The following is a 144,179-nucleotide window of genomic DNA, read 5'->3' as shown; positions in this document are numbered from 1 at the left end:
AGGGCGAAGTCACCAGAGGAAAGCCACCAAACAACCAGCAGAGTCATAACCCTACTGGAGAGTCTAGGATGGGTGGTCAACACAAACAAGAGTTCTCTACAGCCCTCACAACATCAAGCCACGCTCACTTAAAAGTTCCAGTGATCCTGGAATTCCTACAGAACAGACTTCAGAAAGGATTGTCCCTCAACTCCATCAAGGTACAGGTGGCCGCATTGTCATGCTACAGCTCCAAGAGTGAGGGTGACAGCATAGCCTCTCACAGCGGGAAGAGACTAAGGGAAGCGGCCTCGCGGCCAACCATAGCCTGCTGGATCAAGGAAGTTATCAAGGTGGTCTACGTAGAAGCAGGAAAGCCCCCGCCTCTACAGGTCAAGGCCCATTCGACCAGAGCCTGGGCAGAAACAAGAATGTCACCCGCCGAGATTTGCAGGGCAGCAACATAGTCCTCCATCCATACCTTCTCCAGATTCTACCGTCTGGACGTTCAGGCTCGGGAGGACACGTCATTTGCAAGCATAGTATTGAGTGGGTTACGGGCAGCCTCCCACCCGGTTCGGGAGTAGCTTTTATACATCCAATTGGTCCTGAGTCCATCTGCTACATGCTAGGAAATGGAGAAATTACTTACCTGATAATTTCGTTTTCCTTAGTGTAAACAGATGGACTCAGCATCCCACCCTTGGCTGCCGTGCACATGGATTTCAAATGATTCAAGGGTAAGCCACGTTCCGATTACCCAGGATTTCCACCCTGCCGGGTGTCGACGCTTTCCGGTTGAGTTCACTGGCAGTCTCCAGCTATAGTCAATCAACCAATCAATTAATCAAGTTAATCGAGTTATAAAGTTAACCAAGTTATGAGTTATACAAGTTACTCAAGTTAATCAGTCAGTCACACATATATCTACAATGCTTTTCAAGGAGAATACTGAAGAGCTGCACTTCATGCAGGGGTATATGTACTAGGGGCTGATGTCAGATTGAAATCTGATCCGTCTCCAACTGCTAACAGGAGTACACTATACCCATTGGTCCTGAGTCCATCTGTCTACACTAAGGAAAACGAAATTATCAGGTAAGTAATTTCTCCATTGGTGGTGAAGTAACCTATCGATTGTCTCAGGCGTTTCATTCATGCCCCCTTTACTTGGAAGAGCGATGACAGTGATGTCCAACAATGCCTCGGCGGTAGCATAAACTATTAAGGGGGAGCCTGAAGCCAGTAGATCTCCTTGGAGATGGACATGCTTCTTCCTTGATATGAAAAGCATCTTCAGGCCTTGTTGGCATCTCATAACAGGAGAAGACAACGTGCAAGCCAGTTTTCTCAGTAATCACATTCTAGATCTGGGAGCGTGATTTATCTCAAGGGCTTTAAACCTCATTGTCGACAAATGGGTTCAGCCATTCATGGATTTGATTGCAACAAATGAGAATGCAAAGGTTCACTGGTCCAAAGCCCTCTGAGATCGATGTCCTAATACAGGATTGGCCGAGAGCAGAAACCTTGTATTTGTTTCCACCTTGGTCCATGACAGGCAGGTTGGTTCAAAAGATTGCCAGTCATCCAAGCCTAGTCCTCCTGGTGGATCCAGATTGGCCCTAGGGGCCATGGAATGCGGATCTATCATAGCTGTTGTGCGATGGTCCTCTTTGCCTCCCACACTTGAGAACTTTCTCTGCCAGGTCCGATGTCTCACGAGAATCCAGCTTGATTGTGTCTTATGGTTTGGCCCTTGAAAGAGCATGTATGGTGAAGAACGGTTATTCACTGGCCATAGTTTCTATGCTCTTGAAGGCCAGGAAGTTTCTACTTCCTTGGCCTGTGTGTGTGTGGTGAGTGTTTAAGGATTGGTGTGCCTGTCCGTGCCTTGATTTCCCACATTTTGAATTTCATGCAGGAGGGCCTTAGAAAAAGGGTTTAGCTCTCAATATTTTCAAGGCACAGGTGGCGGCACTTGCTTGCTATATAGGACAGGTTCAGGATCGACTCCTGTCCTCTCACCCAGATGTGTCTCATTTTTTTACGAGGTGTTAAACACACCGGATCCCATTTCCTTTTTAGAATTTGAATTTAGTTCTGTCTTTTTTGGCAAGCCCTCATTTTGTTCCTCTCAAGCATTTCTTTGTTCTTGCTCACATTGAAGACTGTGTTTCTGATCACAGTTTGTTCGGCATGCAGGGTATCGGAGTTGCAGGCTCTTTCTTGTGGAAAGCCTTTTCTAGCCATTACTCAGGATAGGGTTCAGCTTTATACAGTATCCTCCTTCTTTCTGAAGTTAGTTTCTGGTTTTCATATGAATTAGACCTTATCCGGCAGCTCCCCGGACCTGAGCAATTCTGGGACGGAAGAGGGCAGTTCAGTGGCCCTTACCCCGTTTCACCCTGGGACACATATAGATCCAGCAGCCTTCTCTTGGTTGGAATTTTTTCAGGGCCTCCAAGCCTCTGTTCAGGCACAGTCAGCCCCAGTCCCTGCCTGGGTTGAACCCCAACTTGGGAGGGGGTCCTCGCTCTCCAGGCCCTGCCTGCGGGCCGCGAGACATGCCACGCCTCACCAAGAGTATCCCTAACAGGGACCCAGATGCCATGGATGATGACTGGGATCCTCCGGAGGATGGGGGAAATCCCTCTAGGCCTGGAACCATACCAGACCATGCTTTGTTTCTTCCACAGAGATGAATTACCAGCACTAGTCTCCCAGATCCTGAAGACTCTGGGAGTTCCAGGCATGGACCCTATGGCAGAGCCAAAGAAGAGCCCCATCTGGTGTCTCTTCATAAAGCCTCTTGCTATTTCCCAATGCTGGAAGCCATCCAGGAGTTGACTGACCTGGAATGGGATGCCCTGGATGCAAGCTTTAAAAGAGGTCAGGCCTTGGAAGTCTTGTATCCTCTGAACTAGTGGTCAGGGAACGCCTGTGTTTTCCCAAAGTGGACGCCATGGTCTGTGCCGTCTCAAAGTGAACAACCATCCCTTTTGAGGGAGGGGTGGCTTTGAAGGATGCTCATGATAAGCGGTTAGAATCCATCCTTAAGCAAGCCTTCGATGCGATAGCAATGACACTGCAGATCGCTTCCTGCTGTTCCCTGGTGGCTCACTCCTACTTGCTTCTCTCAAGAGAGGCAGATAGCTCTGGGATTCATGCCAGAGAGGTGATTGAACCCACTGCAGCCTTCCTGACAGATGCAAGCTCGGACCTAGTGCGTACCTTGGCCAGAGGAGTAGCCTCAGTGGTGATGGACCGAAAACAGCTATGGTTGCGGAACTGGTCAGCAGATGCAACCTCCTAAGGTGAACCTTTCAAAGATGCCCTTTAAGGGATCGCTCCTATTTGGAAGCGAGTTGGAGAAGCTAGCCAGTAAGTGGGGCGAATCTCCAGTGCCTTGGCTGCTGGAAGACAGGAAAAAGAGGTCTCAGCACTCCTCTCTCATGAGGATCAGGCCAGGGGCTCCCAGCGCTTCCGGCCCTACAGAAACCCGTCATTCAGTCACCTCGACCCTCGGGGAGTTCTCAGTCCTTTCGGAACTGGAAACCCAAAAGAGGAACAGGTTCGGGCTCAGACTCGACCCAAGCTTCCCAATGAAGTTGGGCCGACCCATCCATGGGAAAAGGAGCTAGGGGGTTGACTTTCCCTCTTCTACCAGTGGTGGGTCAAGATCACATCGGACAGATGGGTACTGGACATCATACAAGAAGGCTACGCTCTGAAATTTTGCAGCATCCCTCAGGACAGGTTCCTGGTATCACCTTGCCACTCCCAGCTCAAGAAACTAACAGTGGAATCCACACTGATAAGGCTCCTCAGTCTGAGGGCTAAAACTCTGGTACCTACCACCTAAGTAAATACTGGGTGCTATTCCATCTATTTTATTGTGCCCAAGAAAGAGGACTCATTACAGCCCATCCTGGATCTCAAGAGCGTCAACCGTCATCTGCAGATATTGCACTTCTGCATGGAAACGCTCCGCTCCGTCATAATGGCAGTGCAACCGGGAGAGTTCTTAACCTCTCTGGACCTCTCCGAAGCCTACCTTCATATTCCAGTCCATCAAGACTACCAGCGTTTTCTATGCTTTGCGGTAGTGGGCTGCCATTACCAGTTCTGGGCATTACCCTTTGGTCTGGCAACTGTCCCCAGAACATTCACCAAAACTATGGTGGTCATGGCGGCAGCACTGAGGAAAGAAGGGATCCTGGTGCACCCCTACTTGGACGACTGGATGATCCGGGCAAAGTCATTGGAAGAGAGCCTCCAGGTGACCAGCAAGGTCAGGTCCCTCCTATAGGAACTCGGTTGGGTCATGAACATGGACATGAGGAACATCAAGCCCTCCCAGTCCTTAGAATACCTGAGGGCCCGATTCGACATCAAGCAGAACAAGGTCTTCCTCCCTCCCCCAAGGAGGAGGAAACTGATGGACCAAGAACATCGGTTGATGACCACAGTGCACCCCAAGTTGTGGGACTTTCTTCAGGTCCTCGGCCTCATGGCATCAACACTGGAAGCAGTACCGTGGGCGAGGGCTGACATGCAGCCTCTCCAACGCTCCTTACTGTCACGCTGGAACCCACTGTCTCAAGTCTACTCGATTCACCTTCACCTACCAACAGAGATATGTTCTTGGCTCCAGTGGTGGCTACAGGAAATCCACCTAAGCAAGAGCGTAAGCCTATCCTCACTGAGCTGGATCGCCCTCACAACAGACACGAACCTCCGAGGTGGGAAGCTCACTGTCCAGCCCAGGGACAATGGACCAAGGAAAAGGCGAACTGGAACATAAACCGCCTGGAAGCTCGAGCAGTCAGACTAGCATGCCTGCAGTTCAGCCACAGGCTCCAGGGGCAAGCGATCCGGTTGATGTCGTACAATGCTACAATGGTTGCCTATATCAACTGCCAGGGAGGAACCAAGAGCCATCAGGTGTCTCTGGAAATAAACCCCCTTATGGAATGGGTGGAGTTAAACCTACAAGGGGTCTCTGCTTCCCTCATCGCAGGAAAAGACAAAGTCACAGTGGACTTACTCAGCAGGAAAAGCTTGGACCCGGGGGAATGGACGCTGTGATCAAAGGCTTCCAGCTTCTAGTAAATCACTCGGGCCTCCCCGGCCATGCCCTACTGGCCACAATGGGAAAGTCCCCCGGTTCTTCAGTCACAGACGAGATCAGCACTCCCAAGGAATCGACTCCATTGTCCAGACCTGGCCAGAGGAGGACTTACTGTACGCCTTCCCCCCATGGCCTCTACTGAGCAACATCATACACAAGATAGAACACCAGAGAGGTTTAGTCCTCCTAGTGGCCCCGGAGTGGCCTAGTTGCCCGTGGTATACAGACATGCAAAGGCTCCTCATGGGGAGTCCTCTGTGCCTCCCCCCACATAGGGACCTTCTCCAGCAAGGCCCGATTCTTCACGAAGATCTGTCTCGATTTTCTCTTTGTCTGGCCCTTGAGAGGACTCGCCTGAAGAAGCGCAGTTACTCGATGGCTGTGATTGCCACCTTGCTCGATGCGCGGAAGTTCTCAACGTCCCTGGCATACATACAGATCTGGAGAATATTTGAGGCCTGGGGCGAGGTCCACGGGGTGCCCCCGCAAACGGCCAAGATCCCCATGATTCTGGAATTTTTACAGGACAGCCTGAAGAAAGGGTTGTCCCTCAAGGTCCAGGTAGCAGCCCTCTCCTCCTTCAGGGCCGAGGTGAACGGAAACAGCCTGTCAGCACAGCCGGACTTGGCCAGTTTCCTAAAAGGGGTTAAACAACTCCATCCACCCTTAAAATGGCTGGTCCCCCTATGGAACCTCAATCTATTATTGGACTTCCTAGCACGACCTTCCTTCAGACCGATGCACAGTCTATCGCTACGCCTGTTAACACTAAAGATGGTATTTCCTAGCATGTACCCAGATGGACTCAGAACAAGTGGGTATAGTGTGCTCGTGCTAGCAGTTGGAGATGGATCTGACGTCAGCACGGGTACATATACCCCCACAGGAAGTGAAGCAACTCAGTAATTTCTGTCTCCAAAGCAGTTTGGAGCTCCTGCACGCTCACTGAGTGTGTTTTCCAAATCTACTTTCTATTTTTGACTTTTAAATTCTTGAGAAGATACCGACGAGCCCCGCACTCCTGCAGTGATACCCTCGGGTCCCTCCCCCAGTTGAGTTTCCAGAGGTGATTTCTGCGATCCCTCGGAGGTCTAGGCCTCGGTCCGGTGGCCGAATCGCAGCAGGGATCTAGCTCCCGAGCGAGAAGGGCTCGGGCCTGGCTGAGAGGCGCCTTGGTCCCGGCGTGGACTTAGCTCCGAGCGAGACGAGTTCGGCGGCTTAGAAGCAGCGGGTGCACCTCCTCGAGCACGGCGGTGAAGGTATTTCCCCTCTCCCCCCGCAGCCGGAGACCGCCCGGGTTACAGCCGGGAAGCGCCGAGGATCAGGTAAGGCGTACATCTCTTACTTTTGGTCTCCGAGGTGCGAGGATCGGCGGCGTTGCCGGTAGGCGACATGCCATGGAGGTCGCCATTTTATCTGCCTTGTTAAGGTATTGAGCGCCCACGGATAGGTGCCTGTGGATAGGCGCTCAACGCAGCATATACATTACTAAGCGTATGTTATTGAGCGCATATTGTATATTCTTGAGCGCATATTGTATATTATAGAGCGCATAGTGCTGAACGCATATTCTTGAGTGCGTATTATATATTTGAGCGCATATTGTACTTTATTGAGCGCATATTGCTGAACGCATATTATTAAGCGCATATTATTGGCATATCGTATAAGCCGGCACCCTGCATTCGCAAGACGCGATGGAACACTTGAACGCCCCGGCGTTTCCAGAGGCGGCACCTCCTGACTCCGGCATGAAAGCTCTTGGCCTGTGCTCAGCGTGCCAGCTTAGAGTCACGCAGAGCGAGGAGCCAGACTCCCTTTGTGCCCAATGTGAGGAGGCCGGGGGAGCCTCGGGCCAGGACCAGTCTCAACCGAGGTTTACCAACAGTTCCCCAGGGCCCACCCCGGATTTAGCGGCGTGTCCTGAACAGCCAGGAATTCCGGGGGACTTGGTACCCCGACGGCTAGAGACCGCTTCCATTTCCTGGGTGGACTTATTTAAGGGGATTCACGCCTTTGTACAGATGCAGTCGGCTTCCCGTCCAGGCCCTGTTGCCCCGGCTGACCCTGTCCCCGGACCCTCTCACCCTTATCGCGGGCACCCGCCTCCGGGCAGTCCGGCTCCTGCGGACCCTGATGTCTTGGAGGACGAGTCCGAACCCCCCGAGGAGGGGGAACTTCCCTCTGGGATAGAGCCATATCGAACTATGAGGCGGTTCTTTCCCAAGGAGGATCTCTCCGACCTGGTCTCTCAGTGCCTGACGGAGTTGGCTATTTCAGGCCCCAGCACCATGGAGGCATCTACGCAGAACCCCCTGCTTGGAGGGTCTTCGTCCCACAGCCCGCCATTTCCCCTTACTGCAAGCGGCACAACAGCTGATCGATTTGGAGTGGAATGCGCCGGAGGCCTCATTCAAAGGGGGTCGGGCCCTGTCCGGCATGTACCCCCTGGACCCGGCAATCAAGGATATGCTGGCGTGCCCTAAGGTGGACGCCTTGGTTAGCGCTGTGGTCAAGCGCACTACCATTCCAGTGGAGGGGGGGCGGCCCTCAAGGAGGCTCATGACCGACACCTGGACGCCATCCTGAAACAAACCTTTGAGGTGGCAGCTCTGTCTCTGCGAATCGCAACCTGCTGCACAGTGGTAACGCGTTCCTGTTTGTCACAGGTCAGGAACAATGCTCCGGCAGCAGACATGGAGTCAGCTCTCTCGTTCCTTATGGATGCCGCCTCCGACCTAGTCCGCCCGACAGCTAAGGGGGTCTCATCCTCCGTAGCTGCCAGGAGGCAGCTCTGGATACGGAATTGGTCGGCCGACGCCCCTTCTAAGACACGTCTCACTAGAATGCCGTTCAAGGGTTCTCTCCTGTTCGGCAGCAACCTAGATAAACTGGCCAGCACATGGGGCGCCTCTCCAGTACCTCAACTGCCGGAAGACAGGTCCAAGAGGAACCAGCGCACCTTTCCGAGGCCCTCCAGAGGTAGAAGCTCCCAACGCTTCACTCCCTATAGGAGTCGCTACCAGGCACCTCGTCCTCAGGCCAGGAACCAGTCCTTTCGGACCAAGCAGCGCAAGAGGGGAGCCGGCTCGGGTTCAGGTCCTGGCCGCGCCTCACAATGAGAATCAGCCAATCCATCCGGGGGACAGAGCCATAGGGGGCAGGTTTAACCCTCTTCTACCCCAGATGGGTCGAGATTATGTTGGACCAGTGGGTCCTCGCCATCATCCGAGAGGGCTATTATCTGGTAGAGATGTGAATCGGAACCAGAATCGGTTCGGATTTCAGTTCCGATTCACATCTCTATTATCTGGACTTCCATCACACCCCTCCGGACAGGTTTGTGGAGTCTCCGTGTCCAATCCACAAGAAGGCGGCATTAGAGGTTACCCTGGCGAGGCTCCTGTCCTTGAAAGCCATAATCCCAGTACCTGCATGGGAAATGGATTCTGGGCACTATTCCATTTATTTCATGGTACCCAAGAAAGAGGGCACTTTCCGGCCCGTATTGGACCTCAAGTCAGTCAACCGATACTTAAGGGTCCCGAGGTTTCGCATGGAAACTCTGCGCTCAGTCAAGACCGCAGTACAGCCAGGGGAGTTCCTCACGGCCTTAGACTTGTTGGAAGCCTACCTGCATATCCCGATCCATCAGGATCATCAGCGCTACCTACGCTTCAAGGTTCTGGGACGACACTTCCAATTCCGGGCTTTGCCCTTCGGGTTAGCCACGGCGCCGCAGACCTTCACCAAGGTGATCGTAGTGGTAGCAGCGGCGCTCAGACACGAAGGAATCCTTGTCCATCCCTACCTAGACGATTGGCTGATCAGGGCGAAATCCCGAGAGGAGAGCCATCGGGCAACCAACAGAGTGATCTCCCTGCTGGAAAGCCTGGGATGGGTAGTCAACCTAAACAAGAGCTGCCTACAGCCTTCCCAATCACTGGAATACCTGGGAGTCCAGTTCGACACCCAGGCAGACATAGTCAGCCTCACCACCAAGAGAAGGTTAAAACTCCAGACGCGTCTATGGTCCTTGATGGGAGCCAGCCGGCCCATAGCTTGGGATTATCTGCAGGTTCTCGGTCTCATGGCATCCACCCTGGAAGTGGTACCCTGGGCGCGGGCACATATGAGACCACTACAACGCTCCCTCCTCTCTCGGTGGAGCCCACGCTTCCGGAATTACTCCGTGCATCTACCTCTACCAGCCAAAGTGCGGACCCAGCTTCGGTGGTGGTTGCAGTCCGACCACACGAGCAGGGGGTCGAAGATGTCCTCCCCCACGTGGACTCTTCTCACCACAGATGCCAGCCTGAGGGGATGGGGAGCACACTGCGAAGAGCTCACCGCCCAAGGGCGGTGGAACAGAGAAGAGTCGGGGTGGAACATCAACCGACTAGAGGCACGGGCAGTCCGGTTAGCCTGCCTGCGATTTGCTCACAGACTGCGGAACAGAGCAGTCAGAGTGATGTCCGACAACGCCACCACAGTGGCATACATCAACCGACAGGGCGGAACCAGAAGCCAACAGGTGTCCCTAGAGATAGCCCCGCTGATGGCTTGGGCAGAGGCGAATCTCCAGGACATCTCCGCCGTCCACATTGCCGGAAGGGACAACACCGCGGCAGACTTCCTCAGCAGGGAAAGCCTAAATCCGGGAGAGTGGCAGCTGTCGCCCACAGCCTTCCAGATGATTGTGGATAAGTGGGGGACTCCGGACATGGATGCTCAAGTACCCAGATACTTCAGCCGCAAGCGAGATCCGTTCTCCCACGGGATCGACGCCCTGGTTCAGCCATGGCCTCCAGGGACCCTGCTATACGCCTTTCCTCCATGGCCCCTGCTGGGTGCCCTTATACACAAGATTCAGAAGTACCGGGGCCTAGTTCTTCTAGTGGCACCAGACTGGCCAAGAAGACCCTGATACGCGGACATGAGAAGACTACTGACAGGGGAGCCTCTTCCCCTGCCTCCGCTCAGGGACCTGCTACGTCAAGGTCCCATCCTGCACGAGGATCCAGCTCAATTCTCTCTTACGGTCTGGCCATTGAGAGGGCTAGACTGAAGAAAAGAGGTTACTCGGAGCCGGTGATAGATACACTCCTCCAAGCTTGCAAGTTTTCCACATCCCTCACTTACATAAGGATCTGGAGAGTATTTGAAGCCTGGTGCGACACTCATGGCACCAATCCACATGCGGCCACAATCCCTATTGTTCTGGATTTCCTGCAGGATGGGCTTCAGAAGGGTCTCTCCCTCAGCTCCATCAAGGTTCAGGTGGCTGCGCTGTCTTGCTATGGTCCCAGGAGGGATGGCAAGACCATTGCCATGCACCCAGATGCTTCCCGCTTCCTGAAAGGAGTCAAGCACATTCGTCCGCCACTGAAGTGGCCAGTGCCCCTGTGGAACCTCAACATAGTTCTGGATTTCCTCGCGGGATCCACCTTCAGACCCCTTCGGGGCCTGTCTCTCCGTTCTCTAACTTTGAAGATGGTGTTCTTGCTGGCTGCGTGTTCAGCACGCCCGCATCTCAGAGCTACAAGCGCTGGCCTGCCATGATCCCTTTCTCAGAATCACTCCTGAGGCTATCCATCTTCGCACGGTTCCCTCCTTTTTACCTAAAGTAGTCTCACAATTTCACCTCAACCAAACCATATCCTTGCCAACCACGGCGGGTTTGAAGAAATCAGAAGAAGGGCGTTTACTACGCCATCTCAACATCGGCAGATTGCTGCCCAGATACCTGGAAATGACAGAAGCAGTACGAAAGACGGACCATCTGTTCGTCCTTCACAGCGGGAAGAAACAAGGAGAAGCGGCCTCATGGCCCACCATCGCCCGCTGGATCAAAGAAGTTATCAGAGCGGCCTACGTAGAGGCCGGGAAGTCACCGCCTCTGCAGGTCAAGGCTCATTCTACCAGAGCGCAGGCGGCCTCTTGGGCAGAATCTAGGATGCTGTCGCCCGCAGAGATATGTAAGGCGGCGACATGGTCCTCCCTCCATACCTTTTCCAGATTTTACCGTCTGGATGTCCAGGCCAGGGAGGGCACAGCATTTGCGAGGGCAGTCCTACGCGGTCCTCAGGCAGCCCCCCGCCCAGTTCGGGAGTAGCTTTTGTACATCCCACTTGTTCTGAGTCCATCTGGCTACACGCTAGGAAATGTTGAGATTACTTACCTGATAATCTCCTTTTCCTTAATGTAGACAGATGGACTCAGCATCCCGCCCAGCTGCCGGTATACATGGGTTTCACCGAATCAAGGTAAGCCATGCCATTTTCTTACATAAGAGCATCCACCCTACCGGGTGTCGACGCCTTCCGGTTGGGAACACTGGCGGTCTCCAGCTACTATCAATCGGTCAGGGGAATCCTGTTTCACTAATTAATTGATCGGTCAGTACACATATATCCATAACAGCTTTTGCAAGGAAGATTACTGAGTTGCTTCACTTCCTGTGGGGGTATATGTACCCGTGCTGACGTCAGATCCGTCTCCAACTGCTAGCACGAGCACACTATACCCACTTGTTCTGAGTCCATCTGTCTACACTAAGGAAAAGGAGATTATCAAGTAAGTAATCTCAACATTCTTTGTGTCATATGCTTGGTCCGTCACATCTCGGAACTACAGGCATTATCCTGTCTGGAACCATTCCTTCGATTTACTGCAGGAACAGTACAGCGTCGGACTCTCACCTCCTTCTTACTATAGGTGGTCTCAGAGTTTCACTTGAATCAATTCTTTTCCTTACCGTCACCGGAGAGACACAAGGACATGGTAGACTCCAGCCTTCATCGCCATTGAAAGGTTGGCAGACTCCTAGGGGTAGATTTTAAAAAAGTGCACCTTCGCGTACTTTTGTTGGCGCATCAGGCGCAAACAAAAGTACGCTGGATTTTAGTAGATACGCGCGTATCCGCTAAAATCCTGGATTGGCGCGCGCAAGGCTGCCGATTTCGTGTAGCCGGCTCGCGCCGAGCCGCGCAGCCTACCTCCATTCCCTCCAAGGCCGCTCCGAAATCGGAGCGGCCTTGGAGGGAATTCTCTTTCGCCCTCCCCTCACCTTCCCCTCCCTTCCTCTACCTAACCCACCCCCCTGGCCCTGTCTAAACCCCCCCCCCCTACCTTTGTCGGGGGATTTATGCCTCCCGGCGGGAGAAGTAAATCCCCACGCGCCAGTGGGCCGCTAGCACGCCGAGACGCGACCTGGGGGCGGTTCTGGAGGGCATGGCCACGTCCCTGGACCGCCCCGGGCTGAAACCACGCCCCCGGGCCCGCCCCCGAAACGCCACGTCCTGCCCCCAAAATGCCGCGCCGATCGGCCCCGCCCCCGACACGCCCCCCTCGAAAAACCCCGGGACTTACGCGAGTCCCGGGGCTCTGCGCGCGCCGGCAGGCCTATGGAACATAGGCGCACCGGCGTGCAAGGCCCTGCTCGCGTAAATCCGGGCGGATTTACGTGAGCAGGGCTTTTAAAATCCGCCCCCTAGTGTGGTACCTGGAGCACTCTGAACCTGGGCGCAAGACATCGCTTGTTTATTCTTCACTGCGGGAAGAAACAGGGCGAAGCGGCTTCGCAAGCTACTATAGGTCGCTGGATCTACCAATTATTTGCAGTTATTGTACCACTTATTCATGTTATTAGACAAATTTTTTTTGTCGTCTATTTTATATTTTATATATCTTATTTACATTTAATATTTAATATTTATTTATATACATTTTTTGTTTAATAATCTGTTGATTGTTTAATGTAACGCTACACGTTCTCGGTTCAATACTCTGTTTATTGTTTAATGTAACGCCATACCGGTGACAGTTGTGTTATATGGAAACCGACTTGATTTGATATGTATATCGAGAATGTCGGTATATAAAAACCCTAAATAAATAAATAAATAAATAAGTAATCAAGGCAGCTTACGTAGAGGCAGGGAAGCCTTTACCCCTTCAGGTCAAAGCTCATTCTACTAGGGCCCAGCCAGTATCCTGGCTGGGCCCCCGTCTGAGAGGCTGCAGGTGTACCCTCGAGCGCGGCGGTGAAGGTATTTACCCTCTCCCCCCACAGCCGGAGACCGCCCGGAACGAAACCGGGAAGCACCGAAGACAAGGTAAGGTAGAAATCTTCTTTAAAGATCCGGTCTCCGAAGTTCGAGGAGTCGCACAGGTCGCCGACCGGGACCTGTACTACCAGGTTGATCCGCCTCAGCAGGGGTAGGCCCCAGTTAGATTCAAGGGTCCTCCCACGTGGAGACCTCCGAGGTACAACTTTGCACGCACAAGTACCGTGCGCATAAGTTACGTGCGTAGTTCGTGCTTTCTGTGCCGGACGCATATCTACGACTTGTGGGCACACCAGCGCGCACATGTTAAGCGCACACCCTTTCCACGCGGGCATAGTCGACGCACCAGAGTGCATATCAGAATTTACACGCCTACATCCATGGCAGCACCAGAAAAAGAGCTCAAGGCTCAGGGCCTCTGCCCAGCATGCCACATCAGGGCCGCACAGCACGAAGAGGCCATGGCCCTGTGTCTCCAGTGCGAGGAGGCCCTAGGGGATCCAGCCCAGGGCCAGGCCCATCCGGGACCGAGTGCTAGTTCCTCAATAAGCACCCCGGACCTAGTAAATTCCAGCGGGGATCCCCCCCCCCCTCAAAATGGGGACCCCCAGGGACACAGCACCTCCTAGCTTGGACCCAGCATCTATCTCCTGGGTGGAATTCTTCAAAGGCCTGCACACCTTCGTCCACATGCAGACGGAGCCTCTAATAACACGGCCACAGCCCTCCTCAGAGGACCTTTACGCCCCGGGCACCTCTAGGCCCAGAGAAGTGAATCCACCGCCCAGAAGCCCCACCTAAGGGGACACAGACAACTCGGAGGAGGAATCAGAGCCCCTAGAGGAAGGGGAACTCCCTCCGGGGACAGAGCCTCACCGGGCCATGAGACGCTTCTTCACCAAAGACGAACTTCCAGACCTGGTCACCCACAGCCTGAAGGAACTTGCTATCCCGGGCACAAGCGCCATGGGGGAGCCTAAGCCAAACCCCTGTTTTTATGTATAATCCCCAGAGGATTATACATAAAAACATTCTGAAAATTGTATTCACTTGTCAGTGTCTGCATGTTCAGTCCATAGCTTCATTCTTCTCTGAGATCTAGCAATGTGCTCTAGTTCAGTGGTTCTCAACCTTTTTTCTGTCGGGACACACCTGACAGATGACTCTCACATGCGTGACACACTGACCCATGATTGTCACTGGGCTAGATGTAAAAGTACAGTTTGCATCCATGGGAACCCCCCTGACCCACAATAATGGATGTAAAGCAGAATTATGACATTCCCCATACAACTCATCCTACAAAAAAGATATTCTGGTTCTGGTGACATCTCAGTAACAGCAACTCAAACTCCTTCTACTTCCAGGCTCAATAGCCCTACTTATGAAAAGACAGCAGTTTACCACCAATGCATGTCCTCTGAGAAAACACAACAAATAAGACCGATACAAATGCTTACATGCTAGAAAAATATCTCATCTCGGTAACAGACACAGAACCGACCTAACATACTCCCAGGATCTGTAGTAATGCACATAAACTAATCCACACACAGTTACACCTGTATTATGGAATACACTCAAACAGCAGCAACCCTATCTATGAAAAGGCAACACTACAAATATTAAATCAGGCCCTAAAAACCAATACACCTCTTATTAGGAAAACAGAACTAGCAAGCAGCTATAGATCTCCACACAGAAATAATTGTAAAACTATACTAATAAGCAGAATAAATGTTTCAAAACAGCTATGAACAGAATAACATCCAACAATTAAAAACTCATAAAAACTATTAAACATTCTCCAAACACAAATAAAATATTTCAAAAAAGCAGACATCACACAATTAAAATGGCTGTCAATCAAGAAAAATAAACTTAAAAAGCCACCTTTACTTACCCCCTCCAGCAGCTCTCCTACTCCTCTTCCATGCAGGCCGTAGCACACAGCAGAAGCAGCAGTAAAGGCTAAGCTCTATACTCATGGTCCTCTTCCTTAGGGCCCATGTCTCTCACACACACACCATACCAGTCATGCCCCCATGACCAGTTTCTGTCTCTCAAACACCAATCATCTCCCAAACAGTCTTTGACAAACACACCAGTCACCTTCCTGAACAGTTTCTCTCATGCCATACACACACACACAGGCTTCCCACTCCCGTGTTCCACTTACATATATGGGCTTCTCACTCTCATAATCACTTTCTCTTTCTCACACACACTCACCAGCCTCTCACTCCCATGCTTGTTCTCTCCACATGCACAGGCTTCTTATTCCCATAATCACTTTCTTTCTCACACACACACACACACACACACACACACCCACCCCAGTCACCTGATCTCTCTCATACATACACACACAGGCTTCCCACTCCCATGCTGTATCTCACACACTCCCAGCTTTCTCACTCCCATGCTCACTCTTCACATGCACAGGCTTCTCATTCCCATAATCACTTTCTTTCTCTCTCTCACATACACACAAGTCATCTGATCTTTCTCATGCATACACACACAGGTTTCCCACTTCCATGTTCTGTCTTACATATACAGGCTTCTCCCTCCCATGATGTGTCTCACATACACCCAGGTTTCTCACTCCCATGCTCACTCTCTTCACATGCACAGGCTTCTCATTTCCATAATCACTTTCTCTCTGTTACACACATACACACACACACACGCCAGTCTCTCTCTCATTTCCATGCTTGCTCTTCATGTACACAGGCTTCTCATTCCCTGTATCACATTCTCTCTCTCACATTCACATACACACCAGTCACACCGTCACCTTACCAACCAGTCTCTCTCTCATACATGCACATACACACAGGCTTCCCACTGCCATGCTCTCTCTCACATAATTAGGCTTCTCACTCCCATGCTTTCTTTCACATACACCCCCACAACACCAGGCTTCTTACTCCCATGCTTTCTCACATACCCAGATTTCTCACTTCCATGCTTTTTCTCTCTTTCTCACACACACACACATCAGTCACATCCCTGACTGTCTCACACACACATCAGTCATCTCCTTGAGCAGTCACTTTCATTGTCTCTCACATATACACAGACATCAGCTCTCTGACCAGTTTCAATCCCACACATGCTCTCGATCAAATACATTCTCTCACTTACACACAGGCTCTCAATCACACACATATTCTCTCACTTACACACTGGCTGGCTGGCTGCTTCTCTCTCTTTCTCTCACTCACTTCCTCTCTCTCTCTCTCCCCCCCCACCCCAGCACAAATGGTAGCTGCAGTAGCCTCCTCCCTCCTCCAGCCCCCGCAGGCCAAGAATGAAGAATCCCATCGACCGCGGGAGGCTCCTGCTGCTGTCTCCTTTCTCGATTACCGGCTGCTTCAATCGGGGGCCGATGCTGCAGTGGCCGCTGCTACTTTATCACACGGCATGGCTCTTTCTTCTTCCCGCGCACCGCGTATCACTTCCTGTTCCGGGTCGGGGGGGGGGGCAGGCGCAGGAAGAAGAAAAGGCCAGCCGCGGGTGCCACAACTTCTTTTAGCACTGCTGCCGTTCCCACTGGGCTTAAACGTGCTGATCGCCCGGCGGCAAGGGCAGCAGGGAAGGAAGAGCAGCGGGAGAGACCGGGAGCACGCAACACACCAGCCAGTGCTTGGCGACACACTGGTTGAGAACCGCTGCTCTAGTTTATATCAGAATGCTGGCGTAAGGAGGTGATGCAGCTGCCTTAAGCCTGTATTCTCTCTGAGGTGTGTTAATGCTGGGAACACCCTGATCATTGTCACTGTGAGTCTCCCTCACATCAAGTAATGTCTATCCTTTTATTTTCATATCCAGAGATTAACAGCAAGAGAAGACACAAGGAGACGCATCCTGAGGAACGCAATCAACATATGGAAATGAATAGAACTGTATCGGAGAAAGATGAAGCAGATACCTGCCCATGTTGTGTCTGGGGAAAAAACTACTGGAATCGGTGCAAGCCCCAAGAAAGGCTGAGAAACCCAGCAGCAGACTCCACTGAAAATGTGACTCTCTGTGAGCAAAATACACATCTGAGAGAACGGACTGGGATGAGACCATTTGCAGGCAATGAATGTGCAAGTAAAGCAATATTAAAAGTTAACCAGGAGATTTATACAAGAGAGAGAGCATTTCCAGGTAGTGAATGTAATAAAAGTGCTCTTTGTTCATCACAACTGAAAGTTCACCAAAAGATCCATTCCAAAGAAAAGCAATTTATATGTACCGACTCTACTAACAGGTTGAAGTGGAAATCAAAAATGAAAAGGTACGAAGAGATGCATAGAGCAGACAAAACATTCATGGACACTGAGTGTGATAAAAACTTCAGCGGCAAGTCAAAACTGAAACTTCACGAAAGGATACACACAGGAGGAAAACGATTTACATGTACTGAGTGTGATAAAAGCTTCAGCTGGAAATCTGACCTGAAAAGGCATGAAGTGGTCCACACAGGAGAGAAACCTTTTATATGCACTAAGTGTGATAAAAGCTTCAGCAGGAAATATGAACTGAAAAGGCATGAAATGATTTACACAGGAGAGAAACCGTTTACATGCACTGAGTGTGGGAAAAGCTTCTGTAAAAAAGGTGACCTGAAATCGCATGAAAGGATCCATACAGGAGAGAAACAATTTAAATGTGCTGAGTGTGATAAAAGCTTTTTCTGGAAATCTGAACTGAAACGGCATGGAATGATTCACACAGGAGAGAGGAAAAGCTTCCATAAAAAATGTGAACTGAAATGGCATGAAAGGATCCATACAGGAGAGAATCCATTTCAATGTACTGAGTGTGATAAAAACTTCAGCCGGCAATCTGAATTGAAAAGGCATGAAATGGTGCACACAGGAGAGAAACCTTTTATATGCACTAAGTGTGATAAAAGCTTCAGCAGGAAATATGAACTGAAAAGGCATGGAATGATTCACACAGGAGAGAAACCATTTGCATGCACAGAATGTGGGAAAAGCTTCTATAAAAAATGTCAACTGGAATGGCATGAAAGGATCCGTACAGGAGAGAAACCATTTAAATGTACTGAGTGTGATAAAAGCTTCAGCCAGAAATCTGATCTGAAATTGCATGAAATGATTCACACAGGAGAGAAACCATTTACATGCACTGAGTGTGGGAAAAGCTTCTATAAAAAATGTGAACTGAGAAAGCATGAAAGGACCCATACAGGAGAGAAACCATTTAAATGTACTGAGTGTGATAAATGCTTCAGCCGTCGCTCTGAACTGAAAGGGCATGAATGGATCCATACAGGAGAGAAACCATTTAAATGTACTGAGTGTGATAAATGCTTCAGCCATCAATCTGAACTGAAACTGCATGAAATGATTCACACAGGAGAGAAACCATTTGCATGCACAGAATGTGGGAAAAGCTTCTATAAAATATGTGAACTGAAATTGCATGAAAGGATCCATACAGGAGAGAAACCATTTAAATGTACTGAGTGTGATAAATGACCCAGCCATCAATCTGAACTGAAGCGGCATGAAATGATTCACACAGGAGAGAAACCATTTGTATGCACTGAGTGTGGTAGACGTTTCCGAACAAAATGGAAACTGAAACGTCATGAAAGGATCCATACAGAAGAGAAACCATTTAAATGTACTGCATGTTATGAAAGCTTCAGAAGCAAATGCCTTCTAAAAAAAAAGCATGACGATTCACAAAGGAGAGAAACCATTTACATGTACTGAGTGTCATATAAATTTCCGTCAGATATCACAACTGAAAAAGCATGAAAGGATCCACACAGGAGAAAATAATTTGGAGTAAATGTCTCTCACTGAATCTTGTTGAGTTCCTCCATGCGCTAACCCTGTTGCATAATACCTAAACTAAATCTCAGCTAGTTGACAACTTCTACTATTGAAGTATAAAGAGGAAGCAGAAAGAAAAATTCCTACTGGAGGCATGTTCCCAGTATAAAAAAGTACCCACTCCTAGTCTAAGCACTAGAACTAATAATGCTGGTAGTGATAGAGCTGAATCTTCAGAGAAAATTTCTGGTTCATGGACCCACTACAGCAGGTGATAAACTTCAGAAGCTAATGAAAAAAATTAAGAGAATTATGTACTAGCACGTGGACCCCTGAGTCTGTACTGTTCAGTAATAGATGACGTGTATCAGTATATTAACCCTTATAATATATAATATGCATATCAACAAGTGTCAACAGGAAACCCTGCATGGCCACAGTTTTATGTTTCAAAACACATTCAATTTAGCGATTCATTACTCAGAAACCTTTATACGGGGGGGCGCTGTTTGCTGACTGATGAGGGCAGACGTCTGATCGGAGAGCTCCGTCCCCCTCGACCCTAAAATCCAGCTATTTTTAATTATAGAGAACCATAAATCCACTAGAATTTACCCAGCAATACTATAGATTGGGATACTAACTGCTTATGGCGGCCAAACGGAAAACCACTGATTTAAAGCAGTTTTCTTACGGACGGTCCGTGGACGCTGGGCCTACTACCGAGGAAACCACCACGGACGTGCTTGAACACATGGAGCTGACTAAGGCCGCAGACAGGGGGGCGGAAAACCCAGCGGTAGTCGCTAGCACGGAGTCGGAGCTCCGGGATGAAATTCGCTCTTGGTTCATCGAATTTCGGGCGGACCTCCGCCAGCACAAGTCTGACCTCTTGGCGGCCATGGGTGACTTAAAAGAAGATTTCAATGCTCTCGGCAATCGGGTAGACGAATTGGATATACGTGTGGACCAACAGGGAGAGCTCATAAATGAGGTGACTGCTCAGCAATCCGCCCACAGCATTGAATTGACTGCCCTCGCCGACAAGGTCGAAGACCTTGAAAATCGAAGCCGGAGAAGTAATCTCCGTATTCGTGGAGTACCCGACACAGCGGAGTTTGAAGACGCTGAAGGGGTAGTGCGGCAGATCTGCTCGTTCCTCCTCAACACTACTGATTCGGGACAGGAACACGAGGAATCGCTTATTACTCCTATCCACTTCGACAGAGCTCACCGATCGCTGGGACAAAGTAGGGACTCCAGACCACACGACATAATTGTCTGCTTCCATGACTTTGGGCAGAAAACACGGATACTCAATGCCGCCAGGAAACTTAAAAACATAAATTGGAACAATCACACGCTTGAAATCTATCAAGACCTGGCGCCTGTTACCCTAAAGCGGAGGTATGAACTCCGGGAAGTTACTGCAAACTTGAGGGACTGCGCTGTACAATATAAATGGACTTACCCCTTTGGATTGCAATTTCAGGTGCGGGGAATCACTTATCGTGTCAAAAGCATAGAAGAGGCGGTTGAAGCCTTTAAACAGGCACAGCTGCCGACGCATTTTCAGGCTCCCAAAATGGCGGCGGCTCCTGCTAAAATTAGTGCTCCCCCGCGCTGGCAGAGAGTAGGCAAGGGAGGGAAACGCCTCCGTCGGCAATCATGAATGACTACAGTTGCAGCCGAAGAGAAGGGCTGAAGTTCTGCAGCCTCCTGCTCCTATACATTGGGAGGAGAACACTACTCACTGCAAGTTTTGAGGGCCCGGAGGGTTGCCACACTCTGCGGCTGGACTAATATGTCTGTGGAGTTCGGACTATAGTTTTGGATAATTACAGGTTTTGTATCTTACTTACTAAATGGTTCTGTTATTGAAGTTTATTCATTCTCACTGCTTTCAATTGTTCATATATTGCTCCTCCTTCTGAAGGGGGTTTTGTGGGGTCGGGGGGGGTGGAGGGTCTGCTCTCGCCAGGTTAAGCCGGTACCCCTAGGTGATACTAACCCGGGAGACTTTGACAGGGTTGGTTCTCACAATATGGGGTTATTCACTGGGGTTCCTTCCCTTCTCAACGTGGTTGTTGCTACAGCAGGGGTAATTGTTTATGTAGTGAAGGTGGTGGCGTATGGGGTACTTTGGGTTCAGGAGTACTCATTGCCTTGTAGCAGGCCGGGGATGTTTCTCCATCGAGCTGTCCTTTTTTCTTTTTCTTTGTTGCGATGGCCAGTCGTATTATCTCCCTAAATGTAAAGGGGTTAAATACACCCAGAAAGCGGTCTTTGCTACACCGGGAGCTATGCTCATTGAATGCTGCCCTTGTATATATACAGGAAACCTATATTAGAAAGCATCATGAGCGTCTCCTCACTTTCCAGCAATATCCAGGGGCGTATTGGGCAGCTAGTTCTAAAGAGGCTAAATATACGGGGGTAGGGATTTTGATAGCACAATCTTTTGTTCATGAAGTTGTACATAAACAGGTAGACCCATCCGGTAGATATCTTCTATTAAAAATTAAAGTGGGGAACAAAGTGTATACTCTATTAAATGTTTATTTCCCACATGGGAATCAGATCTCATTCTTTGAGATTCTGGATAAATTACTCCAGCAACATGCCGAGGGTGAGATTATACTAGGTGGGGATTTTAATGCCACCAGAGTCCCCAACTTAGATGCAGTTAATAAAGGGTCCACGACCAAGGGGGTACGGAAGGCATGGTGCGACTTTCTGGAGACTTGGAGTTTAGAAGATATTTGGCGCCAGAGAAACCCTAGATCCCGTTCCTATACTTTTTATTCTACGCCACACAATACATACTCACGCATAGACTATTTTTTCATTTCCCGTACGTTTCAGAATGCGATTGGCCGGGTGGGTATTGATAATGCCACTTGGTCGGACCACGCTCCCATTTGGGTAGAGGCCAATATGCGAGATAACGATACTGGTCTTCACACGTGGAGGCTAAATGACACTCTCCTGCGCGATGCAGCCTTTGTTCAAACCATGACTACTCAAATGCAAGAATATTTTGATTTAAATAAATCAGCTGACATTACCCCTACTACTTTATGGGATTGCTCTAAGGCAGTGGCACGAGGCGTCCTTATTGGTCGCGCGGCATACTGTAACAAAGAGCGGGAAAGGAGTAGACAGGCTATGCTGCGGGAATTGGACCATTTAACTAAACAACACACCCTCACGCTTTCCAAAAAGATTTATCAGCAGATAACCCGTGTTAGGGATTCTCTGGGTGCGCTGGACGATGCTGTTATTAGTCATAATCTTTCCATGTTAAAACAAAAATTCTTTGAAGGTGGTAATAAAGCGGGTAGGCTACTAGCCCAGAAGTTAAAAGCTGCACGAGCAATGACGCTAGTGGCTAAGGTCCGGGACAAGCAGGGGGCGATAGTTACTTCTTCAAAGATATCCAGCAAGCGTTCACTGATTTTTATGCCACATTATATACTGCAGCGGATAATATATCTGATGCAACTATACAGAGCTATTTGGAATCAGTCACTCTACCAACTCTATCCCCTATGCATTTGGAGATGCTGGACAAGCCCATTTCCCAATTAGAAGTGCTGGAGGCGATTAAAACTCTGAAAGCGGGGACAGCCCCAGGGATAGATGGATTTACAGCCACTTATTATAAAAAATTTTCTAATATCCTTGTAGCTCCACTCACTGACCTGTTTAATTCACTACGCAGTAATGGAGGTTTTGCTACAGATGCCAATACATCTTAGCTAAGTAAATAAGACTAAATAAGTTTGTATTATATTATATTACTTTACTTATTCTTACTTTAAAATTTTTTAATGTAATTGGCCATTCTCTGTTTAGTCATCATTATTTTTATTGATTACCTAAAATGTTGTATTTTTATTCATACCTATTTTACTGTTTTAAGTTTTATTTAGTATTAATTTTTAACCTTTTAACTGTTAAGGTTATTTACTGCTGTAAACCGTTTTGGTCAGTAAGCCTTACTGGAAAACGGTATATAAATTTGTTTAAATAAATAATAAATAAATAAATACAGCAGGGATTTCTGTTATCGCCAAACCAGGCCGGGATCTGGGCGTTTGTGGCTCGTACAGGCCGATATCATTAATAAATATAGAAACCTTTATACGGGCAGATTGTAAACATCCGGTCCAACAGTCACACTCACAACACTTATTCCCTCATGTAGTGCTTACCACTCTGAATCCAGGCCTCACATCCATACAATCACTCATTCCGTCCAATGCGAGAACTTCGCAGCACTAATGTTGATTTCAATTGGGACGATATCCCCTGCCAGAAAGAGATACTGAGTGTGAAAAGTGAGCTGAGTGGTGTTTGTTACACCATAGAACACTGAACACACAATCATGTAAAAGCAAAACTTAGTTTATATAATTTCTACAGTATTTAGTAAAGATGAGCAAAGAAATATCACAGCAGTATAGCAATATTGCATAGATCAATACAGATAAATAGAATTTCCTAGTGTGTAGCCCGATGGCCTCAGGACCAGTGGGTTATGTGCTCCCCTGCTAGCAGATGGAGACGTAGATATACCCCTGCTGTGTCCTCAGCCATTCAGTATCTCTCCATCTCCTAGCAGATGTGGACGTGCTATCCCCAAAACAGCATTGGTGTTTAGCGGGATTGCAGTACAAGTTTGAAGAAGAAAATTTACTTTTTAGATTGGAGAAAGATTGAGCCCTGCTCTCCTGTGGTGATACCTAAAGGTCCCTTCCCCAATTGAGAATTCCTGAAGCAATTTCCAAGATCCCTCAGAGGTGTGACTTGGTCCGGTAGCCAGTTCCCAGCATGGACCTTGCTGCTGAAGCAGCTGAAAGGCAGCAGGTGCAGGAAGCCGAGCACAGTGATGACCTAAGCCCGCTCCCTCTGCAAACGGAGGCCATCTCTGTACTCAGCCGGTAAGGGCCAAGCCCAGATAAGTAAAGAAGAATGCCTCCGATTCAGAGACATTGAAGGGCTTCGGTCAATCTTTCCTCAGGTCTCCTTGCTCAGCATGCTGTACCTATGACGTTCCCAATCCCGTTGGGGCAAGGGAAGGAGGTTTCCGAGCAGGTTGAGTGGTCCCCTGCAGGGCTAAGCCCCGCGTTGGGCTTGGTGGGCACTCCATGTGGCAGGCCGCAGCGGCGCAGTCTTGCGCGCAGTTTGGTGTGGCGCCATTTTCCCCCATCGACCGTCAGTATGCGAGGTGCGGGCCAACCTGTTGTGCATATAAGTGTGCACACAAGTACATGCATACATTTGCGCACAACTGGACGCTTTTACTTACACGCGTTGGGGCAGATTTGTGCGCGCTCGAGCTCAGGCGCTAATCGGTTGAATGCACAAGCTACAGATAACTATGGCTCCGGCGACACTTCCTTTGGGCTGCCTGCCATATTAGGACTGCACAATCTGACCTAGAATCCTTCCTGTGTCAGCATTGTGAGGAAGCCCAGGGAGGGCTGTACTCTCAGAACTTCTCCAAGCCTATCCCCTCCCAGTCGGAGGACGAGTCAGCCATGAACTTATCTGGTAGCACCCCGGATCTGAGCAATCCCGGGGCTGCATCCTCCCCAGGAGAGGGCAGTTCAGCAGCCCCTACCCCAGTTCCTCCTGGACTAGGTATGGACCTGGCGACCTTTCCTTGGGTGGAATTCTTTTAGGGCCTTCAAGCCTTTGTTCAGGCACAATCACCTGCTGCCCCTGCCCGTTCTGAGCCCCAGCTAGGACGGCCTCGACCTCCCAGCCCTATCAGCGCTGCCTCAGGACATGGCTCGCCTCACCAAAGGTATCCCTGACAGGGATCCCAGACACCTCGGACGACGATGGGGATGCAGACTCATTGGAGGACGGGAAAATACCCCGTCCTCCAATGGAGCCATAATGGACCATGCTTCAGTTTTTCCACAGAGATGAATTGCCGGTCCTGGTCTCCCAGATCCTGAAGACTGGGAGTTCCTGGCATGGACCCTCTTTCACAACCAAAGAGGAATCCCATCCTGGCGTCTCTACAGGAATCCTCTTGCTATTTCCCGATGCTGGAAGCCATCCAGGAGTTGACTGACCTGGATTGGGACGCCTCGGAAGCCAGTTTTAAAGGAGGTCAAGCCTTGGATGCCTTGTACCCTCTGGACCCGGCAGATGAATGTCAAGCCTATACCATGCGAATCCCACGGGACAATTCCAAGTGTTGTATCAAGCAGATCCACATAGCCAAGGCTGGGTCCATCTGTCTACTTAGCTAAGGCCAAGTGATTCTGCTTGTATGTATTGTATGATTCCTTCATAATCTGAATGATATTGTATTTGGAATCTTATTTGATCTACCTTTGTTTACCTGTGCCCATGAACGATACCAAGGAATCGCCCATGTGATGAGTCTCGATTTCAAGCGGTTATGGATAAGCAGTCGCCCTATCCCTAGATCAGGGCATCTATAATATTGCTGGGATTCAGCGCTTATGTTTCGTTGAGTACAGTTACAGTCACCAGTTTTAAATCAAGTTATTAAGTTGTATCCACATTTTATTCAAGTTTTTCAATAGTATGTCCACAATGGCTTTGGAAGAGAATACTGAATGGCTGAGGTCACTGCAGGGGTTTATCTAGGGTGACATCAGCTTTTGAAACCTGACACCATCTTCATCTGCTAGCAGGGGAGCATTAAACCCACTGGTCCCGAGTCCATCTGACTACACTAAGGAAAACGGCAGTGAATGAATGCGCGCCTGTGCGGACCCGGCCTAGATTTAACACGCGACCACCCGCCGCCCGCCGGCCGTCTCGAACTAACGCGTGTCCCCCCGCCGCCGCTGCCTGGAACAGGCACCCACCCGCCCGCGGCCTAGATTTAACACGCGACCACCCGGCTCCCGCCGTCGCCGGCCGCCTGGAACCACGCGGCCCTCCGACAGGTATTTAAAAATTTTTATTTTTTTTTCTGACAGGTTTTATGTGTCCCACATCATTACATTTTCTCGATCATCTCTGTATCGCTTTTTTTTTAAATTGTGTTTTATTGTTTTTGAGTATCTTAAGCGGTGTCGATGGATTTGTTACTAGACTCACAGTCCTAACTCCTACTAGGGGGAGGCGGTAAACTAACACGTTACGGCCGCGGCAAAACAGTGCGTTACTAATGAGAGAACCTGAGTGCCCGTTACGGTATCGGAGGGGAATAGCTAATTCCTTCATTATACAGCTAATTCGTTCATTTACATGCCGGGTGCGGGAAGGGTTACGCGTCTGTTTTAAGAAGCGCTACGGACGCGCAAAACTGGAGACTGTATCGCTGGTTTGCCTTACGCGTCCGAATTGTGCGCAGCGAGCTCGTTACAGACGAGAAATCTTCAACTGAACTTTACTGTATCGAGCTGAAAATGACTAAAAAAAACCCAATGATTATATTCTACAGTTTCAGGCCTTCCTTATGCTAAGCTCTGTGCAATGTGTATATATTGATCCATATTTATCAATTATTGGTGATTTTGATCCATAACGAACCCCACCTTTGAATACAATGTCTTCTTGGAATCTAATTACTAACTGCCTAAAATAATTGTAAAACACTGAGTCATGCTAATGCACTGAATACCCCAAATGAATCAGATGCTGCACCATATTTTGTGGTGATAAAGTGAAAAATTACTTCCACGCTGTCTTATAATGTTCTGTGTCTTTACGCCTATGAACTACAACATCCAATCTCTCCTTTTGCATAAGTTGCTACTTTCTAGTTTGCCAAAGAGTTATGTCTGGGGTGACATTTTCATTCCACTTCATCAAATTGCATTTTCCTAGCGTGTAGCAGATGGACTCAGGACCAATGGGTATAGTGTACTCCTGATAGCAGTTGGAGAAGGATCAGATTTCAATCTGACATCAGCCCCCTAGTACATATACCCCTGCAGGAAGTGCAGCTCTTCAGTATTTTCCATCTCCATAGCAGTTAGGGACTCTATGCAGGCTAGCACAGCGTTAGAGTAAGTTTTACCGAAGAAACCCAAATCAAGAAGAGATCTTACCTCTACAGACGAGCCCCGCTCTCCTGCGGTGACACCCATTGGGTCCCTACCCCAGTCAAGATTCCCAAGGTGATTTCTGCGATCCCTCGGAAGTGAGCCTCGGTCCAGCGGCCGACATTCGGTGGGAACCTAGACCCCGACATTGGGTGAGGCTGAGAGGCAGCGGGTGCAACCTCGAGTGCGGCGGTTAAGGTATTTTCCCTCTCCCCCCGCAGCCGGAGTCCGCCCGGAACGAAACCAGGAAGCGCCGGGACAAGGTAAGGTAGAAATCTATTTAAAAGTCTCCGGTCTACAAAGCTCGAGGAGACGCACAGGACGCCAGCCGGGACCAGTGCTACCGGGTTGATCGGCCCTAGCAGGGCTAGACCCCCGGTCAGATCCGTGGGTCCTCCTATGTGTAGACCCTCCGAGGTGGTCGCCATATTGTCCGCGTGGTCGCCATTGCCATTTTTGCCCTGTTTGCCGCCCTGTCTGCTGTCTCAATCCGTACACACAGAGGCGAGCCGTGCGCACAAATTCCTTGTGCGCACAACCAAAGCGCATAGCCACGTGCTCACTACTCGGCATGTGCGCACAACTCGGCATGTGCGCACTAAACCTACACATGCATCTTCGACGCACAACTGTATTATAAGCGCACATATCATGGCTCCACCTGAAGATAAGCTCAAAGCTCAGAGCCTTTGCCCAGCATGCCACATTAGGGCGGCACAGCATGAGGAGGCCAAGGCCCTGTGTATACATTGCGAAGAGGCCCTAGGGGACCCAACTCATGGCCCTCCCCAGCTGGTTCCGGACCCCAGCCCTTCAAGCGGTACGCCAGACCTAGCACCACACAGTGGGACCTCGCCTCAAACGGGGCTCCCCAGGGACACAGCGCCCCCTAGTCTAGACCCAGCTTCTATCTCCTGGGTGGAATTCTTCAAAGGTCTGCATACCTTCGTCCACATACAACCTGGGCCTCCTACAATGCGGCCACAAGCACCACCAGAGGACCTCAACATGCCATGACTCTCTATGCCCAGGGAGGTGATCCCACCGCCCAGAAGCCCCACCTTTGGGGACACAGACATCTCAGATGAGGAGTCAGAACCCCTGGAGGAGGGGGAACTCCCTCCAGGGACAGAACCCCATCAAGCCATGTGACGCTTCTTCACCAAGGATGAACTTCTAGACCTAGTGCCGCACAGATTGAAAGAGCGTGCCATCCCAGGCACAAGCGCCTCGGGGGAACCTAAGCTGAACCCACTTTTGGAAGGACTTCATCAGACCTCCTGTCATTTCCCATCATTACAAACCGTCCAGCAACCAATTGACCTGGAATGGGAGGCACCAAAAACCACGTTCAAAGGGGGCTGGGCTCTGGCAGCCATGTACCCTCTGGACCCAGCCGCCAAAGATCTCCTGGCATGTCCGAGAGTGGAGGCCATGGTCTGCGCGGTCTCGAAGCGCACTACTATCCCAGTGGAGGGAGGAGCAGCACTCAAGGATGCTCAAGACAGACGTCTGGAATCCATCCTCCAACAGTCCTTTGATATCTCCACTATGTCTTTACAGATCGCGGCCTGCTGTGCCGTGGTGACACACGCCTGCTTAGCACAGACCAAGAACAACACCCCTGGGGAAGCCCTGGAACCAGCCGTATAATTTCTCGCAGACGCAGCTTCGGATCTGGTACGCACGGCAGCTAGAGGAGTCTCATCCGCAATGGCAGCCAGAAGACAAATCTGGCTCCGAAACTGGTCAGGCGACGCATCCTCCAAAACAAGACTCACAAGGATGCCCTTCAAGGGAACACTCCTGTTCGGAAGCGAACTAGGGAAACTAGCCAACAAGTGGGATGAGTCCCACTGCCACGGCTACCGGAGGACAGGAATAAGAGAAAACAGCGATCCTTCCTTTGGATCTCCGGGACAGAGGGTCACAACGCTTCAAACCGTATAGAAGCTCATTTCAAGCGGCCCGCCCTGCGGGCCGGAGCCAGTCCCTTTCGGAACAAGCACAATAAAAGGGGAGCCAGCTCGGGCCCAGGCCCTAGCTGCACCCCACAATAAAAATCAGATGACCCATCCAAAGGAAGAAGCCCAAGAGAGGGGCAGTGGAAGCTACACTGACCAGGTTACTAGCCTTAGAGGCTATAATACCGGTGCCTCCACAACAAATAAATACTGGCCATTATTCCATCTATTTTATCATTCCCAAGAAGGAAGGAACATCCAGACCTATCCTGGACCTCAAGGCGGCCAACCGTTACCTGAAGATTACCCGCTTCCGCATGGAAACCCTATGCTCGGTAATAAGGGCGATACAATCGGGACAGTTCCTTACCTCCCTGGATCTGTCGGAAGCCTACCTACACATTCCGATCCATCAAGAGCATCAGCGTTTCCTACGCTTCTCGATCCTGGACCGTCACTACCAGTTCCGGGCACTACCTTTCGGGTTAGCCACTGCACCCCGGACGTTCACCAAGATCGTAGTAGTAGTGGCAACAACACTGAGGAAGGAAGTGATCCGTGTGCACCCTTATCTAGACAATGGGCTGATCAGAGCGAAATCCCCAGAGGAAAGCCACCAGGCAACCAACAGAGTCAAAACTCTACTGGAGAGCCAAGGCGAGGTGAGACAGCGTTTAATGCTGGGACTGAGTTTTTCTTTTCCCCGTGAACTATTACCTAAAGGCGATTACCTTGCTTGAAATTCTTTGGAAACTCGTGTTCTCTGATTGCCGCGGGGGTGAAGGACGTAAGTCTGCCCTGAACGTTTGGACAACCAATTATCAGCTGCCACGTGAATAGGAGGGGCCGGAAGGTAATTTTAAATTACATCCTCTACGGCGCACAGCTGCCGAGGCACGCCGCCGAAGCCGCACGCCAAAGGGGCGCGCGGCTCTGACCGGCTCCGACCGGAAACGCCCGGAAAAGCCAGGTACGCCTTGTTGAACTTTATATTTCAAGAAAAGAAAAAGATTTTCTACTATTCCCTACACCTCACGGTATGTTAAAATATTTCTTCTTGGATTTATTGGATTTTTAAATAATGCATACACCTCGCTCTCCATAGAGAAGTATATTTTAATATTGTAAGGGCTACTTTGTGCTTCCTGGCTAAAGTTTTGAGCTGATTTCTTATTAGAGTTTATGCCTCATACTAAGAGGAAGGCCAGGATAAGGCCAACCCCAAGTACACCGACAGCTCAACTAGGCCAAAGGACTGTCACAGAGTGGATGAATCCTCCACATAGTACCCCTGTTGAGGGGGCCGCTAAAGAGATGGAATTAGGGCAAACTCCATCTCTTTTGGCCGAGGACATCTCTTTAAGTCCAGGGGCGCCAGACATTCCAACTCCACCCGGCAATGAAGGGGGTTCTACCCATCAATTTGCCGAATATCTCTCAGGAGACCCAGAGAGTGTTGATGAATCTGGTAACATGGCCGGGGAAAAGGAAGAGATATTCAAAAGCAAGATTTCTTCCTTAAATAAAACGGACCAAAATACAGGACGAGATAATTCTCCCTCCAAAACTCAGAAACATCATTTGGGTGATGGAAATCAAGTAATACCAGCTCAGGAAGTCATAATTAAACCTGCAAATTTAACTTTGGACACTCTTTGGACTTATTTGACAAAATTGGACTCATCTATAAAAAATTTAACAAAAGTGGTAAATGAAACTAATCTGGTAGTTAGAAGTAACGCTGATGTATTGACTGCTCAACAGAAGCAAGTAAATGATATGGAACAACGCTTGTTAAAAGTAGAGAATGTACAGGTTCATCAAATTAAATCTGAGGGTGAATTACAAAGAAAGATTGAAAATATAGAGAATTATTCTCGTATGCTTAATTTGAGGATCATAAATTTTCCTATCACAAGTAAAATGGGTCCGATAGATCTATTTAGAGCTTATGAAACCAAATCTTAAAGATCCCAGAACAATGTACTCCTACAATAGTCAAAGCATTTTATATCAATACCTCTACCTCTGTTAAGGTGAAAGAGCAGACAAAATTTGGAAGGCAGAATAAAGATTCAGAAGATCCAAATAAAGAAATCTCAGTAGATCTATCGGATTTTTTGGAAAAATCTCAGGAAGAGATAGTCATAGAAAAAAGAGGAAATTTGCTTATTACCCTAGCATTTATTTTGGATAAAGATAACATTCTGAAATATTTTTTTAGAAATAGATCTAAAACTTATTACGGTTACAAGATCTGGATTTATCCAGATCTTGTAAAACCTACTCAGCTTAGGAGGAAGAAATTTCTTGATTTAAGACATCATGTAATAGAACAAGGAGGTCAATTTTTATTGCGCTACCCCTGTAAGTGTGTAATTAAGATCAAAGGTCAGACATATCATTACACAGACCCAGAACATCTAAAAGCACTCCTGGGAGTAAAATAAATGGCAGAGAAAAGTAATTGGGAGGACTACCTTACATTTTCATAGTTAGAATTTTTTTTTTCATTTGTATTGCTCAAGAGGGATATACTTCTCTAATTTTCTTATAAAGATACAGAAAAGATATTTGAGTTATTTCCTTGCAAATGATTTTCTTTGTATATTGGATTTTTATGTTTGTTTTCTTTTCTGTAAATTCAATACTGCAAGTAATTCTTGTATTGTATTTTAAAATGGATAAATAAAGAATTTAAAAAAAAACAAAAAACTCTACTGGAGAGCCTCGGATGGGGGGTCAACACAAACAGGAGCTGCCTGCAGCCTTCCCAATCTCTAGAATACCTGGGAGTCTGGTTTGACACCAAACATGACAAGATCATCCTGACACCGGCAAGGAGATCAAAACTGATGACCCAGTTTCAAACCTTGTTGAGCGTTCCTCGCCCTACAGCATAGGATTACCTACAAGTTCTCGGCCTCATGGCATCCACATTGGAGGTAGTCCCATGGCCACGGCTCACATGAGACCCCTACAACGCTCACTTCTATCACGATGGAATCCTCTGTCCCAGAACTACACCATACGGCTTCAACTTCCGGACAGAGTTCGGGCCCAACTACGATGGTGGCTACAAGAAGCCCAACTGAGCCAGGGACCGAGACTATCCTCCCCAACCTGGATCCTACTCACCACGGATGCCACCCTACGAGGATGGGGAGCACACTGCCAGGAGCTAACTGCCCAAGGGCAATGGAACGAACAAGAGTTGGGAAGGAATATCAATCGCCTAGAATCCCGGGCAGTCAGACTAGCCTGCCTAAAGTTTGGTCACAGACTCTGAGGCAAAGCAGCCAGAGTAATGTCAGACAACGCCACAACAGTGGCCTACATCAACAGTCAGGGAGGAACCAGAAGCCAACAGGTGTCACTGGAAATAGACCCCCTAATGTCATGGGCGGAAGTGAATCTTCAAGAGATCTCGGCCGTCCACATTTCCGGGAAAGACAATGTCGCAGCGGACTACCTCAGCAGAGAGAGTCTAGATCCAGGAGAATGGAGGCTGTCAACCACAGCATTCCAATGGATAGTAAACCATTGGGGAACACCAACCATTGACCTCCTGCCAAACCGGTCCAACACCCAAGTACCCAGTGTTTTCAGCCGCAGGCGGGAACCCCAGTCCCAGGGAATCGGTGCCCTGGTATAGACCTGGCCACAGGAGGCTCTGTTATACGCCTTCCCGCCATGGCCCCTATTGGGCGCGATCATCCACAAGATAGAACACCACAGGGGGCCAATACTTCTAGTGGCCCCGGACTGGCCAAGTAGACCGTGATAGGCATACATGCGAAGACTGTTGGCAGGGAACCCCCTGCCGCTACAGAGACCTGCTCCAACAGGGACTGATCCTCCACAAGAATCCAGCTCTATTCTCTCTTACGGTCTGGCCATTGAGAGGGCTCACCTAAAGAGGAGAGGATACTCAGGAGCAGTAATTGACACCCTACTCTGAGCACGCAAGTTCTCCACATTCCTGACATACATAAGGATTTGGAGAGTATTCGAATCCTGGCGTGAGGACCACGACATCATACCACACTCAGTCAAAATTCCTGCAATTTTGGAATTCTTACAGAATGAACTACAGAAGGGATTGTCCCTCAACTCCAAGGTACAGGTGGCAGCCTTGTCATGCTACGGAACCAAGAGCGAGAGTGGCAGCATAGCCTCTCACCCGGATGCCTCCTGCTTCCTGAAAGGAGTCAAGCACATCCGACCACTCCTAAAGTGGCCGGTGCCTCTTTGGAACCTCAACCTGGTCCTAGATTTCCTAACAGGAACCTCCTTCAGGCCTGTCTCTCCGGCTATTAATATTGGAAACAGCCTTCCTGCCAGCTATTAATATTGAAAACAGCCTTCCTGCTGGCAGTCTGTTCAGCTCGTCGTATATCCGAGCTACAAGCACTGTGCTGCCGGGAACCGTTCCTCAGACTCACCCCAGGAACAAGAAAATTATTCCTTACCTGCTAATTTTCGTTCCTGTAGTACCAAGGATCAATCCAGACGGTGGGTTATATCCCCCGTCCAGCAGATGGAGTCAGACAAGACTTCGAAGGGTGTTAGCATATAAGCCAGTGCACCCTCTGCAGGAGCTCAGTATAGAGTATATCAAAGCCCAACGAAAAAACTGAAGAAGAAGAATGGATCAAGTGCTCTCAACCATAACAGGCCATAATCAACAATTCAAAATGCCAGCCAACGCATGGCAAAAACTGCAGCTTGCAAAAGAGCTGTGAACACAGAATCAGAGAATGAAAAGACACAACATCCTTCAGAAAGAAGAGAGCAGTCCGAGCAGGAAAGAGCCTAGAACCCAGAGAACCCAATGAGGTGGGCGTCTGGACTGATCCTTGGTACTACAGGAACGAAAATTAGCAGGTAAGGAATAATTTTCTTTTCCCTGTACGTACCAGGATCAGTCCAGTCGGTAGGATGTACCAAAGCTTCCCTACTCCGGGTGGGCCCCTGAAAGCCCTGCTCGGAGAACCTGGTCGCCAAAGTGTCCAGAGGCTGACGACGCCAGGTGTAGACGATAATGTGTCGTGAAGGTGTGCAGCGATTTCCAAGTCGCTGCTCAACAAATCTCCTGAGAGGAAACAGACTGAAACTCTGCCCAAGAGGCTGCTTGCGAGCGAAGAGAATGAGCTATGACGCCCCGAGGGGGAATCCGCCCCGCTCCTATGTAGGCTGACGTAATGGCATCCTTTAGCCATCTCGCAATCGTCATCTTCGAGGCCTGGGACCCTTTTCTCGGACCCGACCAGAGGACAAACAAATGGTCAGAAACCCGGAAGTCATTAGTGACCTCCAGGTAGTGGAGCAATGTGCGCTTGACATTTAGGAGATGGAGAGACCTTGGTACGTCGGATGTGAAGGACGGAAGCTCGACCGTCTGGTTCAAGTGGAAGGCAGAGACTACCTTGGGCAAGAAGGAAGGGACAGTGCGGAGGGAGACACCTGAGTCCGTGAAGCGGAGATAGGGTTCCCTACAGGATAACACTTGAAGTTCCGAGATGCGACGAGCGGAGCAGATGGCCACAAGGAAGACTGCCTTGAGGGTGAAGTCCTTGATGGTGGAATGGCGCTGAGGCTTGAAAGGAGGCCCTGCCAGCGTCCGAAGATTCAAGTTAAGGCTCCAGGAGGGGCACGGGTCCCTTACCGGGGGCCGCAAGTGCTTCACCCCCTTAAGGAACCGGGCGATGTCCAGCTGTAGCAGGAGAGAAGGATGATCTGCATACTGTACGAGCGAACCAAGGGCGGCTACTTGAACTCGCAGAGAATTATAGGCAAGACCTTTGTCCAGTCCGTCTTGAAGGAACTGCAGGATCTGAGGGACTGAGGCCTTCGTGGGACGAGTACCATGTGCAGAGCACCACACCTCGAAGACCTTCCAGACCCGCACATAAGCGACTGAAGTAGAAGTCTTCCGGGCCTTTAGTAGAGTCGAAACTACCGTCTCAGGGTATCCTCTGCACCTGAGGCAGTGCCGCTCAAAAGCCAGGTCGCAAGACAAAAGTGTTCTGCCTGCTCGAAAAATACCGGTCCCTGATGGAGCAGTCGAGGAAGATGTCCCAACTGAAGCGGACAGTCGACTGCTAGCTGTAGCAGATCCACAAACCAGGGTCGACGTGGCCATTCGGGAGCCACCAGAAGTACGGACCCCTAATGACACTCTATTCTCTGAAGGATCTTGCAGACTAGAGGCCAGGGAGAAAAAACGTAGAGTAGGAGGTGACGCGGCCACAGCAGGACTAGAGCACCTACCCCTTCCACGCCGCACTTTCTTCTGCGGTTGAAGAAGCGGGACACCTTGGCGTTGAGAGATGTCACCATCAGATCCAAGTGAGGCGACCCCCACTGATGAACGAGAAGCTGCATCGCTTCATCGGAGAGAGACCACTCTCCTGGGTCTAACTGCTGCCGACTCAGATAGTCCGCCTGAATGTTGTCTACCCCCGCAATGTGTGAAGCAGCTAGGCGTGCTAGATGATTCTCTGCCCACACCATCAGACGCTCCATCTCGAGTGATACATGCCGGCTCCTTGTGCCTCCCTGGCAATTGATATACGCTACAGTGGTGGCGTTGTCCGAGAGTATCCTTACCTCCCGATTCCGCACCAGGGGAAGAAAGTGTATGAGCGCCAAGCACACTGCTCTGGTTTCCAGGCGATTGATCGGCCACAACGCTTGTGTCTTCGTCCACGTCCCCTGCACCGCGCTCCACTCGCATACTGCCTCCCATCCGGCGAGACTGGCATCGGAGGTGACTACCATCCAGTTTGGAACCTCTAGGGAGAAGCCGCGGGCTAGATGTCTCGGGTCAAACCACCACCGCAGACTGTCCCTGGTGACCTGTGGGAGAGGGAGCACGATCTGATAGTCCCGTAGAGACTGGGCCTTGTCCGGACGTAAGAAGACCTTGCCCTGACGCGTATCGAACCGCGCTCCCAAGAAGCCCAAGTGTTGTGAGGGAATGAGGGAACTCTTGGCGAAATTCACGACCCAGCCCAGTGAGCGGAGAAGTCGAACTACCCTGGAGACAGCCGACTGTCCTTGGGGAAAGGACTTCGCACGTATCAGCCAGTCATCTAAGTAGGGATGGACGAGAATCCCCTCGCGCCTCAGGGCTGCCGCCACTACCACCATAACCTTCGTGAACGTTCGAGGGGCAGTCGCCAGCCCGAAGGGGAGAGCCTGGAACTGGAAGTGCTGACCCAGAATCTTGAAACGAAGGAACCGCCAGTGAGCCGGGAGGATGGGAATGTGGAGATAGGCCTCGGTCAAATCCAGAGAGGCGAGGAACGCCCCCTGATGCACTGAGGCAATAACTGAACGCAGCATCTCCATTCAGAACTGGAGGACCCAGAGAGAACATAAGAACATACCATACTGGGTCAGACCAAGGGTCCATCAAGCCCAGCATCCTGTCTCCAACAGTGGCCAATCCAAGCCATAAGAACCTGGCAAGTACCCAAAAACTAAGTCTATTACATGTTACCGTTGCTAATGGCAGTGGCTATTCTCTAAGTGAACTTAATAGCAGGTAATGAACTTCTCCTCCAAGAATTTATCCAATCCTTTTTTAAACACAGCAATAGTAAATGCACTAACCACATCCTCTGGCAACAAATTCCAGAGTTTAATTGTGCGTTGAATAAAAAAGAACTTCCTCCGATTGGTTTTAAATGTGCCACATGCTAACTTCATGGAGTGCCCCTAGTCTTTCTATTATCCGAAAGAGTAAATAACCGATTCACATCTACCCGTTCTAGACCTCTCATGATTTTAAACACCTCTATCATATCCCCCCTCAGCCGTCTCTTGTCCAAGCTGAAAAGTCATAAGAACCTGTTGACCTTGAGATCCAGAATTGGCTGATAGGATCCGTCCTTTTTGGGTACGACAAACTAGATGGAATAATGGCCCGAGCCCACATCTCCGAAGGGGATGGGAGATATGACCCCTATATTCTGCAACTGATCCAGAGTCTGTTGCACCGCACGTCTCTTGAAGTCCGACCCGCAGGGGGAAAAGAGAAACCTGTCCCTCGGGGGGCGGACAAACTCCAAAGCATAGCCGTTCCTTAGGATATTGAGAACCCACTGGTCCGAGGTGATGTGAACACACTCCCCGTAAAAGTGCGAAAGTCATCCCCCGATCCTGGGGGTGGAGGAGTGGGTGAGCATGGCATCATTGAGTGGATTTGGAGGGGTTCCCCTTACTTGACCCCTCCCGAGCGGGCCTGCAGCCACAAAAGGACCAGGGCCGGGACTGAGATCTTGAAGAGGGCGTCCGAGGGCCCGTCTGCCGGTAACTCCGGTATCAACACTGGGCCCTGGCCCAAGTAAAGGACCTGAAGTTATGCTGGCGGTCCTCGGGCAAGCGGTGGACCACGTTCTCCCCCAAAGACTTGATGATCTGGTCTAGATCCTCACCAAAACGGAACCTGCCCTTGGAGGGGAGAGAGCCCAGGCTGGACTTGGAAGAAGAATCCGCCGCCCAGTTGCGGAGCCACAGGAGACGTCTCGCCGAGACTACCGAGACCATGGATCTTGCCAGGACCCGGAACAGATCGTACAGGGCATCTGCCCCGTACACTATGGCGGACTCCAAACGATCAGCCTGGGCGGCTTCCTCGGGTGCCAAGTCTTGTGATGTAAGAAGCTGCTGAACCCAGCGAAGACTTGCCCTCTGCGCGAGAGAACTACACATAGCCGCGCGCATACCCAGAGACGAAACCTCAAAGACTCTCTTGAGGTAAATTTCCAACTTCCTGTCCTGGGTGTCCCGCAGAGCAGTGCCACCCGTAACCAGGATAGTTGTCCTCTTGGTGACCGCCGACACCGCCGAGTCCACCTTCGGAACCTTGATTAACTCCAGGAAATCCTCCGGGAGAGGATAAAGCTTTTCCATCGCCCTGCCGACCTTCAAGGAGGATTCGGGAGTATCCCATTCCCTAACCAGGAGCTGTAGAAAGGTGGAATGCGTAGGGAAAGCCCGGGACAGAGGAAGCAAGCTGGCCAGGACTGGATCCCTCTTCTTAGAAGACGAAGCGACGACTGGAGCAACGGGCGCCGTTGGCTCTGGTGGAGGATCCAGGTCCAGCTCCTCAAGGATTTGGGGATCAGGTCGTCGAGTTCCTCCCTCCGGAAGATGCGGAGTACTCGCGGGTCATCCCCTTCCAGCTGGGCCTCTGAAAGAGTAGCATCCGGAAGGCCAGGGGGATCCCCCCCGATCCGGGAGAGCGCCCGCCCCTCCGGGAGCAAAATGAACCCTGGGGGCCCCATGTGGGGCCCCCAGTACTCCACCCGCTAAGTCAGGAGTCCCCTGCGGCGCATCCATGATGCGGGGTGCCTTTGCGGGAGGTGGACCCAGAGAAGTCGCCCTGGGGGCTTCCAGCCGCTGTAAGTATGCGTTGTGCATGAGCACAATAAACTCAGGTGAGAAGGTCAGCATGCCCGAGGGGGGGGGGGGGGGGGCGAAAATGGGAGCACCTGAGGGAACCTGGCCAGGTACGGTCTTCACCGGCGACAAAATCGGGGGAGAACCACCCCGAGAATCCCGTTCCTCCTCCTCTGAATGCTGAGAATCGCTATGCTGCGGATCCAAAATGGCCGCCGTTCCCGTCAAAGGCGGCAAAGGGGCTGGCCCACACTGCCCGGGCCGCGCTGAGGCATGCAAAGAAAATGTGCTCAGCGGCTCCGAGGTGCCTTCCCCACCGGGGAGGCACCTAGCACAAATGCCCTCACTCGCAATCCTCGACCCCGGCTCGCCACAGGCTGAACAACGGGACGGCCGTGACATGATGTCTGCCGGGGGAGGAGATAGGCAAGCCTTGGGGGGGGGGGGGGGGGGCGACGGGACGAAGAGGTGCCGCGGGGGGGGGCCGAAACTAGCCTGCACTATCCGCAAGTGCCCCGGACGGCAGCAGGGGAATCTCCTCTCCCTGCTGCAGCGGCCCCGGGGAAAAAGACGTCTCGGGGCCACGGGGCAGATGTCGGCACAATGGGGAGAGGCTGGCGCCACCAGCTTCCACCTGCCCCAGCAAGAACAGCAACTGGCTGAAAGAGAAAGAAAACCTGAACAAAATGAAATGCAAGAACTTACCCCCAGAAAGATAGCTAGGGAGAGAAGGGAGGAAGGCAGCTCAGCCTGCAAGCCACAACTCCAGACACTGAAACTAACTTTTTCCAACTAACTTGATCCAATCTTCAACAATTGAAAATAAATGAGAAGCAATAAAAGAACTTAGTCTTCATACACACAGGGGAAGCAACGGGTTCCCCTACTCTCATCTGCTGGAGTCAGAAAGATACTGAGCTCCTGCAGAGTGTGCACTGGCTTATATGCTAACACCCTTCGAAGTCTTGTCTGACTCCATCTGCTGGACGGGGGCCATAACCCACGGTCTGGACTGATCCTGGTACGTACAGGGAACATCCAGTTATGCACAGTTCCGTCGTTCCTCCCCAAAGTGGTGTCTCACTTCCATCTCAACCAAACCATCTCGCTACCATCACCAGATGAGCACAAGAATTCGGGAGAGGCTTGAAGTCTACGCCATCTCAACGTCAGCAGGCTCCTAGCCAGGTACCTGGAAAGGTCAAAAGATGGACCATCTATTCGTCCTCCACAGCGGAAAGAAGCAGGGGGAAGCGGCCTCGCGAGCAACCATAGCCTGCTGGATCAAAGAGGTCATCAAGGTGGCCTACGTGGAGGCCGGCAAGCCACCGCCTTTACAAGTCAAGGCCCATTCTACTAGAGCCCAGGCAGTGTCCTGGGCGGCAACCAAGATGCTGTCACCCGCTGAGATCTGTAGGGTGGCGTCATGGTCCTCCATCCATACCTTCTCCATGTTTTACCGCCTGGATGTTCAGGCTCGGGAGGACACAGCATTTGCAAGGGCAGTACTAAGTGGGTCACGGGCAGCCTCCCACTCGGTTCGGGAGTAGCTTTTATACATCCCATTGGTCCTTAGTCCATCTGCTACATGCTAGGAAATGGAGAAATTACTTACCTGATAATTTCGTTTTCCTTAGTGGAGACAGATGGACTCAGCATCCCACCCACGGCTGCCGTTACTCATGGAATTCTCGGGGACACCCCCGGGAGCGAGTGATTCACGGGTAAGCCATGCTTTCCTTCATCTAGGACACCCATCCTACTGGGTGTCGACATTTCCCCGGTTGAGGGCACTGGCGGCCTCCAGCTATAGCCAATTCAACCAGTTCAAATTAATCAAGTTATTCAAGTTATGAAGTTATTCAAGTTAGTCAGTCACCCATATATCTACAATGCTTTTCGAGGAGAATACTGAAGAACTGCACTTCCTGCAGGGGTATATGTACTAGGGCTGACATCAGATTGAAATCTGATTCATCTCCAACTGCTATCAGGAGTACACTATACCCATTGGTCCGGAGTCCATCTGTCTACACTAAGGAAAACGAAATTATCAGGTAAGTAATTTTTCCATTACAGCCATTTGTAGAGTCAGATACAAAAAAAGGGCTATATCTTTTAGAATCCCCAAAACATCGGTGAGGTTGTGCAACTTGTCAGCGTGATAAGACCTTGCCCCAAAATGCCTGCACTACAGAGCATTGAAAAAATCTGTGTAGAAAAGTACCATGTTCTGCATGGCATTTGGGACATCACGGAGAGCTTGCCAGCTTCATATGATCATCACAGAAAGAATGATGCAGTAACTTAAACTTCATTTCTCTTAGATTCATGTTAGTGTTTATTTTGTGTAAAGCAATGAAATAGCTACGCATATCTGTAGTGAAATCTGTGTGTGCAGTGCTCTGCTCCAGTATCTACTCGGGGATTCTAGGATGGATGGTGGAGCCTGCTGTTTACACATCCTGTGCCACTGGCATCATAAGACAGAAATACCTAAGTGACAACATCTTGAAACAAAAGGAGGAAATGTAGAGAGGAGCCCAAAGGAGAAAAGATCACCGCAGGAAAAGTGCCAAAGAGCAGTGCAAAACAGCTTGGGAAAAAGAGAAAAAAGGAAAAATAAAACGAGGCAGCCAAACAAATAAGGACCACAGGAGCAGCAGGACGAGGGGAGGAAGGCAAGTGGTGGGGTGTCCCTGAGGGCTGGGGATAAGCTCTCAGGATGAGTAAAGAAAAGCACAGTAAAGATATCAAAGACCAGTGTAAAACAAGCCGAGAAGAATGCGCCAGCCAAAAATAAGGAGCATAGGAGTAAAGGTGCCTGATTAGCTTGAGGGGAGGGTGAGGCAGGGGCAGCGGGAACACCTTTTTGACTGGGGGGGGGAGGGCAGCCAATGCTCTGCCCTTAACCTCCCCCCCCTGCCATTTTCTTACTTTATGTTTACAGTTAATGTCATTCTTTGCATAAATCATAGATTAGAATTATTCATTTCCAGACCAACCAATGAAATACCTGATGCCAGAAAACAGCTGGCGGAGGAACTAGGCAACTGCCTAGAGCTCAAGGTCCCAGGGGTATCAGCAAGACACAGCCAGCATGGGGTGACGGTGCAATTAATCAGGCTGACCAAGTCCAACATGCGGATAACCGAGAAGAGCTCGATATCATATACTTGGATTTCAGCAAAGCTTTTGATACGGTTCCGCACAGGAGACTGGTGAATAAAACAAGAAGCTTGGGAGTGAGTGCCGAGGTGGTGACCTGGATTGCAAATTGGTTGTCGGACAGAAGACATTGTGTGATGGTAAACGGAACTTTCTCTGAAGAGAGAGCGGTTTTAAGTGGTGTACCACAAGGATCGGTGTTGGGACCGGTCCTGTTCAATATCTTTGTGAGTGACACCGCGGACGGGATAGAAGGTAAGGTTTGTCTTTTTGCGGATGACACTAAGATCTGCAACAGAGTGGACACGTCGGAAGGCGCAGAGAGAATCAGATGGGATCTAAGGAAACTGGAAGAGTGGTCGAAGATATGGCAGCTGAGATTCAATGCCAAGAAGTGCAAAGTCATGCATATGGGGAGTGGAAATCCGAATGAACTGTATTCGATGGGGGGGGAAAGGCTGATGTGCACGGAGCAGGAGAGGGACCTTGGGGTGATAGTGTCTAATGATGTGAAGACAGCGAAACAATGTGACAAGGCGATAGCAAAAGCTAGAAGAATGCAGGGCTGCATAGAGAGAGGAATATCGAGTAAGAAAAGGGAAGTGATTATTCCCTTGTACAGGTCCTTGGTGAGGCCTCACCTGGAGTACTGTGTTCAGTTCTGGAGACTGTATCTACAAAAAGACAAAGACAAGATGGAAGCGGTACAGAGAAGGGCGACCAGGAAGGTGGAGGATCTTCATCGGATGACGTACGAGGAGAGATTGAAGAATCTAAATATGTACACCCTGGAGGAAAGGAGGAGCAGAGGTGATATGATACAGACTTTCAGATACTTGAAAGGTTTTAATGATCCAAAAACAACGACAAACCTTTTCCGTAGGAAAAAAATCAGCAGAACCAGGGGTCACGATTTGAGGCTCCAGGGAGGAAGATTCAGAACCAATGTCAGGAAGTATTTCTTCACGGAGAGGGTGGTGGATGCCTGGAATGCCCTTCCGGAGGAAGTGGTGAAGACCAGAACTGTGAAAGACTTCAAAGGGGCGTGGGATAAACACTGTGGATCCATAAAGTCAAGAGGCCGCCAATGAAGAGTGGGTGACTCGCCAGAATGATGGCTACTGCCTGGACACAATACCCTTATTCAATAAACATACACATGCTTACTGTGACTCAAACATCGCTCTAAGCTTCAACAGCAAGAGGAAATGGAAAAAAGGATTTGCACTCACAAAGAGGGGAGCAGCTGGCTTGTTACGGCGGTTACTACCCCAAACCAAATATGCCTGATACTTCACTTTCAATGCATGTACAGCATAGCTCTCTGCTTCAATGGCAGGGGAGAAGAATAACTGATACTTCACACATCCAGCAGAGCTCTCTGCTTCAACGGCAAGGGAGAAGAAAAAAGGGTTCGCACTCACAAAGCGGGAGCTGGCTTGTTACGGCGGTTACTACCCCAAACCAAATGTGCCTGATACTTCACTTTCCATGCATAACCAGCATGGCTCTCTGCTTCAACGGCATGGAAGTAAGACTGATACATCACGCATTTCCAGCATAAGCTCTCTGCTTCAACAGCAGGGGAAAAAAAAACAAACAAACTGATGCTTCACGCATATCCTGCATAGCTTCAACGACAGGGGTGAAGCAAAAAAGGATTCACAATCACAAAGCGGGGAGTAGCTGGCTTGTTACGGCGGTTACTACCCCAAACCAAATGTGCCTGATACTTCACTTTCAATGCATATCCAGCATGGCTCTCTGCTTCAACGGCAGGGGAGAAAAAAACCTGATACTTCAAGCATATCCAGCATAGCTCTCTGCTTCAACGGCAGGGGAGAAAAAAAACTGATACTTCAAGCATATCCAGCATAGCTCTCTGCTTCAACGGCAGGGGAGAAGAAAAAAACAACCAACAAGGGCTGTACAACATAGTCTAGGTAAAACAAATAAGCATGGGTGTAGCTTGCTTATTGCGGCGGTTACTACCCCTACTACCTCTAACTAATCAAGCTAGATATTTCACTTGGATGCAGCTCCATCACTGCTCTCTACATTAATGGTGGGGGTGGAAGGGGAATAGAACAAAGAGCTAAGAGGTACAGATAAGTATGAGAGAAAAAATGTGTGAAGCTTGCTGGGCAGACTGGATGGGCCATTCGGTCTTCTTCTGCCGTCATTTCTATGTTTCTATAAGAGGCAGCTGTGGCGGCAGCAGCTGGCGGACAGGGATTTGCAAGCGACCTATTGTCACTCGACTTCTCTCAGCACTCCCCCTGGGCAAATGCTTCTCTTCTCTCAGTGCCCTCTCTTCACGTGCGTAGCAATGATCATGTGACATCATCAGTGGGATCCTGAACAGGGACTCTGATAGCCGGGCCTGGGGAGATGGCATGGAAAGAGAAAGAAATGGTTGGAGAGGAGAGTGGGGAAAGATTGAGGGATTAAGTGAGTGGAAATTTGGGAACTGAGGAGGAGAGCAGAGACTCTGATTTGAGGGAGAGAGAATTGCCCCAGGTGGGGAGGGAATGGGAAGTGGTGGGAGAGAAGCCTGTGATGGGAAAGCAGGGGTTTGGATTGGGGGTGTGAATACAACACAAACAGGGATTGGGGGATTGAGTGGGAGACCAGGAATGTGCGGAATGGAGGGAAGGGAGTAAGGATTGGGTGATGGGATGAGGTGAGGTGAGAAGGATGCCTGTGGGGGAGAAAGCAGAGGTTCTGGGACTGAGTTGGGGAAAGGGGTAAGAAAGTGGACCTGGGTGGAGAGAGGAATCAGATTGGATGGAACAACAAAAAAAACCCAAAACAACCTGCTGTCCTGGCCAGCCCTGATGCATTGCTTGACCCCTACTGTATAGGCAGGGCTAGCCCCCCTTGGCCTGTTATAGCTTCAATTGGGTCAGTGGAACTGAGAGGTCCCAGGTGAAAGAAAAAAAAACCTCTGTATTTTTTTTTTCTTCTGCGAGTGTGGGCTTCTGCCTGTGCTCCCTACTTAGGCAAGAGATCCCAGTACTGCCACCATATGTGATTCCAAATGGTCAGGACTAGCCAGAGAACAGACTCCAGGCTGGATTCTGGCAAAATCTTTATAAAGGTTCTTTGTTGGTGAACACTAATAAAAAAAAATTGAAAACAATTTAGCTGGTTTGTGCAGTTCAGCAAAATAATGGTAACTTAGAATGATCAAGAAAACAAATTGTGTCACTCTGGAGTCTCTCCCAACCCTCTGGCCCTAGCCTCTTATTCCCACTTGCAGTGGTCCACCCTAGCCCAGAATCTCTTGCTGGGTTGGGAGTTAAGGAGGACCGGTACAGATAACTGTAGCCATGTCAGAAAATGTTTTTCTTTGCAGCCATGCATGAAAAGTGTAGCCAGTTATATCAAGTTTTTTATACTCTTTATACTTTTACTTGGATAAGAGCCTAATATGGGATGCCTTCCAACTTCTGACACCTGTGTCCTTGAGGACAAAAGTATAAGAAACTGACTTTTCTTGTGGTTAGAAGCACAGTCTAGCCCCCACCTTTGGCTATTCTGTCTATTTAAACCCCTGATAAGGACAATACAGGGAGAGGAGCGAGATCAACCCTGACTGACACAAGAAAGACATTAAAGGGCTAATTGCTTCATGATATTGGTAAGCATTTGATTATAGTTATTTCTGCATAAGAGAACCCTAGCTAGTATAATTAACCCTAGCTAGTATTAGCCAATCATGTACTAGAATTTATTTTACAAGAAAAATGTCTTTAGTAGATATTTATCTGATTGCTATAGTTCAGTAACTATTGTTATTATACTTATAGCTATGTACTGTTAGATTAAGATAAGATTTGACAAATATGATGCTTCATATGCCTTAAAAGATTATAACTGTTATCTGAATAAAGAGACTGTTATTTTCATACATCCAGACTGATTCATTTCTCTAAACAACTCTATTGGGGAACCCTCATCTCTAAAATAATAAACTCCTTCCCTAAGGGCTGGAGGGTCTTATGAAAGGTAGGATAGGAGCAGAGCTCTTCTTGGCTTTCACTGACATTGCACCCCAGATGGGACCCCTTTAGTGATAAGTAATATCTAGGGAAAAATAAAATAGGAATTTTAATTTCCAAAAAAGTGATATTACCTATAATTCTATATTAATGTAGAATGGCAGACCCCTACAGTATAAGGGCTAGCCAAGAGATTGTATTTCGCAAGTGGGTAGAAGCAAACCACATTCAGGAAGGTCAGTCTTTTGTACTACATTTGCAGATAGACAGTGATTCCTCCCTGTGCTTTCACAAAGATATTTGACAATTAAAAGCCCTGACTCAACAAGGGAGACATCAGGGATTAGATCATAGGGGACATGAGAACTTTATACCCTTTACTCTCCCCGATTGCCAAATGTCATACACACTTAGCAAGTGCCTGTTCGCAGACACTCCGACCGTTCCGGTATCGGAGAAGCGAGGTGGTTTGGCTTTCACAGAAACCTGACCGCCTCTCGATGCAATATTATCATATGATCCTCCCGCTGTGGACCAATTCCCGGCTGGAAAACGGGGTGTGTACTATACTGCTGTCCTGAGATGCTTTTTAACATTAAGAGATCATTATGGAAGCACCTCAACCCCGACAGGGACACTTGCGGGGTAAGGGGACCGTAGTGAGATCGACCACAAAGCAGACAGGGTAAGATGATCTTTAGGTACTCTCACTATAGACATTAACCAGGTACCAGAATATCTGGGAACCCAATTAGTAGCATTAGAGGCAGTCACTGGTCAGGTCAATGGACACACCAGACGCTATATAATTTCAACCTTAATGCCACAAAATTTAGTTCCACCTCCATCCACTTGTGACTCCTGGGGAAGTTATTATGCCTGGTGTTATCGAGCAATAAATGGTAAACCCTCAACCACTAATCCTAATCTAGGGGACTTTTTACAGAAAATATTACATAATTATGGGATATGTGCTGCCTATTCACTAGGAATGTTAGTGACTTTAGAAAATGTTGACCAGGTATGGGAAATCCTGAAAGATATTATGCCTGAAACCTCTATCCGAATCGATCTTAGTAAATGAATAAGTATATTGGCTCCTGCTGAAAGGAACCAATAATTTCCATTCCTGATCCAACAGGTATATGAGGCAGCAAGAAAAGCCTTAATCCCGGAAAAGCCATTCAAACTGCCGCACCAGGGACTGGATAAACAAAGACACAGGAAGGACAGCCAGAGGTCCCAACCTGATAAGCACACCCAAAGGGCAAGCTTTAATTTCAGAAACCCATCCTCCCAGGAAAGGAATCATAGGGAAGAATAGGGAGTTCAGGGAACCCAGACAGGAATACCCACCTCCTCCTCAGAGAACTCCTCCAGGCACCGGGTGAACTCCCCAGTACCCTGTGAGGGGAAAATAGAGGGACTCCACCTATAAGATATCTAGCACCAGAAAACCCCCCAGGGGCATCTGGAGCTACAACCAAAGCTGACCGCCCTTCCAAACCTACCCCGAGAAAATCGGCCAAGCGAGCCACACACCATGGCAGCCCTGGCCCCAAAACTCAACCCCCTGTGGATCCAGAATAAGGAACGGGGTAAACATTATGTGGGGATGGTAGATACGGGAACTACCATTAGTATACTGACATGAGAATGGGATACTATACAGTATTTACAACAAAACATAACAATTACTATGTTTGTGGGACAGCAAACCCAAGCTCCCTTAGCAACCATAGATGTTTATTCCCCCTACTACAAAGGACCTCGCACCATAAATGTAGCTTGTTTATTTGATGAAGAAGACCCGCATGCGGTCTACTTCTCACCAGCTGATGTACTGGTACTCCCCTCTATGATGAGAGAAGACCCGGCATATGGGTTAGAGGCAAAGCTTCAATATCACCCCAGCTCAAAACCTTTGTAGGGGAAGCAGTACTAGATAAGAGAGTTCAGGAATGGCTTACATTAGGGATTGTTCAGCTCTATCCCACACATATGGGTCAAGTTCGCATCCCCAAGCCAATAGAAATTGCATTAACTAAGCCATTCAGTCCCCAGAAACAGTACCCTGTACACCGAAAATCCTGGGATGACTTTGATGAGATTGTTACTCAGAAAATAGCTCAAGGGGTTTTAAGAGAGGAATATTCTCAATATATCTCTCCTCTGCTCCCAGTGCCCAAACCAAATGGGAAGACCCATATGGTCTTTGACTATCAGGGCCTTAACGCCTCCTTTGAAACTATGGCAGTGCAGACTCTCAATCCGGCATCCATGATTGATAACTTGCCTCGCCCTAGGTGGAAAGCTACCTTAGATTTAGCTAATGGGTTCTGGAGTATATCCTTGAGCTCCTCCCGGTTAGCCATGTTTTCGTTCCGGGGAAAGCAATATCAATATTCGAGACTCCCCCAGGGATTTAAAAATTCCCCTGTATTATTTTCAGCAGCTGTTGAAAAGATCCCTCAAAAACATTATATTGATAATGCCGTACCATATGTTGACGACATATATTTGGTATCCGATACACTATATGGACTTTGGCAGACAGTAGTTAAATTAATACGGGTCCCGGGGGAAGAAGGATTAGTGCTTAATTTCGCCAAAGCAAGAATAGGCTTTGAGGAAGTAAAATTTTGAGGATTTCTAATTGGGGTGGCAAGAGCTACACTGGCCCCCACACTCCAAGAAAAAATCATTTCCTTTCCTGAACTGCGTACTTCACGTCAGTTACAGGTTATAATGGGAAGTCTCAATTTTGCCCGTAAAACGGTACTAAATTTTGCAGCACTAGCAAAACCCTTATATAATCTGTTAAAAGGCGATGCGGTGGTAGCCAGGGACTGGACCACTTTACATTCAGAATGCCTCCGGGCACTCCAGGAGGCTATAAAAAATTCAGCTCCATTAGCACACCGAAACCCTGCAAAGGATTTGGATCTTATCCTTCAGGTTTCTGACTCACATTTCTTAGCTACAATAAGTAATCATGATAAGTCCCAACCTATTTGTTATATTACACACACTTTCTCTCTCCCCAAGAAAAAGTTTAATATAGTTGAACGCACTTTAATAGCTGTCAGATATTGCCTTTCCATAAGAACATAAGAAAATGCCATACTGGGTCAGACCAAGGGTCCATCAAGCCCAGCATCCTGTTTCCAACAGTGGCCAATCCAGGCCATAAGAACCTGGCAAGTACCCAAAAACTAAGTCTATTCCATGTTACTGTTGCTAGTAATAGCAGTGGCTATTTTCTAAGTCAATTTAATTAATAGCAGGTAATGGACTTCTCCTCCAAGAACTTATCCAATCCTTTTTTAAACATAGCTACACTAAATGCACTAACCACATCCTCTGGCAACAAATTCCAGAATTTAATTGTGCGTTGAGTGAAAAAGAACTTTCTCTGATTAGTTTTAAATGTGCCACATGCTAACTTCATGGAGTGCCCCCTAGTCTTTCTATTATCTGAAAGAGTAAATAATCCATCCACATCTACCTGTTCTAGACCTCTCATGATTTTAAACACCTCAACCATATCGCCCCTCAGCCATCTCTTTTCCAAGCTGAAAAGTCCTAACCTCTTTAGTCTTTCCTCATGGGGGAGCAGTTCCATTCCCCTTATCATTTTTGTCGCCCTTCTCTGTACCTTCTCCATCTCAACTATATCTTTTTTGAGATGCGGTGACCAGAATTGTACACAGTATTCAAGGTGCGGTCTCACCATGGAGCGATACAGAGGCATTATGACATTTTCCGTTTTATTCACCATTCCCTTTCTAATAATTCCCAACATTCTGTTTGCTTTTTTGACTGCCGCAGCACACTGAGCCAACGATTTCAATGTGTTATCCACTATGACACCTAGATCTCTTTCTTGGGTAGTAGAACCTAATATGGAACCTAACATTGTGTAAATATAGCATGGGTTCTCACAGGCAAGCAGGATGGTAGTCCTCACATATGGGTGACAACACAGAATGGAGCCCAATAACGGAACACTTTTGTCAAAGTTTCTAGAAATTTGACTGGCACCTACTGGGCATGCCCAGCATGGCACTAACCCTGCAACCAGCAGGGGTCCCCCTTCAGTCTTCTTTTTTCTGTGCAGCAGTAGCCATGCGGGTTAAGGAGCTCCACACTGATTCCTGATAGGAATTTTCCTCACGGATTTTCTATACAAATTCATACCCCACAGGGGTTCCCCGATCAAAATTTTTTTTTCAATGTAATGTTTATTCAGTTTTTTCAAACATACAAACAATGTACCAGAATATTCAAGATCTCACAACAATTGCACATGAATATATGCATCAACGGAATAATAATGTACTGCTATACGAAGTGTGTTATATATTAAATGTAACATGTCAAATGTAATCCAACATCCACAAGCTGACTATATAAGATCGTAAATGAATAAAGTATGATAAGCTATAAATACAGTGGTCATCCGTGTCAGTCTGTTCATTGAGTTACTTCACACTGAAGGTTCATTAGAGGCAGAGGTCCCTAGGGTTGCAGGAGTCACACCGTTTTTCTATAAAAGATATGGTGACCATGTCCTCTTAAATTTGGGAAGGTGACTGTATTTTTGGGCAGTTATCTTATACATCACAAACATTATGTCCAGTTTCCGTAATAAGGTGTCTTTTGAAGGCACCGTAGACTGTTTCCAGGTGGCCGCCAAAAGGCACCGTGCCCCCAAGCAGAGCTGGTTGATTAGTATACTTTCAAACCTGGAACCATCAACGGGAACGTTCAGTAGTCCCTGGACCTGGGTCAGTTCTACCTGCCTTTGTAGAGCATTGTATGATGTCCTGTACATCAGTCCACAGTCTCTTTACTTTAGGGCATTCCCACCACAAATGTAGATAGGATCCAATTTGTCCACAATCTTTCCAACACAAAGCATCGCTACACAGTTTAGCTTTATACAGCCTGCTTGGTGTGAGGTGCCATCGGAATAGTATTTTATAACCGTTTTCAGTAAGGGAAGAGGAGACAGAGCACTTCTTAGTGTGAACAAATATTTGATCCCACTCCTCATCAGAGAGAGAAATCCCCAGGTCTCTCTCTCCCATTTGCATGTGTATTGTGGCCTTCCTGCCAATGAGCCTTGTAACATATAAATTTTTGATAAACCACTCCTCGGGCAGTCTGCATGCTCAAACCATCCCTCAAATTGGGACTTTCCTTTATTGAATTCTCCCTGTATATATTCCCGTCTATCAAACTGTCGAAGTTGCAGGTAGGAGAAAACGGCAGATGGTAATATCTGATATAATTCTTGGAGATGGGCAAATAATAATACCATCTTTGTCCCTAATCTGGCCCAGTGTGGGTTACTCCCTTGCTCTTCCATTCGCAAAATAATGAGGAATCCCACCCTGGGAGAAGTTAATGTTATGGAATAAATGTGTGTTCGAAAAATATTTTCTCGTGCCCACTAGCAGAGATTTCCACTGATCCCAGGATTGCAATGTGGTTTGTAGGGGGAGAAGAATATCTCCGTCAATCCTCAATGTTCTATTTTGTTGCCAAGTGAGGGCTTGGAGAGGGAGTGATCCCAGGATAGCTTGTTCTATGGCCACCCATCTCGGCATTTCTCCATGCTTATGCCATGAAAGGATGGCAGCAAGTTGAGCTGCTGCGTAGTACCACTGGCGTTTAGGGACCCCCAGGCTTCCGCGAAGCTTATGTCTAAAAAGTGTAGCTTGCGCTACCCTAGGGGGTCTCTGCCTCCATATAAACGCAAACAGACATTTTTGCCATGTTTTTAATATAGCGGTGGGGATATGAATTGGCAGCGATTGGAACAGATAATTAAATTTGGGAAGGACTGTCATCTTTAATACCACTATCCTCCCAGTCCAAGAAATAGGCAAGGACGTCCAGTGGTCCAAATCCTGGAAGACTTTGGCCGTGAGAGGGATGTAATTAAGTTTAAATAGATCATCTAACTTAGTGCCTGTTTTAATCCCCAGATATTTTATTTTTGACCCTGCCCATTTCAGGGGGAATTGTTGTTGAAGTTGTGTGGCTTGTGCGTTGGGTAGGGAAATGTTTAATACCTCGGACTTGTCAAGATTTAAACGAAAACCGGACACCAAGCTGAATTCCATCAATTTATCTGCAACTCCTGGTAAATACTGTTGAGGGTTGGTTAGGGTGAATAGCACATCGTCTGCAAAGAGCGCCAGCTTGTAATCTTCTGTCCCCACCTGGATACCCGTGATGGACTGTTCCCCATTAATCTTCATGGTAAGTGGCTCCAGAAATAGCGCAAATAACAGGGGAGACAAGGGACATCCCTGCTTGGTTCCTCTAGTTATTGAAAATGGGTTCAAGTAGGCCCCATTTACCTTCACCCTAGCCCTCGGATTGTCATAAAATTTAAACAGCCAATTTAAAAAGTTGGGACCAAAGTTAATCTTTTCCAGGGTTTTAAACAAAAATTGCCAATGAACCATATCAAACACTTTTCAGCGTCAACAGCTAGCAATATGGCCGGGATATGGCCTTTATTAGTCTTCCATAAAAGATCTATTATTTTCCTGACATTATCTGCCGCTTTCCGCCCTGGAATAAAACCGGCTTGATCTGGGTGTGTTAGTTTAGCCATCACTCTATTTAGGCGTGTTGATAAAATCTTGGCTAGGAGCTTTAAATCGATATAAATTAAGGATATGGGTCGGTAAGACCCACACTCCCAAGGGGTCTCGTCCCGGTTTCGCCAGTATAGTGATTCCTGCAACGTTAGCTTCAGCAGGAAGGGAACCCCCTTCTCGAAGTACATTAAAGGCCTCCAGCAAGTAAGGTGATAGACGGTCTGTAAATGTTTTGTAAAACAGGCCCATGTACCCATCTAGGCCCGGTGCTTTATTAACTTTGAAAGCTTTGATAGCTTGGTGAAGCTCAGTGGGTGTTATAAGGCCCTCAAAATATTGTTTCTCTATTTCTATTAGAGTGGGTAAAGTGATATTATCAAGGTAAGCTTCGATGTTTGCCAGAGAGATGCTGGAGTCTGCAGCATACAGCTCACCATAAAAGTGTTGAAATCTTTGCTGTATCGTCTCTGCAGAGTCCAGTATGGAACCATCTGCCGCTTTGATCCTAGTTATTTGATTTTGTGTGATCTGTTTTTTCAGTTTGCATGCTAACAGCCTACCTGATTTATTAGCCCATTCAAAATGTTCTTGCCGCACTAATTGTAGCTTATAAGCAATGTCATTCGCTTGTATGGCCTTCAGGGCACTACGAGCGCTCTGGAGCTGAGTGTAGACTCTAGTAGACAGAGATGCCTTATGCTGCTTCTCCAAATCAGAAATAATGGAGAGTAAAGCTGTTACTTTTGCCTGGGTTGTCTTTTTTTGATAAGAAGCCTGGGATATAAACTTACCCAGAAGTACTACTTTTAAACATTCCCAAAGTAGGGGTTTCGAGTGGGAATCTGTTCCATTAATTTGTTGATATTCATGTATTTCAGAATGCAATTTCTGGCAAAACGTGTCATCCTCCAATAAGGAGTCATTTAATTTCCAATACCGTAACCCCGTCTGTAATTTGCGTGTCTATATAGACAACCAGGTCGGGCCGTGGTCTGACCACGTAATGGGGCCTATCCCCAAATCTCTGATGTGGAGGCTGAGCAGCTTATCTACTAGAAAATAATTGATACATGAATATGAGTGGTAAGGGTGAGAATAGAAGGTGTAATCCCGGGTGGTGGTATTCCTATGTCGCCATATATCCACCACATCTCTGTCTAATAAATTTTTAAGACGTTTGCATCCTTCGGAGGCCCCCATTCCTCCCCCGGTCGAATTACCCAAGCGTGGTTGGATGGTGAGATTAAAATCACCCGCAATAACCAGATGGCTCTCCTCCATTGTGTTCTAAGAAATCTTGTTGGGAAGTATTTGGAGCATATACATTTAATATAGTATAGATTGCCAGTTGAACCAGCAGGAAACACCCCATGGGATCCGCTACGTGTTTGAGTACTGTACGCTGGAAATCCTTGTGTAAGAGTGTGCTAACACCAGTATATTTCCCCTCTTTAGAGGCCGCTGCATGAAATTGTGGGGAGCAGAGTGGCCACTGAAGTAATTTTTCATATCTTTTCTGCAAATGCGTTTCCTGAATAAGTATAATATCTGCCTGGACTATTGAGGCCCTTCACATTTAAGGACCATACGTTAATGGGCATCATATTACTGATCTAGTCATATCCCATGCTGCACGCCGAAGGGTGGATTCATTCCAACCCATTTTGTTGCCCACATCCCAGTATACTTCGCCCACTGTACAAGGAGCGCCCGTTTCAGCATTCATTCCCCTCCCTAAACTACATAAGGAATGTACACTTGTGGTTATTCTTTGTGCACTTCTGGTATGATAAATTTTCCATTGAATCTCTCCCTTTCCCTCCCCCCTCCCTCGTGTTTCTTAGATGCCGCACAGAGTTGAGCCTGTAGCATTCTGTCGGCTATGGGGGTTAAAATCGATCACGGAGCCCGCCCTGCCGTCCCCACGCACAACATCAACTTAAAGCAAACCTCATTTAAACCTTAAAACCAGAAACATGTCATTCAGTGGAAACCAGCAGATCAGGATTCTTATCCAGAGTCTGTCACATGGAAATCTTCGTGCAGTGTCTTCCCAGGGAGATCAGCCCTTTCCTTTGTCCTGATCAGATGCACTGTCACCAGAGTTCCTTCGGAGCCTTTTCCCTCCATTGCGGACTCTCTGCCAACGAGGAGTCTCCTCCGTAGGTGCAGAAGATGTCGGACCCCCGGAGATTGTGGTTCTCACGTGGTGTCCCACTGTTTTTAAGATGGGCCGCAGCTTCCGCTACATTTTTAGCTTTAGTGGTAGCGCCATCAACAGTGATTGCAACGCCGAACGGGAGCAGCCAGCGGTATCGGAAGTTTTCTTTCCTGAGCACCGCTGTAATCTCCTTGAATTCCATCCTCTTCTTTAAAGTCAGTGGCGAGAGATCCGTGTAAATCTGTATATTGTGAGATTCCCATTCCCACGCAGGTTGCTTTCTTGCAATTTGCTAGATTTTTTTTTTATGGGATAACTAGTGAAACGCACTATGATGTCCCTTAGTCTACTGGCCGTCAACTGCACCTCACCTCAATTTTTTCAGAGGCCATAGCATCAGGTGTTGCGGCTAGACTGCTGTGAGAGTAGATGGTGGACCCTTGGGCCGGCCTACTGGAGATGATAGGGCAGGCCGGGAGGCGAAGACACAATCTGGCAAGGTTTCACCCGGAGCCTGGGACCCCCCCCCCCGGGAGGAGCCCGTAGGGGCCCGGACCCTTGGGACTTAGGCGCTGCTGTGAATGTCCAGAAAGGCAGATGTGAAGGGAAGGCAGGAGGCCTATCAGCAGCAGAGGCGGCTCGAGTATTGCCAGAGAGTCAAAGTGAAAGGCCAGGTCAGGGAGCTGGCCCAGAAGGTACACTGGGGCCGGCGCAAGCAGGCAGAGGTAAGAGTTCGTGGCAAGCCGGGCAGGGTTGCTGGCAGGCTGTAGCGAGGTCGAAGGTAAACTGGAGACACGACAAGCCGCAGGCTACGGCGTAGTCAGAACAAACCGGAGACAAGCAGGCTGCGGGCTGAAGCGAGGTCAGAAGCAAACCGGGGTCAAGGCAGGCAGCGAGCTGTAGCGGAGTCAGAAGCAAACCGGAGTCAAGGCAGGCAGCGAGCTGTAGCGGAGTCAGAAGCAAACCGGAGTCAAGGCTGGAACCAGGAAGACAACAGGAAACGTAACTGGAAGCAACTAGATAGCTGGGAACCTCGCTGCAAGGCGTTTAGGGAATGACTGAACGCCGGTTATATCGGAAGCAGAGCGTGACATCAGCCGAAAGGGCGGGGCCGGGCTTCCGGGAGCTGGGCGCACAAGAAGAGCGTCCTCACGCGCGCGCGAGGCCGGAGAGGAACAGACCCGCAATGGCGTCTGCCACGTGGGAAGTGCGCGAACAGGGAGCCCACCGGGACCTGGACCAGGCAGAATCCTGTGGCCGTCGGAGCGGAGGTAGGCAGGCCTGAGCCCTATCAGGAGAGGGGCGGTCGGGACCGCAACATCAGGATTCCATCGGTGCCCCGACTGCTCTCGCACGATGTCCATTACCGACCCTCACCAGGTCTGTGTAATGTGTTTGGGTAGCGAGCATGATGTCCTCACTTGCACCAAATGTGCCTTAATGACACCAAAAGGTCGCAAGGCTAGAATAGAGAAGAGGCAACTTCTATTTAGTTCAAAATCCCCAACGCCGTCTATTGTCTCGACGTCATCTGAACCGACACCGTCTACGTCGCGCCACCTTCATACGTCGACTGGTGTCCAACCAGCGTTAACAACTTCATGGCCACCGACGCCCTCTGTTACCCCACAAGAAAAGGACCGAGGGGATCATTGAGAAAAACATTGACACTGACAGCCTTAGACCATCAATGCAGGACAACCCTCAACATCGCCATCGTCTGAGCCACCGCCGAAGAAAGCCCATCCAGAAAAGGTATCATCCCTATCCTGCTCTGGGTCAACGAGGCAGCCTTCGCCTGGACAGGTGAAAGCTAACCGCTAATACTGTGTGCCCTGATTGGCCCTGGAGACAGAGAACTCACCCTGACGGTTCTGGAACTCTCCAGTCTCAGCTGGGAGTGCAGAGGGAGCAGATCTCTGCACTGAGACCCTATTCAGCTCATGTAGACAGCCCTTTCCTGACCTCCCCAGGCACCAGTTAGGTAGTGAAAAGAGTTCAGTTAACGTTTGCAATATAATCATTGCTCTTTACCTGTTTCTGTTTGCAGTTTATATCTTTTATCCATTCACTATTCCTACTTTTTCTTAATAAACTTAATTTCTGAGCTCTGTCTGTGATGGACTGATTATCGATCCCAGTACTGTGTGTATTTGGTCTGTGGATGTTTTTCTAGGATATGTGTGACCTTTGGGTTGTGAGAAGGCTCAGTGTCCCTAGAAACCACCAGGGGATAGCTAGCGTGCAGGGAACTTGCCCAAAGGCAAGCAGAAACCCAGTTGGCAGGTAGGAGGCTGCCAGGGTAGAAGCACAAGCATAGGTGCAGGCGGGCCTGTGCAGTACTTGGCAGGACCCTCCAAGTGGCCACAGAGTTACCCTACATGGGAATTAGGGGTGGTGCCGTGGTGTTACGTGACAACGGCCTTTCCATACATTTTGCTAACTGAGACTACTTGTCTAGGGCTGTCCAATTTCGCTAGGGCAATGCTATAATGCAAAACATGGGGGGGGGGGGGGGGGGGGGGGGTGCCACCTCCATGTTTCATAGATAGTCCTGACATGCCCTGGCAGTGCATGAGGAGAAGTCAATAACTGAGCCTAGTTCCCTGGGTGGGGGAACTAGCAGTAGCTGTTGTGTATGTTGGAGACAGAACGGGGGAAGCAGCAGTGGTGCCATTCTCTTCTTGATGACTTCTGGTACCTTTCTTAGCCAACAAAGTGGCTGGGGGAGTGATGACAGAGGCACCCCCTGTAAGCAGGTTTAGGGGTGCAGGAATCTGTCTGCTACAGGACGCTGCCAGCTGCCCTCCCACCTTACTTACGATCTTAATCAGGAAGAAGACAATGGGTATTCTCCCCAGAAACAGACTTTTATTTATCAGTGTTAAGGTTATGGGTGTTTGGGTGGATCCTTGGACACGGTGGCAGCTGACCACACCCATGGGGGGCAGTCCCGTGAGGGACCACAGTGTCAAGCTAGACTCTTGGACGCACAAACACAGATTAATTCTTTTATTAGACAAATGTATGTAGCCACCAGAGGTGGCAGTAGTGAGTAGTTTGTAGAAGACTGGAAAGCCCGGTTGGGTGCGTCTCTCATGGTAGTGCTGGATACTGGAGATCTCCTGATGATCTGTGCTGAGAGGAGATAAGCTTGAGACATATAAGTACATATAGATGAGATGGCATACAGAGTCAGGGTAGATGGAAAGAGCTCTGAGGCAGGGAGAACAGGCCCTCGAGGAGCGAGTACCTGATCCCTGAGGCTCAGGGCTGAGAGACTCTGTAGCAGTGTACTCACAAGCTGTAGGTATGGCACAGGAATGGAGCGCAGGCCCTCGAGGAGCGAGTACCTGGTGCCAGTAGAATACCGTGGAGGTTGGTAGCGTCTGTCCTCACTGATGTTTTAGAATAGAGAATTCCTCCAATAGGAGATGAAAGGTTGCAGGCAGCATCTCAGGGAACATGGGCCCTCGAGGAGCGAGTACCGGTTTCCTGATAGCACCTGAAAGAAGCAGAAGGGCCCCCGAGGAGTGGGTATCTAGTTAGAGACTCCGAAGGGTAGTAAGGTCTTCAGCGGAAGCTGAAGTGGCAGAGTAGCCTAGGAACGGAGAACGAATCCAATCCATAAGGTTTCTCTTCCCCTTGCTAACTCGAGGAGCTAGCAATAGGCATAGGCAGATATACCCGGAAGATGATGACATCAATTCAGGGGGACGCCCCTGAGATTCGCGCCAACGTGCGCTTAAAGATGAGGGCGGCGTGCGCCCTAGAGGTACCTTGCTGGAGCTTGATGAGAGGCAGCGCCATGGCTGCTCCGGGGACGCCGGAGAGAACGGCAGGAGGACACTGCGGTAGCCAACAGTCCAGGGTAAGCGGGAGGAGCCGAGAGTAAAGAGAGGTAGGCGGGGCGAAAGCATCGAGAAGTGACGGACGGAACAATCAGATTTGGAGGGTTTAGCATTTAGAAAATAACAATTCCTATCGCTAACCTCCTGGTCATTAAACACCAGTTTTCCCTAAAGAAATTTCTCTATCATGGATGGTAACAGAACATGCCATAAACCTTAGCCTGCTTAACATATTAATACTTATGGCTAACTTACTTACCCTTGGTCTAGGCTTCAGGTGATATCTCTGTTCTCCTCTGAAGCAGGCTCTGGCTGGAGAGCTGGAGAATGTGGGTACGGGAGAGGCTTGTTTCCTGGGCTAGGTACTGGCAGAGCGGGCAGGCTGTCCAGGAAGGAGACTTGCTTTCTGGCTCTGGTACTTGGCTGTTTGGGCTTGCTTTTGCCCCTCACCGTCTCAGGCTCTGAGTCACTCTCCTCACCTGAGCAGGCTCCTCCTCTCCGGTCTCCGGGTCACACCCAGGCTTCTCCCTTCAATAGCAGGGAGTCTTGCTCTGCTTCTTACCAGCCTTTCGCTTGCAGGGATGCTCAGGATTGGCTTTCCAGGTTTTCTTCCTGGGTTTGTGCTCTCTTTCTCCCTTCCTTTTTCAGGGGGTCCTTCACTTGCCTTTCTCCTCCTTTTGGCTTCAGGATCGCTCTCCCAGGTGTCCATTGCTTCAGCCTCCTTTTTCTTCTACTTTGCCTCCCTGTCACGTCTGTATGTCAAGCTGTTTTGCCAGTATCATCATTTTTCTCTGACCTTGGGACTCACCTTGGCTCATCCCTGACACTGGCTTAGGAGCTTAAGTCATATTGTCTCTTTGTCTGCTTTGCTCCTATTGGCACAGGAGCATGTAAACAGGCAGATCTGATAAGGTATTCTTCAGTATAACAGGAGAAAAGTTCTTAATTTTCCACCGAGACAGTGTAGTTTTAAAGTTCACCTGGGTAAAAGTATTTCTTCTTTCTTGTGGTGACAGTGTCTGGGGTCTGTCACCACACTGGCCTGTAAGTATCTAGGCTATTATGATTCATAATTGGTGAATCAGTGGTAAAACATGAGCTATCTCCCTACACCCCTTCATGTATTGCATTCCGGGGAGGAGTTAGGGTGATTTTGACATTGGCAGCTGCATGTTTGTTAAGTGGGGTGGCAGAGTTGGTGGTGATGCCCTTTCTGACCTGCCAAGTTCTAGTACCCTCTTCAGTCAATGAAATGGCTGGGGCGATGACAATGGTAATGCCACCTTCACACACAACTCTCCAGAGGAGAGGTAGGGGTGGAAGCTGGGGCTGGCATCACTCCAGCTCCTAACGGTTGGGTTTCCCTAGAGAGAGAAGAGTTAAATGTGCTTGATTTTCCTTTTTCATTTCCCTGAGGAAGGAGGAGGAAGGGTTTGGTTGATGGGCTTCACTCCTGTTCCTAGGGTGAATGGGGTTGCTTGAAGTTTACCTGTCATTGTACCTCCACCTTGCTGGCCACCTCGGCAGACTTGCTTGCTGGCACCTAGCATGGCCAGGACTGGGGTGTGGGATCTGGTGGCCAAACAACCATCCTTTTCACCTGGCATGCCTGGGAGCCGCTGTTGTCCCTCCCATGCTCAACCTTGGGAGGGTCACTGGATTTTGGCAGAGGTGGGGGGCACGGTGAGAGGACAATCCCCTCCCGGGACTGGCTTTCCAGTTGTGTTAATTTAAGGTGCTTTGTCAGTAATGACTTCTTTATGGAAAAGACTACAAGAGGTATAGGAAGTGGGTTACAACCAAAGAGGAAGTAGGAACTTTGGCCTGAAGGGGATAAAAGAAAGGAAAAAAAAGAAGCAAACTCCTCCTCTTACCCTCTCTGCTACTTCCTTGGAGTGGTGGTAGTGGGGGAGGGGTCCTCTTCACTTCAGAGGATTGGTTGGGGGGGGCACTGTGCTTTTAATGAAATGAAAAAAAAATCCCCTTTATATCATGTGGGGGAGGCCAGCATTAATTGGAGCTGGCTTCTAAAATAAATGCCAGGGTGGTGAAGGAGCAGCTTTTAACCTTTGCTGATAATATTGGTCTTCCAGCCAAGCTTTCCAGAAGACCAAATAAACCAAGATTGGGGGAATTTAAGGATGGTAGTAGTCTGCTTTAACTTGCTTTCCAAAACCTTGAGTGGTTTGTTCCCTAGACAGCCATAGACACTGGCCAAATACTGCCAGGATAGACGCCCTTCTGCCTATCTGGCAGGGAAAACAAACCGAATCTCCCTGGCCATGGGACATTGCAATTAGTGGAAGCTACTCTGCAGTTGGGAGTGGCTGCGGGCAGAGAAGGTGAATTAGACTGTCAGCAACTTAAAACAGGTCTTATCCTTGCAGTAAATGAAAGTTGAGAAGTGCAAAATAAACACCCAATCAACACATCAGTACTAAAGGCAGTGCAGAGCAACTGAAAACATAACTAATTGAGGAGTACAGGTGAGGGAGGGGGACAATGTTTAATGAGGAGGGGATTCAGCTTTCTCACCCACCTTGGATTACCTTAGTTGCAAGGCTAACTAGTTGCAGGGCTCCCCTTCACTGTGTCTCCGAACTCCAGCAAAGATTGCTGTAAAGGAAAAACATGCAGTGAAGAGGGAGGGAGAAACGTGTCCCTAACTAAGAAGTATATGTGTGTAAAAAAAAAAAAATAACGTGCGTTACAGCAGCAAGCTAATCAGTAAAAAAACCCTTCTCCTGGAGGAACCCAGGTGTGCTGCCTCCCGGGCTGCAGAATTGCTTGCTGAGTATTTCTCTCTTGCTGTTGCAGAGGGAGAGAAAAAAAACTGGAAAAATCAGGGAGAAGAGAGGAATTCTTTCTTCTCTGTATCTGACTCTCAACAAATACTAATACACTCAGCAACCCCATCGCCAGTCCAGCGCGGACTGATGACATCACACAGGAGGCGGGGCTTTACCCGAAGGGAACAGAATGATCAGTCTTTGCTCTCACATTAAAGCTCCCCGACTCCTCCTCCGTCACCAGCCTGCGCCGGGCAGGATTTGGAGGTGGAGTTTTCTGCAATTGCTGTACTTTTGAGTTTCAGATTCAGAAAAGAGCGACTTCATTTTCTCATCCGGCTCTGATTCTCAGTTTATGCAGCTCTTATGCAACCCGAGAATTAACCCCCGATTCATTTCTAATCCTGAAAGCAGTAAAAGCGGAGAGGAAAATGCCTGCAGGAGCTTCTGCTCAGGTAGGAGATTGCCCGTAACCAGGGCTGGTACAAGGGTATTGGGCGCCCTAGGCGACCCTTGCGCCGAAGAGCAGGTACGTGGTGCCGCAAGCGGGGCCTACCCGCTTGTGGGAAAGAGAAATAGAAATAGTTGGCGCCGGGGGTGGGGGCACGACACTGTGTGCTTCTCAGGGCCAGGAGCACACAGTCTCTCTTTCTGTTTGCCGCAAGCGGCTGCTTTTTGGCGCCCCCTACGGCTTGGCGCCCTAGGCGACCACCGAAAGTCACCTAATGGACGCGCCGGCCCTGCCCGCAACTTCCTGCCCTCTCTTTCAGGCCGAGCGCACTGTTTATCACTCTTTTGACGCGCGTCTATTACCCCTTATACGGCTCGATCCAGTAAGGCCGCGGTAAAAACAGTGCGGTAGTGTCAGGCGCACCCTTCCTCCCCGCACGCACAGTTCTCTTCACTAACTCCCCGATACTCTCCTCTAATCGCATGCAAATGCATGCCGCGGCTTTAAAGCGGTAGGGAAGGGTTATGCCCGCGTAACCCATTTTACTGTATAGGCGCTTAATACAGCGCCTATACAGTAACCTGGGTGCGCTGGTACCTGACATTTGAAATGACAGGTACCAGGAAGTGTAAAAATCAAAATTTTTAAATACCTGTCGGAGGGCCGCGTGGGTCCAGGCGGCCGGCGGGATCCGGGGGGCCGGTGGTCGCGTGTTAAATCTAGGCCGCGGGCGGGTGGGCGCCTGTTCCGGGCGGTGGGGGGTGGACGCGCGTTAGTTTCAGACGGCTGCGTGGGTCCAGGCGGCCGGCGGCGGCGGGAGCCGGGTGGTCGCGTGTTAAATCTAGGCCGCGGGCGGGTGGGTGCCTGTTCCGGGCGGCGGCAGCAGCGGCGGGGGGACACGCGTTAGTTCGAGACGGCCGGCGGGTGGTCGCGTGTTAAATCTAGGCCGGGTCCGCACAGGCGCGCATTCACTGCCGGTGGGGGCTGCCGGGAGAGGCAGCCCCCACCGGCAGTGAATGAATTCATTCATCCAGGCGGAGGAGCCGGCTGCTTTCGCCACCGGCTCCTCCGCCTGGATGAATGAATTCATTCACTGCCGGTGGGGGCTGCCTCTCGGCAGCCCCCACCGGCAGTGAATGAATGCGCGCCTGTGCGACCCCTGCGATTCGGCGCTCAAGGCAGTCACATGCCGTGACGTCACGCCTTGAGCGCCCAATCGCAGGGGTCGCACAGGCGCGCATTCATTCATCCAGGCGGAGGAGCCGGTGGCAAAAGCAGCCGGCTCCTCCGCCTGGATGAATGAATTCATTCACTGCCGGTGGGGGCTGCCTCTCCCGGCAGCCCCCACCGGCAGTGAATGAATGCGCGCCTGTGCGACCCCTGCGATTCGGCGCTCAAGGCAGTCACATGCCGTGACGTCACGCCTTGAGCGCCCAATCGCAGGGGTCGCACAGGCGCGCATTCACTGCCGGTGGGGGCTGCCTCTCCCGGCAGCCCTCACCGGCAGTGAATGCGCGCCTGTGCGGACCCGGCCTAGATTTAACACGCGACCGCCCGCCGGCCGTCTCGAACTAACTCGTGCCCCGCCGCTGCCGCTGCCGCCGCCACCCGGAACAGGCGCCCACCCGCCCGCGGCCTAGATTTAACACGCGACCACCCGGCTCCCGCCGCCTGGACCCACGCCGGCCGCCTGGACCCACGCGGCCCTCCGACAGGTATTTAAAAATTTTGATTTTTTCTTCTGACAGGTTTTATGTGTCCCACATCCTTACATTTTCTCGATCATCTCTGTATCGCTTTTTTTTAAATTGTGTTTTATTGTTTTTGAGTATCTTAAGCGGTGTCGATGGATTTATTACTAGACTCACAGTCCTAACTCCTACTAGGGGGAGGCGGTAAACTAACACGTTACGGCCGCGGCAAAACAGTGCGTTACTAATGAGAGAACCTGAGCGCGCGTTACGGTATCGGAGGGGAATAGCTAATTCCTTCATTATACAGCTAATTCGTTCATTTACATGCCGGGTGCGGGAAGGGTTACGCGTCTGTTTTAAGAAGCACTACGGATGCACAAAATTGGAGACTGTATCGCTGGTTTGCCTTACGCGTCCGAATTGTGCGCAGCGAGCTCGTTACAGACGAGAAATCTTCAACTGAACTTTACTGGATCGACCTGATACTGGGGCCGATGCAATACAGCGCACTGTTTAACCCGCTGCCAGACGTGGGTTAAATAGGTGCTAATCCACCCCCTAATTCAAATGCACTCATTCACTCCGCATTCAAAAAAATAAGTGTCTCAGGCGCACATTTATCGCTCAGATATTAACGCTTACCTGGAACAGGCGTTAATAGCTGAGCACAGGTAGAAGTACAGAAAAGCAGAAAAAAACTGCTTTTTCGGTACTATTTCAATAAAAAAAAATAAAACTATCTCTGCTGAGCACAGAGTTATGAAGACGATGCCTGTAAACTCTGCGTCGCTTTTCATAACCGGCCATCTGCTAGTAATGAAAACCGATGCCGAGTTTACCAGCATGGTCTTCATAACCGGCAGCTGCCGCGGGGTCGCATTAGCAAGGAGGTGCTAAGGTTGTGCAAGTGACCCTAGTGCCTCATTGCTAGTGCGACCCTCTAATTTGCATATTGCATGGCACCCCCCTTGCAGTCTCCATACATGCACTAAGGAAGCAGGTGCTGAAAAGTCAGCACCCGCTTTCCGCTAAATTTATTGCATCCGCCCCACTGTAAGGGCTTAATAGCACCTTGAAAATGCGTGGCCAAACTCACGAAAACTAATAGCACTCATCACATGCAAATGCATGTTCTTGAGCCTATTAGTTAGTTGCCTGGGTTACTGAAAGTAAAATGTGTGGCCAAGCCGCCCGTTATACTCTCAGAAAAAAACACCTACCTATAGGCAGGCATTAATCATAGACAACACCGGGAAAATGTACAGAAAAGCAGAAAAAACTGCTTTTCTGTACACCTTCCGACTTAATATCATAGCAATAGGAGGTCCCATAAAAAAAAAACCCCTTCAAAAAACAAAAAAATCTGTCCGCCGGTCTGAGGGTTAAAAAACGGACGCTCAATTTTGCTGGCGTCCATTTTCTAAACCCGTTTTCCAAACCAGCTGTAAAATTAAGCGTCTGTTGTTGGACCCGCTGACAGCTACCACTTCCGCTAACAAGGAGGCACTAGAGACACGCTATTGTCCCTAGTGTCTCCTTATTAGCGCCCGGCCTCATTTAAATAGAGAATTGTGCACACACACCAGTCACCTCCCTGACCAGTCGCTGTCTCTCTCACACACACACACACCCACACACACCAGTCACCTCCCTGACCAGCCTCTTTCTTACACACACACCAATCACCTCCCTGACCAGTCTCTGTCTCTCACACACACCCCCCCAATCACCTCCTTGACCAGTCTCTCTCTCTCACACACACACCAGGCATCTCCCTGACCAGTCTCTCTTACACACACACACACCAATCACCTCCCTGACCAGTCTTTGTTTCTCACACACCCACACACAAATCACCTCCCTGACCAGTCTCTGTCTCACACACATACACACCAATCACCTCCCTGACCAGTCTTTGTTTCACACACACACACAAATCACCTCCCTGACCAGTCTCTGTTTCTCTCTCTCTCTCTCACACACACACACACACACACACCAGTCACCTCCCTGACCAGTCTCTGTCTTTCACATACATACACACACACCAGTCACCTCCCTGACCAGTCTCTGTCACACACACACACACACCAATCACTTCCCTGACCAGTCTCTGACTCTCACTGGTGTGTGTGAGACAGACTGGTCAGGGAGGTGACCAGTCTGACTCACACACACCAGTCACCTCCCTGACCAGTCTCTCTCTCTCACCAGTCACCTCCCTGACCTCTCTCTCTCTCTCGCTCACCAGTCACCTCCCTGACCTCTCTCTCTCTCTCTCTCACACACCAGTCACCTCCCTGACCTCTCTCTCTCACACCAGTCACCTCCCTGACCAGTCTCTCTCTCTCACACCAGTCACCTCCCTGACCAGTCTCTGTTTCTCACACACACACACACACACCAGTCACCTCCCTGACCAGTCTCTGTCACACACACACACACACACACCAATCACTTCCCTGACCAGTCTCTGACTCTCACTGGTGTGTGTGAGACAGACTGGTCAGGGAGGTGACCAGTCTGACTCACACACACCAGTCACCTCCCTGACCAGTCTCTCTCTCTCTCTCACCAGTCACCTCCCTGACCTCTCTCTCTCTCTCACACACCAGTCACCTCCCTGACCTCTCTCTCTCACACCAGTCACCTCCCTGACCAGTCTCTCTCTCTCACACCAGTCACCTCCCTGACCAGTCTCTGTTTCTCACACACACACACCAGTCACCTCCCTGACCAGTCTCTGTTTCACATACATACACACACACACCAGTCACCTCCCTGACCAGTCTGTTTCTCACACACACACACCAGTCACCTCCCTGACCAGTCTCTGTTTCTCTCTCTCACACACACACACACACACACACACACACTTACCAATCACCTCCCTGACCAGTCTCTGTCTCTCACACACACACACCAATCACCTCCCTGACTAGTCTCTGTCTCACACATACACACACCAATCACCTCCCTGACTAGTCTCAGTCTCTCTCTCACACACACACACACACACACCAGTCACCTCCCTGACTAGTCTCTCACACATACACACACACCAGTCACCTCCCTGACCAGTCTCTGTTTCTCACACACACACACACACACACAAACCAGTCACTTCCCTGACCAGTCTCTGACTCTCACTGGTGTGTGTGTGTGACACAGACTAGTCAGGGAGGTTACATGTGTGTGTGTGTGTGTGTGTGTGTGAGACAGACTGGTCAGGGAGGTGACTGGAGTGTGTGTGTGTGTGTGTGGCAATGAGATTCATGCAGTGGACTCTACGGTCACAATGGACTCAATCTGTTCAACCACTGTCAACCATTGTCCACATCACCGACCCACTTCGTCACTCTCTGGCTTGGTGGAAAAATCAGACCACTCTCCTCCAAGGCCTACCTTTCCAGACTTGAAATCCTCAAATAACCCTTACCACCGATGCTTCCAACCTCGGCTGGGGAGCACATGTTGCCAATTTGCAAACTCAAGGGACTTGGTCTCCAGAGGAAGCCAAACACTAAATAAATTTCCTGGAGCTAAGAGCAATCAGATATGCTCTCAGGGTGTTTCAGGATCGCCTTTCCAACCAGGTCATCCTGATCCAGACGGACAACCAGGTGGCCATGTAGTACATCAACAAACAGGGAAGGATGGGCTCCTACCTACTGTGTCAGGAAGCTGCACAGATAGGGCGGAAGCCCTCTCCCACTCGATGTACCTCAGGGCCAACTACTTGCCGGGAGTGGACAATGTGTTGGCGGACAAGCTGAGTCGCACCTTTCAGCCGCACGAGTGGTCCCTCAACCCCACAGTAGCGGACTCAATATTCCAATGTTGGGGTTACCCTCACATAGACCTCTTTGCATCACCTCAAAACTGCAAAGTAGAGAACTTTTGCTCTCTCACTCGCAGCCAACACTCATTACCAAGAGATACGTTCTCCCTTTCATGGGCAACCGGTCTCCTAAATGCATTCCCTCCACATCCACTTCTCTTGAAGACTCTCGTGAAGTTACGTCAGGACAAGGGAACCATGATCCTGATAGCCCCTCACTGGCCACGCCAGGTGTGGTTTCCAATTCTTCAGGACCTCTCCATTCACAGGCACATTCCCCTGGGGAAGGACCCGCTTCTGATCACTCAGAATGACGGGTGCCTACGTCACCCCAATCTTCAGGCCTTGCCCCTGACTGCCTGGATGTTGAAAGGCTAATTCTTCAGCCACTCAACCTTTCAGAGCCAGTTTCCCGTGTCCTGATTACTTTATGGAAGCCTTCCATGAGAAAAATCTTATTTTTACAAATGGAACAGGTTTAAGTCATGGTGTTTTTCACTGTCACTTGATCCTTTTACCTGTTCCACCACGAAGTTTCTGGACTACCTCTGGCACGTATCAGAGTCAGGTCTAAAATCGTCTTCCAACAGGATGCATGTCAGTGCAGTAGCTGCCTTCCATAAAGGTGTGGGGGATGTACCCATTTCATTACAACCTTAGCATCCCCTTGATGGGTTCATCCGTGGGAGAGGGAAATTCAACTAGTCCCACCCCAGTACCTCCTGGACTAGGCATGGACCTCTGCCTTTTCCTGGATGGAGTTTTTCCAGGGACTACAGACCTTCATGCAGGCACAGTCTACTGCCTCTCTTGCCCCAGTCCAGATGGAATCTCAGCTGGTGGTCCCTCCCTCTCCCATTCCTACCGGCAGGCCCAGAGGTAAACCTCGCCTTATCAAGGCTGTCCCTGGCAGGAACTCGGATGACACAGATGAAGAGGAGGATACAGATTCCTTGGAAGATGGGGAAATTCCCCCTGAGATAAAACTATATCGGACCATGTTAAGGGTTTTTTCCGAAGAGATGAATTGTCAGCCCTAGTCTCCCAGACCCTGAAGATACTGGGAGTTTCTGGGGCGGATTCTATGATGGAACCAAAAAAGAATCCCATTCTGGTTTCCTACAGAAAGCCTCCTTCTACTTTCCAATGATGGATGCCATCCAGAAGTTGATTGATCTGGAATGGGATGCCCCAGAAGCAAGTTTTAAAGGGGGCTGAGCAATGGAAGCTCTATACCCTTGGATCCAGCGGTAAGGGAACATTTGCCTTTTCCTAAAGTAGATGCACTGGTCTGTGCCATCTCTAAATGAACAACTATCCCAGTGGAAGGAGGAGCAGCCTTAAAAGATGTGCATGATAGATGGATTGAGTCTATCCTTAAACAAGCCTTTGACGCTGTAGCAATGACCTTATAGGTCTCTTCTTGTTGCACTCTGGTGGCTCATTGGTATCTACTTCTCTCTCAAGAGATTGATGATTCTGGGTGAATTCCAGAGTGGTTATGGAACCCACTACCACCTTTTTAGCAAACTCAGGCTCTGATTTAGTCCACACTTCAGCATGAGGATTGACCTCAGTGGTGGCAGCTTAGACAGCTATGGCTGTGGAACTGGTCAGCTGAGGCAACCTCCATAGCTAATTTTATAAAGATATCCTTTAAAGGATCATGCCTGTTTGGGAGCAAGTTGGAAAAGCTGGCCAGTAAATGAGGGCAAATCTCCAGTTTTCTGGTTACTGGAAGATAAGAGGAAGCTGCCACAGTGCCCCTCGCTTATGAGGGGTTGTTTCAGGGGTTCCCAGAGTTTTAGCACTTACAGAAATTTGACATTTCAGAGGTCTCAACCCCTTGGGAGGTCCCAGTCCTTCAGTACCCAACAGCCCAGGAGAGGGGCAGGTTCGGATTCAGTCTCATCCTGAAACCCACAATGAGATTTTACTGACCCACCTTCAGTACAAGGAGATATAGGGGATTTTACTTCGGAAAAATGGGTACTGGAATTCATTTGAGAAGGATATGCACTGGAATTCCACAGCACTTCTCGAGATGTATTCATGATGACTCCTTGCCACTCCCAGCACAAGAAGCAGGCAATGGCGATTACACTTCTAAGACTCCTCAGGATGAGGGTGGTAGTCACAATATGTACGCCCCAGGAAAATACAGGGCATTATTCCATTAATTTTGTCGTACACAAGAAGTAAGGTTCCTTTCACCCCCATCCTGGACCTCAAGAGCATCAACCGTCACCTGTGAGTAACTCATTTTTGCATAGAAACCTTATGCTCTGTGATAATGGCCGAACAACTGGGAGAGTTCCTAACCTCCCTGGATCTGTCCGAGGCCTACCTACATATTCCGATCCGGCAGGAATACCAATGTTTCCTATGCTTTGCGGTGCTGGTTCATCATTATCAGTTTTGGGCATTACCCTTTTGGCTTAGCCACTGCCCCCCATAACTTTCTCCAAGATCATGGTGGTAGCTTTAAGAAAAGAAGGAATCCTGGTGCACCCATACTCGGATGATTAGCTGATCTGGGCCAAGTCCATGGAAGAGAACCTCCTGGTAAGCAACAGGGTGTACTCTCTGTTACAGGATCTTGGCTGGGTAATAAACCTCACCAAGAGCAGCCTCAAGCCTTCCAGTCCTTGGAGTATCTGGGAGTCCAGTTCGACACCAGGCAGGGCAAAGTCTTTCTTCCATCCACCAGATACAGAAGTTGATGTACCAGGTGCGACGGTGTGGAGCGCTATCAGAGTTCTCGGGTTGATGGCAGCAACCCTGGAAGTAGTGCTGTGGATGAGGTTGCACAGATGTCCTCTTCAATGCTCACTGCTATCATGTTGGAACCCATAGTCTCAAGACTATTCAGTTTGTCTCCACCTACCAATGGGTGTCCGCAGTCACCTCCAGTGGTGGTTACAGGAAGTTCATCTGAACAGGGGTGTATCCCTGTCCTCCCTGGACTGGCTGGATCTCACGACAGATTCAAGTCTACAGGGCTGGGGAGAACACTGTCAGGAGCTGACAGCCAACGGACGGTGGACAGAAGAAGAGGTCCTCTGGAATATCAATCGCCTGGAGGCCTGGGCAGTCAGATTGGCGTGTTTATAGTTCAGCCACAGGCTACAGGGCCAGGCAATCCGTGTGATGTTGGACAACATGACGATGGTAAGAACATAAGAGCATGCCATACTGGGTCAGACCAAGGGTCCATCAAGCCCAGCATCCTGTTTCCAACAGTGGCCAATCCCAGACCATAAGAACCTGGCAAGTAACCAGGTTAAGTTAGTATTTCCTTTCTATTGAGATGAGTAAACTTTTTTTTTTTTTTAAAGTTCCCACTACTTAACCACTCCCAGCATTAGGGATATAAAAAAAAAACAAAAAAACCCCCAAACTTATGCAGCCTACATCATCTGCCAGGGAGGAACCAAGAGCCACAAAGTATCACAGGAGATAGACCTCCTGATGGATTGGGTGGAAGTACATCTACAGATGATCTCAGCCTCCCACATCACAGAAAAAGACAATGTCAGTGGAGACTTTCTAAGCAAAGACAGTCTGGATCCAGGAGAGTGGGGATTGTCGGCCAAAGCGTTTTAACTGATAGTAGATTGTTGGGGCCTCCCATCAGTCGACCTGCTGGCTCCATCCCACAATGCGAAAGTTCCTCGATTCTTTAGTCGCAGAAGAGATCCATGGTCTCGGGGCATAAACGCTCTTGTCCAGATCTGGCCAGAAGACAAGTTGCTATACACCTTCTCTCTATGGCCCTGTTGGGCAGTCATTCACAGAATCAAAATGCCACAGGGGACTAATCTTACTAGTAGCACCGGATTGGCCCAGGCATCCATAGTATGCAGAGACTCCTGGTGGAGAACCCCCCTGTGCCTCCCACTGCTCAGGGACCTGTTACAGCAGGGACCGGTCCTTCATGAGGATACGACTCGATTCTGTCTTATGGTCTGGCTCTTGAGAGGGTTCACCTAATGAAGCAAGGATATACTGTGGCAGTAATTATCACCTTACTCCACGCTCGGAAGTTCTCCACGTCCCTAGCGTACATGTGGGTCTGGAAGGTATTTAAGGCTTGGTGAGAGGAACACAGCATCAACCCTCAGATAGTCAGTCTCATTTATTCTGGAATTTTTGCAGAATGGTTTGAATAAAGAGTTGGCCCTTAACTCCTTGAAGGTGCAAGTAGCGGCTCTCTCCTGTTTCAAGGGTAAGGTGAATGGGGCCTCCCTTTCGGCTAACACTAACGTGGCCCTTTTTGTGAAGGGAGTGAAGCACCTTCGACCTCCCCTACGGTTACTGGTTCCCTTATGGAATCTCGGTTTAGTACTGGAATTGTTGGCGGATCCTTCTTTTTGGCTGCTGCAGAGTCTTTCTTTGAGCTTATTGACCTTGAAGACTGTGTTCCTGGTGGCTATATGCTTGGCATGTCACATCTCTGAACTGCAGGCATTGTCATGCTGGGAGCCGTTCTTCTGGATGACCCCAGGAGCGTTGTAGCTACGTACTGTCCCATCCTTCTTGCCCAAAGGAGTTTCATTTGCAATAGTCCATTTCGTTGCCATCCCTAGATATACTCAAGGACATGGAGGAATATAGTCTCCTCTGTCATTTCGTTATGAAGAGACTTTTAGTGCGGTATCTGGATGTCTCAGAACTGGTCCGAAAGATGGACCGCCTGTTTGTCCTTCACGGTGAGAGGAAAGAGGATGAACCAGCTTCGCAAGCTACCATAGCTCTCTGGATTAAAGAGGTGCTCATGGGAGCCTATGTGGAGGCTGGAAAGCCATTGCCTTCTCAGATGAGAGCTCATTCCACTAGGGCTCAGGCAGTCTCATGGGTGGAAGTTATGAATGCTGTCTCCCGTTGATATCTGTCGAGAGGCGACGTGGACCTCCTTGCACACCTTCTCTAGTTTTTATCGCCTGGAAGTACAGGCCTGAGAGGACGTAACCTTTGCATGGGTGGTGTTGACTGGACCGTGGGCAGCCTCCCGCACCGATCGGGAGTAGCTTTTGATTATTCCATTGGTCCTGAGTCCATCTGGCTACACGCTAGGAAATGGAGAAATTACTTTCCTGATAATTTTGTTTTCCTTAGTGTAGACGGATGGACTCAGCTTCCCGCCCTCAGCTGCCCACGAACTGCGCCACGGATCCTCTCTCCCTCCCTCCAAGAGATGACTGGTAAGTGTTCATCCAGTCCCTAGATTAGGGTACCTATGTTCTTACTGAAGTTCAGTTTACTGTTGGTTGAGTTCAGTTATGTTTATCCATTTTGATCATATTTTTAGTCGTCTTTTTTCACTAGTATGCCCACAGTGGCTTTTGAAGAGAATACTGGAGAGCTGAGGACATTGCAGGGCTATATGTACTGTGACATCAGCTTTGCAACCTGACTCTTGTCTCCATCTGCTGTCAGGGGAACATAACCCAATGGCCCTGAGCCCATCTGACTACACTAAGGAAAAGAAAATTATCAGGTAAGTAATTTCTCCGTTACAGACTTCTTTATTGGAATAAATGGTGGTGGTGGTGGTGGAGAGGGTGGAATTTCAAGGAAATGCCAAGGTATATATATATATCCCCAGCACCGGTTACTTTAACCTTTATTAGATACAGTAAAGGGCTTCATTATAAGACTGGGAGAAGAGAGATTTTATATATATATATAATGAAGCCCTTTACTGTATCTAATAAAGGTTAAAGTAACCGATGTTGGTGATTCTCACGAGTCTACCTGCTCACACATCATATTATGTTTTGCATATCTTTGAATTGCTAAGTTTACTGGTTAAAAATGAAAAAGGGAGAACTTCATAATGACAGGTATTAAGCACTGCATTACTGCCCTCTCTCTATATAAACACTGCTGCAGCTTTTTAACCTGGGACACTGGGAGAGAGATCAGGAGTCACTCAAAGTAAAATTTAGTATCCCAGGTTGCTGTAGTCCTGCTCTGGGCCTGTGTGGTTTTTGTGACAGAATTATTTACATCCAAAAAACTCTTCCCCCACCCTGCTGAGTCCCAGCACTGGGAGGTCTCCTGAAATATAATCCTGCTCTGGGACTGTGTGTGAGGGGACTGTGAATTTTGTACTCCCAGAAATGTCTCCTCCCTGCCCTGCTGAGTCCCAGCACTGGGAGGTCTCCTGATGCAGAAGGTGCTGAGTATTTGTGGTTTGTGTTTCAGGACCCAGTAACCTTTGAGGACATCGCTGTCTATTTCTCACAGGAGGAGTGGGAGGGTTTAGAAGAATGGCAGAAGGAGCTTTACAAGGAGGTGATGAAGGAGAATTATCAGACCCTCAGATCACTGGGTAAGGAGGGACATTTATTTAAAAAATTCATCTTTTGGGGAGGGGAAAACAGAATATAATTTAATTGAGTGAAGTTGGGTCTTTTGTTCCCTGAGTCACTGGGGCTAGGGATGCTGCAGAGGCAGCGTTCATAGCTCGGGAGGAGGGGAGGGGACGGGACAGGGAGTCAGGATCATTGCTCAGGGGTGACACCTAGTGGCTAGATTCAGTATCCATGATTGCAGGGTTCCAAAAGGGGTTCTGTTGTCTGCCCCACCCCCTCCTGCCCAGTTCCGTCCCTGTAATAAGAAGACTCATGTTTTGGGAGGGGTATAACATGGGGAGAGAATTCCAAATACCCTGGCATTTAAGACTAAAAGCGTTAACTCTGGCCGGCCCTACCTTCTGGAACTCTATGCCACACGAACTCCGCACTGAAACCTTTACACCCAAGTGTAAAAAAAAATTAAAAACCTGGCTGTTTCAGCAGGCCTTCACCTAAATCCCTCAACGCCTCGGCTATTTCAATAGACTTACCTCTGCTCACCCACAGCTTCCCAATTGCCCCTTCCCAACTTGTTTAGTTGTGCACCCATTAGTTTTCTTCCCTTCTCCAGTTCTTATACCTTACCCTTTAAATCTCTTGTCAAATTATTTCTCTCCCTTTCGAACCTCTTGTTAACTATTCCCAATGTATATATGCCATTTTACTTATATAAGCTGTATGTATATTTAATTTCTTCCTGGTTTATATGCTGAACCAAAGTTAGCCTCTGATGTTTGTTTTGTTTATCACTGTTTATCACTGTTTTGTGTTCTATGTAAAGGATACACCCCTTTGGTGGCCTTCCATATGGTTCCATGTAAACCGGTACGATGTGCAAACGGCTATCGGTATATAAAAATGTTAAAATAAATAAGACTCACGATGCTAGTCTCAACAATAGTTCTGATTGAACTGGAGGTACAAAGGTATATGAGAAAACTCCCAGGTTACAAAAACAAAAAAGGGAAGAGGAGGGGATGGGAGGTGGGAGAGGAGTGTAACAGGATAGAAAGGGAAAGTATTTCTTAGTAATTGTAGTGAGGAGGAGGAGGAGAAAATGGAGAGATGAGTTTGTGTTGGAGATGGTGGAAGGAGTCTTGACATTAGGACAAGAGTCTGAGACATTGCATAAGAACATAAGAAATTGCCATGCTGGGTCAGACCAAGGGCATCCTGTTTCCAACAGAGGCCAAACCAGGCCACAAGAACCTGGCAAGTACCCAAACACTAAGAAGATCCCATGCTACTGATGCCAGTAATAGCAAAGGCCATTGCCCAAGTCAACTTTATTTATAGTAGTGAATTGACTTCTCCTCCAAGAACTTATCCAAACCTTTTTTCAACCCAGCTACACTAACTGCACTAACCACATCCTCCGGCAACAAATTCCAGAGCTTTATTGTGCATTGAGTGAAAAAAGAATTTTCTCCGATTAGTCTTAAATGTGCTACTTGCTAACTTCATGGAGTGCCCTCTAGTCCTTCTGTTATCCAAAAGTGTAAATAACCGATTCACATCTACTCGTTCAAGACCACTCATAATTTTAAAGACCTCTATCATATCCCCCCTCAGCTGTCTCTTCTCCAAGCTGAACAGCCCCAACCTCTTCAGTCTTTCCTCATAGGGGAGCTTTTCTATCCCCTTTATCATTTTGGTAGCCCTTCTCTGTACCTTCTCCATTGCAACTATATCTTTTTTGAGATGCGGCGACCAGAATTGTACACAGTATTCGAGGTGCGGTCTCACCATGGAGGGATACATAGGCATTATGACATTTTCTGTTTTATTACCCATTCCCTTCCTAATAATTCCTAACATTCTGTTTGCTTTTCTGACTGCTGCAGCTCACTGAGCCGACGATTTTAAAGTATTATCCACTATGATGCCTACATCTTTTTCCTGGGTGGTAGCTCCTAATGTGGAACCTAACATTGTGTAACTACAGCAAGGGTTATTTTTCTCTATATGCATCACCTTGCACTTGTCCACATTATATTTCATCTGCCATTTGGATGCCCAATCTTCCAGTCTTGCAAGTTCCTCCTGTAATGTATCACAATCCGCTTGTGATTTAACTACTCTGAATAATTTTGTATCATCCGCAAATTTGATAACCTCACTCATCGTATTCCTTTCCTGTCCATCAGTCCCCTCCAGATTTAAGCTCCTTGGGTCTCTTTGATGTCTGCCCTGACCCCCAGCCCGATGAACCTCCTCCCCTAATGCCAGGGAAAGCGCCTAGCCATTTTTCCATGGATTTTGTCCTCCTCTTACATAAAGCATACATTGCCAGATTATTACAGCAGGATGAGCCACCCACAGACCTCTCTCCTGCAAGGATTCCAATAGTCCCTCTGCCTGCAAAGGGCCCTAGGGCATCTACAGATCAGGGACCCAAAATCCCTAATCCTCAAGGGGCAAATCAGGTTCGGATTGTACCGGGGGTATCTGCCAGATCCTGCTAACTTGCCACCTCAGCTCCCAGACTCTGACCCAGATGCGGATATTCTAAATCAGAATCCTCCGGTGGAGGGGGATGACCCACGGGTGTTATGCCTGTTCCAGCGGGAGGAGCTGGATCCGCTCATACCCTTTGTTTTAGCAGAGCTGGGCATAGATGCCCCTCCGGAGGAAAGTACGAGTGCCTCGTCTTCTAGCAACGTAGACCTGGTCCTGGCTGGCCCAAAGGCTGCCCCATGTACCTTCCCGTTTCATCCGATGCTTATGCAGTTACTCCTATGGGAATGAGAAGCTCCCGAAGCCGGCTTACGGGTGGGCAGAGCTATGGACAAGCTCTATCCCCTCCCAGACCAGTGTCTAGAGATGCTCAAGGTCCCTAAGGTGGCCGCTTCGGTTTCCACTGTCACGAAGAGAACTACCATTCCAGTGGTGGGAGTGATGGCCTTGAAGGATCTTCAGGACTATAAGTTGGAAGTTTATCTCAAAAGAATATTTGAAGTTTTGGCACTTGTTGTTCGGGTGACAGTCTGTAGCAGTCTCAGGCAGCGGGCACGTCTTAGGTGGGTTCAACAACTACTCAGCACCCAGGACCTCCCGTCTGCAGAGGCGGAACGTCTAGAAGCTGCTATTGCGTTTGGGGCGGATGCCCTCTACAATCTCCTCAGGGTGCTGGCCAGATCTATGGTTTCAGCTGTCTCAGCCAGGCATCTCCTCTGGCTGCGAAATTGGGCGGCAAACTCTTTTTCCAAATCGCAATTGGGCATTTTTCCTTTCAAAGGTAATTTTTCTCTTCGAAGAAGATCTGGAACAACTTATCAAGTCCCTGAGGGACAACAAGATTCATAAGCTCCTTGAGGACCGCCCTAAGCCTTCCAGTTCCTTTTTTCCTTCGCGCTCTCGCTTCAGGGGACAGTGCAGGTTCAACAGGCCGCAAGGGGCTCCACAACAAAACACCTCCACAAGGTCTCAATCATGGTCTAATTCCTTTCGTGGATGGAGATCATTCCGGGAGGGACGCCCTCAAGGATCCACCCCAAAGTCCTCCCAATGAGATGCGGCCGGCCCATTCCTCCTTCCCCAATCTAGGAGCCCGGCTCTCCCTTTTTCTCGAGGAATGGGTCAAAATTACTTCAGATCAGTGGGTCTTAGAAGTAATAGAACGAGGCTACGCTTTAGAATTTGCACGGCCTCTCCCAGATCGCTACCTGGTGTCTCTCCTTGCGGACCCCTCGGAAACAGCAGGTGGCGCGCCAAACTGTGGGCAGGCTGCAGCAGCTTGGTGCCATCGTTTCTGTCCCCCTCTGAGCAAGGATCAGGCCATTATTCCATTTACTTTATGGTTCCCAAAAAGAACGTTCTTTTCGACCGATTCTGGACCTCAAGAAAGTCAACAAAGCACTCAGTTCCCCATTTTCGGATGGAGACTTTGCATTCAGTCATAGCAGCAGTTCACTCCCACGAATTCCTAGCTTCCCTGGATTTGACAGAGGCGTATCTCCATATCCCAATTCGCCCGAAACATCAGAGGTACCTATGCTTCAACATCCTCGGACATCATTACCTGTTTCGGGCGCTTCTGTTTGGACTAGCATTGCCCCCCACACATTTACCAAGGTAATGTGGTGGTGGCGGCCGCCCTCCGGCGGGAGGGTATACTGGTCCATCCTTACCTGGACAACTGGCTCATTCGGGCAAAATTATTTATTTATTTATTTAGGAGCTTTTTTTTGTGTAAACGGTTTTTATTGGGTGAATCACAAAATATATACAGGAACAAGCGCAGCATATAATCCTAAAATAGAAAAACAGAAATACTTCCAAAACGAGCAGAATGCTGACTAAGCAACTGTCACACCCTTTTAACAATAATCAGTTCTATCCATTCCACCCCCCCCCCCCCGCCAAGTACCTCTGATACCCCTTTCCCCCTCCCTCCCCAAGGAGACCTAATTAAACCATGAATAATCTCCATTTACTCTCCGACTACTCAATGACAAGCATTAAGAACCAAACTTCTAGCTCTATGAGGCAAAGCTTGGATGTAAGGCTCCCAGGTTTGAAGAAATAATTTCCTCCGTTTGGGCGAGCTACGGGCATAAAGCTGTTCCATCTGCATGAGTTTGTGAAAATGAATCCGCCAGGTTCAAAAGGAGGGCGGTTCAGCATTGCACCAGTGGAGAAGAAGTACCTTTTCCCCCACCAGACCTGCCTTTTTAAGCAAGATATGTAGACCAGGTTGTCTTACTAGGTGGTGAGTAACACAGTGAAACAGCCAAAGATAAGGGGAGAACGGTAGGCGGATCCCTCCCAAAGATTCCAAATATCCCCCAATTTGGTGCCAATACCTTTGAAGTGATGGACACTCCCAGAAAACATGAGACAGGGTTCCCTGCTTCTTCCCACAGCACACACACCCAGCAACATTGACAATGCCAGCTTTAAAGGCAATGTGAGGCGAAATATAAGCCCTATGTAAAAATTTTAAATGCATCTCCCTAAAGTACATACTTCCAGTGATAGTAAAAATACTTCTCACACTAGATGAAAAAATAGGGAGTGTTAACACAAAAGCGCCATCTCGATTCCAGCGGTCTAGTGTGACTTGATAAAAGTCCCTGGGAAGCCTACGGTATAACCGCTTATAGTAAGTCGAGAGAGACAGATCCGCAGTTTGGTCAAATTGAAAAAACTCATTTAGAGTTTTAAATGTTGCTGAGTGCTGGGCCGGGGAATCCAGTGACTGAAGATAATGATTAAGTTGCAAGTATCCAAAAAAATGAGATCCAGGAAGACCATATAGTTCTTGTATGCGTTCAAACGGCAGGAGACAACAGTCTTCATCCATTGCATGACCCAAGTATAATATACCTTTGTGATGCCAGTGTCTAAAGTGCACAGTCGTGGACCCTGGGGTGAAATCTAGGTTGCCTCTAAGAGGTATGAAAGACGTACAATGTCGGGGAATCTCCAATTGACGTGTCAGACGGGCCCATGTTTTCCTGAGGGGTGCTATTAGTGGATGGTTAACCAGCCCTGGGGGAATATCAGTACTTAGGCTCATTAGAATATAACTTAAAGCCAGAGGCCTGGTAAAGGTGGCCTCAGCCACTATGTTAATATAAGCAGATTTCCCCAAGAACCGGCCCCGGATTAGGCGGAGATTGGCCGCCATTCCATAGTTATAAAGGTTCGGAACCCCCATACCACCCTTATCCCAAGGATACCTTAACCTTGGCAGCTGAATCCTAGCCTTCCCACCCCTCCAAATAAACCGGTGAAGTAGCTGATCTATGCGTTTAAGATGCCGAGCGGAAAGTATCATGGGGAAATTTTGGAAGACATATAGCCATTTGGGTAACATCACCATTTTAAACAGATTAATCCTTCCGCTTAAAGAGAACGGCAAGGTGTGCCACGTGTGTAACTTCTCCTGAGTGGTGTGGAGCAGCCGAGTTGTTATGTTACTATGATACATTTGTGATATATCATTCACAAGATAGATCCCCAAGTATTTGAGAGAGCCTGGCGCCCACTGAAGGGGAAATGAAGCCCCCCAGCGCTCCTTAAGGGAGTCAGGAAAGGCCAGGGCATCGGACTTGTCCCAATTAATACGCATGCCAGAAAAGGTAGCAAAGTTATTAAATAGTTCCAGAAGCAACTGTAATGACCTGTGTGGGGACGTAAGAAATAACAGCACATCATCAGCAAAGGCTGCATATTTGAAAATCTCACTGTCCCCCACCCTGAAATTGTATTCCCCTAATGGCTGGCGTAGATTGTATAGCCAGCAAAAAGGGTTCTAAAACAAGAAGAAAAAGTAACGGGGTTAACGGGCAGCCTTGTCTGGTTCCCCTGGATACAGCAAATGAATCAGTCAGTCCCCCATTAACTAATATACGTGCTTCAGGAGTGGTATATAGGAGTTCAACTGCTTGGTAAAAATAACCCCCAAACCCTATCATTTTTAACACATGAAACATATAACCCCACTCCACTCTGTCAAAGGCCTTCTCAGCGTCGAGACTAACTACCAAATAAGGGTCTCCTACTCTCTGACAGAGTGCCATGGCAGTAACAATTTGACGAATATTGCATAGAGCATATCGTCCTTTGATGAAACCCACTTGCCCGGATTGTATCAAAGAAGGCAGAACATTCTCCAGACGCTCTGCGAGAATCTTTGCCAAAATCTTATGATCCATATTCAGCAAGGAAATGGGCCGATAAGACATAGGCAATAGAGGGTCCTTTCCTGGTTTAGGTATGAGAGTCACATATGCCTGATTGCCACCCGGGGGAAAGGTCCCCTGTCCAATCAAAGATTGAAACACTGTGGGAAGCAATTTAGAGAGCAGGGCTACCAGACATTTGTAAAAGTCAGAGCCATATCCGTCGGGGCCTGGAGCCTTCAACTTACTCGCTTGCAAGATAACCCGGTTAACTTCCTCTTCCCAAATGGGTTCATTTAAATAACGGTAATATTCCAAAGTCAAGGAAGGGAGTTGAATGAGATCCCCGAAAGCCTCCCATTTGGATGCATCCCACCCCTCTGAACTATACAGCTTAGAAAAGTAAGCGTGAAAAGCTTGGCAGATGCTACCAACATCATGAACTATCTGTTGTTGGGAGTTCTTAATCGCAGGGATATGCCTGTTCCCTCTAGCTGATTTAATTAAAGTCGCCATCAGCTTACCGGACTTTTGCCCAAATTGGAAAAGCTTATACCGATAAAAGAGTATACTTTTTTTTGTGCGCTGATGAATGAGGGAATTAATAGCCGTCTGTAAAGTTAGGTAATTTTCCCTATTTTTCAATGAATGACAGCGCACAAGCGCCAGTCTTGCTTTTTGGAATTGAGTACTAAGCAGGAGGAGCTGCTGATCTTGGGATTTCTTCCTATGAGCTACATACGAGATTATTTCTCCTCGAAGTACTGCTTTGGCTGTATTCCAAAAAAGAACTGGGTCATCTTTATGTTGGGCGTTCAAGATTTCAAACGAAACCCAGCGCTCTTTTAAATATTCCTGAAAAGCAACATCTTCTGCTAAAAAATACGGATACCGCCATACATAGGTGGAGTGGGATGCTAGAGGATTTGTCAACTCAAGCCAAATCGGGGCGTGATCAGAAATAAGAATATCCTTGATCCCTGCCCCCACAACCTTACCGAAATGATTAGTACTCAATAATAAATAGTCCAGGCGTGAGTGGGTAGCATGAGCCCTAGAAACATGCGTAAACTCCTTGTCCTGAGGATGCAGCGTGCGCCACACATCCGTAAGATGTAAGAAGTGTTCTAAAAGTGTGAGCCCCTTACTTAGGGGATCCTGGATTCTTAGCAGGGGTGGCTTTATCTAGCAAAGGGTCTCTGACAGCATTAAAATCCCCGCCCACTATAATCAAATCGTCAATATGCGGTAGTAAAAGTGCACAAAGTTCAGTGAAAAAAGAAGCTCGATACACATTAGGGGCATATAGGTTACATAAGATAACAGGGATATGATATAGTTCCCCCAATAGCACAATATATTGACCATTAGGGTCCTTAATTTCCTTAGTAATCTGGAGAGGGAATGACCGCCGAATCAAAATGGCTACGCCAGCCGAATGAGAACTGGCAGATGCATAATATACCGAACCCACCCACCGTTGTTTCAACTTCTCATGTTCTAGATCCGACAGATGGGTCTCCTGCAGGAAGACCACATCTGTCTTCTTTTTATGTAATAACTGCAGAATTTTAGTCCTTTTTAATAGGAGAGTTTATGCCTCCTACATTCCAAGAGAAGTAACGAAAATTGCTCATATTCAAGTGAACTGAATGATTAGGTAATGAAAAAGAAAAAACAGATCAAATCAAATGAGGGAATACGCCTCCCAGCATAGCGTCCCCCTCATAGCCTGAAATGTGAGTAATGGAAGGTCATAGTAGGTTCCCCCGTAGAACCTAAACATGGTCTCCCATCCCTTCCCCCCCTACCCAACCCACCCTAGCCCCACCCCCCAGACCCTTCCTAGCCAATTCCCCCAAGCCCACCATCCTAGCGATAGTAGGGGAAGATCACACCGACCCAAGGCTCAGCCCCCCCCCCACATCCCCATCAGACAGCACTCAAGTGTAACCAATAACTGATTAAAAATTGCATATAAAAATCATAACAGTCAACGTAGAAAAACTTTCTGTGCCAGTCCTTATGTATTTCGCCCACAACCTGCCAATTGAGACTTCCAGCCCTCCCAACATGCATGGGACCTAAGAGCATTAGCTAACAGGAGGGCCTCCCCCTCTTCTACAGTGGTCAGTCAGCTCCAGAACAGTCCGCTCTCCACCACGGCCAGTCAGCTGTCATTGATAGCAGATACTGACAGTTAATGTATTCACTCCATTACTGTTCCAGGGCAGCGTGAGAGTTCATAAACACCAAACACGAAACTAGTAGTAACAAACAAAGCCAAGTAGGTTCAATTGTGAACAGGATAGTCTATTGGTCTTGCTCGAGGATCTGCATCCACATTTCGCTTTCACATCAACCGCAGCCTTCCTTCAGGTTACAGAAGCTGCCTGTGCTGGCAAGGCTTGGATATATTGCTGTATCGCTGCCACATCAGTAAACCAGCGCACCCCCTGGTCTGTTTGCATCCGCATTTTAGCCGGGTAAACAAGCACCGCTCGGATGCCTCTTTGAAAAAGCTGCGAACAATACGGCGCCAGAGCCCTGCGCTGTTGAGACACCGCCTGGGAGAAATCCTGGAAAATCAAAACTGGATGGTTTTCATAACTTGGTTTAGTCCCTTGCTGAAAAGCCTTAATAATGGCTGCCTTGTGAGAATAATTTAGGACTTTGGATATAACCACGCGGGGTTTAGCCTGGCCTTCTTGTTTGGGGCCTAAACGATGGGCTCGTTCCACACGGAGGAGCCCTGACAGTCCCGTCAGCTTCAAAACCTGAGGGAGCCATCCCTTGAGGAAGGTGGGCAGTTGGTATTCGGGTAAGCTTTCCGGCAACCCCACCAATCTTATATTAGCCCTTCGTGAGCGATTCTCAAGGTCTTCTATTCTGAGGGCCTGCTGACCAATATCTGCCTTCAGGGACGTGATGTCGGCGGTGGCTACGTGGAGGCCATCTTGGTTTCTAGAGACCCGCGTTTCCAGTTCCACAAAACGGCGATCGATCGTGGCCATTCCCGCATTGAGCTCCTTTAACTGCTCCGAAATTTTTTGAAACTCCGGGGTGAGGGCCGCAAAAACCGCCACGGTCAGCTCCGCCGTCGCGCCGGCACGGGAGCGCTTTGTTCCGGCATCTCCCCCAGCACTTCCGGGTTGCCGTCTGCCATGCGCGCCTTCTCGCGGTCTTTGTCCTTTTCTTTTTCTTTCCCCCCCCCCCGCGTCGCCATCGGGATTCACCCGCAAAGCAGCATTGCAGACAGTTTTTACCAGGTCAAGCACAGGTAGGAAAAGTCACCGATGGCGCTGGATGAGGCTGAAAGGCGGGGGCCCGAGCTCAGCGATGGGGGATCACATCCTCTCCCGTCAAAGGGTCACGTGATCTCTGATTTAGGAGCTTTTAATATACGACATTCGTAGGACACATCATGCCAGTTTACAAATAACTAAAGCAGGCAGAAATTACAATGAACGCGGAAGGGGTGAGAGTGGAGCAGGCAAGAATAGGGGGCAAGAGCATCAGGAGGAAGGAGGGCAGCACGAGCAAGAAATGAAAGGAATAAACAATAATGAAAGGCAAGATAATTAATAAAAAATATATTTGCAAAGCTGCAGTCGACAAGGTTTTGGCGTTTCTCAGCTCCCTTGGTTGGATAGTCAATTTCTCCAAGAGCAGCCTCAAGCCAGCTCAGGTCCTGGAATTCTTAGGGGCACGTTTCGATACATGCGCGAGGAAGGTTTCCCTTCCCGAGAGCTGGGCGCTCAAACTCATGGCCCAAGTTCTACATCTTTTCAATCTCTCCATGCCCACAGCCTGGGACTACCTACAGGTCCTGGGTTCTATGGTTTCAACTATCGATTTGGTTCCATAGGCCTTCACACATATGCGTCTTTTACAGAAAGCTTTACTGTCCTGTTGGAAGCCGGTCTCTGAGGAGTTTCAGATGCCCTTACCGCTCTCCGATTTTATCATCTCCAGCCTTCAGTGGTGGCTGTCACTCGACCACCTGCTCGGTGTGCACCTGGAAACCCCTCAGTGGATCATTGGGACGGCGGATGCCAGCCTTATGGGCTGGGGAGCGATCTGCCAGTTTCAGTCAATACAAGGTCAATGGTCTCTGGTCCAATTTCGATGGCACATCAATCGCCTGGAAGCCCGAGTGGTTCGCCTGATGCTCAAGGCTTTCCTGCTCTTGATCCATCACCAGATGGTTTGGGTCCTCTCCAACAATGCCACCACAGTAGCCTCCATCAATCGTCGGGGTGGAACCAGGAGTAGCCTGGTAGCCCTAGAAGCAAGCAGATTGTTTGTTTTTTCCTGGGCAGAATGGCATCTGACTCGGCAGCCTCACACATTGCGGGAAAGGAGAATGTTCAAGCCGATTTCCTGAGTCGTCAGCATCTAGACCCCGGAGAGTGGGAATTGTCCAAGGATGCGATGGCTCTTCTCATTCGCACTACCCACTTGGATCTCATGGCCACCCTGGGAAATGCAAAAGCGCCCAGATTCTTCAGTCGCAGAAGAGAGCACGGCTCTGAAGGAGTGGATGCTCTTGTACTACCCTGGCCTCGCGACGTTCTCTACGTGTTCCCACCCTGGCCTCTAGTGGGGAAGATACTCAGAAGAATAGAACTCCACAAGGGGCTGATCATTCTGGTGGCACCAGATTGGCCCCGAAGACCATGGTTCGCGGATCTGATAAACCTCGCGAAGGACGGACCCCTTCCTCTCGGTCACCTCCCAAACCTGCACCAACAAGGCCCAGTATCTTTCGATCAAGCGGATCGCTTTTGTCTGGCGGCCTGGCTTTTGAATGACGGAGATTAAGGAAGAAAGGTTTTAAGGAGGAGGTGGTCTCCACGCTATTGCGCTCGTGTAAGACTTCTACTTCTCTCGCGTTTATACGGGTTTGGAGAGTGTTTGAGTCTATGTGTGCGGATTCTGGAATTGTGGCACGCAAGGCCCCAGTTTCCCATGTCCTTTCTTTCCTACAGAATGGTCTCTCCAAGGATTTGTCTTTCAGTTTTCTCCGGGTGCTCTTGGTACTCTTTTAGGGTGGGTCAATGGTTACTCCTTGGCAGCCCACCCAGATATCATTCGGTTCCTCAAGGGGGCGAAGCATTTGAACCCACCTGTCCGGGCTACATGCCCATCATGGAGTCTCAATCTTGTGCTTTGAGTCCTCTGCAAGGCGCCCTTTGAGCCGCTTAAAAGGGCCACGCTCAAAGACTTGACTCTTAAGACAGTTTTTCTAGTCTCTATTTGCTCGGCCAGGAGAGTGTCCCAGCTCCAAGCCTTGTCTTGCAGAGAACCTTTCCTCCATTTTTCTGATTCAGGAGTTTCACTTAAGACTGTCATCCTTTTTACCTAAGGTCATTTCCTCTTCATTTAAATCAGTCAGTGGAGCTCCCTGTGTTCTCTACAGAGGACACTGACTCTACACATACCAGAGACCTAAGGCGCCTTGATGTGAAACGAGTTCTACTGCGATACTGAGAAGTCACGAATGAGTTCCGGGTTTCAGATCATCTTTTTGTCTTGTGGAGCGGTCCCAATAAGGGGAATAAAGCTTCTAAGGCTACCATCGCTCGCTGACTCAAGGAGGCGATTGCTTCGGCTTACATTTGTCGGGGTCGGCCGGTCCCAGAAGGTTTAAAAGCTCATTCACTCCATTCACAGGCTACCTCCTGGGCAGAAAGTCAGTTGGTTTCTCCACAAGAGAGATGCAGAGCGGGTATTTGGAAATCTCTTCATAGTTTTGCTCAGCATTATCGCCTCTATGTGCAGGCACCAGTTTTTGGTTCCTTTGGCAGGCAGGTACTTCGAGCGGGGCTATCTTGGTCCCACCCTCCTTAGGGAAGCTTTGGTACATCCCATGGTCTGGACTTATCCGGGTATGTACAGGGAAAGGAAAATTGGTTCTTACCTGCTAATTTTCATTCCTGTAGCACCACCGCTCGCAGTTTTTTCATTCAACGATACATAAGATTTATGAGGCACCAGAAGTATCTACTCATTTATATAAGAGCAATTTCTTTCCATTTATTCAAGTTTCCAATTTCCATTTGGAGTTTTAAATACTGTTACTTGCTTGATCTTATTTCTAGTTATAGTTACAATTTTCTGCTTTGATAACATTTATATTGAAGGGACGCAGGGGGAGCACTGATATAGGATACCCTTTCAGTTTTTCTCTGTCTCCATCTGCTGGAAAGGAGGCTCAACCCTCGGTCTGGACTGATACGTGGTACTACAGGAATGAAAATTAGCAGGTAAGAACCAATTTTCCTGTTTGTGAGGCAAGACTTCCCTTGGGTAAATCTATGTTGACTGTGTTCCATTAAACCATGTCTTTCTATATGTTCTGTGATTTTGATATTTAGAACACGTTCCACTATTTTTCCTGGCACTGAAGTCAGGCTAGCCAGTCTGTAGTTTCCCGGATCGCCCCTGGAGCCCTTTTTAAATATTGGGATAACATTAGCCAACCTCCAGTCTTCAGGTACAATGGATGATTTTAATGATAGGTTACAAATTTTTACTAATAGGTCTGAAATTTCATTTTTTGAGTTCCTTCAGAACTCTGGGGTGTATACCATCCGGTCCAGGTGCTTTACTACTCTTCAGTTTGTCAATCAGGCCTACCACATCTTCTAGGTTCACCGTGATTTGGTTCAGTCCGTCTGAATCATTACCCATGAAAACGTTCTCCAGTACAGGTACCTCCCCAACATTCTCTTCAGTAAACACTGAAGCAAAGAAATCATTTAATCTTTCCGCGATGGCCTTAGCTTCTCTAAATGCCCCTTTAATCCCTCGATCATCTAACAGTCCAACTGACTCCCTCACAGGCTTTCTACTTCGGATATATTTTAAAAAGTTTTTACTGTGAGTTTTTGACTCTATGGTCAACTTCTTTTCAAATTCTCTCTTAGCCTGTCTTATCAATGTCTTACATTTAACTTACCAACTCTTATGCATTATCCTATTTTCTTCTGTTGGATCCTTCTTCCAAGTTATGAATGAAGATCTTTTGGTTAAAATAGCTTCTTTCACCTCCCCTTTTAACCATGCCGGTAATCATTTTGCCTTCTTTCCACCTTTATTAATGTGTGGAATACATCTGGACTGTGCTTCTAGGATGCTATTTTTTAACAATGACCACGCCTCTTGCACACTTTTTACCTTTGTAGCTGCTCCTTTCAGTTTTTTTCTTTTTCTCAAAGTTTCCCTTTTGAAATTTTAGCACGAGAGCCGTGGATTTGGTACTGTCCCCCTTCCAGTCTTTTAATTCAAATTTGATCATATTATGATCACTATTACCAATCGGCCCCACCACCGTTACCTCTATCACCAAATCCTGTGCTCCACTGAGAATTAGATCTAAAATTGCTCCCTCTCTTGTCAGTTCCTGAACCAATTGCTCCATAAAACTGTCATTTATTCCATCCAGGAACTTTATCTCTCTAGCATGTACTGATGATACATTTACCCAGTCAATATTGGGGCAATTGAAATCTCCCATTATTACTGCACTACCAATTTGGTTAACTTCCCTAATTTCTCTTAGCATTTCACTGTCCGTCTCACCATCTTGACCAGATGGACAATAGTATACTCGTATCACTATGGTCTTTCCCAACACACAAGGCATTTCTACCCATAAAGATTCGATTATGCATTTAGTCTCGTGCAGAATGTTTATCCTGTTGGACTCTATGCCATCCCTGATATAAAGCGCTACATCACCTCCCGGGTGCTCCTCTCTGTCATTGCGATATAATTTGTACCCCAGTATAGCACTGTCCCATTGGTTGTCCTCCTTCCACCGTATCTCTGAGATGCCAATTAAGCCTATGTCATTCACTGCTATACATTCTAATTCTCCCATCTTACTTCTTAGACTTTTGGCATTAGCATACAAACATTTCAAAGTTTGGTTTTTGTTTGTATTTTCATTCTGCTTTTTAATTGATAGGGATAAGTTAGAAGTTTTTAGCTCAGGTGAGTTTTTAGTTACAGGCACTTGGACTACTTTTCTTGCATTGTCAAACTGCAAGGACAGATTAGAGATTTATTGTCCAAAAATCCTCCAAGAGTATGGGATTACTTGAGGGTCCTTGGTTCCATGGCCTCCACTCTAGAGCCTTTGCTCATATGAGACCTCTGCAGTCAGCATTGCTTTCCTTTTGGAATCCCGTTTCCAAACAGTTTCACCTTCTCCTTCCCCTTACGGATTCTGCTCGGTCCAGTCTCGACTGGTGGCTCCTCTCAGACTACTTGAACCGGGGTATATGCCCCTGGATGTGCCTGTCTGGACAGTAGTGACCACGGATGCCAGCCTCTCCGGCTGGGGAACGGTATGTCAAGACAAATCGGTACAGGGCCTCTGGTCACTGGAAGAATCCAGTTGGTCAATCAACTGTCTGGAGACCAGAGCAGTGAGGTTGGCGTTGCAAGCCTTTCTGCTGCTTTTGCAGGTGAAATCGGTCAGAGTCCTGTCGGACAACATGAAAGCGGTGGCTTATAACATTCGTCAAGGAGGAACCAAGAGCCAACCTCAGCTCCTGATTCATTGGTCAGAGCACCATCTCGACAGTATCGCAGCCTCTCACATTGCCAGGATCGACAACGTTCAAGCCGACTTTCTCAGTCTCCACCTTCTCGATCCCGGAGAGTGGGAACTCTCTGCAGAAGCTTTCCAGATGATAAACCATGTGTGGCCCAGACAGAGCATGGATCTCATGGCCACATTCCGAAATGCCAAGGCTCCTCGTTTCTTCAGTCGGCGCTGGGAGACAAGGGCGGAAGGAGTGGATGCCCTGGTTCTTCCTTGGCCAACAGCAGTCCTGCTGTATGTGTTTCTTCCCTGGCCATTGATCGGAAGAGTGCTTCGAAGAATAGAGACTCATCCGGGGGAAGTGGTACTAATTGCGCCAGAGTGGCCGAGGCGTCCCTGGTTTGTGGATCTTGTCAACCTAGTGGTGGATGGCCCACTGTGTTTCAGAGAGTTGCCAAATCTTCTGCATCAGGGGCCCGTTTGTTTGGATGAGGCGGACCGCTTCTGTCTCATGGCATGGCTTTTGAGAGGCAACGTTTGAAGAGCAAAGGATACTCTGATGTGGTTATAGCTACTCTTTTAAGGTCGCGAAAGACTTCTACCTCACTAGCTTATGTTAGAGTGTGGGGAATATTTGAGGCCTGGTTCATTCAACACAGCATAGATCCCGCTCGGGCAGTGGTGTCTGATATTCTCTCCTTTTTACAGGCGGGCCTCGCTAAGGGAGTGTCCTGCAACTTGGTTGGCAGGTAGGGATTGTCCTGCAGCTAAGGGATTGTCCTGCAACTCACTGTGCAGGTAGCAGCTCGTGGATGTTTCCGTGGTAAGTTATGAGGAGTTTCCTTGGCCGCTCATCCTGACGTGGCACGTTTCCTTAAAGGGGCGAATCATCTGCGTCCTCCGCTTAAAAGGCCTTGTCCGTCGTGGAATTTGAACTTGGTTCTTAAAGCTCCTTGTAACGCGCCGTTCGAGCCCATAAAAAGGGCTACCTTGAAGGATTTTACTTTAAAGGTGTCATTTCTTGTGGCCATTTCTTCGGCTTGCAGAATGTCGGAACTTCAAGCGATGTCTTGCAGGGAGCCTTTTTTGAGGATTATGGATTTGGGAGTTTCCTTGCAGACAGTTCCTTCCTTTCTTCCAAAAGTGGTATCTTCTTTCCACTTGAATCAGTCTGTGGAACTTCCATCATTCTGTGGTTTGAATCCTTCTGATCCCCACTCCACTGATTTACGGAGATTAGACGTCCGGACCCTGTTCCGTTATTTGGAGGTCACAAATTAGTTTTCGCATGTCAGACCATTTATTTATGCTCTGGAGTGGTCCCAGGAGAGGTCATGAAGCATTGAAGGCTACTATAGCCCATTGGTTAAAAGAGGCCATTGGGTCAGCATACCTCCTTCAGGGTTGTCCCCTCCCGAAGGGTCTCCGAGCGCATTCTACTCGTTCACAGGCAGCCTCGTGGGCTGAGTGCCAACAGATTTCACTGCAGGAGATTTGTAGAGTGGCCACTTGGAAATCTCTGCACACCTTTGCTCATCATTACCGGATGGATGTGCAAGCTCCAGACTCTGGGAGTTTTGGTGAAGGTGTGGTTTGAGCGGGACTCTCAAGGTCCCACCCCGGGTAGGAGAGCTCTGGTACATCCCAGGAGTCTGGACTGATCAGGGTATGTACAGGGAAAGGAAAATTAGTTCTTACCTGATAATTTTCGTTCCTGTAGTACCACGGATCAGTCCAGAGTCCTGCCCTTTTCAGCGTAGGGATAACAGAGAGTCCGCTCGTTCAGTTCTTGGTTAATTTGCTCTGTAGATAAGTGATAAATTGAACTTTTTTATTGATGTTTTCCAATCTTGTTACGGGCTCTGTTGCCGTTTGGGCTAGTTAGCCTGGTTTCTATGGAATTGAACCCCAGTTACAGCAGTAGGGTTTTGGATCATTCTGCTTTGATACGTTGAAATACTGGTGGCACCTCAGGGTTTAGGACAGAGTCTGCCAAAATTTCTCTGTCTCCATCTGCTGGAGGGGAGGCAAAACCCAGGAGTCTGGACTGATCCATGGTACTACAGGAACGAAAATTATCAAATAAGAACTAATTTTCCTTTACAAATTTTAACCAATAAATCAAAAATTTTATTTTTTAGTTCCTTCAGTACCCTAGGATGCATACCATCTGGTCCAGGTGATTTGCTACTCTTTAGTTTGTCAATCTGGCCTACTACATCTTCCAGGTTCACAGTGATTTGGTTCAATTCGTCTGACTCATCACCCTTGAAAACCATCTCTGAAACTGGTATCTCTTCAACATCCTCATTAGTAAATACTGAAGCAAAGAATTCATTGATTTTATCTGTAAAGTCTGTAGTAAACCTGACCAGCAGAGGTTTCACACCCATATTGGTCCTAGATAAAACTGGCCCTGCTATGGGCTGTGATCTTTTATTAGACTGGGGTAAGAATCATTCATAGATGACGTTGATGCGTGAGCCTTGGAGATCCCACAGGTCCCTTCTTAAGGAGTGAGCACAGAGACTCCAGGGAATTCTGAACCCAGTAAGATTGCTGTGAGGCTGAAAGGCCATAAATCTGTAGTCAGGGCATGTTTAAATCGTGTATAAGCCTTTTTCTATAGAAAATTCTGGTAGACTGATGCAGCCCACAAGGTATTTGATCATCTTTTCTAAATCCCTTTTTTCCCTTCACTCTAATTCTTCTCCAAAAAATTACCAATGATATTATGCTGAGTGACTGTGAGAAACCTAATACAATGTTATTACCTCCAGGAGAAGGCGCTCTGACCATCATTCCTAATATTATATCCCACATTGAACGAGGGGAAGAGCCGTACGTCAGGGATGAGCTGGGATCAGAGGAAGGAGGAACTGGGAAAAGCAGCTGCTCAGGTGAGTGCAGGAATAAGAGGGACTGGGGTAAAACTGCTGAGCTGGAGAGTGGAAGGAGCAGCTGGGAAGTGCAGAGACCCCTTCCCAAGCTCCTCTGCAGATCTCTGAAGTTACTCACAGGGTTTCTGTGACAGGCACTGGTGTATGCTCGGGTGCTATTCTATGAAGCTCGAGAGTTGCATGTCAGTGTGACCTGGGATGGTGCAGAGTTCATAAATGTGCACCTAGGTGGTTGTTTTAAATGGTGTATGGGTGGGCATTCATTACCAAAATTGTCTGCGCATTTTACACCTCCTACTTGACTCTCACAGGTGCAATCACTCTTGTCTTTTCTTTGCAGTTTGTGGGTGGATTTCTTGGTGAACTAAGTAAATACGTGGTGCTATTCCATCTATTTTATTGTGCCCCAGAAAGAGGGCTCATTATGGCCCATCCTGGATCTCAAGATAGTCAACCGTTATCTGCAGATATTGCACTTCCGCATGGAAACTCTACGCTCCGTCATAATGGCAGTGCAACCGGGAGAGTTCTTAACCTCCCTGGACCTCTCCGAAGCCTATCTTCATATTCCAGTCCATCAAGACCACCAGCGTTTTCTACGCTTTGCGGTGGTGGGCTGCCGTTACCCTTTGGTCTGGCAACCGTCCCCAGAACATTCACCAAAATTATGGTGGTCATGGCGGCAGCACTAAGGAAAGAAGGGATTCTGGTGCACCCCTACTTGGACAACTGGTTGATCCGGGCAAAGTCATTGGAAGAGAGCCCACAGGTGACCAGCAGGGTCAGGTCCTTCCTGCAGGAACTCGGTTGGGTCATGAACATGGACATGAGCAGCCTCAAGCCCTCCCACCAAGCAGAACAAGATCTTCCTCCCTCCCCCGAGGAGGAGGAAACTGATGGACCAAGTACGCCGGTTGATGACCACAATGTGCACCCCAAGGTGTGGGACTATCTTCAGGTCCTCTGCCTCATGGCATCAACACTGGAAGCAGTACAGTGGGCGAAGGCTCACATGCGGCCTCTCCAACGCTTCTTACTGTCACGCTGGAACCCACTGTCCCAAGACTACTCTATTCACCTCCACCTACCAACAGAGATATGTTCTTGGTTCCAGTGGTGCCTACAGGAAATCCACCTAAGCAAGAGCATAAACCTATCCTCACCGAGCTGGATCGCCCTCATAACAGATATGAGCCTCCGAGGTGGGGAGCTCACTGTCCAGAGCTGACAGCCCAGGGACAATATACCAAGGAAAAGACGAACTGGAACATAAACCACCTGGAAGCTCGAGCAGTCAGACTAGCATGCCTGCAGTTTAGCCACAGGCTCCAGGGGCAAGCGATCTGAGTGATGTCGGACAACGCAACAACGGTTGCCTATATCAACTACCAGGGAGGAACCAAGAGTCATCAAGTGTCTCTGGAAATAAACCCCCTTATGGAATGGGCGGAGTTAAACCTACAAGGGATCTCTGCTTCCCACATCACAGGAAAAGACAATGTCACAGCGGACTTCCTCAGCAGGGAAAACCTGGACCCGGGGGAATGGACACTGTGACCAAAGGATTCCAGCTTCTAGTAAATCGCTGGGGCCTCCCCGGCCATGGACCTACTGGCCACAATGCGAAAGTCCCCTGGTTCTTCAGTCACAGACGAGATCAGTACTCCCAAGGAATCGACGCCCTTGTCCAGACCTGGCCAGAGGAAGACTTACTGTACGCCTCCCCCCCTATGGCCTCTACTGGGCAACATCGTACACAAGATAGAACACTAGAGAGGTTTAGTCCTCCTAGTGGCCCCAGAGTTGCCCAGATGGCCGTGGTATACAGACATGCAAAGGCTCCTCGTGGGGAGTCCTCTGTGTCTCCCCGCAAACAGGGACCTTCTCCAGCAGGGCCGGATTCTTCACGAAGATCTGTCTCGATTCTCTCTTACAGTTTGGCCCTTGAGAGGGTTCACCTGAAGAAGCGCGGTTACTCGGTGGCAGTCATCGCCACCTTGCTCCGCGTGCAGAATTTCTCAACATCCCTGGAATACATACAGATCTGGAGAATATTTGAGGCCTGGGGCGAGGACCGCGGGGTGCCCCCGCAAATGGCCAAGATTCCCATGATTCTGGAATTTTTACAGGACAGCCCAAAGAAAGGGTTGTCCCTCAAGGTCCAGGTAGCAGCCCTCTCCTGCTTCAGGGCCGAGGTGAACAGAAACAGTCTGTCAGCACAGCCGGACTTGGCCCGTTTCCTAAAAGGGGTTAAACAACTCCGTCCACCTTTAAAGTGGCCGGTCCCCATATGGAACCTCAACATATTATTGGACTTCCTAGCAGGACCTTCCTTCAGACCGATGCACAGGCTATCGCTACGCCTGTTAACACTAAAGATGGTATTCTTTGTGTCAATATGCTCTGCCTGTCGCATCTCGGAACTACAGGCACTATCCTGTCTGGAACCATTCCTTCGATTTTCTGCAGAAACAGTACAGCTTCGCACTGTCCCCTTCTTCTTACCAAAGATGTTCTCGGAGTTTCACGTGAATCAATCCATCTCCTTACTGTCACCGAAGGAACAGGGACATGGAAGACTCCTGCCTTTTTCGCCATCTAGTCGGAACCGGTGTGCAAGACATCGCTTGTTTTGTTCTTCACTGCGGGAAGAAACAGGGCGAAGCGGTTTCATGAGCTACTATAGGTCGCTGGATCAAGGAAGTAATCAAAGCAGCTTACGCAGAGGCAGGGAAGCCTTTACCCCTTCAGGTCAAAGCTCATTCTACTAGGGCCCAGGCAGTATTCTGGGCGGAGGCTAAGCTACTGTCGCCAGCCATCTGTCGAGCAGCGACGTGGTCTTCCCTACACACCTTCTCCAGGCTCGAGAGGGCGTAGCCTTGCAAGGGAGTGCTAACTGAACCATGGACAGCCTCCTGCCCCGTTCGGGAGTAGCTTTTGTGCATCCCACTGGTCCTGAGTCCATCTGGCCACACGCTAGGAAATGGAGAAATTACTTACCTGATAATTTTGTTTTCCTTAGTGTGGACAGATGGATTCAGCATGCTACCTACGGCTGCCCAGGAGAGGCACCAAGGAATTGCCGATGAGGCGACCCTCGATTCCATATGAATACAGGTAAGCCGTTGCCTTACCCCTAGTTCAGGGCATCCATAGTATGGCTGGTTTCGATGCTTATGTTTGTTGAGTAAAAACTGTTGTTAACAAAGGGTTTAATCAAGTTGTATCCAAATTCTAATCAAGTTCTTCAATATATATGACCAAAATGGCTTTTCGAAGAGAATATGAAGAGCTGAGGTCACTGCAGGGAGGAGGAATAGCCTATTGGTTAGAGCAGTGGGCTACGAACCAGGAGCCCAGGGTTTGAGTCTCGCTGTCACTTCTTGTGACCTTGGGCAAGTCACTTTACCCTCCATTGCCTCAGGTACAAAACTTAGATTGTAAGCCCTCTGGGGATAGGGAAATACCTACAGTACCTGAATGTAAACCGATGTGATATCTCAGATTGAATGTCTGTATATAAAAATAATAAATAAATAAAAACATTTAGGGTGACGTTAGCTTTGAAACCTGACTCCGTCTCCATCTGCTAGCAGGGGAGCACATAACCCACTGGTCCTGAGTCCATCTGTCTACCCTAAGGAAAACGAAATTATCAGGTAAGTAATTCTCCATTAATGTGTCAAGTGTAAAATGTTTATTGTTGAAATATCAATAAAGCAAATTTAAACAGAGCTTTGCAGACTTAGCACTCCATATACTCTGGAAATAGCTTTATATAGTGCTTGAAATTGCATATGATTCCCTATGTACAGATTTCTTGGCCATTAGACCTATTATAAGACTGGTTTGAATTGAAATCTACTTCTTACTCCCTTATTTTTTCTGTTTTCTAAGGATGGATGCTTCAGTTTCTGTGCTTCTTTGTTTGGATGTCTAGTTAATAAAAAAAAAAAACAACAACAAAAAAAACAACAAAAAACCCTCTGAAAGAACAAATCTTCCACCTTCTCAAACTCAAGTGCCCCATTCTTCACTCCCCTGAAAAGAGACACAGAGGGGACAAAATGTAAGATACCAGAAACGTCTGAACTCTGTGACCAACCCCTCCACCAGGTGGATAGCCACAAAACTTTGAGCATCTGAATCCATTCCCCGGTGTACTGTAATTTGCTGTTTGCGTACCAGCAGCTAAGACAAGAGATTTATTCACATTTTTCTCATAGGCCTGTGTTGTTTCTCCACCTCTACTACTGTTATCTCTGATCTCAAATGTGTGTTATTCCAGTGAGTGCTGAGGGAGTTATGCTGAGATTCCTGTCTTGGGACAGGGCACAGTCACAGTCCACATCCTCGCCTTGATAACTTTTTCTCAAATGCAGTGCATCACTTATCCTCAGTCACCCTATTGGCAAGATATGTGTAGTTTCTTCCTTTTCAGGGGTTCTGGAAAGCATCATTCAAATCCTTTTCCTCTCTTGGTATTGTTGAGTTCAGAGCTTACCATGTGACCCTCGGGCTACATGAGTGCTCCATTTACATGTTTATAAATGCAATTAAAATTACATGTCGTATCTGTGACTTCTTGCTATCTCCTATCTCCCCAGCAATATTCAACACTGTATCAGAACCTAATGCAGATCCACCTTTCAAAAATGATCTGCTTCAAAGGTCCATGTCAGGTTTTGATAGTAGAATATTGAATATTTTTTGGAGAATGCTTAATTGAAGAAGACAGCAAGAACTTATATCTGTAAGTACTTTTAATTGCAAATATGACAAATTAAAAAAAAAGTAATTTAAAATTAAGAAGTGCTTACTATTGTCCATTTTTGTAAGGACTTTCAGGTGAGGTCTAGGGTTATAGTGAAGCACCAGCTGCACTTGCAAAATTAACGGTATCTGTGTATGAAGACCTCCATTAATGTTTTGAATTGAGGTGCTGGTCATCACAGGTTTATTTAAATACAATTTAAATTAGTTTACAACATGGTTTTTGTTTTGTTTGAGTTACATAAAAACTTTCTGAATATTGAATTCACTTGTCCGTGTTTGCATGTTCAGTCCTTAGCTTCATTCTTCTCTGAGATCCACCAATGTGCTCTAGTTTTATATCAGAATGCTGCAGTAAGGAGGTGATGCAGCTGCCTTAAACCTCTATTCTCTCTGAGGTGTGTTAATGCTGGGAGAACCCTGTTCCTGTACGTACCCGGATCAGTCCAGACAGTGGGTTGAGCCTCCTTTCCAGGAGGTGGAGACAGACTAAAACTTGCAGGATGCCCTATATCAGGACAGAGCCTATCCTCTCACCCTTCAGTATTCGTCTGTCTCCCAGCAGGTGCAGCATCTCCCCTTCGGTTCTCTGCTGTAGGCTAGTCAGCCTCTTTATTCTCTTTAGGTTCAAGCAAGTACTTCTTTTGGTTCTTGTTTTTAAAAATTATAGAAAGTGAATCTCTGAAGGAATTTTTGCCTTCTTTAGTGCCTTTTTGTGTGGGAGACGTCAGTCTCCCAGCTCTTGCCCGGCTCAGGGGGGCTTTGCCCCTTTTGCAGGAGGGGGTTCCCTGCATAGTCCTGAGTCCGTGGACGCTTCCAGGTGTGGGGACTGATGCTCTCTGGGCCTCGTTCCCCCTCTGGCTGCGGAGAGGGTTTTGAACCCGCTGCTGCGCTCAGTAAAAAAAAAAAAAAAAGGAGTTTCAAAGTTTTAACTTTCAATAAGTTGCAGGTACTCACCTACCTCTAACTTATTTGCAGCAGTTGACCAGCTTTTTTAACTTTTTCTGGTCAGTATAGGATTAGAACCGGCAGTCAGAGAAGCAGCAGGTTGTCAATCAAGCTTTGTTTTTTCAGCTTTTTTTTCTTCAGCCGAGGTTGCTATGTCCCGGCTGACAGCCTGTGTTTCTTGTGGGCTGTTGTCCTCGCATTTTTCGCAGCAGGGCCTCTGCACTGCTTGTCTGCCGGGTGGGGAAGGTCCCTCCTTGGCAGGACAAGCAAATTTAGCCCGGGGCTCCACTCCTCCCGGCATGGCTAGGCCTTTCCCGGGTCGGCAGGGCTCGGGAACGGCTGCCATCTTGGATTTTTTGTCGGGGCAGATTTCAGTGCTCCCTGGAGCTGGGGGGGGCCAGATTTTTTCGATTTAACCCCCAATTTGACCACTGCGGGTTCCCAGGAGGGGGGTCCTGACCTTCCCTCGCCCCCCCTCTCCCCCCCCCCCCCCCCCCCCCCCCCGGTAAATCCAGGGTTCCTTTTTCTGCGGACTTCGTCTTCCTCATGCATAAATCTTATTTAGCTAGCCTGCATGAGATGGATGAAAGCCCCCCCCTTGCCCCCCCCCGTCTAAAATCCCTCGCTCAGCGCCGTTGACCTCTGGACCGGCTGTGGAGCCTCAGGGACCAGTTCGGGTGTGGGTGGTCCCGGGGGTGCTCCCCTCTCCCCGGTGTCTCCTGGGTCCTCAGACCCTGCTGCTTCCTCAGATTCGGCAGATGCCCCCCCCCCCCCCTAGAGGGGGATGACCCCAGAGCCCTTCGACTTTTTCGTAAGGAGGAGCTAGAGCCCCTCCTCCCTTTTGTTTTGGAGGAGCTGGGTCTGGAAAGTCCCTCCGTGGATAATCTCATGGCCTCACTTCCTAAGGATATGAACCCGGTTTTGGGAGGGCTCCGGCCTCGGCCTTTCCCTTCCACCCCATGCTTAAGCTCCTTATCCTACGGGAATGGGAGGCTCCTGAGGGTTCGCTCCAGGTGGGGCATGCGATGGATAAGCTCTATCCCCTCCCGGAAGAGGGCTTGGAGCTGTTGCGATATCCATCAGTGGATTCTTATGTTTCTGCAGTGGCCAAGCACACCACGATCCCGGTGGAAGGTTCCACGGCCCTAAAGGATTCGCAAGTTCGTAAGCTGGAGGCTCACCTGAAGCGCATCTTCGACGTCCTGGCCCTCGGGGTTCAGGCATCTTGCTGTAGCAGCCTCATGATGCGGGCAGGCCTCCAGTGGGTCCAACAGTTACTCTGCACCCGGGAGCTTCCGCCAGGTGAGGCAGAACAGGCCGAACGTCTGGAGGCGGTAATCGCTTACGTGTTGGACGCCCTCTACGATTTGGTCCGTGTCCAGGCGATGGTTGCAGCAGTGGCTGCCCGGAGGCTCCTTTGGCTTCGCCACTGGTCGGCTGATCAGTCCTCGAAGAACCGGCTGGGCACGCTTCCCTTCAAAGGTAAGATGCTCTTTGGCGAGGACCTCGACAAGCTTATGGACTCCTTGGCTGACAACAAGGTCCATAAACTGCCAGAGGACCGCCCTAAGGCTTCTCGGTCCTTCGTGGCCTCTCGCTTTCGCTTCAGGGGTCAGCGTCGCTTCGCTTCTCGAGGGCAGGGGGGTACTCCTAGGGGGTCTTCTCGTGCGCAGTCCTGGTCACAGTCCTTTCGTGGCAGGCGGCCCTTTCGTGAGGGCCAGCCCGTGCGTACCACCGCTAAACCTGCCACACAATGAAGTTCAGTCGGCCCATCCCTCGGCGGACGCCTCTCCCTGTTTTTCGAGGAATGGGTCAAAATCACTTCGGATCAGTGGGTCCTCAACATTAACAGAGACAGGTATGCTTTCGACCTCGTCAGGGAACTTCCAGATCTCTTTCTGTTCTCCCCTTGCGGCCGGGCCAAGAGGGACGCGGTGGTCCAGACTCTCTCCAAGCTTCTGGATCTGGGGGCGGTGGTCCCAGTCCCAGAAAGGGAAATTGACGCCGGCCAGTATTCTATTTACTTCACCGTGCCCAAAAAGGACGGGTCCTTCCGCCCAATCCTGGACCTCAAGAGGATCAATCGGGCCCTTAAGATCCCCCACTTTCGCATGGAAACCCTGCGGGCGGTCATTGCGGCGGTCCGTCCAGGAGGGTTCCTTGCTTCCCTTGATCTCACAGAAGCATATTTTCATATCCCCATTCACCGCGACTATCAGAAGTATCTCCGATTCCACATTCTCAACCAGGACTTCCAGTTTTGAGCTCTCCCCTTTGGCCTCACGACCGCTCCTTGCACCTTCATGAAGGTAATGGTATTAGTGGCTGCGGCCTTGTGCCGGGAAGGGATTCTCGTCCATCCCTATCTGGACGATTGGCTCATCAGGGCCAAGTCGGAGACCTCTTGCTGGTGGGCGGTGGATCGAGTCCTGGAGCTCCTTGCCTCTCTTGGGTGGATAGTGAACTTTTCCAAGAGCAAGCTTCAGCCCTCCCAGGAGTTGGAATTTCTGGGAGCACACTTCGACACCCGAGTAGGCAAGGTTTTCTTACCTCGGGCGCGAGCCCTCAAACTGATCAGTCAGGTTCAGGATTTGATTGCGCTATCTTCACCGACGGCCCGGGATTATCTCCAAGTCCTGGGCTCCATGGCTTCTAGCATCGATCTGGTCCCCTGGACTTTTGCTCATATGCGTCCATTACAGAAAGCTTTGCTGTCACGTTGGCAACCAGTGTTTGAGCAGTTCCACGTAGTCCTTCCCTTCTTGGAGTCTACTGCCGACGAATTACGGTGGTGGCTGTCCCTTCCTCATCTCCTACAAGGGATGCCTCTTCAAGCTCCACAGTAGACGATAGTAACCACGGACGCCAGCTTGTTGGGCTGGGGTGCGGTCTGCCTATCTCAGTCCACCCAGGGGACATGGTCCCAGACTCAGTCGCGCTGGCATATCAATCGCCTGGAAACTTTGGCGGTCCGCCTGGCCTTTCAGGAGTTCCTTCCTCTGATCCGCGGCAAGGCGGTATGAGTCCTGTTCGACAACTCCACCACAGTCGCCTACATCAATCGCCAAGGGGGCACTCGCAGTCCCCTGGTAGCCTTAGAAGCCAGCCGCCTACTCGCTTGGGCGGAGCATCACCTACAGTGCCTTGCGGCCTCTCACATCGCCGGAAAAGACAATGTTCAAGCCGACTTCCTCAGCCGGCAGTCGCTCGATCCGGGAGAATGGGAACTCTCAGACGCGGCCATGGCTCTGATAGTGGATAGGTGGGGTCCTCCTCATCTCGACCTCATGGTGACTCTGCGCAATGCCAAAGCCAACCGGTTCTTCAGCCGCTGGAGGGAACACGGCGCAGAGGGCGTGGACACTCTGGCTCTTCCTTGGCCGGTGGACGTGCTTCTGTAGGTGTTCCCGCCCCCCCCCCCCCGTGGCCTCTGGTAGGGAAAATTCTCAGGAGAATCGAACTCCACCGGGGTCCGTTGATTCTCATCATTCCCGAGTGGCCGCGAAGGCCGTGGTTCATGGATCTCATCAATCTAGCGGTGGACGGGCCCCTGCGCCTCAGTCATCTCCCTCGTCTCCTCCGGCAGGGGCCTGTATTTTTCGACCAGGCCGATCGCTTCTGTCTAGCGGCCTGGCTTTTGAACGGCGTCACCTGAGGCGCAAAGATTATAGGGAGGAGGTCATCTCCACCCTGCTGCGAGCCCGGAAGCAGTCGACTTCTCTGGCCTATATGCGTATCTGGAAGGTCTTTGAGTCCGCATGTACGGAGGCGGGCGTCCCGGCGCGCTCCGCCTCTATTCCTTTGGTTCTTTCTATCCTTCAGAAGGGTCTCTCTAAGGGTCTCTCCTTCAGTTCCTTACGCGTTCAAGTCTCTGCGCTTGGCTCTCTCCTGGGTCGGGTGGATGGTTATGCCTTGGCTGCTCACCTGGACATCATTCATTTCCTGAGGGGCGTTAGACACCTCCGCCCTCCCTCTCAGGCCACGTGTCCATCTTGGAGTCTCAACCTCGTCCTTCGTGCTCTCTGTGCGGCTCCCTTTGAGCCTCTTCACCACTCTACGCTCAAGGATCTTACTCTTAAGGCTATCTTTCTAGTCTCTATCTCCTCTGCTCGTCGTATTTCCGAGCTTCAGGCGCTGTCCTGTCGGGAGCCCTTCTTGCGTTTTTCTGATTCCGGGGTCTCTCTCAGGACGGTTCCTTCCTTCTTGCCTAAGGTTGTCTCCGCTTTTCACGTCAACCAGTCTGTGGAACTCCCGCGTTCTCTCCGGAGGAGATTGCGGGTACAGCTGGGGGCGACCTCCGTCGACTGGATGTCAAGCGAGTCTTGCTTCGTTATCTTCAAGTCACCAATGACTGTCGCGTTTCGCACCATCTCTTCGTCCTTTGGAGTGGTCCCAACCAGGGTAAACAGGCTTCTAAGACCACGATTGCGCGGTGGTTGAAGGAAGCCATTTCCTCAGCATATCTTTGTCAAGGTCGTCCACTTCCTGAGGGTCTGAAAGCCCATTCTCTGCGTTCTCAGGCTACTTCTTGGGCGGAGAGTCAGTCTGTCTCTCCACAGGAGATTTGCAGGGCTGCTACTTGGACGTCTCTGCACACTTTTGCTCGGCACTACTGTCTGGATGTACACGCTCCAGTGTTCGGTTCCTTTGGGCAGCAAGTGCTTCAAGCGGGACTGTCTCAGTCCCATCCAGTTTAGGCAAGCTTTGGTACATCCCACTGTCTGGACTGATCCGGGTACGTACAGGAAAGGAAAATTATTTATTTATTTATTTAACACTTTTCTATACCGACCTTCATGGTTAAAAGACCATATCAGATCGGTTTACATCGAATTGGGGGACTGAACCAAAGACAATAGTTTAAATAGGAAAAACAAAGTTACATTCAACAAGGATAGTAAACTTGGAGGCATAGACTGCTGGAAAAAAAAGGCCTAGGAACGCAGTAAACAAGTATAAACAATTGGTGAGTCAGGGGAAGATCTTATTGGAAACTTCAAGGAGGTACGGAGATCCATAGAACCTCGGCTAATGTGTATCAGGGGGATCTGAGAAGGCTTGGCGGAAGAACCAGGTCTTAAGTTTTTTTCTGAATGTTGAGAGGCAGGGTTCCATTCTGAGGTCGGAAGGGATATTGTTCCAGATAGCTGGGCCTGCTGTCGAAAATGAGCGATCTTTGGTCGAGGTGAGGCGAGTTGCTTTTGTGGGAGGGGCCTGTAGAGTTCCTTTATATGCTTCTCTAGTCGGTCTGTTGGAGATATGAAGATTGAGAGGGAATACCAGGTCCAGATGTAGGTGATTGTAGATGGATTTGTGAATTAGAGTGAGTGATTTGTGAAGGATTCGATAGTACACTGGGAGCCAGTGTAAGTTATGGAGGATAGGTGATATGTGTTCTCCATGGTTGGTGTTGGTCAGGATTCTTGCTGCGGCGTTCTGTATCATCTGTAGAGGTTTGGTGGTAGAGCTGGGGAGACCCAGGAAGAGAGCGCTGCAGTAGTCTATTTTGGCGAATAGTAAGGCTTGCAGAACTGTCCTGAAGTCGTGGAAGAATAGCAGAGGTTTGAGTCTTTTTAGAACCTGAAGTCTATAGAAACAATCTTTGGTTGTGGTGTTGATCATTTTCTTTAAGTTTATGCGATTGTCGAGTAGAAACCCAAGATCTCTAACATGGGTATGTGTGAGCTGGATATTGTGGTTGGTCTGTGGTAGTGGGTTGTCTTGGTTAGGGGAGATGAGGAGGAGTTCTGTCTTCGATGCGTTAAGAACCAGATTAATACTGTTAAGCAGGTTGGTAATCGATATTAGGCAGTTGTTCCAATGCTTGAGTGATTTTGCGATGGATTCAGTTATCTGAATCAAAATCTGCACATCATCTGCATATAGGTAATGTGTTAGGTTAAGGTCTGTTAGAAGCTGACAGAGGGGGAGGAGATAAATGTTGAAGAGGGTGGGCGATAAAGAGGATCCTTGAGGTACACCAAGTGAGGATAATGTCGAGGGTGATGCTTTGTTATTAATTTTTAACTTTGAAGCTTCTATTGCTGAGGAAAGACATAAACCAACTGAGGGCTGATCCGGATATACCTATGTCTGCTAGTCTATTCAGGAGGATGGAGTGGTTGACGGTATTGAATGCCGCCGAAATGTCTAGGAGTACTAGAAGAAAGGAATGGCCCTTATCTAGTCCCATGATGATATGGTCTGTCAATGAAATGAGAAGCGTTTCTGTGCTACGGGATTTACGAAATCCGTATTGGGATGGATAAAGGATATTATGTTCTTCAAGATATTCAGACAACTGAGTATTAACCAATTTCTCTGTTAATTTGGCTAAGAAAGGGAGGTTCGAGATGGGGCGAAAGTTGGCCAGATCTTTGGGGTCTAAGTTGTGCTTCTTGAGGAGGGGTTTGAGAGAAGCGGTTTTTAAGCTGTCTGGGTACCTCCCTTGGAATAACGAGCAGTTTATGATGTTAGCTAGAGGTCCCGAGATCCTGTTAGGGATCAGTAGTAGCAGTTTGGATGGAATGCTGTCAGCTGGATGGGTAGATGGTTTCTGTCTCTTGAGGAGGGATTCGATCTCACCGGGGGAGGTTAGCTCGAAGTTATTGAGCTTGGATCCTGTGTAGGAGCGAGGGTTGGTGAATGTAGTATAGGGAGTAGCATTGGTGGGTAGGAGTGCAAGAGTGTTCATAATCTTCTGCTGAAAAAATGTTGCCAGCGCGTTGGCCTTAGATTGTGCCTGTTCGTCGGGAATCGTCGGAGGGGATGGCTTAGTGATTTGTGACACATATGAGAAAAGCGCTTTGGCATCATATTGGTGATCATGGATTTTGTTGGCATAATATTCTTTTTTTGATTTAAGGATTGCTGTCCTGTAGTGATGTAAGGATCCTTTGTATGTTGATAGCGTAGAAGAGTTGGGGGCTTTGCGCCATCTGTTTTCATTGTGACGAAGGATTTGTTTCATTTGTTTGAGCTCTGTGGAGAACCAGGGTTGGTTTCCTTTTTTTTTCTGGGTTTATTATTTTGGAAACTGCGGGGCATAAATTGTTAGCGACTGCTTCAGTAATGTTATGCCATGAGAGGACGGCTGTATCAGGGTTGGATAGATCCAGATTTGGTAGTTCTTTCGCAAGGTGGTCGCTGAGTGTCTCAGAAGCACAAGATTTCCTGACGTGAATGGTGAAGAGTATTGCGAGTTGTGGGTCTGTTGTTTTGCGGAGATCTTGGTGGTTATCAGAAAGTGATCTGACCATGGGACTGGAGTACAGGATGATGTTGAGGAGCAGGAGAACTTCGAGTTGATAAAGATAAGGTCCAGCGTGTGTCCTGCTTTGTGTGTTGGGTTGTTGACAATCTGTGTGAATCCCATTGCGCTGAGGGAGTTGAGGATGGTTTCGCAATTGGAGGAGTGGGGGAAGGCGTCGGTGTGTAAATTAAAATCTCCCATGATCATAGTAGGTAGGTCTGCATCGATGTTTCACTATGTTCTTACCTGTTAATTTTTGTTCCTGTAGTACCACGGATCAGTCCAGACGCCCTTCCCTGTCTGTCTTCTGTCCTCTCGAAGCTTGTTTTCTTGCAGGTCTGCAGATTTCATATTTTCCTTGGTGCAAGATTACTGAGCATTTACACCGGAAGCCTTCGTGGTTATTTTATACCAAGTTTATGCAAGAGCGTATAGGTATACTATGCTTCTACATTATTCTATGGTTGCTCCGTTGAGCTTTTGGTTACTTGCTTGATCCTATTCTTGGTTTTATTGTTTTCTGCTTTGACATACGTTATACTGAAGGGTGAAAGGATAGGCTCTGTCCTGCTATAGGGCATCCTGCAAGTTTTAGTATGTCTCCACCTGCTGGAAAGGAGGCTCAACCCACTGTCTATACTGATCCGTGGTACTACAGGAAAGAAAATTAACAGGTAAGAACTAATTTTCCTATCATTGTCACTGTGAGTCTCCCTCACATCAAGTAATGTCTGTCCTTTTATTTTCTTATCCAGAGATTATTGACATCAAGAGAGGACACGAGGAGATGCATCCTGAGGAACGCAATCAACATCTGGAAGTGAATAAAACTGTATCAGAGAAAGATGAAGCAGATTCCTGCCCATGTTGTGTCTGGGGAAGAAACTACTGGAATCATTGCAAGCCCCAGGAAAGGCTGAGAAATCCAGGAGGAGACTCCACTGAAAATGTGACTCTCTGTGAGCAAAGTACACAGCTGAGAGAACAGACTGGGTTGAGACCATTTGCAGGCAATGAATGTGCAAGTAAAGTAATATTAAAAGTTAACCAGGAGATTTATAGAAGAGAGAAAGCATTTCCAGGTAGTGAATGTAATAAAAGCGCCCTTTATTCATCACAACTGAAAATTCACCAAAAGATCCACTCAAAAGAAAAGCAATTTACATGTACCGACTATAACAGGTTGAAGTGGAAATCAAAAATGAAAAGGTACAAAGGGATGCACACAGCAGACAAAACATTCACGGACAGTGAGTGTGATAAAAACTTCTGCTACAAATCAAAACTGAAAATTCCTGAAAGGATACACACAGGAGGAAAACGATTTACATGTACTGAGTGTGATAAAAGCTTCAGCAGGAAATCTGAACTGCAAAGGCATGAAAGGATCCATACGGGAGAGAAACCTTTTATATGCACTAAGTGTGATAAAAGCTTCAGTAGGAAATATGAACTGAAAAGTCATGAAAGGATACACACAGGAGAAAAACAATTTACATGTACTAAGTGTGATGATATCTTCAGTTGTAAATCAAAACTGAAAAAGCACAAAAGAATCCACAGAGGAGAGAAATCATTTACATGCACTGAGTGTGGGAAAAGCTTCCGTAACAAATCTGAAGTGAAACAGCATGAAACGATTCACACGGGAGAGAAACCATTTGCATGCACAGAGTGTGGTAAACGTTTCCGTGAAAGATCAGTCCTGAAAAAGCATGAAAGGATCCATACCGGAGAGAAGCCATTTAAATGTACTGAATGTTATAAAAGCTTCAGGTACAAATCTAATCTAAAAATACATGCAACGATCCACACAGGAGAGAAACCATTTGCATGCACAGAGTGTGGTAAAAGGTTCCGTGAAAGATCAGCCCTGAAAAAGCATGAAAGGATCCACATAGGAGAGAAACGATTTATGTGCACGGAGTGCGATAAAGGCTTCAGTACAAAAAGCAGTCTGAAAAATCATATAAGGGTCCACACAGGAGAGAAACCATTTATGTGCGCTGAGTGCGATAAAAGCTTCACCAGGAAATTTGAACTGAAAAGGCATGAAAGGAATCACACAGGAGAGAAACCTTTTATATGCACTGAGTGTGATAAAAGATTCATATCAAAACGCAATCTGAAAAATCATGTAAGGATCCATACAGGAGTAAAACAATTTAAATGCATGGAGTGTGATAAAAGCTTCAGTTGCAAATTCAAGTTGAAAATGCATGAATATATCCACACAGGAGAGAAACCATTTACATGCACTGAATGTAATAAAAGCTTTAGTTCAAAAACCAAACTGAAAACTCATGAAAGGACCCATACAGGAGAAAACCATTTACATACACTGGGGTAGATTTTAAAAGAAGCGCGATCAGCCTACTTTTGCTTGCGCATCAGACTCAAGCAAAAGTACGCTGGATTTTAGTAGATACGCGCGGAGCCGCGTGTATCCACTAAAATCCTGGATCGGCGCGCGCAAGGCTATCGATTTTGTATAGCCTGCGCGCGCCGAGCCGCGCTGCCTCCCCCCGTTCCCTCCAAGGCCGCTCCGAAATCGGAGCGGCCTCGGAGGGAACTTTCCTTTGCCCTCCCCTCACCTTACCCTCCCTTCCCCTACCTAACCCACCCACCCGGCCCTGTCTACACCCCCCCCTTACCTTTGTCGGGGGATTTACGCCTCCCGGAGGGAGACGTAAATCCCCGCGCGCCAGCGGGCCTGCTGCGCGCCGGGCCGCGACCTGGGGGCGGGTACGGAGGGCGCGGCCACGCCCCCAAAACACTGCCGACACGCCCCGAAACGCCGCGACGACCGGGCCCGCCCCCCCGACATGCCCCCGACACGCCCCCCTCCGAAAACCCCGGGACGTACGCGAGTCCCGGGGTCTGCGCGCGCCGGTAAGCCTATGTAAAATAGGCTTACCGGCACGCAGGGCCCTGCTCGCCTAAATCCGCCCGGTTTTGGGCGGATTTAGGCGAGCAGGGCTCTGAAAATCTACCCCACTGTGTATGATAAAGGCTTCCATATGACATCAGAACTGAGAAACCATGATAGCAGAGAAACGATTAACATGTACTCAGTGTGATATGCTTCATTTGGAAATCAGTAATGAAAAAGCATAACATATCCACATAGGAGAGAATCCATTTACATGCACCAAATATGATAAAAGCTTCAGTTCAAACTCCAAACTAAAAAGTAATGAAAGGGTACACATAAGAGAAAAACCATTTTCCTAGTGTGTAGCAGATGGACTCAGGACCAATGGGTATAGTGTACTCCTGATAGCAGTTGGAGACGGATCAGATTTCAATCTGACCTCAGCCCTAGTACATATGCCCCTGCAGGAAGTGCAGCTCTTCAGTATTTTCCGTCTCCATAGCACGCTCTCACAGTGTTAGAGTAAATTTAAAGGAGAAAAACCCGAAACAAGAAGAAATGTTATCTCTACAGACGAGCCCTGCTCTCTTGCAGTGACATCCTCGGGTCCCTCCCCTAGTTGAGAATTCCCGAGGTGATTTCTGTGATCCCTGGGAGGTGAGCCTCGGTCCGGCGGCCAACCCTTGGCAGGGACCTAGCCCCTGATTTCGGGCGCGGCTGAGAGGCAGCGGGTGCAACCTCGAACGCAGCGGTGAAGGTATTTCCCCTCGCAGCCGGAGACCGCCCGGAACAAAACTGGGAAGCGCCGAGACAAGGTAAGGTAGAAATCTTCATTAAAGACTCCGGTCTCCGAAGCTCAAGGAGTCGCACAGGTCGCCGGCCGGGACCTGTGCTACCGGGTTGATCCGCCCCAGCAAGGCTAGGCCCCGGTTAGATCCAAGGGTCCTCCCACGTGGAGATCCTCCAAGGTGGTCGCCCTCTTGTACGCGTGGTCGCCGTCGCCATTGACTCTGTTCGCTGCCTCGATCTGTGCGCACAAAGGGCGATCCAGGCGCACAATTTCCTTGTGCGCACAACTTCGCACGCACAAGTACCATGCGCATAGGTTGCGCGCGTAGCACACGCTTACTGTGCTGGGCGCATATCTACGACTTGCGAGCACATCCTAAGCGCACACTCTGTCCAAGCGCGCATAGTTGTCGCACCAGAGCGCATAACAGATTTTATGCACCTACATCCATGGCACCACCGGAAAAGGAGCTCAAGGCCTCTGCCCAGCCTGCCACATCAGAGCCGCACAGCATGAAGAGGCCAACGCCCTGTTTATCCAGTGCAAGGAGGCCCTAGGGGATCCAGCCCAGGGCCAGCTCCATCTGAGGCTGAATGCTAGCTCCTCCATAAGCACTCCGGACCTAAAAAATTCTAGCGGGACCCCTAGGGACACAGTACCTCCTAGCTTGGATCCAGCATCTATCTCCTGGATGGAATGCTTCAAAGGCCTGCACACCTTCATCCACATGCAGACGGAGCCTCCGATAACACAGCCACAGCCCTCACCAGAGGACCTTTACACCCCGGGCCTCTCTAGGCCCAGAGAAGTGAATCCACCGCCCAGAAGCCCCACCTACGGGGACACGGACAACTCGGAGGAGGAATCAGAGCCCCTGGAGGAGGGGGAACTCCCTCCAAGGACAGAGCCTCACCGGACCATGAGACGCTTCTTCACCAAGGACGAGCTTCCAGACCTGGTCACTCACAGCCTGAAGGAGCTTGCTATCCTGGGCACAAGTGCTTCTGAGGAGCCTAAGACGAATCCCCTGCTAGAGGGACTCCGTCAGACCTCCCGCCATTTCCCTTTGTTACAAGCCGTTCAGCAGCTAATTGACCTGGAATGGAATGCTCCAGAGTCAACATTCAAAGGGGGACGGGCTATGGCAGCCATGTATCCTCTGGACCCGGTGGCCAAAGACCTTCTAACATCCCCAAAAGTGGATGCTATGGTCTGCGCGGTCTCGAAGCGCACTACTATCCCAGTGGAGGGAGGTGCAGCACTCAAAGATGCACAAGACAGACATCTGGAATCCATCCTTAAACAGTCCTTTGACGTCGCTGCTATGTCCCTACAAATAGCGGCCTGCTGCACCGTTGTGACACGTGCCTGCCTATCACAGACCAGGAGCAACACCCCTGGGGAAGCCATGGAACCAGCAGTATCTTTCCTCACGGATGCTGCCTCCGACCTGGTGCGCACCGCAGCTAGAGGATTGTCATCAGCTGTGGCAGCCAGGAGACAACTCTGGCTCCGAAGCTGGTCGGCCAGCGTGTCGTCCAAAACGAGACTCACAAGGATGCCCTTCAAGGGATCCCTCCTGTTCGGCAGCAAACTAGAGAAACTGGCTAACAAATGGGGTGAGTCCCCGCTACCGCGGCTACCGGAGGACAGGAACAAGAGAAACCAGCGACCCTTCCCCCGATCTTCCAGGGGCAGAGGTTCACAGCGCTTCAATCCATACAGAAACACTTATCAAGCGCCCCGTCCTACAGGCAGGAACCAGTCCTTTCGGAACAAGCACAACAAAAGTGAACCAGCTCGGGTCCAGGGTCCGGCCATACCCCACAATGAGATTCAGCTGACCCGTCCAAAGGAAGAAGCCATAGGGGGCAGACTTGCCCTATTCTACCAAAGATGGGTCGAGATAACTTCGAACAAGTGGGTCCTAACCATCATTCGAGAGGGGTACTACCTGGATTTCCTCCGAACCCCTCCGGACACATTCGTGGAATCCCCCTGCCACAACTCCTCCAAGTGGGTGGCAGTGGAAGCTACACTGACCAGATTACTGGCCCTCGAGGCCATAACCCCAGTACCTCCACAACAAATACTGGGCATTTTTCCATTTATTTTATCGTCCCCAAGAAAGAGGGGACATTCAGGCCCATCCTGGACCTCAAGTCGGTCAACCGCCACCTGAGGATTCCCCGCTACCGCATGGAATCCCTACGCTCTGTAATAAGGGCGATACAATCAGGAGAGTTTCTCACATCCCTGGACCTTTCGGAAGCCTACCTACATATCCCAATCCATCAGGAACATCAGCGCTTCCTACGCTTCAAAAGCCTGGACCATCACTACCAGTTCCAGGCACTACCCTTTGGGTTAGCCACAGCACCCTGGACATTCACCAAAATCATAGTGGTGGTGGTGGCAACATTGAGGAAGGAAGGAATCCTCGTACACCCTTACCTAGACGATTGGCTGAATAGGGCGAAATCCCCAGAGGAAAGTCACCAGGCAACCAACAGAGTCAAAACTCTACTGGAGAGCCTTCGATGGTGGTCAACACAAACAAGAGTTGTCTGCAGCCCTCACAGTCTCTAGAATACCTAGGAGTCCGATTCGACACCAAAGAAGACAAGGTCAGCCTGACTCCGACAAGGAGATCAAAACTGAGGAACCAGTTGCAAATCCTGCTGAGCGAACCTCGCCCCACAGCATGGGATTACCTATAAGTCCTCGGTCTCATGGCATCCACACTGGTAGTGGTGCCATGGGCATGAGCTCACATGAGACCCCTACAGCACTCCCTTCTATCGCAATGGAATCCACTGTCCCAGAACTACGCCGTATGTCTATAGCTCCCGGCCAGAGTTCGGACCCAGCTATGATGGTGGCTGCAGGACAGCCACCTGAGCTAGGGAACAAGACTATCCTCACCAACCTGGACCCTGCTCACCACAGACGCCAGCCTATGAGGATGGGGAGCACACTGCAAGGAGCTAACCGCCCAAGGGCAGTGGAACGCAGAAGAGTCGGGATGGAACATCAATCGCCTAGAAGCTCGGGCAGTCAGACTAGCCTGCCTACGGTTCAGTCACAGACTCGGATACAAAGTGGTCAGAGTAATGTCAGACAACGCCACAACAGTGGCCTACATCAACCGTCAGGGGGGCACCAGGAGCCAACGGGTGTCTCTGGAAATAGACCCCCTAATGTCGTGGGCGGAAGTGAATCTCCAGGAGATCTCGGCCGTCCACATCACCGGGAAAGACAACATCACAGCAACTACCTCAGCAGAGAAAGTCTAGACCCAGGAGAATGGAAGCTGTCGACTGCAGCGTTCCAAATGATAGTGAACCGTTGAGGAACACCAGCCATGGACCTTCTGGCAAACCGATCCAACGCCCAAGTACCTAGTTACTTCAGTCACAGGCGGGAGCCTCGGTCCCAGGGGATCAATACCCTGGTACAGACCTGGCCACAGGAGACTCTGTTATACGCCTTCCCGCCGTGGCCCCTATTAGGTGCAGTCATTCACAAGATACTACACAGGGGACCAATACTTCTGGTGGCCCCGGACTGGCCAAGAAGACCATGGTATGCAGACATGAGAAGACTACTGACAGGGACCCCCCTGCCACTACATCCACACAGAGACCTGCTCCAACAAGGGCCGATCCTCCACGGGGATCCAGCTCGATTCTCTCTTATGGTCTGGCCATTGAGAAGGCTCGCCTGAGAGAGAGCGGATATTCGGGGGCTGTAATCTACACCCTACTCCGAGCACGCAAGTTCTCCACATCCCTAACATACATAAGGATTTGGAGAGAATTCGAAGCCTGGTGCGAAGACCCCGACATCATACCACACACAGTCAAAATTCCTTCGATCTTGGAATTCCTACAGAACGGCCTACAGAAGAGTTTGTCCCTCAACTCCATCAAGGTACAGGTGGCCGCATTGTCATGCTATGGAACCAAGAGCGAGAGCGACAGCGTAGCCTCTCACACGGACGTTTCACGCTTCCTGAAAGGAGTCAAGCACATTTGCCCACCCCTAAAGTGGCCGGTACCTCTTTGGAACCTCACCCTGGTCCTGGATTTCCTAGCAGGAGCCTCTTTCAGACCCCTCTGCGGCCTGTCTCTCCGACTATTAACTTTGAAGACAGCATTCCTGCTGGCAGTTTGTTCAGCTAGTCGCATTTCAGAACTACACGCACTGTCCTCCCGTGAGCCGTTCCTCAGGCTCACCCGGGAAACCATCCAGCTACGCACGGTCCCTTCGTTCCTCCCCAAAGTGGTTTTTCACTTCCATCTTAACCAAACCATCTCGCTACCATCGCTGGATGAGCATAAGAATTCGGAAGAGGCTCGAAGCCTACGCCACCTCAACATCGGCAGACTCCTATCCATATACCTGGAAATGTCGGAACCTGTACGAAAACCGGACCACCTATTCGTCCTTCACAGCAGGAAGAGACAAGGTAAAGCCATAGCCCGCTGGATCAAAGAAGTCATTAAGACGGCCTACGTAGAAACAGGCAAGCCGCCCCTACAAGTCAAGGCCCATTCTTCTAGAGCCCAGTGTCCTGGGCAGAAACCAAGATGCTGTCACCCGCCGAGATCTGCAGGGGGCGACATGGTCCTCCATCCACACCTTCTCCAGGTTCTACCGCCTGGATGTTCAGGCTCAGGAGGACACTGCATTTGCAAGGGCAGTACTACGTGGGTCATGGGCAGCCTCCCACCCGGTTTGGGAGTAGCTTTTGTACATCCCATTGGTCCTGAGTCCATCTGCTACACTCTAGGAAATGGAGAAATTACCTGATAATTTCGTTTTCCTTAGTGTAGACAGATGGACACAGCATCCCACCCATGGCTGCCGTTGCTCATGAAATTCTCGGGGGACATCCCTGGGAGCAAGTGATTCAAGGGTAAGCCATACCTTCCTTCATCTAGGACACCCACTTTGCCGGGCGTCGACGTTTCCCGGTTAAGGGCACTGGCGGTCTCCAGCTATAGCCAATTCAACCGATTAAAGTTAATCAAGTTATGAAGTTATTCAAGTTATTCAAATTAATCACTCACACATATATCCACAATGCTTTTCGAGGAGAATACTGAAGAGTTGCACTTCCTGCAGGGGTATATGTACTAGGGCTGACTTCAGATTGAAATCTGATCCGTCTCCAACTGCTATCAGGAGTACACTATATCCATTGGTCCTGAGTCCATCTGTCTACACTAAGGAAAACAAAATTATCAGGTAAGTAATTTCTCCATTACATTCACTGAGTGAAGCTTCGGTTTTAAATCCAATCTGAAAATGGATCCCTACAGAAGAGAAACCATTTACATGCATGGAGTGTGATAAAAATTTCAGTTGGAAATCAAAACTCCAAAAAGCATGAAAGGATCCACACAGGAGAAAATTATTTGGAGTAAATGTCTCTCACTGAGTCTTGCTGAGTTCTTCCATGTGATAGCCCTGTTGCATAATACCTAAACTAAATCTCAGCTCGTTGACAACTTCTACTATTGAAGGATAAAGAGGAAGTAGAAAGAAAAATTCCTACTGGAGGCATGAGGCCCAGGATAAAAAAGTACCCACTCCTAGTTTAAGCACTAGGACTAATGATGCTAATGGTGATGGAGCTGAATCTTCAGACAAAATTTCTGGTTCAACTATAGACCATGGGGATAATGTTCATGGACCCACTGCAGCAGGCGATAAATGTCAGAAGCTAATGAAAAAATTAAGAGAATTATGTACTACCAAGTGGACCCCTGAGTCCGTACTATACAGTAATAGATGAAATGTATTAGTATATTAACCATTATATCATAATATATAATATGACGCATATCAACAAGTATCAACAGGAAACCCTGCATGGCCACAGTTTTATGTTTCAAAACACATTCTATTTAGCAATTCATTACTTGGAAACCTTTTATACGGGCACATTGTAAACATCCGGTCTAACAGTCATGCTCACAACGCTTATTCCCCCATGTTGTGTTTACCACTCTGCATCCAGACCTCACATCCATACAATCACTCATTCCGTCCAATGCGAGAACTTCGCCACAGTAATGTTGATTTCAATTGGGACAATATCCCCTGCCAGAAAGATGCTGAGTGTGAAAAGTGGGCTGAGTGGTGTTATATTACACCATAGAACACTGAACACACAATCATGTAAAAGCAAAACTTAGTTTACTAAATACTGTAGAAATTATATAAAGATGAGCAAAGAAATATCACAGCAGTATAGCAATATTGCATAGATAAATAGAATTTCCTAGTGTGTAGTCAGATGGACTCAGGACCAATGGGTTATGTGCTCCCCTGCTAGCAGATGGAGACGTAGTCCGGTTTCAAAGTATCTCTCCATCTCCTAGCAGATGTGGACGTGCTATCCCCACACTAGCTTTGGTGTTTAGCGGGATTGCAGTACTAGTTTGAAGAAAAAAATTTACCTTTTAGATTGGAGAAAGATTGAGCCCTGCTCTCCTGTGGTGATACCTAAAGTCCCTCCCTCAATTGAGAATTCCTGAGGTGATTTCCAAGATCCCGCAGAGGTGTCTTGGTCTGGTAGCCAGTTCCCGGCATGGACTTTGCTGCTGAAGCAACTGAAAGGCAGCAGGTGCAGGAAGCTGAGCGCAGCAGTGATGGCCTAAGCCCTCTCCCCCTGCAGCCGGAGGCCATATCTGACTTCAGCCAGTAAGCACTGAGCCCAGGTAAATAAAGAAGAACTTCTCCGATTCCGAGACATTGAAGGGCTTCGGTAAATCTTTCCTCTGGTCTCCTTGCTCGGCGCGCTGTACCTACAACGTTCCCAATCCCATTAGGGCAAGGGAAGGGGGTTTCTGAGCAGGTTGAATGGTCCCCCGATGGGCTAGACCCTGTGTCGGGCTTGGTGGGCACTCCATGTGGCAGGCCGCGGCGTCGCAATCTTGCGCATGGTTTGGTGCAGCGCCATTTTCCCGCATCGACCGTCGGTATGCGAGGTGTGAGCCAACCTGTTGTGCTATAAGTGTTGTCAGAAAATTTGTTAGAAAAATTATTTCTTTGCAGCCATGCAGGTAGAGTGTAGCCAGTTATATCAAGTTTGTATTGAAGCATAAGGAAAGCCTTTTGTACCTAGATAAGGGCCTAATATGTGACACCTTCTGGTTCCACCACCTGTCTCCTTGTGGGCAAAGGTCCAGACAGAATTGACCGCAATTGCGGTTAGGAGCAGACTAGCCCCCATCTGGCTATTTTGTCTATTTAAATCCTGATAAGGACAGTACAGGGGAGAGGAGCGAGATCAGTCCTGACTGACCACAAGAGAGACATTAAAGGGCTAACCGCTTCATGATATTGGTAAGCATTTGATTATAATTTTCTCCATAAGAGAACCCTAGCTAGTACAATTAACCCTATCTTGTAATAGCAAGATATGTACTAGAAAGAATTTATTCTACAAGAAAATGTCTTTAATAGATATTTTTATGATTGCAGTAGTTTCAGTATCTATCGTTATCATACTAATAGCTATGTACTGTTTGATTAAGATAAGATTTGAGAACTATGATGCTTCACATGCCGTAAAAGATTATAACTATTATCTGAATAAAGAGACTGTGACTTTCATAAATTCAGACTGACTCGTTTCTCTAAAAACAACTCTATTGGGGAACCCTCATCTCTAAAATAATACACTCCTTCCCTAAGGGCTGGAGGGTCTTAGGAAAGGTAGGATAGGAGCAGAGCTCTTCTTGGCTTTCATTGACATGGCACTCCAGATGGGACCCCTTTAGAAAGATAAGTAATATCTAGGGAAAGATAAAATAGGAATTTTAATTTCCAATAAAGTGATATTACCTATAATTCTATACTAATATAGAATGGCAGACCCCTATAGGATAAGGGCTAGCCAAGAGAATGTTTTTCGCAAGTGGGTAGAGGAAAACCACATTCAGGAAGGTCAGTCTTTTGTACTACATTTGCAGATAGCACAGGGAGGAATCACTGTCTATCACAAAGATATTTGTTGATTAAAAGCCCTGACTCAACAAGGTAGACACCAGGGACTGATCGTAGGAGAGCTGAGGACTTCACACCCTTTACTCTCCCCGATCGCCAAATGTCATACACTCTTAGTAATTGCTTGTTTGCAGACACTGCAACCATTCCGGTCTCAGAAAAGCAAAGCAGTTTGGCTTTCATGGAAACCCAGCCACCTCTTGATGCAATATTATCATATGATCCTCCCGCTGCAGACCAAGTCTCGGCTGGAAAACAGAGTGACTTCGATACCGCTGTCCTGAGATGCTTTTTAACATTACAAGATCATTATGGAAGCACCTCAATCCCGACGGGGGTCGCTCGTGGGGTATGGGGGCCATAGTGAGATCGACCATAAAGCAGACAGGGTAAGACGGACTTTAGGTACTTCTCTCTTCAGACATTACTCTGGTACCGGAACATCTGGCTACCCGATTAGTAGCATTAGAGGCAATCACTAGTCAAGTCAGTGGATGCACCAGACACTATATAATTTCAACCCTAATGCCTCAAAATTTAGTTCCACCTTCGTCCGCTTGTGACTCCTGGGGAACCTATTATGCCTGGTGCTATCGAGCAATAAATCTTAAACCCTTGATTATTTATCTAGAGGATGTATTACAAAAAATATTACATAAGTATGGGATATCCGCTACCTACTCACTAGGAATGTTAGTGACTTTAGAAAAGTTTGACCAGGTATGGGAAATCCTGAAAGATATTATGCCTGAAACCTCTATCCGCATTGATCTTAGTAATCAACTAAGTACTTTGCTCCTGCTGAAAGGAACCAACAATTTCCATTCCTGATCCAACAGGCATACGAGGCAGCAGGAAAATTCTTGTTCCCAGGGAAGCCGTTTAAACCGGTGCACCAGGGGCCGGATAAACAAAGACAGAGAAAGGGACAACCTGATAAGCACACCCAAAGGGTAAGCACTAATTTCAGAAACCCATCCACCCAGGAAAGGAATCATAGGGAGAATAGGGAGTTCAGGGAGCCTAGACAGGAATACCCACCTCCTCCACAGAGAACTCCTCCAGGCACCAGGTGGACTCCCTGGTACCCTGTGAGGGAAAATAGTGTCTCCACCTATAAGATATCCAACACCAGAACCCCCCCCCCCCCCCAGGGTTATCTGGAGCTACAGCTAAAACCAATCACCCTCCCATACCTACCCCAAGAAAATCGGCCAAGCGAGCCACACACCATGACAACTCTGGCCCCAAAACTCAACCCCCTGTGGATCCAGAATAAGGAATGGGGTAAACTTTAAGTGGGGATGTTGGTCATGGGGACTACCATTAGTATACTAACACAAAAATGGGATACTATACATTATTTACAACAAAACATAACAATTACTATGTTTGCAGGACAGCAGACCCAAGCTCCCTTAGCAACCATAGACATCTATTCCCCCTACTACAAAGGACCTCGCACCATAAAGGTAGCTTGTTTATTTGATGAAGAAGACTCATATGCAGTATACTCCTCGCCAGCTGATGTACCGGAACTCCCTTCTATGATGAGAGAAGACCCGGCATATGGGTTAGAGGCAGTCAAAGCTTCAATATCACCCCAGCTCAAACCCTTTGTAGGGGAAGCAGTTCTAGATAAGAGAGTTCAGAAATGGCTTACTTTAGGGGTTGTTCACCTCTATCCCACACATACGGGTTGGGTTCGCATCCCCAAGACAATAGAAATCGCATTAACTAAACCATTTAATCCCCAGAAACAGTACCCTGTACACCGAAAGTTCTGGGATGACCTTGATAAGATTATTAGTCAGAAAGTAGCTCAAGGGGTTTTAAGAGACCAATATTCTTAATATAACTCCCCTCTGTCCCCAGTGCCCAAATCAAATGGGAAGACCCGCATGGTCATCGACTATCGGGTCCTTAACACCTCCTTTGAAACTGTGGCGGCGCAGACCCTCAATCTGGCATCCACGATTGATAACTTGCCTCACCCTAGGTGAAAAGCCACCTTAGATTTAGATAATGGGTTGTGGAGTATACCCTCGAGTTCCTCCCCGTTAACTGTGTTTACGTTCCGGGGAAAACAATATCAATATACGAGACTATCCCAAGGATTTAAAAATTCCCCCGTATTATTTTCAGCAGCCGTTGAGATCCTTCAATGACAACACATTGATAATGCTATAGTCGATGACATATATTTGGCATCCTATACACTACATGGACTTTGGCAGACAGTTAAACTGATACGGGTCCTGGGTGAAGAAGGATTGGTGGTAAATTTCGCCAAAGCAAGAATAGGCTTTGAGGAAGCAAATTTTTGGGGATTTTTAATTGGAGTGGCAGGAGCTACATTGGCCCCCACACTCCAAGAAAAAATCTTTTCCTTTCCCAAATCGCGCACTTCACACCAGTTACAGGTTATAATGGGAAGTTTCAATTTTGCCCGTAAAACGGTACCAAATTTTGCAGCACTAGCAAAACCATTATATGATCTGTTAAAAGGCGATCCGGTGGTAGCTAGGGATTGGACCGCTTTACATTCGGAATGCCTCCAGGCACTCCAGGAGGCTATAACAAATTCCGCTTCATTAGCACACAGAAACCCTGTAAAGGATTTGGACCTTGTCCTGCAGGTTTCTGACTCACATTTCTTAGCTACAATAAGTAATCATAATGAGTCCCAACCTATTTGTTATACACACTTTCTCTCTCCCCGAGAAAAAGTTTAATATAATTGAGCGCACTTTAACAGCTGTCAGATATTGCCTTTCCAAAATTTCTACTTTGGCACAAGGTAAATGCATACACTGTTACACTGGTATACCACAATTGCAAGCAGTAACTCGCACTCCCTACCTGAAAGCAGGGCTATCGCCACTCGCTGGGTACAATGGCGCGCTGATCAGTATAGGGACGATGTTCAATTCCATTATCAAATGGCCTCACAGACTCGGGCATTGAATTAGTTAGTGAGGAGGGCCCTCGAGATCCTCTACCGGACCGGAAACTCCCTCCTAACCCTAGACAAGTACAGATGGTCATTTTTACCAATGGGTCTGCTACCCCATCTACTAACTATCTCACAACCTTCTTTGCGGGAGCGGCCAATGTGATTTAATTCCTAATGAGAGGACAGTGGAAAGTATCAGACACACACTTGGCCGTTAGGAGACATGTCCGCTCAGCAAGCTGAACTCATCGCATTCCAAAAGGCATTAACACATGTTGAACACATGACCAATTCGGACACCAGAAGATCCATACTGGTCTGTTCAGATTCCACATATGTAGTCTCTGGATATTACACACACATGAAAGTCTGGGAAAACAATGACTTTTTAGATGTTACTGGCAAGCCAATAACACACCGAGCTCACTGGAGATTGCTGTTTTCTTCCAAGCAGTAACTCGGCACTCCCTACCTGAAAGCAGGGCTATCGCCACTCACTGGGTGCAATGGCACGCTGATCAGTATAGGGACGATGTACAATTCCATTATCAAAATGACCTCACAGACTCGGGCATTGAATTAGTTAGTGAAGAGGTCCCCCGAGATCCTATACCAGACCGGGTACTTCCTCCTAACCCTAGACAAGTACAAATGGTCATTTTTACCGATGGGTCTGCTACCCCATCTACTGATTATCTCACAGCCTTCTTTGCGGGAGTGGCCAATGTGATTTAACTCCTGACAAGAGAGGACAGTGGAAAGTATCAGACACACACACATGGCCGTTAGGAGACATGTCCGCTCAACAAGCCGAACTCATCGCATTCCAAAAGGCATTAACACATATTGAACACATGAGCAATTTGGACACCGGAAGATCTATACTGGTCTGTTCAGACTCCACATATATAGTCTCTGTATATATCACACACATGAAAGTCTGGGAAAACAATTACTTTTTAGATGTTACTGGCAAGCCAATAACATACCGAGCTCACTGGAGATTGCTATTTTCTTCCAAAACCTTTATGGTCCCGGTAATGGTTTTACATGTGCCAGCTCACTGGGTGGAAGGGTGGTATGCTCGTTTTAATAATATGGTGGATAAGGCTGCCAAAAGCAAGAATCCACTGTACGGGCACGTCTCGCCCAACATGGTTCCTTACATTTAAATGCAACAACTCTGTGACATCACTCAGATGGGGTTTTAACCAGAAATCAGGCTAAGGATCTGGTCCGCGACTGTATAGAATGTCAGCTCACAAACCCTAAATGGACTGGACCCCCTTATGTAGAAGGAACTCTTCCACCGGGAATAAGACCAGGACAGGTAGTCTATATTGATCACATTGGACCACTTACCTCTTCGTGTGGCTACCAACATATTTTAGTGGTGTTAGACTCCTTTTCGGGCTTCGTTTTCCTATTTGCACAGAAACGCCTTACAGCAGCAGTGACTGTTAACTGTCTTGCTATTGTTTTTGGTATTTTACCTTTTCAGTTTCTCTGCACAGATGGCGGCCCAGCCTTCAGAAATCTAGAGGTTGAAACCTTCTGTGCTGATCACTCCATTCCCCATCAGTTCTCATACCCCCACTGTCCAGAATCTAACAGTATGGTAGAACGGGTGAACGGTGAGGTTAAGCATAGGCTGCAGATTTTTCCCTTAAAAACTAGTCCCAAAGATTGGTGCCATAATCTCCCGGAGTTACAAATCCGGCTAAATAGTACCATAACTGCCAATCATGAAGCGCCTGCTACATCTCTCTTTGGGTTCTCTATGCTAGAAAACATGGGGTTCTTGGAGGTGATGGTTGTCTCTGAAGCTCCCCGGAATCCAAATCCATTTCCAATTGGTTCGGTAGCACTGAGCAAAAAGCACGTTCGTGGCTCATTAGACCCATACTGGTCTAAACCCTTTATTGTTACAGAAATTTTAGGTACCTCGAGACTGGTACTTTCTGACTCTGAGGATCTAGAGAACAGAAAAGTTATGTTTATTAGAGATGTCAAGCTGGCATTCAAGACACTGGGGTTTTCCGTTGCAAGCACCTCCATTCGAAACATAGTCTCTACTGCATCCACAGTTTCCACTGATGCAGATGAGACAGGAGGAATAGACGCTGCTAAGTGCCCCCACCGCTCAAGACATTGATGTTTTGCCAAGAAGTGACCCGACTGCGCCAACCCCAGAACAGGAACAACAGGTCGTTTTCGACGTAGCTAGTAGTCCTACTTCTGAACGCCTTGCGCTTCTAACCAACATCCAGCAACAGCTTCAAAGTGCATGTTGTGTATTCTATTCCCTGATCAGTACATTTTTGCATGCGGGATTTGTTTTTCTATAAACCCTACTATAAGTATATTGCATGTTGGGTGTTCTTAGTAATTGTATTTCCTGTCTCCCTCTACTACCTTTTATCTCATACCCAAATACATTCCACCACTTTCCCCGAAACTTCTCGGGAACTCCGTTACTCTCACATATAAGTAAACGTTCACTTTCTAAACAACCTTCACTTCTCGCTGTGCCCTTGCCATCTGGTGTAGTTTTGGTTCCGTACCATGGCTGTTTGGTGCAGTATTGATGTTCCTTTTAGGTACCTCACTCACAAAGTCTGGCAAGGCATCTCACCGGAATCTCAACCTGAGAGTCTTGAGTCCAGGCTTATTGCTCTGTTCCAGCAACTGGAGCGATCTTCCCTACAGCTTATTTCAATCACATTGGAATCTCCTCTTGATGGCTTCCGCGCAGCGTTCTGCTCGTCTAAGTACCAAAACTTGTTCCTAGGTTTCTGAAAAGAAGGTGCCAATCTTACTAAGATCCTTAGATCACTGTCATGGAAACTGCAGCACTGTTCCCTACCATATGTTGGTGCTCCAGAACAGTTCCAGAAAAGATTTGCCCTTCGACCCTGCCTTAATAATGACTCCTGTGCCTGCCAAAACCTTCTATCAGAAGGACTACTGGAGGAATCCTCATTTGGTCCTGTGCCAGGACTTTCAGGTTTGCTAAAAGGTCTCTTTTCCTGGATGGACATATTTCTTGAGGTAACACTCTCTTATGACAATTATTCCACATGGGGGGGGGGGGGAGAGGATACTGCATTCCCCCTCCCAACGATTAAAGACTTGTTATATCATGTTTGTTGGCAACCGTATGAAATTCTGTTTTTAAATTGTACACATCCTGTATTTTGTGATGAATTGCCTCTTAATTTCACTCATTGGTAAGGAATCCCTTATCATAATATATCTTTGTGTAATAATGCTTGTGGTAACAAAAGGTTCTTTTGTGCTCAGTTCTCGTCCACCCACACTCAATGTCCGTGTTGCCCTAATTGGCGTTATCAAGTTAACCTTTGCAATAAAAGATTTCATAATAAAATATGGGGACCTTTCTTTACACAGGAAGCACATTTCTTTTCAAACTGTTGTGTCCCATGGCCGTGGCGCCCCACGACTGCAGCCCCCTACCTGATTCGCGGCGCTCTCTCACCGCGGGAGCCCCGGGGGAGGGTTCCGATTCGGGTCGCCGCGCCCGCGTGGCCTCCGGTCCTGCTAGCCACAGGGGAAGCCGTCCTGCTTCCTCGCTCGCAGCATCTAGCTGCGTCTCCCCTCCGCGGGGGAAATTCAAGATGGCCACTGCCATCCTTAGGCGCGAGGCTGCGCCTCCTCCACTGATTTAAAGGGCCCTAATCCCTTTAAATGGCTTCACCTGTTCTCTATCAGGCAGAGCAGAGGAAGTATAAAAGGCAGCTTCCTCTGTCCATCCAGCGACTTGGCAAGTTCTCGGTTGATCAGATCTGTTTGCTTCTGTGAGTTCGTGAGCTTTGGATCTTGTTCCTGTTTCGTCTTGGTGTTCCCGGTTCCTGACTTCGGATTGGCTTACGGTGATTCTCTGGTGTACGACTTCGGACTGGCAAGTGGTGATCCCTCGGTGTGTGACCTCGGACTGGTGAGCGACGACCCTTTGGCACTCGACCTAGGACTCCTTCTAGACTTCTGTCTCCAAGGGCCTGCCTAAGTCCCAGCGGTCCGGAACCCTACGGGCTCCTCCCGGGAGTACCACGGGCTTCCAGGGTGAAGCTCCAGTCAGCCCTTTCACCGTCTCCCTGACCTCTCAAAGGTCCACCTAAGTCCCAGTGGTCTGGGTCCCTACGTGCTCCTCCTGGGGGGACCACAGACTTCCAGTGGTGAAGACACAGCGCCTTATCTCGTCTCTTCATCGCCTTCGCGCTCGCCTCAGTCTCCAGTGCCAAGGGTCAGCTGGTCCTGTCTCCTGCTCTGCCTCGCCACCCGATGAGAGAACTTAATGATCCTCCGAAAGGTATTCCATCCTCCCGTCGGCCAAGGGTCCACAAGCCTGAGCATAACACAAACAGACTAGTGCAAGGTAGGTCTTTAACAGCTGCCTGTATTCGAGGCTTAGCAGAAGGGAAGAATAAAATGGAAGTCATGTCCATTTTAGACCTTATCATACAGACTAAGTGGCTAAATGATTCATTTTCCCTGCCTGACTGGGTAATAAGAACAGCAAGAAGAAAAAGAAGAAATGTTCTATAACATGAAATTCAGAGCACTTTTCTTATCCTTAATAATAGAATTAAAGCTGCTATCAAAGGCATTCAGTCTAATGAATATCATCAGTTAAGGGATTATTTGGCTCAAACCTTACAATTAGGAATTGATGCCATAACCACGACTGATGACAAACTACATGTCTTAGTCGTAATAGAACAGTTAACTCATTTTATAGAAGGTCTCACTTCCCCAAAACCGAAATAGGGGGACCTTTAACTGGGAAAAAATGTTAGAGGAAATAAACCTCACAGCAGAACAAATTCAGTATGCCCATGTAGAGGCCTCGCAAGTCATTTTGAGGGTCACCAAACATGAAATGAGAAAAGAGCCATGGGCAACCTTGGGATCGACATTAGTACAAGGGGTTAGACGCATTTCCTAGCATGTAGCAGATGGACTCAGGACCAATGGGTATAGTGTGCTTCTGATAGCAGTGGGAGACGGAGTCAGATTTCAATCTGACGTCAGCACTACATATACCCATGCACAAGGCTCTGCTCTTCAGTTTTTCTCCATCTCCATAGCAGTTCGGGACTACACACACGCTTGCACAGCGTTAGAAAACCCAAACCAAACAGAAAGGAAAATTCTTACCTGCAAAACGAGCCCTGCTCTCCTGCGGTGGTACCTAAGGGTCCCTCCCACAGTCGAGAAGCCTGAGGTGATTTCCAAGATCCCTCAGAGGTAAGCCTCGGTCCTGGCATGGACTTAGCCCCCTGGAAAGGGAGCGGCTGAGAGGAAGCGGGTGCGAGACCAAGATCGCCCGGCAAAAGAGCGGGAAGCTCCGAGACAAGATAAGGTAGAAAACGTTTCTCAGTCTCCAGTCTCCGAGCCTCGGTTAGCCGCACAGATCACCCCCTGCAGCGTCTATTCAATTGGGTTGAGCAGCCCCGTCCGGGCTAGACCCCGATCTGGCGCGAGGGTCCTCCCACGTGGAGACCCTCCAAGGGGGGCCGCCATCTTCCGCGTGGTCGCCGGTGCCATTTGTCCCCTCCTTCATCGCCGTATTGCCCGCACAGCTGATCTGGGCGCATAAGTTTCTTGTGCGTATAGCGGCGCGTGCATTTGTGCCGTGCACACAGCGACGTACATAAGGGAGCCGGGCACACAGTGGCACAGGCAAAGGTGCCTGGCGCACAAATAAGCCTGTGCGCACAGCCGCGCGCACATCCTCTGCACCTACACGCACAACGTAGGTGCACCCGGAGCGCACATCTAAAACTCCTGGCACGCACAAATATGCGCACAAATCATGGCACCACCGACCAAGAAAGCCAAGGGACAGGTCCTCTGTCCAGCCTGCCACCTGCGAGCGGCGCAACCTGAAGTGGTCTCCACCCTCTGCCTGCAATGCGAAGAAGCTCTGGGGGAACCTAGACAAGGCCCCTCTCGGCCAGTAGAGGAATCCGGCTCCACCAGCGATACTACTCCAGACCTCTCTATTCCCGACTCGGCCCCTCCCCAGTGGGGGTACTCTGGGAACGCCGCTGGACCCAATATGGCCCCAGGAACCTTCTCCTGGGCGGAATTCTTTGCAGAGCTGAAAACCTTCATCCACACACAATCGAGGTCACTGGCGACACAGTCACAGCCTTCACCAGTGGACCAAGATCTTCCAGGCCCCTCTCGGCCTCCCCAAGATGTGCATCCTCCGGACAAAAGCCTCCCCTTCGGGGACACATATAACGGAGGAAGAATCAGACTCCCTGGAAGAAGGGGAAATCCCTCCAGGAACAGAACCATACCGAACCATGATTTGCCGCTTCTCCAAAGACGAGCTATCAGATCTCGTGGCCATGAACCTGAAGGCATTAGCCATACCGGACACAAGCACTGCAGCAGAGCCCAAGACGAATCCTTTCCTGGTCGGACTCCGCCAGGTCTCACGCCATTTCCCAGCATTGCAGGCCATACAACAACTGATCGACCTGGAATGGAACACTCCAGAGGCCAACTTCAAGGGAGGACGGGCCCTAGAAGCCCTCTACCCCTTGGATCCCTCAACTAAGGAACTCCTGAGGTTCCCCAAAGTGGACACCATGGTCTGCGCCATCGCAAAGCGCACTACCATCCCAGTCGAGGGAGGAGCTGCACTCAAGGATGCCCATGACAGACACCAGGAATCTATCCTTAAACAGTCTTTCAATGTGGCAGCTATGTCCTTGCAGATCGCTGTCTGCTGCGCTGTGGTGACACAGGCCTGCTTGTCGCTTTCCAGGGAAGCAACTACGTCAGTAGAAGCATTAGAACCGGCAATATCCTTCCTCACAGATGCGACCTCTGACCTGGTGCCACCTCAGCCAGGGGCGTCTCCTCCATAGTAGCAGCCAGAAGGCAACTCTGCCTCCGAAAATGGTCAGCCGACGCGTCTTCCAAAATGAAGCTCAAGAGAATTCCCTTTAAGGGAACACTCCTGTTCGGAAGCGAACTGGAGAAGTTAGCAGACAAATGGGGTGAATCCCCAGTACCTCGACTACCCGAGGATAGGAACAAAAGGAACCAGCGACCCTCTCCCCGAGCACCCAAGGGCAGAGGATCCCATCGTTTTAGACCATACAAAAACACATACCAAGTCCCTCGCCCCGCAGGCAGGGGCCAGTCCTTTCTGAACAAACACAACAAGAGGGGAGCCAGGCCCAGGCCCAGGCCCCAGCCACAACACACAATGAGAATCAACAGACCCATCTGCAGGAAGAGACCATAGGGGGTAGATTTACCCTATTCTACCAGAGATGGGTCGAAATAACGTCGGACAATTGGGTCTTAACTGTCATATGAGAGGGATACTACCTGGACTTTCACAGCATTCCCCCGGACAAGTTTGTGAAATCAAAGAGCCACTCCCCTTCCAAGAGGACGGCAGTGGAAACCACACTGACAAACCTACTTGCCCTAAAGGCAATAACACTGGTGCCCACGCACCAACAAAATACTGGACACTATTCCATCTATTTTATCGTTCCCAAGAAAGAGGGAACATTCTGTCTTATCCTGGACCTCAAGTCCGTCAATCGCTACCTGAAGGTGCCCCACTTCCGCATGGAAACCCTGCGCTCAGTCATAAAGGCAGTACAACCTGGAGAATTTCTAACTTCTCTGGACCTGTCAGAAGCCTATCTCCACATACCGGTCCATCACTGTCATCAGCGCTTTCTACGCTTTGCGATACTGAACCATCATTACCAGTTCCAGGCTCTGCCATTTGGGCTAGCTACAGCTCCCCCGACATTCACCAAGATCATGGTGGTAGTGGCGGCGACACTGAGGAAAGAAGGAATCTTTGTACGCCCATACCTGGACGATTGGCTGATCAGAGCGAAATCTCCAGAGGAAAGCTGTCAAGCGACTACCAGAGTCAAGGCCCTACTGCAGAGCCTGGGATGGGTTGTCAACACAACCAAGAGTTGCCTGCAGCCCTCCCAATTTCTAGAGTACCTGGGAGTCCGGTTCGACACCCTACAGGACAAGGTCATCCTCCCTCCTATCAGGAGAAGGAAATTGATGGACCAGCTGCAGAAACTGCTGACCTGCACTCACCTGATGGCATGAGACTACCTCCAAGTCCTCGGACTCATGGCATCGACCCTGGAGGTTGTCCCTTGGGCAAGGGCCCACATGCGACCCCTACAATGCTCCCTACTGTCACGCTGGAACCTGATGTCCCAGAAGTACTCCGTTCGCCTCCAGCTACTGGCAGAGGTTCGGACACAGCTACAATGGTGGCTACAGGAAGACCATCTCAGCAAGGGGGTAAGTCTATCCCCACCGGACTGGATCTTGCTCACCACGGATGCAAGCCTGCGAGGGTGGGGTGCCCACTGGCAGGAACTAATGGCCCAGGGGCAATGGGACAAGGAAGAGTCGAAATGGAACATAAACCAACTGGAAGCCCGAGCAGTGAGACTAACCTGCCTACGATTCAGTCACAGACTCCGGGGCGAGCTGGTCAGTCATGTCAGACAATGCCACAATAGTTGCCTACATGAACCTTCAGGGAGGAACCAGAAGCCAACAGGTGTCCCTGGAAATAGAACCCCTGATGACATGGGCGGAAACAAACCTGCAAAGGATCTCAGCCGCCCACAATGCGGGAAAAGACAATGTCACATCAGGAAGATTTAAAGGGCCCAGAGCAGGAGACTCTGGACCCGCCTCTTTGATGACCTCATACTAATAGGGGTATTTAAACTCCTTCTTGCCAGTCTCTCTTTGAGTTAGCAAGGACTCGGATTGGACCTACTCCAGTCTACGCTACTCTGCCGCTTCCGTGCTACCGCTGGAAGCTCTCTCTCTGCCCTTCGGGGTAACCGCTAACTTGGATACCCGCTCCTCGGGGGCCCTCTGCTTCTTTTCAAGTGCCTTACAGGGAACAGGTACTCGCTTCTTGAGGGCCTGCTCTCCCTGCCTCAACGCCTGTACCTTCTTCAACATACCTGGTGGAATCGCATACCAACAGCAAACACCTAGTGAGTACTCTAACTCTCAATTCTATCTCATCCACAGTACATCCTTGCTGGCAATCCTGCTGTGGAACCTCCCTTCCTCAACGAGGAGTGAAGGGCTTCCCCTGCCGAGGTCCCTGAGACTGCAACTACCAGACTGCCTCATTCCTGCCACCTCTTGTGGTTCTCTTCAAGTGGTTTAATAAAGAACTAACTGTGTTTTGTGCATTACGAGTCTAGCCTAGTGCTGTGGCTCCTCACGGGATTCCTCCCCATGGGCGTGGCCATCTCCCACACACCCAAGGATCCACCAAAATCCACTAATCATAACACCTGGCCCCATGGAATGGGAGCCCCCTTCGTACGAAATGGCCTGCTCAGGCATCAACCCATGCATGCAAAGCTGCGGGATATATCAGATACCGGCTGCTACCTTCATGCTGACATCTCAGGTACATTATACCTATGATCCGGAAGGATCCACAGAGGACTGTATATCTGCCCACTATTGAAAGGGCTGGTATGTGTCTTACCCACCATCAAGCCAATTATCCATCATTCACCCCTGCCACTCCGGCTCGTCTGCTCAAACAACTGGTAGGAAAAATTGGCCAACGTGGCTCACAGATCCCTACAGATGATGGAATCCATGATGTATTCATCATCGGACCTCTGACCAATAGAGACTGCTGGTGCTATGGACCCTCATCCTTAAATGATTGGATCGAGAACAGAAGATGTTATTTTATTTTAATTTCACATTCTTTGGGTACAAATGTTCTCGTAATTCCCATAAGGAAATTCGGAGAATTTCCTCAGGCCTGTTTATTATTAGTGACCAACTCAGATTTGCAAGCTCACACCTCTCTGTGTCAATCTAGCAATGTAACCATTTCTAAAAAAATCGTTTGCATTTCAATCTGTATCCATGTTATGCTGTGAGCCAATCTGGCTCAGCACACACAGCTTGTCACATGGCCACTCCCCCCCCCCCCCCCCCCCAAGCTTCCTGGTGCCTCGCTGATCCATATGTATCTACCTAAATTTTGAACTTGCTTCACTGACTCCATGGAGGGGGTGTCAGAAAAGGTATTTCTTTGCAGCCATGCGTGTAGAGTGTAGCCAGTTATATCACGTTTGTATTGAAGCATAAGGAATGCCGTTTGTACTTTTTGTACCTAGATAAGGGCCTAATATTGGACGCCTTCTGGCTTCCACCACCTGTCTCCTTGTGGGCAAAGGTCCAGACAAAACTGACCGCAATTGCGATTAGGAGCAGATTAGCCCCCACCTGGCTATTCATTCTATTTAAACCCTGATAAGGACAGTACAGAGGAGAGGAGCGAGATCAATCCTTGACTGACCACAAGAGAGACATTAAAGGGCTAACCGCTTCATGATATTGGTAAGCATTTGATTATAATTATTTCTCCATAAGAGAACCCTAGTTAGTACAATTAACCCTATTTAGTATTAGCAAGTTGTACTAGAAAGAATTTATTCTCCAAGAAAAATGTTTTTAGTAGATATTTATCTGATTGCTATAGTTTCAGTAACTATCGTTAACATGCTTATACTTATAGCTATGTACTGTTTAATTAAGATAAGATTTGAGAACTATGATGCTTCACAAGCTAATCACATGCCTTAAAAGATTATAACTATTATCTGAATAAAGAGACTGTTAATTTCATACATTCAGACTGACTCGTTTCTCTAAAAACAACTCTATTGGGAAACCCTCATCTCTAAAATAATAAACTACTTCCCTAAGGGCTGGAGGGTCTTATGAAAGATAGGATAGGAGCAGAGCTCTTCTTGGCTTTCACTGACAGTGTGCACACAAGTACATGCATACATTCGCGCACAACTGGACGCTTTTACTTATGTGCATCGTGGCAGCTTTGTGCACGCTTGAGCTCAGGCGATAACCGGTTGAATGCACAAGCTACAGGTAACTATGGCTCAGGCAACAAAGAAGCACAAGCGACACTCCCTTTGGGCTGCCTGCCATATTAGGGCTGCACAGTCTGACCTAGAATCCTTCCTGTGTCAGCATTGTGAGGAAGCCCAGGGAGGGCTGGACTCTCAGAACATCTCCAAGCCCGGCCCCTCCCAGTCAGAGGACGAGTCAGCCACTACCTTATTTGGTAGCACCCCGGATCTGAGCAATCTTGGAGATGTATCCTCCCCGGGAGAGGGCAGTTCAGCAGCCCGTATCCCAGTTCCTCCTGGGTTAGGTATGGACCTGGCGACCTTTTCTTGGGTGGAATTCTTTTAGGGCCTTCAAGCCTTTGTTCAGGTGCAGTCAGCTGCTGCCCCTGCCTGGTCCGAGCCCCAGCTAGTAAGGCCTCGTCCTCACAGCCCTATCAGCATGCCTCAGGACATGGCTCGCCTCACCAAAGGTATCCCTGACAGGGATCCCAGACACCTCGGACGACGATGGGGATGCAAACTCATTGGAGGATGGGGAAATCCCCCAGGTCTGGAGCCATAATGGACCATGCTTCAGTTTTTCCACAGATATCAATTGCCGGCCCTGGTCTCCCAGACCCTGAAGATTGGGAGTTTCTGCCACGGAACCTATATCAGAACCAAAGAGGAATCCCATCCTGGTGTCTCTACAGGAATCCTCTTGCTATTTCCCGATGCTGGAAGCCATCCAGGAGTTGACTGACCTGGATTGGGACGCCTCGGAAGCCAGTTTTAAAGGAGGTCAAGCCTTGGATGCCTTGTACCCTCTGGACCCGGCAGATGAATGTCAAGCCTATACCATGCGAATCCCACGGGACAATTCCAAGTGTTTGTATCAAGCAGATCCACATAGCCAAGGCTGGGTCCATCTGTCCATCTGTCTACTTAGCTAAGGCCAAGTGGATCTTGCTTGTATGATTCCTTCATAATCTGAATGATATTGTATTTGGAATCTTATTTGATCTACCTTTGTTTACTTGTGCCCATGAACGATACCAAGGAATCGCCCATGTGGTGAATCTCGATTTCAAGCGGTTATGGGTAAGCCATCGCCCTCTCCCTAGATCAGGGCATCTATAATATTGCTGGGATTCAGTGCTTATGTTTTGTTGAGTACAGTTACGGTCACCAGTTTTAAATAAAGTTTCTAATCAAGTTTTATTTATTTATTTATTTAGATTCTTTTTTATACCGAAGTATAGCAGAATGCCTTCACTCCGGTTTACAGTGAAAAACAACTTCATACATAAAACGTATTCACAACGCACAAAAAATGTAGATAACAAGTAACATTTCGGCAAAGCAGAAGTAGAACAGATATAAAAGAGAACGACTTACAAATCGGCCTTGCTGAGATTTAACATGTGATGTTATCAATTAGGGAAATAATTTAAGAGTAACATCGCAGGGGTGTGTTAGAGCAATTTATTCAAAGGTGAGCTGGTAAGGTATAAAAGGAAAGGTTCAAGAGAAATAGGGGAGTAAAAAATAAATAAATACAAGACAAAATTAGAAGAGAGATGGAAAAAGAGGTAAGTCAGGGTGAGAAGGATTTAAAAGCATGGTTGTTACAGGGAGTGAGTCTTAATATAAGGGATTAGATTATCCAATTCCGTCTGTGAATGTTTGTCTAAATAACCATGTTTTAAATTCTTTTTTGAAAGATTTGGAGTCCCTGATTGAACTTAGGTAGATTGGTAGAGAGTTCCATTCTTTTGGTCCTGCAATAGAGAAGGCTCTATTCCTGGTGTTGGATAGTTTAGCAGAGGTAAGGGGGGGGTGGGGGGGAGGGAGGGGGGTATGATTAGTTGCAGTTTGCCAGTGTTATTAAGTTGTATCCAAATTTTATTCAAGTTTTTCAATTGTATGTCCACATTGGCTTTGGAAGAGAATACTGAATGGCTGAGGTCACTGCAGGGGTTTACCTAGGGTGACATCAGCTTTGAAACCTGACTCAGTCTCCATCTGCTAGCAGGGGAGCATTAAACCCACTGGTACTGAGTCCATCTGTCTTCACTAAGGAAAACGAAATTATCAGGTAAGTAATTTCTCCATTATAATAAATACAGAAATAAGGACAAATATTTTACAAAGAATACTTTCCTCCTAGGTCTCCCTTTCTTTCTATGAGCCAATGTTTTCTGTGAAACAGAAGACTATGAGTTCGGGGACTCCAGGAACAAGCTATCTGGTCATGTTTGTGGCTCATCCAAAGAGCACCATCTCTTATAACTCATTTTCTGACTTTAGTTCAGAATCTGCAAGTGTTAAATGTTTCAATTTGCACTCATAGCTCTGACATTAGCCGGGCCAGCTGCAATTCATTAGGCTAACACCAATTAAGACTAACAGTTACAATAAGATTTATAGCAAATCTATGGCTATTAAGGAGGTATTCTGTGCTGGTCTCTGAATACTACCTTATTTCTTAAAAAACGAATGTATGGAGAAAGTGACGTCACCCGATGCTGGAGGATGCTTGAAACTGTCGCTCTCCTCCATATCTCAGCTAACAACGATATATTGGCTTTGAGACTCTATTTTGTGATTCAATATCGCTAGGGGAAAAGTGGTGGAATGACTTGCCGGAAGAAAATGGTGGACTTAAAGGCCTTCTCATACAAAGCGGGTGGTTCTAGATTTGCGGCCCTAGCCGACGCACCTCCTATTGGGGATGACAAAATGGCCGACACCTCGTGCTCTGGTGTTGAGGGTGGCGATTCTGCTGCGCAGGATACCGAATTGACTAAGGCAGACTTTCGTCACTGGTTCCATGAGATCCAAGGGGACATTAAAGCCTTAAAAGTGGAGGTGCAGGGAGCCCTTCGGGACTTTCGCACTGACCTAACAGATTTTGGCCATCGAATAGACGAAGTGAAAAATGGCATGGAGGCCCACGGTACTAAACTTTCCTCTCTTCGTGCCAAGATCTCTACACTCCAACAGGTTAACTCGGAGATGGCCCTAAAATTGGAAGATTTAGAGAACCGTTCCCGCAGATCTAACATCCGAATACGAAGGGTGCCAGAGATGGAGGATTTCGAGGATGCGAATTTGATAGTTCGGAAAATCTGTCGGGCCATCCTCAACACCAGGGGGTCTGAAGCACTACGTGATGCAGATATAATTTTGGATAGAGCTCATAGATGTCTTGGCCGACCAACGAGGAATGTACCACGGGACATAATAGCGTGTGTCCACAGTTTTAATCTTAAGGATCAAATTATGCAACAGGTGCGATCTATGGGGAATATTTCTTGGGAAGGCCAAGATATTGCCTTATTTAGCGATCTGTCCCCCATCACTCTTAAAAAACGAAGAGACCTTCGTGCCGTGATATCATTTCTTCACCGTGAAAATGTGCGCTACCAATGGCTTTTTCCAACCGGCTTATCTTTTACCATTAGTGGGGTTACCTCCCGGATTACCTCGGAGGCCGAAGCTTTGCCTATATTATCACCTTTGGGCTTCACAGCAGCACTGGCGGTGGCAGAATCTCGACCTAAGGTTATGGGCGGTAATCTGAAGTGGCAACGAGTCGAGAAAAATGGATCCCGGCTTCAACGACGCTCTCAACCGCCTGAATCCAATGAACCGGTGGCTTAGAGATGGTTCGTTTAGTTATGACTTTCTTTGGTCTCATATTGAGCTGTCCTCTTATTGTAGGGGGTTGATTACTGGTGTATGCGCCTCAATCTTTCAGTTTTTCTATATACTATTTTTTTGAGACAGAAGGTCTAAGTGCCGATCAGTGCGCAGCTTTACTTGTTACTTCTATTCTCACCACAAGAGGTCTCAGTGTATACCTTTCTTTTACGATGGTTTGGACTCCTATTAAGACTATGGGAAAGACTGTGTGTGTCTCCAGATTTACTATCTGTTTTTATTTTATTTGACATTTGGTCTCTGGAACTTGGGCTATTTTCGAGGACACCCTATTTCCCAACAGATATTTTATTATTCTTTGGATTTTCCTGACACCCTTTTCTTACTAGGTATTGTGGTTCTAATGCTTATGTTATGGTTTAGTCTCTTATTGCCATTTTCCTTGATTTTTGATATTTGGCTGGGAGCAGGGGAGGGAGACACACTTCCTCTCTTATACAGCACATGGCAGTGGCGTTCGTATCTTGTGGGGAGGTTTGGGGAGTGGAGAATCCTGGGAACTTGTGGCAGAGTCCAGACTTTTTATATTTTTTTGGCCAAACTTAGGGTCAGCTCCGCCCAGAACAGCAGTTTCTCTTTTGTGTTGGGGATTTTTGTACTTATAATTATGGCTGATATTAAAATTGTTTCTTTAAATGTTAAAGGCTTAAATACGCCATATAAAAAATTGGTGATGTTTAAAGATCTCACTCGCATGCAGACCTCAATTGCTTTTATCCAAGAGACTCACCTCTGCAGGCGAGATGATCACATACTGCGGTCCCCACGTTATGACCCAATTATCTTAGCGGCCAATACGCCAAGCCATAGGTATCATGGGGTGGGGATTTTCATTTCCAAAGTTTTACCACTCCAAGTTCTCTCCATATATCGGGATGACCTTGGTCGTTTTTTGATTGTTCATGTGTCCGCTTGCGAGGGTCAATCATAATTTTGATAAATCTTTACTGTCCGAGTGGTTTGCAGGGAGAGACCCTCAATGATATTGACAAAATTCTACTTGCCTCCGACACCGGGCAGATCATTTTGGGTGGTGACTTTAATTGTGTTAGCAACCCCTTGGTGGACTGTTCTACGGATAAAGGTTCCTATCCCACACAGGCTAGGACCTGTGGGACCGGTGGAACAGGCATATAGCAGATCGTGATTACACTTTTTCTCTGCACCACATGACTCTTACACGCGAATACATTTCTTTCTCATTGACCGCTCTCTCTCCCTGGATACTACTTCTGTTGGGATCAGGAACATTTCTTGGTCAGATCATGCCCCCGTTTGGTGGAGTGTGAGCTCCCTTCCAACCCAAGGCGGACAACAGTTTTGGAGGCTAAACGACTCCCTTATTAAGGATGTTTCTATTTTGGGTATTGTTCAGGATTCTCTGACAGAATATATACAGCTTAACGCTTCTTCATATATGAACCCTGTTGTGGTTTGCGACTGCTTAAAAGCAGTATTGAGGGGGAAACTTATTTCTATAGCTACCCAACAGAACAAGTTGCGATTACACGAGAGAAGTGAGTTGGATTCTCAGCTGGCTTCTCTAGAACGGGAACATAAATGAGCCCCCTCTCCTCAGCTGTTGGGTCGCCTTAAGGAAGTCCACTATAAGATATATGCTTTGGAGTTGGAGAACCTAGCCTCCCAGGTAGATGTTACGAAACAATCTTATTATGAATTTGGTAATAAAGCGAGTAAACTGATGGCTCATGCCTTGAAGGCTCGGACCCTCCAAAGCCAAATTGTGCATATTCAAATCCCACTGGTCAACTATTACACGAAGAACTTATTAGAACCCGTTTTAATCAATTTTATACTGATTTATACTCTAAGAATGGGTCTATTACAGAGATGGACATTGATAGCTACTTGGACTCCGTGCACCTCCCCCGGCTTGACAATAATGTAGCTTTGTGTCTGGGGGACCCTATTAGTACTGCGGAAGTTCTTGAGGCCATAACCTGGAAAACCCCTGGTTTTTAACCGGTTTACCCCCCTTTTTTATAAAAAGTTCAAGAATTTATTAGTAACCCCGTTGACTGCCATGTGTTACGTTCGTCGGTCTTCGACGGCTTCGCCCTGTTTGCCTAACCTTATTCACGGCTCCTCTCGCTCACCTGGGAAAGATGGCTACCGCCGCATCTACAAACCGACCTCTGTGACGTCCCCAGAATGGCTATGGTGCTGCCTTCCGCTATTGCTCCTACCAGGTACCTACTAGGGTGCGCACGCGCAACCCACGTCTTTGTACCACCCTTGGCATGAACCTCGAGGGCGTTCCCTCATGCTGACGTCATGCCATCTGGGTATATTACCTTCACTAATTTGCTAGTTCGTTGCGTTAGCAAGGACTCGAATCCGTTCCTGTTTACACTACTCTGCCGCTTCCGTGCTGCCACAGGAATCTCTCTCTTTGCCCTTCGGGTTATTGCTAACCTGGGTACCCGCTCCTTGGGAGCCCTCTGCTTTATTTCAGGTGCCTTACAGGGAACAGGTACTCGCTCCTCGAGGGCCTGCTCTCCCTGCCTCGGTGCCTGTACCTTCTACAACAGTGGTTCTCAACCCTGTCCTGGGGACCCCCCCAGCCAGTCGGGTTTTCATGATATCCACAATGAATATGCATGAGAGAAAATTTGCATACACTGCCTCCATAACATGCATATTTTCTCTCATGCATATTCATTGTGGATATCATGAAAACCCGACTGGCTGGGGGGTCCCCAGGACAGGGTTCAGAACCACTGTTCTACAACATACATGGTGGAATCGCATATCAACAGCCTACACCTAGTGAGTACTCTAACTCTCAGTCTAACTCATCCACAGTATCTCCTCGCTGGGAGACCTGCTGTGGAGCCTCCTGCCATCAGCTGGGAGAGAAGGGCTCCCTCTGCCGAGGTCCCTGAGATTGCAGCTACAGACTTCCTCACTACTGCCACCTCTGGTGGATATCATCAAGCTGTCTAATAAAGAACTTTGTGTTTTTGTGTAGTACCAGCCTAGCCCAGTGCTGTGGCTCCTCACGGGGCTCCTCCTCGTGGGTGTGGTCACCTCCACAGCACCCAAGGATTCACCAAAACACACATAACCATAATAGATTGCTAACTCCATGGATCCAGCTCAGCTCACTGCATTCCAGGCCTGGCTCCGCGGATCTCCGAACAGCAGACTGCGCTGGAAGGATTGACCGCTGTTTTTAATCTACTGCACACACAGATGAACTCGTCTTCCACCTCAGGTAAAGAAGCTAAACCGTCTGAGGTGACGGTCAAAACTACTGTGCCTCTAGCAGCTCCCATCCGCTTTTCGGGAGAAATTTGGAGATGCAGACACTTAATTAACCAGTGCTGCATGCACTTTGTATTACAACCTGGCCACTTCCCCACAGCTTATGCCAAGACTACATATATTCTGTCCTATCTAGACGGACGAGCCTTGTCTTGGGCCTCTTTACTGTGGGAGCGCGAGGATCCAAGTCTTCATGACCTTGAAGGATTTCTCGAACTGTTTAAGTCAGTTTTCGATGATCCTGCCCGGTATACCATTGCAGGATCTTCTTTGGTTCACCTGAAGCAAGGGACAAACCATTAGCTGACTTCGCTATCGAATTCAAGACACTGGCGTCTGAATTATCCTGGGACCCGAGATGCCTGAAGACACTCTTCTTTGAAGGACTGAACTCCTGTCTGAAAGACAAACTCGGCGCCCATGAGATGCCTGAGACCTTGGCTGAACTAGTGAAATTGGCAACAAGGATCGATCGCCGACTTCGCAATAAGGTTCAAGAGACCAAGACTCCCAGGAGACCCTTTCTGAGTGAGGTTTGAGTCAAGTCCACTCCCAGGCCTGTTCCTCCGGTTCCAGCAGCCAGAGAAGAGGAACCTATGCAGTTAGGCCACAGCCATCTGACTTCAAAAGAGAGAAGAAAGCGGAAGAAATTAGGGCTTTGTATGTACTGTGGACAAGCCGGTCATGCTGTCCAAACTTGCCCTATATGTCTGGGAAACTGACAGACCTAAGTCCTGCAGGAGGACTCTTCTTAGGTCTCACCACTCCTTCTCCTCCGCTCTCTCTTCCTGTATCCTTGATCTGCGGACCTTTAGAGTATCAGACTCTTGCCCTTGTGGACTCCGGGGCAAGAGGCAATTTCATTCTACATCGACTAGTGGAGCACCTACGGATTCCCACTTCCACCTTGGAGCCTCCACTACTTCTTTCATCCATCCATGGAGAGCCCTTACTGGGTGAAGTATCACTGTGTGGCTACGGACTGGTGCCCTCCATTCTGAGACCATCTCCTTCTTTGTTTTAGAGAAGGCCATGCACCCTATAGTACTGGGATTGCTTTGGCTGCAGCAGCATATGCCTCAATTCACTTGGGCTACACTGGAACTGTCAAGATGGGGTCCAGACTGCTATGAAAAATGCCTGATGGAGGTAGCTCCATTTCCCTGTATGCCTACTACCCCAGTGATGCCAGGGTTGCCGCCTCAATATGCATCTTTCCAAGTTGTATTTTCAAAAGAAGCTGCAGATGTACTTCTGCCTCACAGACCTTTGAAGATAGCCTGGATTAAATAACTAAATAATGAAATTAGTGGAACAGTTTTGCACAAGAGAAGGAATGTGTATTTGTTTTTAACAGACTTTGCATGAGAGACACAAGCAGTTTGTGTGGAGCCAGTTCAAGGCCTAGAGTACCAAGATAACGGTACTTTTACATCATTAGTTTAGGTAAAAGGTTTAGTCCAAATAAGGAAGTCATCCCAAAACAAAAATCAGACACTGTTAGCAAAATCTGTATATAAGAATGTAATGTGTAACTTGAAAACAGAGAAGGAGGAGAAAAAGAGAAAGCAGGACAGGTTAGGTACTTTGCTGTTAGATGCATTTTGCTTCTAAGACAAATTAATTATATATTCATTTCTTGCATTTTACTAATAAATATTATTCATTAAGAAAAGAAGTTGTGAGTTATTACAGAAGGGCAGGCCTTCTGCCCGATCCTTTGAAATCCTGGAGTATGGCAGCGCTCCGGTAATGAACATAATTGGTGACCCGAGACGTGATTACTCGCCATGGAGGATTTCGAGCTGGCCCTGGAGAAGGATCCCTTCCAGCTGACAGTGGAAGACGTCTATGATATCTCCTCCGTGATCGGCAGGGATCTGCTGAAGATCGGAGGCGACTCGCAGGGGCAGGCCGGCAGAATCTCTGACCTGCAGTTTAAAATCATCCGCATCCTGGAACTGCTGGAAGCCCTGGTGAACCAGTGCAGCCAGAGCAAGGAGGAGGAGGAGGTGAGACTGGAAAGAGACAATCTGAAGATGGAGCTGGAGCGACTGTCGGAGGATGGGGCGAGAGGTAATAAGGGACAGCCAAACCTTGTAATAGATATAGAGATGGTTTCAGCACCGGCACAGGCAGAAACGCTTACACCAGTAGCAGAAAAGCAGAGTAGGAATTCTGACAATGTATGCCAGTCTCCAGATGCTTTCTCTCAGCAGGAGACTTTAGCGTCAACTGCACCTCCCTATGCTCTCCCTCCCTGCCCCCCTCCATCCTACACCACTGAATTTCCCGCTATACAGACACAGAAAGTTGATGACCCGCCTTTAAAGGCAGCTGGATATACTCCTAATTTAACTTCAGAGCACCAACTCCCAACCCCCAATATCCCCCTACTGAATCAGCCTACAGGGAACTCCGCTTGGGTTGATATCACGGAGAGAGTTCATTGTACTCCCATTATAGAATTAGATTCCCCAGCCTGTGAACAGATTAATGAAACATCTGGAGCCTGTGGCTATCAGCATAATGACCCAGCCTCTTTAAAACCTTTAGACAAATGTTTAAGAACAATTGAGGGACAGAATGAAAAGTGTTGTGAGACAACAGCAGATGCAGTAGATGCCCCAGTGGCACACAATACCCCAGTATCACACAATGCCAGGTTTAGGAAAAGGGGGGTGCCTGGCAACACTCCGTCACATCTTATTGCCCCTTTCATTGCTTTATTTGCAGTAGTAGAACACTGCTTTGCTCTGCTGCCCTTACACAAACGTGTCATGATTATATATCCCATTCTGTGTGTTATGCCAAACTGCTATTCCTAGACGAAGTCCACAAGTAGAGAGATCCGCTTCAGGTAATGAATATTACGTGATGACATTGAGGTAAGCAAAGACAGAGCACTCGCTATCATTTGAGCATATTTTTTGTAGGTATTTTCATTTACTTTTTGCTGAATCGCTTCCTTTGTAGCTGCAGGAGCTGTTAGCATACTCCACCCTTAGGAATTTATTTATCTCAATAGAGAAGAAATAAAAGTCCAGAGAAGACAGTTTGCTTTAGAGTTAAAACGTGAAGCAAACATAAAGCTTTTATTTTCAGCAACAATTTGCTTTGATTAATTTTAGGTTATTGAGGTGCTTAGCTTAGAAGAAGGGGGTGAGGGGGATGGGAATGGAAATGCAGGACAGTATTTCTCTAGAAATACTCCATTCAATGAATCAATCCTTTAAGTTCAGAAACAGATTCGTGAAGCCTTTTTCTTGTAAATCCAAATTGATTTTATTAAATTGTATAGTAGAATTTATTCTCCAAGTTTAAAAAATTAAAACTTGTATTATTCCATAGAGCAAATTGCGGTAGCGCCTCCTAGAGGCATAACAATAGAAATAATAAAGAGTAAAAATTTCACTTTAATCATTACCTTAATTTTTTGCTGTATGCCAGATTTTAATATTTTCCAGATTGACAGCCTTCCCGCCCTGAGAGATGTGAAGATGAAAATTTTCCAGTTTATTTTCTCTCTCATTTTTAAACAGAATTCTGATTTTTGTTTTACACTGGATCGATCCAAACATTTTCCAAAACATTTTTTTAACATGTTCCAAACATTTTCCACACTTTTTGCCAAACATTTTCCAAACACTATTTGGTTTAATTTTTTCGTCAGGGAGCAGATACGTTGCATTCGGCAAGGGGGGCCCCCCGATATGTTTATACGTTAATTCTTATTCGTTTCCCGGCTAAAATTAAATTAACTACAACCCCCCATCCTCCTGACCCCCCAAGACTTACCAAAACTCCCTGGTGGTCTAGCGGGAGGTCTGGGAGCCATCTCCTGCACTCAAACCCTCGGCTGCCGGTATTCAAAATGGCGCCGATAGCTTTTGACCTTCTATGTCAAAGGGGCTACCGGTGCCATTGGTCAGCTCCTGTCACATGGTAGGAGCAATGGATGGCTGGCGCCATCTTGTGCTCCTACCATGTGACAGGGCTGACCAATGGCACCGGTAGTCCCTGTGACATAGTAAGGGCAAAGGCTATCGGTGCCATTTTGATTACTGGCAGCCGACGGCTCGAATGCAGGAGATCGCTCCCGGATCCCCCGCTGGACCACCAGGGAGTTTTGGTAAGTCTTGGGGAGGTCAGGAGGGTGGGGGGTTTGTTTAAATTGGCTCCTTTAGACGGCCGAATAATTTGGCGAAGATTTGTTGTATTTGTGGGGAATTGCGATACGTTTCGCTTCCTCACGAATACAACGAATATGCCCCTATATGTTGCAGATTACCAATTCGTAGGGAACGAATGCACACTCCTACCAGCTGGCGCAGGCTTCTTCTTTGTGGGGAAGAAGGACGGTACCCTACGTCCTTGTATCAATTTCCGAGGTCTGAACGAGATCACGATTAAAGACCGCTACCCCCTGCCTTTAATCTCGGAGTTGTTTGATCGGCTTCAAGGGGCCAAAATATTCTCAAAACTCGACCTGAAGGGGGCCTACAACTTAGTTCATATTCGTAGTAGTGATAAATGGAAAACAGCCTTCAACACTCGAGATGGCCACGTCGAGTACTTAGTGATGCCCTTCGGCCTGTGCAACGCACCCGCCATATTTCAGAACATGATGAACGACATCCTGCGGGACCTGTTGTACAAGAGTGTCGTGGTATACCTGGGTGATATCCTGATCTTTTCCCAGGATTTGGCCACTCATCTCGAGGATGTCAAACAAGTATTCTGCCGACTTCGTGAACATCGGCTCTACGCCAAACTCTCCAAATGCGATTTTCACAAAGACTCAGTGCCTTTTCTTGGCTATATCGTGTCTAAAGATGGCTTCCAGATGGACCCTCAAAAACTTAAGTGTATCAAGAACTGGTCCCAGTCTACCAGTCTGAAGGCCCTGAGACGATTCCTGGGGTTCACCAACTATTACAGAAGCTTTATAAAGAACTACTCTTCTTTAACCGTACCCTTGACCGCAATGACCCGCAAGGGTGCCAACGCTTCAAAATTAGTCTGCGGAGGCCATTTCCACGTTTGAGAAACTGAAGACTGCCTTTTCCACGGAACCATGCTTGCGGCATCCTGCCCCCAACAAGCCCTTTATCGTTGAAGTTGATGTTTCAGATGTCGGCGTGGGGGCCGTACTGAGCCAGACAGGAGACTCTAAAGCCTTAAGTCCCTGCTCATTCTTCTCACGATGATTCTCCCCGGCAGAGAAGAACTATGGGATTGGCAATAAAGCTTGCATTCGAGGAATGGCGGTCTTGGCTCAAAGGTGCTCAACATCAAATAAGCGTATTCACGGACCACAAAAATCTAGAGTATCTCTGCCATGCGCAACGTCTTAACCACAGATAAGCCAGATGGTCCTTATTTTTTAATCGTTTCGACTTTGTGCTTAAGTATCGCCCCGGAGACAGAAATACCAGAGCTGATGCCTTGCCATGCTCCTTTCTCTCGGAGGATGTGCCTGAAGAACCTCAGCAAATAATTGACCCGAAGAAAGTCATCTTGGCGACTACACATTCTGTGCCTGCTGGTAAGACCATCGTACCTAAACACCTGAGGAAGAAAGTGCTCTTTTGGGCGCACGATTCCAAGCTGGCTGGCCATCCTGGTCAACGCTGTACCCTGCTCAAGATCCAGAAGTTATATTGGTGGCCTACGATCAAGAAGGATACCCTAGCCTATGTGGCATCCTGTACCAACTGTGCCAAGAACAAACCTGCTTCTGGCCAACCGTGGGGTTTGCTGCAACCACTGCCAGTTCCGGAGCAGCCCTGGTCACACATCGCTACCGATTTCGTAGTCGATTTACCCCCTTCCGGAGGAATGAATACCATCTGGGTAACAGTCGATCGCTGCAGCAAGATGGCCCATTTCGTGGTGCTGCCTGGCTTACCTTCAGCCTTGGAGCTTGCGAAGCTCTTCATATCGCACATATTTCGCCTTCACGGCCTACCAAGACACATTGTCTCAGACCGAGGATCTCAATTCACGGCAAGATTCTGGAGGGCCTTGTGCAAGTTATTTGACATCTCTCTAAACTACACTTCAGCCTATCATCTGCAATCAAAAGGCCAAACAGAACAGATGAATAGAACTTTAAAACAGTTCATACGTCCTTATGTCAGTTCCCGTCAGAATTACTGGGCCGAACTGTTACCAGGGGCTGAATTCGCCATCAACTCTCATCCAGCAACATCAACTGGATCAACACCTTTTGAAGTGGTATATGGACGCTCTCCAACACCGCCACTTCCACTGAGCTCTCAGTTACGTCCCCAGCAGCTCAAGCTACTGCTGATGAAATCCATAACCTGTGGACTCAGACGAAAGACATACTAAACAAAGCGAGTGACCGCACTAAGAAGTTCTACGACACTCACCATTCTCAAGCGCCTGTCTTCAAACCTGGAGATAAAGTCTGGTTATCTACCAAACATCTCAGACTGAAGTTACCCTCCACTCGGTTCGCTCCTCGCTACGTTGGACCATTTCCAATCCTCCGACGTCTTGGCAACATCACTTACAGTCTGAAGCTACCACCTGGACTCAACATCCACAACGCTTTTCACGTTTCACTCTTGAAACCACTCATTCTCAGTGAATTCTTTTCCAAAACTCAGGAACTACCTGTTGTCAACGCAGAAGACGATCTAGAATTCAATGTTGAAGAAATTCTTGATGTCCGAAGATGAGGCAAAACATTTGAATACCTTCTTTCTTGGGAAAGTTTCGGCCCCGAAGAAAACTCTTGGGAGCCTCAGGCTAACAACCTAGATCAAGAGATGCTCCATCAATTTCATCTCACGCATCCTTCTAAACCTAAACCTGGTACCTGAAGAGGAGACCGCCCTTTGAAGGGGGGTACTGTTACGACTGTCGCTGCCCGACTTTTCCACTCTGCCCTCCTTACCTCTTTGGTGACTCCTCCTGCGGTTGACAGGCATTTAGCTGCCGCGGCGTCTGCCTGCCATCCTCTTCGGCGTCCCTGGTCCGGCTTGGGCGCTGCCTCCTGCCATGCTGTCCAGTTGCCTTAGGGCGCGTGCGCTGCATGGCCCTGCTTCAAGTACCTTTTTTGGTGCAAACCTCAGGGGCGTCCCCCTGTGATGACATCACGCATCCCAGATACAAATAGTCTATGCGATTGCTAGCCATCGAGTT

The 144,179-nt window shown here is 48.5% G+C and overlaps 2 protein-coding genes across 2 annotated transcripts in view; both read left to right on the top strand.

Moving 5' to 3' along the window:
* Positions 1-18,710, top strand: part of LOC115083782 (gastrula zinc finger protein XlCGF26.1-like) — a 78,990-nt gene extending 60,280 nt beyond the window's left edge. The window contains exon 4 of the mRNA XM_029587801.1: positions 17,020-18,710. Coding sequence (XP_029443661.1) covers positions 17,020-18,683 — 1,664 coding nt within the window. The 3' untranslated portion in view covers positions 18,684-18,710. The remainder of the gene's footprint in view (positions 1-17,019) is intronic.
* A 42,544-nt stretch (positions 18,711-61,254) lies between these two features.
* LOC115083783 (gastrula zinc finger protein XlCGF26.1-like) lies at positions 61,255-107,967 on the top strand. Its single transcript, XM_029587802.1, has 5 exons — positions 61,255-61,454; positions 73,196-73,322; positions 91,314-91,433; positions 105,162-106,745; positions 107,402-107,967. The coding sequence occupies exons 1-5, from the start codon at positions 61,431-61,433 to the stop codon at positions 107,428-107,430; spliced, it is 1,884 nt and encodes a 627-aa protein (XP_029443662.1). The 5' UTR covers positions 61,255-61,430; the 3' UTR covers positions 107,431-107,967.
* The last annotated feature ends 36,212 nt before the right edge of the window (positions 107,968-144,179 follow it).

The sequence above is a fragment of the Rhinatrema bivittatum genome, chromosome 2, assembly GCF_901001135.1.
Source record: "Rhinatrema bivittatum chromosome 2, aRhiBiv1.1, whole genome shotgun sequence".
In the NCBI taxonomy this organism is placed as follows: Eukaryota; Metazoa; Chordata; class Amphibia; order Gymnophiona; family Rhinatrematidae; genus Rhinatrema; species Rhinatrema bivittatum.
This window is presented reverse-complemented; position numbering and strand designations above follow the sequence as displayed.

Excerpts from the sequence above, each read along its gene's own strand:
- LOC115083783 (XM_029587802.1), top strand. The coding sequence starts at position 61,431 with ATGCCTGCAGGAGCTTCTGCTCAG. Across the intron at positions 73,323-91,313 it reads TCAGACCCTCAGATCACTGG|GAGAAGGCGCTCTGACCATC; the intron begins GTAAGGAGGGAC and ends TATTACCTCCAG. Across the intron at positions 91,434-105,161 it reads TGGGAAAAGCAGCTGCTCAG|AGATTATTGACATCAAGAGA; the intron begins GTGAGTGCAGGA and ends TTTCTTATCCAG.